General features: G+C 46.4%; 4 protein-coding genes and 1 non-coding gene across 10 annotated transcripts; 4 read left to right on the forward strand and 1 right to left on the reverse strand.

Annotated features, from left to right (window-relative positions):
- The first annotated feature begins 596 nt into the window (after positions 1-596).
- On the forward strand, positions 597-22,298 carry EFCAB12 (EF-hand calcium binding domain 12). Its single transcript, XM_045832020.1, has 10 exons — positions 597-644; positions 901-1,009; positions 5,930-6,378; positions 7,675-7,860; positions 10,488-10,644; positions 13,299-13,483; positions 15,213-15,426; positions 19,091-19,250; positions 21,321-21,377; positions 22,040-22,298. The coding sequence occupies exons 1-10, from the start codon at positions 597-599 to the stop codon at positions 22,296-22,298; spliced, it is 1,824 nt and encodes a 607-aa protein (XP_045687976.1).
- A 1,571-nt stretch (positions 22,299-23,869) lies between these two features.
- RPL32 (ribosomal protein L32) lies at positions 23,870-28,625 on the forward strand. 2 transcript variants are annotated; one of them, XM_045832151.1, is made up of 4 exons: positions 23,870-23,990; positions 25,259-25,359; positions 25,979-26,160; positions 28,437-28,625. In XM_045832151.1, the coding sequence occupies exons 2-4, from the start codon at positions 25,264-25,266 to the stop codon at positions 28,564-28,566; spliced, it is 408 nt and encodes a 135-aa protein (XP_045688107.1). In that variant the 5' UTR covers positions 23,870-23,990; positions 25,259-25,263; the 3' UTR covers positions 28,567-28,625. The 2 variants fall into 2 exon arrangements, with proteins under 2 accessions (XP_045688107.1, XP_045688108.1); XM_045832152.1 differs by lacking the exon at positions 23,870-23,990 and adding an exon at positions 24,068-24,086.
- On the forward strand, positions 25,048-25,187 carry LOC123814625. Its single transcript, XR_006784961.1, has one exon. It is a non-coding gene; the product is annotated as a small nucleolar RNA SNORA7 (small nucleolar RNA).
- Positions 28,626-28,768: 143 nt separating the features above from the next.
- Positions 28,769-62,014, reverse strand: CAND2 (cullin associated and neddylation dissociated 2 (putative)). The gene is made up of 15 exons (XM_045832150.1): positions 61,888-62,014; positions 56,740-56,883; positions 53,478-53,632; positions 52,405-52,528; positions 50,125-50,390; positions 48,202-48,307; positions 47,896-48,038; positions 45,815-46,107; positions 44,931-45,072; positions 43,118-44,620; positions 38,673-38,768; positions 35,733-35,902; positions 34,497-34,661; positions 32,990-33,097; positions 28,769-31,032 (listed from the first exon to the last, which is right to left on the reverse strand). The coding sequence occupies exons 1-15, from the start codon at positions 61,953-61,955 to the stop codon at positions 30,805-30,807; spliced, it is 3,711 nt and encodes a 1,236-aa protein (XP_045688106.1). The 5' UTR covers positions 61,956-62,014; the 3' UTR covers positions 28,769-30,804.
- An 18,871-nt stretch (positions 62,015-80,885) lies between these two features.
- TMEM40 (transmembrane protein 40) lies at positions 80,886-120,236 on the forward strand. 5 transcript variants are annotated; one of them, XR_006784884.1, is made up of 12 exons: positions 80,891-81,118; positions 95,450-95,530; positions 96,174-96,326; positions 99,844-99,897; positions 102,471-102,506; positions 102,898-102,930; positions 103,295-103,342; positions 108,161-108,232; positions 108,318-108,392; positions 108,891-108,953; positions 109,693-109,794; positions 111,269-111,750. XR_006784884.1 is itself a non-coding variant. In XM_045831948.1 (11 exons), exons 2-11 carry the CDS (start codon positions 95,458-95,460, stop codon positions 109,710-109,712), a joined length of 627 nt encoding a protein of 208 aa, XP_045687904.1. In that variant the 5' UTR covers positions 80,892-81,118; positions 95,450-95,457; the 3' UTR covers positions 109,713-110,279. The 5 variants fall into 5 exon arrangements, 4 of the variants coding, with proteins under 4 accessions (XP_045687906.1, XP_045687905.1, XP_045687904.1 ...); XM_045831948.1 differs by lacking the exon at positions 111,269-111,750 and having other exon boundaries at positions 80,892-81,118; positions 109,693-110,279; XM_045831950.1 differs by lacking the exons at positions 108,161-108,232; positions 111,269-111,750 and having other exon boundaries at positions 80,886-81,118; positions 109,693-110,279.
- The last annotated feature ends 4,436 nt before the right edge of the window (positions 120,237-124,672 follow it).

Consider the following 124,672-nt stretch of genomic DNA (forward strand, 5'->3'; position numbering starts at 1 on the left):
ATATGGTATTAATACTCCAGTTCACAGATTCTGTGATTCCAAACCCTAGCACGCTGTTTTGCACTGGCAAAGCATACCAAAACACGCTGTCTTTATTTGGCCACAACCTGCTTGGGTTCCTACAAGAGAGCCTATTCTTTGAATAAGAACAATGACCTGGAAAAATAGAGACTTGCTGCAGATCCCATGGTTGACTAGAAAACCAAGGATTTATTATTAATCCAGATTCAGGGGCCACTGGGCCAAACTAAGAAGTCTTGCCCTTCGCCAAGCCTGGAACTCTGCACCTCTTCTGTTTCCTACTGCCCCTCCCTGGACGAAGTGAGAGGCATCTAACCCACCGGATCTCAGACCCGTGTATGTCCGCTCACCGCTGTCCTCAAAGCAGTGGCAGTGGTGGCGCCCAGCCAATCAGCGCCGGGCGTTCGTAGTCCTGACAACGGACTGTTTCCAGGTTCTGCAAGTCCCAAGTCTCTCCCAAAACTTAAAATTACTGTTTTTCAGCGACCTCGACACCCACGTGAAAGTAAGCGCGTGCGTGCGCACGCGTACACACACACACACGCACACCCCTTTCTCTCTTCAGCGCCTTGACCATGGCCTATTCCTACGAAAAGTCCGAGGCTCCTCTGTCAAGCTGCCAGGTAAGCTCTCAGGAGGCAGCACTGTCTCCAGGAAGTCCTCAACCCCATACTGATGCAGGCAGGCGAGTGGAGTAAGGGCAAGGACGGGAGGCGCACATCTCATTGTGCCGTTCCCCCTCTGGTTACCAGGGAGTCAGGGGCCTATCGGGCACATTTCTCAGATTCCCACGCCCAGGCTGGAGGAGTGGGCCACATTGCCTTGGCTTGGAAACCAGACACCCAACCCCGTGTTCCTGAGCTCACCCCATTTCTCCAGGCATCAATGCATTTGGTACAGGAGAAGAGGCATGAAACCATCAGTCTTCGAACTTTTGGCAATAGCCTGCTGTGGAATAAGTTACTGACAAAGTACTACAGCATCAGAGGTGAAAGACAGATAAACATAATTACAGAATAAGGAGTGAATGCTTGGTCCAGGGGTTACACCTAGGAGCAAGAGGTCTGGTAAATACAGAGGATGGGCAGGAACAGTTGCAAGGTCCTGGAAGAGATCTTTACATTGGAGCTTAACAAGGAGTTCTCCAAATTGAAAAAGGGAGAAAAGGCATGCCAGGCTAAGGGAGCAGAGTGCACAGAGGCTTGGAGACACGGTGTCTTCAGGGAATCACTGGTAGTTTGAGTGCTGCTGGAGATGAGAGACAAGAGAAGTCAGAAGGGATAAGATCATGAAAAATCTTGTGAGCCAGGAGATGGAGATGCCGCTGGGGATGATGGGGTTAGACTGGGAGCATCAGCAAATGCAGAACCTGAACTGGTAGACTCAGAATGTTGGGAGTGGGAGGTACCTGGAAGGTGAAGAATAGGGACCAGACTAGAGGGGCCTGCAGAGACATAGGGGCTGATTGGATGGGGAACACGGAAAGAGCAATCAGAGATGATGCTCAGGTTGGTAGTTGTGGTGACCTAGTAGATGGGAGGTACTGTTCACAGAGATAGGGAACCTATCAGGAGGACTGGATTAGGTGGGGACAGGGACCTGGAGACAAGTTTAGTCTTGGTTGAGTTTGAAATCCTTGTAAGCCATTGAAGTGAAGATGCTTTAGGAACAACTGTATGTAGAAAGTTGGAGATAATTCCGAGTCATAAATAATGGTATGCTTGTCCTCAGCCTATAGAGAGCTACAGAAACATAAGAGTGAAGGCAAGCCCAGACAGATGTGGCTCAGTTTGTTGGGCGTTGTCATGCAAAGTGAAAGTTTGCAGGTTTGATTCCCAGTCAGGGAGGGCACTTGCCTGGGTTGTGGGCCAGGTCCCTGGTTGGGGGCATGTAAGAGGCAAGCAACTGATGTTTCTCTCACACATCAATGTTTCTCTCCCTCTCTTTCTCCCTTCCTCCCCATCGGTCCAAAAGTAAATAGATAAAAATCTTTGAAAAAAAAGAGTGAAGGCAATTGTTTAGAAAAAGAGAGAGAGGGTAAGCCTGGGTGTAAGCCTGAAGGGCCCCAACTTTTAAGGGGTGAGTAGGAAAAGAGGGGCCTAAGAACAAGTGGCCAGAGAAATGAAACTTAGGGAGAGATTTGAATCAGAGTCAAGGGAAAAAGGGGGAACAAAAAAAGAAAGTTGAATTGTTTCTAGCCCTGAAGGGCTGTCCCAGAAAAAGAGGAATCAGATATCTTTTCTCAGACATCAGTGGAGAGGACTGGAACCCAAAAGCAGAAATTCCAGGGAAACAACTTCTGATTTAATATTAGGAAGTCTTTTCTAGCAGTCAGTATTAAGTGTCCCCATGTTAAGTAGGGAACTCCCTGTCACCAGAGGTATACAGAGGCAAAGTCTGCCAGGGGCATTATAGAAAGACTTCCCTGACCTGGGCAGGCAATAGGATTAGTTAGCCTCTGAGACCTTTCTTCACCAATCCCTTGGGAACTTTTTTTTCTTTTTCAGAGAGAGGGAAAAAGGGAGGGAGAAAGAGGAGGAGAGAGATATCAATGTGTGAGAAAAACATCTATCAGTTGCGTCTCACATGCCCCCAACCAGGGACCTGGCCCACAACCCAGGCATGTGCCCTGACCAGGAACTGAACCAGTGACCCTTCAGTTCACAGTCCAGCATTCTGTCCACTGAGCTACACCAGCCAGGACCCTTGGGAACATTTTCATGCAGTCTCTACACACAACTACATACTGATTTCTTTTATTATGAGCCCACTTCACTTCCATCAACAGGGACCCCAAAGATCACTGGAATTCAAGCTCCATGGTGTGCTAGGCACACTGCCTTCCAGTGCTTGGTCAGGGTGACTCTGGGTAGGGATATCACTTGGGCTGAGAACTATATGATGAGGACTCAGCCAGGGAAGAAACACAGGGAAGTCCATGCTCTTCAGAGGGCACAGCAAATGCCAAAACTGAAAGCCAAGACAGAGCTAGGAGAGCTGGACAAAGATAAAGGGAGCCAGTACAGTTGAATCAAGTGATCAAGAGGGAGGGGAGTGCGAGGAGGTAAGAGGGAGAGGGGAACAGGACCCCAGCAAGGGTAGTGTTGTAGGCCATTGTTCGGAGTAGGGTATTCTAAGAGCACTGAAAAGCATTTCAGTGAAGCCATTGGAAGGTTTCAGATAGGGGATAACTCTTCTGTGGTAGAAGAGTTATCCCCTATCACAGATTTGGAGGTCTAGGGAGGGCACAAGTGGAAGTTGCGATACCAGTGAGCAGCATGTTTTAAATGTATCCTCATGCTCTACAAGGTAAAATTTAAACCCTTTCACCTGGCATTTCAGATGACTCCAACTTCATTTCCCGCTAACCTCCTCCTTCACACACAATGTGCTTCCAACTTGTGAAACTGTTGAGTGACCCTGAAACCCCCAAATCCCACTGTCCCCCATCTTGCCCATGGTCCCTCCACCCCTTGAAACCCCACTCATTTTTGAAAGCACATGCCATGCTCCCTCCTCCATGAGAACCTCCTGGGTCCCTCCATTAGTGGGAGGTTTCTCCCCCCACTGAAAGCACCTCGTTATCCCTCTGGTTACCCCGACCCCATTCTGTGCCAGTGCACTGAGGTTGAGTGCCCAGGCTTGTCTGGATCTGCACCAGGCCAAGCCCTGGGTGATTCTGAGTAACAGTTGGTACAATAATGACTAAATTCTCAGTCACACCCCGCATTTTGTCCTCAAAGAAATGACAAATGTGTTGTTGAGAAGCACTCACTTTTGTCCACATTGATATACATTCATTATTTTCTGTCTACAAAAGGAACACGTGGGCATTGTAAAGAGACTTAACAAATGTACTGCATGTTCGCTTGTGTCAGGCTGGGCACTTGGGGGCATGTGGAAACTAAGACACAGTCCTTGCCATAGGGAAACTCACAGGCTGTTGGGAAGGAAGGACTCAGAAAACATCTTTACCAAGAAAAATATGGTCAGTGCTATTCTGGGGCTAAGCATGGAGGCCGTGGGGATGGATCCAGAAGAGAGGGGCTGGGAAGGCTTCAGGGAATGATGATGGCTGAGCTTTGTCTGGAAGGATCGGTGTAAAATAATTGAGTGAAGCAGGGAAGGGAGAAGAGCATTCCTGAAGGAGGAAACAGCATGTGTTTTTTGGGGGGTGGGAGGGGCACTGAGGAACCAAAGTCAGATACAGTTTGGGTGTAAAGTGGGGCAGAAATAACAAGAGAAGGAGAAATCAGAGCTTTGGACAGGTGAAATCAGGTTAGAAAGGCTGAACTTTATTCTGGAAGCTAGTTGGCAGTGATGGAAGGGTTGTAGGCAGAGGAGTTTTGGTTTTAGAGGAAAAATGGTGGTGACAATGCTTTTAATAATAATATTATGTCTCTTCTGAGTTTTAGAGCACTCCCATATCTGTTATGAATTTGACCTTCATAACTGCATCGGGAGAGATCTAGAGCAGAGTGTACATCATTTTAGGCATGACAGAACTGAAACTCAGCAGGAATAGGTGACAGCCTGAGAAAATGGTGAAGAGCAGAGCTCTGGGGCCAGGTGAACCAGAGTTCATGTCCCAGCTGTGCTACTTAGCAACGGTGTGATCTTGGGCCCCCCTGGGCCACAGTGTTCTTATCTGTAACATGAGTATAATCATAGAACCAACCTGTTAGGTCTGTCCCTTTGTCATTCACTCATTCAAAGATTTTTACTAAGCTCCGACTTGGCACTATAGAGATGCTGGGGCTCCAGAAGGTCACAATCTACTAAAAGAAATAAACATCAACCAAGTAATCAAGCCAAGGGTTTCAAACCCAAATGGCTGCCCAAACCAGGCACATTAATGAAAGAATTGAGCTGCATCTGAGACAACAGGGAATGGTGGGAACCATGGCAAGCTAGAGAGGGCATACCCAGCCTAAAAGAATTCACACCAGAAAATTTTAAACAATGTCAAAAAAAACAGGACCCCAAGTCTCATTAAGCATGAGGGTTACCAGCTTGCAGCCCTTCATTTACATACTTGTGGTAAGTGGCCTTAAGGAAAAGTGTGGGTTGTGTAATACAGTGATGACAGAGGAGCCTGGGAGCTGGAGAGGTAACATTCGGTCTGAGAGGAGTGAGGAGGGGATGCATGGGGGAGGGAGCAGCGTGTGCAAAACCATTAGGCAGGATGGGGCTTGGATCTTTCAGGGATTATCTGGAGAGAAGGTCAAGGCCCCTGGGACATATAGTAAGGAAAGCTGGGCAAATAATGAGGCAGGAAAGGTTAGCAACGGAGGGTCATGCGACTTTATTTTAAGGGCTATGGGAAAGGGTTTCAAAATGGGTGGAGGGTGAGTACATAAAAAAATAATGAATAAAGCCACTCCAAAATAGACTGATTCTAAACATCTCCACCGCTCATTAAGACAGCTAGTATCATTGTCCCCATTTTACACATGAAGGAATTGAGACACAGAGAGGATTAAGGGACTTGCCCAAGATCATGCTGTCAGTAAGTGGCAGGGCCAGGACCCAGACTAGAGCACTCTGGCATCAAAGCCTCGGCTCTTAACAGTGCTATATTGCCTTGGATGATTGGAGCAGATACGAATGGAATCTTAAAAAGATCATTCTGATTGCCAATAAGGAGTACTGGGGGTGGATGGAGCAAGAGAAGGATCTGAGATGATTAAATAAGAGAAAGCTTGTAAAGCTCTTAGCATAGTGCCTACAGTTGGGAGTGCCCGATCACATGAGAGGCAATTATCTTCATCATTATAGGAAGGCTGTGATAAGCCAGGCCTGAAACCCAGGTGCTCTGGTGCCTAGCCTGGTGCTAACACACTGTTCCTTTCTGACTCTTTTAATCCTCTTCCTGAGAGGAGCTCACCTTTTAACACTCTTCCCCAAGGGCTCTGCCTGTCTAAGACCTCAACTGATTATGAAAATACCAGCAGGGGCCCTGTCTTCAAGCCTGAACTGGTCACTGCCCACTGCTTCAAGAAGTTCAAGAAGAAGGACTTCCACCTTCCTCGAAGCCGCCGGCGGATCATCATCTTGCCTCAAAAGGAAGACCCAACCCTCATCAATCCAATGCCCCAACCCCAGGCTCTCCCGGAACCCACCTGCTGCTTTAAAGCCCTGGAAGCCAGGGACATCCCAGAGCCACCAGTGGACACAAGAACCTGGCTGAGCCGGAGGCTGAAGTTTCGGCAGGAACTGGAGTCGTTTGGCAACATAGACAGGTGGCTGCGGAACAAGTCCAGGCTCACGCCTTCAGAGGCCAAGATCTTACACATGCCCCCCAAGGAGCATGAGACCCAAGCGATGGCCCACCTGCCTATTGCCGGAGCCACCAATGTGAGCATCCCCATTTGCTAGATGAGAGTGTTATGGGCGGGATGCGGGTCATTTGCCCCATTTCACAGAGCAGCAAACAGAAATCCTTAAAGGGAGGTGGGTTAGTTATCTATTACTGGATAACAAATACAGTAATATCCAAATACCGGATATCCAAATACCAGATAACAATCCCAAAATGACTTAAAGCACCAAGTGTTTATTGTCTCACTGTTTCTGAGAGTCAGGGATCTGGGAGGGGCTTAGCTCGGTGGCTCTGGCTCAGTCTTTTCATCTCAGGATGTTGGCCCAGGCCACAGACCTCTGAAGGCTTGACCAGGGTAGGAGGATCTGCTTTCAAGCAGTTTGTCACATGGCTGTTGGAAGGACACCTTGGATCCTAGCCACATGGACCTCTCCATAGGGCTGCTTTAGTGTCCTCACTACATGACAGCCAGCTGCTCCCAGGGGGAGTGGTCCTAGAGAGGACAGGAGGAGGCTGCAGTGCCTTCTATAGCTGGTCTCAGGAGGTCTTGGTTTCAGAAGCTTCACACTATCACATCCACCCTACTCTGTCAGAAGCAAGTCACTAAGTATTGCTTCCACACAAGGGGAGGGGAATTAGTCTCCATCTTAGAGAGGAGGAGAGTTGAAGAGTATGTGGCTATATCTTAAAACCACCCTAGGACGGATAATGACTCTACGGTTTGCTACCGGCCGTGAATACATGTGGGTCCCAACCCTCTGGGAGCACAGAGGAACTGTAAGCTAGGGGACAGGAAGGCCCTTTGTAAACTGTCAATTGCTGTGTCAAGGTAAGGGAGTGTTCTTTCTAAATTTCTCCCTTCTCCTGAAATTGGAGTAGTAGGATTTGGACAGGTAGAGAAAGAAGGAAAGGTACTCCAGGCAGAAGGCCCAGATGGAGCAAAAGCTGGGAGGTGGGAGAAGTGGGGAGACCCGTGTGGCTCCAGGCGGGGGAATGTATTTTGGCGCACTGAGAGCCCAGTAGGATCATAATACTGGCTGGTCTGACAAGGGAGATGTAGAGAAGAATGAAACTTTGGTTCTCATATTGTTCAAGCCTCTCATCTCTGATGGTAAATTGAGGTGCAGCAATGCAAAGCCCCCCCGGAGTTCTGTGGCAGAATGCAGCTGTCCTGCAGCTGCCTGACTCCAGTGTTCTTTGCATTTCATCTTGCTGTCTGTTGAGAGCTGCTCAGTCTGTCTCTCCCATTTGTGTCTAACCCTGAGGATCATGTTCCACGGGCCTGTATCCCCTGAACTCTCCCTTCTGTCCCACTCTCTTGCCTCTTTCAGAAGAAAAACCTCCGACCCACCCCCCAAATGGTTCCCGAGCTTCAACTGCCTAAGCCCTCTGCCCTGTCAACCTTGTACTCCTATCTGCACAGTCACAAGATCAAGATCCTGGAGGTATTTAAAAAGCTGGAACAGAGCGAGACCCACAGGATCTCCAGGGAGAAGTTCATTATGGCTCTGAAGGCGGTAAGCACCTCTCTGGCTCCCTCTGGGCTGCCCTGAGTGGGCAGGGTGCCCCTGCACTCCCCACTGCTGCCACCACCCAGGACCAACTGAAAAGGAGACTCCAGGAACTCAAACTATCAGCCTTATCCCTTGTAAAGCCAGATTGGAAATTGTGGCTTAACCTGTGGCCACATTGGACCCCTAAAACACCCCCTGCAGTGGTCTGACCTTGAAAAGCCCTCCTGGAGAGGAAAGTCTACAGAGCAGACCCCATACCAGCCAGCTGCCCATCAGACCCCAGAACTGAACACTGAGGTTGCTGGGCCTTCAGCACTGCTTCTAGAACCTTCTAGAGCTCCTCCAACTGTCACTGGCATGTGAATCACATAGAGGTCTTGTGAAAAGGCAGCTCCTGCAGCTCAGTAACTGCTCAGCTCCCATCAACGCCCACAGTACTGGTCCACGGACCATACTTTCACTGGCTATTCAAAGCATAAATTAATTATAAATAAATTAAAATAAAAATCCAATTTCTCGGTCATACCAGCCACATTTTGAGGTCTCAATAGCCACATGTGGAGGCCAGTTCCTCTATCAGACCATACAGATGGAGAACACATGCATCATTTAGAAGGTTCTATTGGTCTTGGAGGGGTCTGCCAATTATGGCCCAGTAGTCAAAGCCAGCCTGCTTCTTGTTTTTGTAAATAAAGTTCTTTTAGGGCCCTGGCTGATGTGGCCCAGTGGATTGAGTGCTGGCTTGTGTACCAAAGGGTCACTGGTTGGATTCCCAGTCAAGGCACATGCCTGGGTTGCAGGCCAGGTCCCCAGTAGGGGGCACATGAGAGGCAACCACACATTGATGTTATTCTCCCTCTCTTGCTCTCTCCCTTCCCCTCTCTCTAAGAAATAAATAAATGAAGTCTTTAAAATAAAGTTCTTTTGGGGCACAGCCACCCTCATTCATCTCCAGGTTGTTAGGGCTGCTCTCATGCTTGATGGTGGAATGGAGTAGTTATGACAGAAACCATATGGCTCATGGGGCCTAAATATTCACTATCTGGCCCTGTATAGGAAAAGTTTGCTGACCCCTGTCTGAATGAATTAGGATTTTTTTTCTTCTCTCTTTTTTTAAAAAAGATTTTATTTATTTATTTTCAGAGAAGGAAGGGAGGGAGAGAGAAAGAGAGAGAAACATCAATGTGCGGTTGCTGGGGGTCATGGCCTGCAACCCAGGCATGTACCCTGACTGGGAATCGAACCTGGGACACTTTGGTTCACAGCCCGCGCTCAATCCACTGAGCTACACCAGCCAGGAGGGGTTTTTTTCTTTTAAAATTCTTTTTATCTTTACTGAGGACATTTTTTTCATTCCTTTTTTTTTTTAGAGAGAGAGAGAGAGAGAAACATTGATTGATTGCTTTCTCATACACACCCCGACTGGGGTACATGCCCTGACTGTGGTATGCGCCCTGACTGTGGTATGCACCCAGACTGGGGATCCATCCCACAGCCTGGGTGTGTGCCTGACTGGGAATCGAACCTGTGACCTTTTAGTCTACAGGATGACGCTCCAACCACACTGGCCAGGGCTGAATTAAGTTTTTATATACTTCATATACAAGATACCTTATAAAATAGTTCTAGGAAGCTGACTACCACAACTATTATGGCTTTAAATCATCGCCAGTTTTCACATCATCATTTTAGGATGTGTACTTATCTGAACAACATTTCAAAGCATTAAAAACAACAAAAAAGATAAACAGTCTTTAATCACCATAACCAAGAAGATAAAACATTAAATCTTTTCATACCTGGAGAGTTCTGATTTTCTTTTTAAAAAACCTCAATAACAATGACTTCTGTCTAAAGAAGCTGAGGAACAAAATTATATTTCCTTTAAAACTTTTCTGGAGCCCTGGCTGGTGTGGTTCAGTGGATTGAGTGCTGGCTTGCAAACTAAAGGGTTGCTGGTTCGATTCCCAGCCAGGGCACATGCCTAGATTGTGGGCCAGGTCCCCAGTGAAAGGCACACAAGAGGCAACCACACATTGATGTTTCTCTCCCTCTCTTTCTCCCTTCCCCTCTCTCTAAAAATAAATAAATAAAATATTTAAAAAGATAAAACTTTTCTTGAATATTCAATATAGCTGGCAAGCATTATACTCCTCCAAAGTTGCTCAGTCTTTAAAAGAGTAACATGTACCATATTTCTGATCCTATTTTCCTTCAGTTAAAGGAGGCTTACATGTCCCTCTTAGGCAAGGATGATGGATGTGTGAAATCCTCCTTCAAATCCTTCATGAGAAAGCTGTCATTGAGATTGGTACAAGCCCAGAGTAAGAAGTAACAGAGTCTACAAAGATGATGGCATATCTGGACTGGGTTTTGAAGGAGGGATAGGAGTTTTTCAGGCATCAAAAGGGAAACATCTGAGTAAAGGTGGAGGGTAAGAAAGTGCAGCATGTGTTCAGGGCCAGGAAAGGGCTCTGAGCTCCTGCGGCAGGGACCTTGGATGCGAGCTGGGACTGGCTGTGGATAAAACCAGACTTAACAGTGGGGCTAGTCTGACCAGGCCTTGGCCACCCCGATAGGATGTTTGGAATAGAGCCGCTCCACTTTGGGGACTTATCTTCTCTCTTCAGATTGGAGTCCCTCTGGGAAACCAAGAGGTAGAGGATATTGTGATCTATCTCAGCTCTCTGGATAAGCACAACAGCATCACTGTGGATATCCTGGCCAGCACCTACAAGCAATGGTTTTTGCCCCAGCAGAGAAGCACACTGCACACCACAAGGGATGGTACGTATCCACCCCCACCCCAGCGTCTCCACTTTCCCCTCTTTAGAGCAAACATGGTAGAGGTAGCCTTGGCTCATTTCCTGAGTGTGCTCTCCAACTCTGGCCTCCTGTAGGTGGGCCAAGCCTCTGGAGTTGCCATGCCAGGAGATCAACTAAACAGTAGATATTTTCTGGAATACCAGGCTGGGTACTTTGTCCATTAAAAGCTGGATGAGACCCAGACCTTATCCTTCAGGGATGCTTCTCAAAGAGTGGTTTCAGCCCACCAAAGCCCACTTGATAGGCTGAGAACATAAATGCCAAGCCTCTCTATTTGTATGTGGCTCTAAGGCCTTCTTACTACTAATCTGCCCCTTATGGATAAAAAGTTAACTAAAATTAAGAAACCAGAATTAGCACATGTTTACTCTTTACTGGAACTCTTTACTGGAAAGTCTACTTTGGTATTCTACTATCAGAGGCATTATTAGCAAGGCTGCTGTGAACAGCTGTGCAGGTTGTGCACAGCTCAAGTTCCATTGCCAAGCCACTTGCTTCTGGAGGCACATCTGTCCAGACAAAGCTCAGAGGCAAATTAGAGATGTACTTGCCATAGCTCTGGGTATGAATTTATACCACAAAGATACATCATTCTTCTTCACAGCTTAGGTGTTGTAAAAAAAAATTGAACAACTACAAATAAAATTAAAGCCCCCCTTTAACCACCACCCACCATTCCTGAGCCCTCCCCAAATATAACCACATCTTTCTTTTTCTAAATGAAGCAAATCTTGCTTTGCTTCCACCTGTCAGGTTAGCAGGAATTTAATTTCAGACATATTGGGGGCAGGGAGCTCCTCACCCTCCCTGAGGTTATGTAAAAACCCTAGGGGCTCTTTACGTAGGTGAAGACTTGGGGCAGGGCCTCTGGAGCTCCCACTCACATTGAGCTGGGTGCTCAGGGTCCTCACTGGTTGGTTCTTTTGGGGAAAGCAGGAAGCTCCCTTAGACTATCCACTCCTCAGTCCTCTGGAGCTTCACTCACCGTGTAGCACGCACATTTCCAACCTCTAGTCTCAACAATCCACTGAGCAGTAGCATCCTCACTCCTAGGCAGGGTCTCTGTCTTTGCAGTCCCAGGGAACCTGAGCGCCCCTACAGCCACCTCCTGGGTGTGTCACCACCCCTATAGTTATAATCTTCCTCACCCTTCATGTCCAGCACATTCTCAGGGCCACCTTGAGTTGAGCATGCTTTCCAACCCATGCTCTTTTGGCCCTTTTCATTATAAATGACCAAAACTCACTGTTATCTGTGTAGTTGGCTGCAAGTCATTGAATGAGTGACCACACTGTGTGCCACGATGCATATTTGCAGCAAAGGTATTTGGGACCTGCTATTTCCCAATTAAATAGATTTGAAGTCAAACACAAGTATTTGCTTAAATAGTGCTATCACCGCTGTCATAGCTGAGTTCTTTTTCCTTGGAAAGCTGCAGTGAGTAAAGGAAGCAGACCTGGGAGTCTCTTACTCTGCCTAAAGGGGAAGCAGTGCCAAGAATCTGGGCGAGGCTCACAAGAGAGAAGACGATAGCCTTTGGGGTGCCCTCTGTAGGCTGGGTAGCTTTACCCACAGCATTAGCTCAATTTATCCTTCAAGTCCCCAGACATCAGGGCTGCTATTCATGATTTTTAAAGAGAAAGCTGAAGCTCAGAGAGGTTGATGACCACCTGTCCACTGTCTCAAAACCAGAAGGTGGCAGGGCCTGGATTTCATTTGAGCCAGAGACGGTGCAGGCCCATAACAGAGCAGGGGACAAAGGAACGCTCTCTTCATTGGGACCTTTCTTGAGCACCTACAATGTGCCAGGCAGGCACTTCTAGGAACTGAGAACACAGCGGTGAAGAAGCCAGCATCCCTGCTTTCAATGCGTTTCCATAGAAAAGGTTAACCAAGATGATGTCCAATAGTGATTAATGCTTTAGGACAATGGGACAGAGTCAGGTGGATGGTCAGCTGAGGCCAGATCCTGCAAGGCCTTGTAGACCAGGGAGAAGATTCCAAGTTTTAGTCTAAGTGCAGTGGGAAACCAGGAGAGAGTTCTAAGCAGGGAAATGAAGTGATGTGGTTTATGTCTTTAAAATTTTTTAAATTTATTTATTTTTAGAGAAAGGGGAAGGGAGGGAGTTAAGAGAGGGAGAGGAACATTGGTTGATTGCCTCTCGTATATACCCTGACTGGTGACCGAACCGAACTCACAACCTAAGCGTGTGCCTTGACCAGAAATCCAACCAGCAAGCTTTTGCTTTGGGGAACAATACTCAACCAACTGATGCAGTCTAGTCAGGATGTGCTTGATGTCTTTTAAAGGTCTTGCTTGCTGTTTGGTGGAAACAGTATGCTAGAACGGCAATGGGAAGGCTGAGGCCATGCCACAGGTGAGGGAGGAGGCAGCCTGTACCGGGGAGGTCATAGTGGAGATGGAAAGAAGGGGCACCTCAAGGTACGTTGCAGACAGCACTGGCTGGATACATGGGAAACTGGCTGGATACATGGGATACAAGCAGAGGGGTGGCCTAGTGCTTGCTTGGTGACATTGGTTAACTGCTTGATGGATTCCATGGCTGAGCACCCTTTCAGCCCCTCCTTCCTTTGTCTCTTCTCTTCAACCCCAGATTATAGATCTGTCAAGCAAAGAGCTTCCCCACAGCATCCACCCAAGAATGTAGCCCCACGGCGTCCCAAGATGGACCTACTGACTGTGCCTGTGGTTGATACCAAGACAGAGGCAAGACCCTTGACCCTGGAGGAGAAGGCAGATGTCAACAGACGGTACTGGGAGCAGAAGCGGCACGGCAAGGTATCCCCCAGCACCTGCACTGCCTTCTGGCTAGGGGAACTCTTGGGAGCAGGTGCTTTACCTCTCTGTTCCCTCATCTGGATAATAAGAACAATACCTGTCTCACAAGGTTTCGGTGAAGATGAAACAAGATAATGTTTCTGAAGGTATTAGCATGCCCTCCTCCCACTCTTTAATTATGACTTCGTATCCAGGGACCAGGGCTGCGTCTTCATCACAGCAGGGACCCGAGTCTGGCATGGCGCATGGCACCAAGCAGGCACTCCAGGGACAGAAGGAAGAACTGACTGCCTGAGTTAATTCATCCAATAAATATTTATCGAGAGCCTGTAATGTATGAGGCACTCTTCTATGTGCTTCAGACAACGAAACAGCCCCTGCCCTCAAGAAGCTGCCAGTATAGAGTCTATCCAGAGAGCAAGCAATATTAATATAATACTATATTTTTAAAAATATTTTTTAGGCCTGGCTGGTGTAGCTCAGTGGATTGACCATGGGCTGCGAACCAAAGTGTGTCAGGTTTAATTCCCAGTCAGGGCACATGCCTGGGTTGCAGGCCACGGCCCCCAGGAACCGCACATTGATGTTTCTCTCTCTCTCTTTCTCCCTCCCCTCTCTAAAAAATAAATAAATAAAATCTTAAAAAAATAAAAAAAATTTTTAAAATTTTAAATATTTTATTTATTTACTTTTAGAGAGAGGGGAAGGGGGAAGAGAGGGAAAGAAACATCAAAATGCGAGAGATACTGGTATATCTATTGGTTGCCTCTCGCGCGCCCCCTACTGGGGACCTTGCCAGCAACACAGGCATGTGTCCTTACTGGGAATCAAATCAGCAACCTTTTGGTTGTACTCAATGTGCTGAGCCATACCAGCCAGCGCTATAGGTACATATTTTATATATGTGTGTGTGTATATATAGGTATTGTTTAGTGCCATATCACTTAAGATCTGATTTAGTTGCACAACAAGAAAACTCAGAATGTTAGAACAGTGAATGGCAAACTTTCCCAGTAAAGGGCTAGATAATAAATGTTTTAGGCCTTGTGGTCCCTATTACCTCTGTCACATCTGGTCTGCTCTGCCATTGGAGCACAAAAGCAACCACAGACAACATCTAAAGAAATGAGTGCAGCTTATGTTTCAATAAAAATTTATTTATAAAAACAGGTGGTGGGGCAGATTTCACCTATAGGCTATACTTCACTGACTCTGGCTTTAGAAGTTTTAAAAAGACAGATTTTTTTCTTTCTTTGCAAATGAATAAATGAGAAGGCCAAAAGTGGCTACCCAGTTCCCAGGCCTCTTCTACCTCTCTCTGCCTTCCTTACAACGTGGCTTCCACCTCAAAGTCACAGATGGCTGCACCTAATCTAAATTCCCATGCAGCTGAACACTTGAATATAATGTTTCAATAGGACGCATGTGGCGCGTTCACACAATACCCTACTGTATATATTATATGATCCTGTGTGCACATCCGTATACAGGGCTGTGCACACAGAACCACACGTGCTGACCATTCAAGTGCTCTTCAAGGGTAACCTTGACCATTTGTGATTTTTCTCCCGAGTTTTTGACTTCAGAACCCAAACTTGGGTCCCACCACACATTCTTTGCCCTGGTTCCTCCTGGGGGCCTTGTAGGGAAAGGTGGATTGACAGCCTCAGGCCAGGATTAAAATGGCAGGGTGAAAGGAAGTGTGTGCCAACTGCTGTTCTCTCTGCAGGCCATGATCCCCTGCATCGAGTACATGGAGTGGTGCCATTGGGTGCACAGTGGGAATAAGCATTTTGACAGTCACTGCCTCCCATCCACCATCTCTGGGGAGACGAGCGAGCTCATCAACCTGTACCGCAGGGACACCTTCCTGGTCTACCTGCAGTGTCAGAAGCTCTGTGAGTACTACGGCCTCCCGCTGTCAGAGGACATCCTCATAAAAGGTAAAGGCTTTGGTGGCTGGTCCCAGAAAGATGCCTCAAATGTGCACCTGAGGTTTGTCCCTCTCCAGCTAACGTGCACCCAGCCAAGCCACTGGCTGTGGTAGAGCCACTGGGAAGAAGTGGGGAAAGAATAGTCAAACCTGTTTTGCTGTTAGACAGGAGTTTTAGAATCCTGTAGGCCCCACAGGCATGGGGTTCCCCAACTGAGCTTGGCATTCTGGAGCAGGAAGCTCCCAAGACAGGAGTTCTAGGCAAGGGAGCCCTGAAGTTGAGCATAAAAAAACAATCCCAACTTCAAAGAGGGAGATTTGATAGATGTCACAACTGCTATGATGTATTGGGCTTTTCCAAAACCTCCTCCCTAGGCCAGGCCAGTTTTCTGGTTCTTCTGCAACACTGAGGGAGAAATGCACCAGGAGTCAGGCTCTGTTGAGGCTCTTTGCTCTCCGCTCAAACAATAGGACTCAACACTGAGATTTCCATACTGGTTCCACACTCCGTGTGGGGGAAGAACTGTGTTTGCATGCATCCAAACAGACCTGAACCCTCCACGTCTCTGGGCAGAGTGTGTGCTTCCGAGAGTTGGGTGTAGGAAGTGCCCCATATTTCCCTGATGAACACAGAACAATGCTGGCATCTCAAATTGATGATTTATAAATGTAATGGGCCAGTTCCTCTCTGTGCTTAAAAAAAACATGAACAGCAAGCTCTGTGAGGGCAGAGGTTTTCCTGTAGGAACTTTTCAGAAAAGCTGTGGCCGTACTAGGAGATGAAGTTTTCTGAAAAAGGGCACACAGAGTGTGGTGTGACTTACCCAAGAAGAAGAGTTAACAATCACAACTGATTATTTCCATATTTCTTCCTGGAGGGAGGAAACATGTACTATATGTGTAAGTCCTAGGGTCTTATATTAATTTGCTAGAGCAGTTATAACAAAATACCTCAGACTGGGTGGCTTAAACAACAGAAAATGTATTTCCTCACAGTTCTAGAGGCCAGAAGCCCAATATCGAGGTGCCAGAAGGACTGGTTTCCTCTGAGCCCTCAACCCTGGGTTTACAGATGGCCACCTCTTCACATGGTCTTTTCTCTGTGCACACATACCCTGGTATCTCTCTGTTTGTCCAAACTTCCTTTATAAAGAGAGTAGTCAGATTGAATTTGAGTCCACCCTAACAGCCTCATTTTAGCTTCATTACCTCTTGAAAGGGCCCATCTCCAAATACAACTTCTGAGGCTCTGGGGGTTAGGGCTTCAACATATGAGTTTAGAGGGGACACAATTCAGCCCATAACTATCCAGGTCTATCCAGGAGAATGTGGCCAAGGGCCTTCGGGAACAAACCAACCTAAAGGGTCATTGTCTCCTGCACACACTACACGTCCTTGTTTGGTGGCCACCTGCTGCCTTCCTGGGCTGGGAGGGCAGAATCCCAAGATCCTGCAGCTCTGGGCCTTGACTTTTCACCAAATCATCTATCCTTCCCTCTTCCTCAGGGGGCCTCGTTTTCCCTAATTATTTACATCCCCCCATCTGGGTTAATAGAGGAGCTTCAGCTGTTTTCTGAAATGTAGGCAGGCTCGCCATACACCCTGGACTACTCTTGTGGGTCAGGTCTTTCTTCTGGATGTGGATTCTTTGTCCCTGCCAGAACATCAAGCCACTACGGATTCTATCCGCTGCTGGGTTTTACCAGCTCCCAAGTCTGTGAGCTTCCTCTGTTGCCAGGATCTCACATTCATCGGCACACAAAAGCATCCACGGGTGGGCTTCCTTTTGCCCCTGATTGGCCTACATGCAAAAGACTCTAGTCCATCTCTGACTAGAGCCACCGTGGCCTGTGGTGGGGACATTGTGAAGAAGGAGAAAGAGAGGAAGAGCAGTCAGCGAGTTTTGCTGTTAGATGGGATTTCTAGAATACTGGAGGTGCACAAGTTCCACTGTCCTGGCCACTGTCTGTTGGCTGTCTTCATGGCAGAGGCCTGCTCTGCTATAGACAAAGAGGCCCAAGCACCAGGACTTCCAAGTCTGTGTTCCGGACTAGAAATTGGTGAGCTCAGACTCCAGGTCTCAAGCTCATGGGTGAGAATTCTAGAACATTGAGGCATTTTTTCCTCTCCCCAGTGAATATAGCTTCATTGTTTTTGTCCCCCTTATTTTATAGATAGTACTTGCTCACTTAAATTTCTTTGAAAACATAAAATAAAAACCCCCTCCAGCTGAGTTGACTGCCATTCATATTTTAGTGACTGTTCTTCCACAAACCTATTTTTCTTTTCTACATACACAAAATTATTTATGTAAATCATTTTTAAAAATCATGTATATACAGGATCTGGCACAAATAACAATCCTTTTTATTATAAAATCTTTCATTATAAGATCATAAGCATATAATTCTGTAACATAACAATATCACACTCAAGCACACCATAGAGCATTTTAGGTGAAATGTTCAAATTAAAACTATAAATTATTAAACCCATGTTATTATTCTGCTAACCACACTCAGGCAGGCCTTACTTCTGCCAGACCTTTTATATTTCTATTTTTATTTGTTTAAAGGTTTTATTTATTTAGAGAGATGGGGAGAGAGGGAAGAGAAACACTGCTGTGTGAGTCTCTCACATGCCCCCAACTGGGAAGTGAACTGGTGACCTTTCAGTTCACAGGGTGGCACTCAATCCACTGAGTCATACCGGCCAGAGCAAAAACAAAAACACAAAACAAAACAAAAACACCAAAAGCTTTGAAATGTTGATGCTGCCTGCATAGCCTCTTCCCTTTCTCCTTTCTCATCTGCACAATCCCTGCCCTTCCCACAAATAACCCATATTAATTACCAGGAGCACAACCTTCCACCATTCTTCCAGAACACGAGCTCTTCTGGTGTTACCCTCTTAGGACAAGCACCGCTTCATAGTTGCAGGGAGATGGAGACCCTGGCCCAGTGTTTTTGGTGTACTGTACTTTCAAAAGTTTGTCTGTGAGACTAATTCTAAGCAAGGGGAAAACTACCATCAACTACAAGTTACCCTAGTGAAGTCTTGGAGGAATCCTCCTCCTTACTCCTGGAGAGGACATCCCCCGCAGAGTGAGGTGTGGGGCATCGAGTTCCAACCTAATTGCACCCCAGCCCTGGGGGCCATTGCCAACCTAGTTACAAACAAGCTCCCTTGTCTCCAGTGCAGTTAGCAGTGTTGTACCAACTGCATTTCCTCATCTTGCACTACAGCTACAGGCATACCTTGGAGATCCTGTGTTTGGTCCCAGACCACCATAATAAAGCAGGTATCCCAACAAAGCAGGTCATAATCTTTTTACTAGTGGATGGTTTTTCTTTCCATGTGTAAAAAAAATGTACCACGTGTGAAGTGTAACAAAGCAAAGTGCGATGAAACGAGCTATGTGTATACACCATGTCGCAGTTGGGGGAAGCTGAGGGAAGGGTCTAAGGGGGCCCCCTGTACTATTTTTACAATTTACTTTGAATCTACAATCATTTAAAAATTAAATGATAAAAAATGTGCAAAGAAAAATCTTTTAAAACAAAAATGTGTCATTATTATTATTTTTTTTTAAAGCCCTCTGCTGCACTTTGCCTCAAAGGCGGCGGGGTGGAGGGGTCTTGGCTGCTAGACCATGTGTTTCTTGTTGCTCACAGCCTTGCTGTATCCAGGGGACAAGATCATTTTCCAGAAGGACCGGGTGCGCCCAATCCGGCAGCCAGGAGGCTACTACTCAGACTTTAAGGTCTTCAGCCCAACTCAAGCCCTGCTCAGGTCCCTGGGATTCAAAGAGTCCATGGCTAAGAAGACTGACAAGCTGAGTGTCAGACCCCCTTCCCCTTTCCCTTTGCCCTCCTGCCCTGCTGCTGTGCTTCAGCCACAGAAGCTAGGATGCTGACACAAGGGGCTGTCACATTGTACCAGTGCCTCTGTCCTAACCCAGCACGGCCAGGCTAGTCCCCAGTGTCACCCCTGACTTATGTCTGAGATCCACAGCCTCCTTGCCTCACCCCCACACAGCTGTCCCCTGAATACATCCTACATGACCCCAAGCTCTCTGAAAAAGATAAAAAAGATGGCCTTCTTAGAGAATTGGGAGGCCCTTTCACCATTTATGGGCCCAGTATCAGTGGTGTTGCAGAGGATGGTGAGGGGGGCAGCCCCTTCCCCTGCCCCATCTTCTCTGGCAAAAAGGGGGCTTACAGCCCCTGGGAGGGGAAAAGAACTCTGCACTGGGTACTACCTCAGGCCAACTCCTGTCCTCTCTAAGACAATGTCCTTTTTGACTCAGAGCACACTGCGCTCTCCCTCCTGAGAGCACACCCATATCTTTCTTCCCTCTCAGGAGTGCATCTCCTGAACTGTGTCCCCAGAGGTTTGCACCCAGGGGACAATGGGCTATGACAGCTTGTCCTGGGCTAATCCCCTGAATCTTTCCACAAGACCCCCTTTTCTCTGACTTTCCAGTGAGCCAAAGCAGCCCCACCTAGGCTATTTTGATGCTTCCTCTACTCTAAGCCCTTCCGTGTTTTGTTGTCCCCAGCTTTAATAAACATACTCTCAACATAAAAAAAAAGGACAGAAGGAAGGAAAGGAAAGGAAAGGAAAGGAAAAAAGGAAAGAAAGGAAGAAAGAGAAAGAAAATAAATGTTCTTCTTTAGAAGGGGGTGAAACATGGGCAGCTGATGAGCCAGCATCCACGAGTGACAGCAGATTGAAGAATAAGCAGCATCCTGCAGAGGGCTAGGGCCAGCATGGAAGAAGCAGGGGACAGCTGGTTGGATATCCTGACGGGGGATGGGCTCAGGGCTCAGGACATGCCCATACTCTGGATTCTTGCCAGCTGCTCACTGGGGCGGTATGCTATGGCCAGAAGGGGTGGGTGGGATGCAGCAGAACAGAGTGGAAATCAGACAAACTGTGGATCAAGTGGACAAGTTACTTCACTCTCTGAGCATCAGCATCTTTATCTGTAAAATGGGCATAATAGCTCCTAACATGCACAATGAGAATGAGAAAAAATTGCGTGTAAACTTTGTAGCATGGTGTTTGGCAGATAGTTGGCACTCGAGCAATGACTATCGTCGTTGTCAGGGTATTCTCAAGTGCAGGAGTGGCCCAGCCCTGCAGGTGAAGCCTGTCTGTAGCTCTTGTTGGGAAGAACTGAGCATGAGCCAGGCAGGTGGTAATGGCCTACAGGGTCCTTTCTGATCCCTTAGTGACTGCCTTCCAGCCCCTGGGTGGCAGGTATCACTTCCTTAACTGTGAACCTAGGAAGTGCGTGGGAACAGAAAGGGACTCGTGTCCATGCTTATGCAGGCCACAGCTATAAAGGATGAAGAGAATTCATCTAGGGCAGGGGTGGACACTAATTTCATGTTGCTACTTAGACTGTGTCATGTAAGATTCTGAGGCTGAATGCAGGCTTGCTGGGAAGGAGTGCTGTTGTTGATATCTGCCAGGCCCAAAGTTTGGAGAGTTAGTTTTTACCATCCTCATCTCCAAGGCTGGATTCAGTCCCTCCAGGGGGAATGGAAGCCAGGAGCCCAGAAATGATTCAGATTATTGAACATCTCTCATAACTAACCTCCATTTTAGGAAATGAGAAACCCAAGGCTCTGAAAGGAGAAGTGACTTGCCAGGAGTCACCCAGCCAGCCAGGTTATGAGCCCAGGCCTGGCTGATCCGAGCCCACTGTATGTTCCACTGGAGCATGAGAGGACAGAGTCAGGGCCCCACCCCAGACAGAAAAATTTCTTCTTTTAAAGCTCTGGTTTGGACTTAAAGATGGGCATATCCCTGAAACTCCCAACCTACTCCCTGAGGCCCTACTAACCTGGATTTCCCCTCTCCTAACAAGATACCTCTCTCTCTCTTATCCACTAGGAAACCACAAAAGAAAATCAAGCAAATACACTTTAAGGAGTTTGAGGAATTCACCAGGTCTGTAGCAATCATTTAACTCTGGAGGGGAGTTAGGTGGGAGGAGGTGGCTTCACTTTGGGGAGGTGCCTGGGACTCTGTGTGTTTCATGGTGCCCCTAGCACAGCATCCGGTGCTCAGCGCCCAGGAGCTGAGAGGCAGGAGAACAACTTAGAGTGCCAGGCAGAGTCTGCTCTGGGTGCTTTCCACGTATTAACTCATTTAAATCCTCTCAACAATCTTATGAAGCTACTGTTACCATACCCAGTTTACAGAAGAGGAAACAGGTATAGAAAACTTTACTTCTTATTAAAGTCACACATCTGTTAAAATGGTGGAGCACGGATTTAATCCAGCTATGCAGGCTCCGAAGACTACTCTGAATACCATATTAAAATGCTTCTAGAGAACAGATGGTGTACTCTTAAAGAGTTTGGGTTTTACAGGCAGCCGATGAGAAGTCAAGCCTGCACCCTGCCACTTGGTCACTGTGTAGCCTTCGAGAACTTAAAGGTAGACAGGGTAACAGGGCCTACCACGTGAACTGTAGAGAAAAACTGAGATACTAAGCACTTATACAATGCTACACCTCCTCAACAGTCATAGTTGGTTTGCTCTGCTGAAGAGCTCCGGCCCTGGCCTGTCCACCATGACAATCTTCCCTGTGTCTTCTCATTTTCCAGGAAGCTGAAGGAGAAGAGGCCCCGTGGTCCACAGCAAACCCACCCAAATTTTTTCTGGCCAGGTCACCTCCTGGACAAGCTGCAGCTCTACTTGCCCACAGTGACTACGGACCGGAGTCTGGCACTGTTTAGTTGTATCCAACAGAGGCCTAATGTCTACTCCACTGCCTGCTGCTCCAATCACTGGTGGCCCATTAAGAACATGAACTATATGACCTGTGGCTACTACGATGCCCCCAAGGTCTACCACCTCAACTAGAATGCCCAGGTGTTGCCAGACCCAGTCATCCTGGGGCTGGGGACCAGTGCAGCTAGCAGCCCAAAGCCATAGACACCGGGAGTGTCAAAGAGCCAAACAAAATAAATAATTTCCCTGTAGAGCAAACGTGTCCAGGGCCTCAGAGGCAAATGTGTCCAGGAAAAGCAGTGCAACTTTTGAGTGTTTCCTGCCCTTTTGAAATAAACAAGGTTGGAGTTTTTCTCATGTCACGTGTGATCCAGCTGATATGATTTCTTGCTCAGAAGCTGTGGCCAGAGGGGTGTTTGGAAAAGCTGGGGTCCTGAGCCTGGGGTAATGCAGCAGGCACATTCCTTGGGATGTTGACGGATGCCTACATGGCACCTCCAGCCTCTTATTCAGGGATCTCAGTGCCCATGGGGAAGCAGCAGACAGTGTGGGGAGCCCTGTTCCCTCCTCTGAGAAACACCCTGTCTCTCATCCCCCCAAAATTGAACCATTGGATTACAACTTCCAAATCTCTTGGGTCTTTTGTAATTGGAAGCATGCTCTCCTGTCCATGAGCTCTTGCCTGATTAACTCATCTGATCTCCATCACGATCTTTTCCTTAATGCTGCGCATCATGTAGGCAGCTATTAACACAGTGCTCCTATGCTCCACACCCCGTGTGACTTCCTGCAGACCACGGGGTAAGCAGGATTCACGAGGTGTGGTGCAGTCACAGACACAACAGGGTTTTAGTCTCCACTGTTTGCCAGTTGTGTGACCTGTGAAAGGACACTTGACTTCACATTTCAAGTTTCACTTCTCTGGGTTTCCTCAAACTCCCCTTTCCCTCACAGTCAAAATCTCCCGAAAGGAGTTGTCAGCACTTGCTCTCCTCCATTCTCACTTCTCTGCAGTTAAGAACACATCCAGTTTAGCTTCTGTTTCCATCTGGCCCCTGGAATCACTCCTATCAAGATCACTAATGACATCTTTATTGCGGAATCATGGGGCTTTTTTTCCTTCTGAAATTTGATTTTCGCGCTAATCCTAAAAAGCTAGGAAAAAGAAGAAACAACCAAACAAACCAAGAATAACAATGAAAAACTTGGCGGTTTTACCTAATGGTTACAAGTGTGGATTTTTTAAGTCAAACCTCCAAATCTCACTTCCTACATATGTAAAATGGGGAAAATAATAGACCTACTTCGTAGAATTGTGGGAAGGCTAGTAAATCCAATTGAATTATAGCTATTATACATAGTCTCATGGCTATTTACAAATTCACGTGAGGAATTATTATAAAGTCTCTGTTTTGTTTCCTCCTGGCCACTACGAGGCGTACTTTCGCGCTGAAGAAACGAAGGCGAAAAGAATCTAAAAACTGGAGGCGGAGGAACGGCTTCAACTTCTGGCGGAAGTGAGTGCTCCGACAAGGTCTTAGAAGGTGAGAAAGAATTCCAAATACATTCTACGTATTCCTAAGAGAAGGTAGGAAAACTTTCAGGACTACTCCTGGATATTAATGTATAAGAAAAGCGAAGTAACTCTAGACCTTTTTTTCAGTATAATAATACTGACGTTTCTTTATTTTTGAATGACCAAGAGCCGGAAGTGCTCGCCTTTTCCCTGCCAGGACCCAGAGGTCAAGTCGCACACATCTCGCGCGTCCGTTTCCTCTCTCTTCCTCGGCGCTGCCTACGGAGGTGGCAGCCATCTCTTATTCGGTGAGTTTTAATCATTGGTCATCTGTGTCTTTGCGGTCTCCACTAACCCTCATCGTCCCCTGGTGAGGAGGCCTGCCCTTCCAAGCAATCGTGTCGGTGGGTATTGTCTTTGTCGCCTTGCTGGAGGACGTATAGGAACAGAACAAAGTGATCCGGCTGGTAATGGAGGTTCACTTACTAGGGCTGCTTGCACTCCTACGGAGGCCGTCTGGGATCAGCCTGAGCAGCAGGCAGCTTGTTTGAGTTCTGGGGCTCAGGGCGCCGTTTGGGCCCAAACTACGGGGGATTCTGCGGAGTGTGGAGTGATCCAGGGGTTGCGGCTTCACCGGCCAGGCGCTCAAGCCGTCGTATTACTTCGATTAGCGATATCTGCCCACGTGGTATAGAAATAAAAATCTGTTCCTGTTGCCCGGCGCTCCCCTCTACTTTCTAGCCCTGGTTACATCTGCAGCTGGAATGCCCCCGCCCCCCCCCCAAAAAAAAACCCAAAACGGTTCGGTTACCAGAAATTCTGATAAAGGATTAGGATCTCTGGGAGTTTGAAACTGTATCCTTGTCTTTGAGGAAATCTTGGCACAGGGGGTCGGGGAGTGAGTGGCATTCATTGAGTACCTACTATGTGCTAAACAAGGAAGTCGAAGGCTACGAAGAGAACAAAATGGTGTAAAGAGGGCTATTGAGGACACCTTGAGGAAGGTAACTTTTGAATTGATATACAGGTAGGACCGTATGTTCAAAGGCCCAGAGGCATTTTAGAAGTACATCTAGATGCATATCTAGAGGTCAGTCTTTATTAAACGTTTGCTTTGGGCCGTGCATTACAAGCATTCAATGTGCAAGAGTGTCTCCATTTTACAGGTGAGAAATGGAACTCCAGTTCATGTAGTTTGTCAAAGTCCCGCATAACTAAAAGGAAACTGGGCCACGTGGGGGTTCAGACACTTGGTGAAGTAGGATTTGCTGCCCCTTTGCAGGCTGAGAACCTTTGAGGGCCAGTTTGTTTTAAGTCAGCTATTGGCATTTCTTTCTTGGCTTTTGAGTAAGTGAGGTGACTCGTAACCTCCCAGGACCGCGTCTGGAGAATGGCTAATATTCTGCCAGCTTTGGAGACGGGAGGGAAAACACGCCTGGCAGAGGTACCCATTCCATTCCCTGCTTGCTCTGTAGCTGGTGATTGGAAGACACTCTGCAACATCGCTAAAGTCCTGGGTAAGGAATGATTTCTTCTGGTACTGTCTTTTGTTTCACAGTATTTGTCTCTTTTGAAGGCACCATGGCAGCCCTCAGACCCCTTGTGAAACCCAAGATTGTCAAAAAGAGGACCAAGAAGTTCATTCGGCACCAGTCAGACCGTTATGTCAAAATTAAGGTATATGGTCCTGGGGTGGAAGTGTGTGTTGGGGTGAAGAAAAGGGTTCCTGAATTGGCTGTTGGATTTCTGACATCTCCTAGAAGAGCACCTTGGACAGATGAACCAGCCAGTCTGGTTGGTGGAAAAGAGCTCACTATAGAAACCCAGGCACTTACTGGAATGCAGCCTCTTGATGTCTAAATTGAAACTTAAATAACAAGGTACACTTGTACTTGGCTGTTCTGGGTATCTAGAGCCTTATGTTTGTATCATATTTCAGGTAGCCTTAGGATACTTCGAGAGGCAAATTATTCTTGTTTTATAGATAAAAATAACCTGGGTCTTGAGTGCAGTATTGAAATCCGTGCTCTTCATCTTGCTATGTGCACAATCCCCTCATGTTCCATTAGTGTGTGGTCTGCTTTTCCTTTGCTTAGGAGTGGTTATGGGTCTGTGTTCCTGGTGTGCAAATGCAGGAGCCTGTTTTTCGTCACCAAAAAAATAAGTAGTGAAATCCTGTTACCCAAAGACAACTAGTGTTTGTCGTGTTTCTGTTTCATTTGGTCCCTGTTTTTTTCCTCCAGAAGGAAGAGTTGACAGTGTGCACAGACTAACTCACCTGTGTGTTTTCTTTCAGCGGAACTGGCGGAAACCCAGAGGCATTGACAATAGGGTGCGCAGAAGATTCAAGGGCCAGATATTGATGCCCAACATTGGTTATGGGAGCAACAAGAAAACAAAGCACATGCTGCCCAGTGGTTTTCGAAAGTTCCTGGTCCATAACGTCAAGGAGCTTGAAGTGCTGCTGATGTGCAACAAGTGAGTTGGATCCCATCTGCGGGTTCCAGTGTCAGAAGTGTGGATCTCAGAGCATTTTGGAGAGGGACTCCAGACCTTTCAGAGTGCATTTGGAGACATTGTGTATTCTCTCAGGAGCTTAGTTAATGCCTGTTGGGGACTTCAAGATGGGGGCAGGGGCTAATGATTTGTCCTAAAAAGTGTAGAGACCCAAGACCTGAAAAGAGGAGGGCTTTTGGCAGTCATTTCCAGAACACTGCTTTATTTATGTGGGGGATAGCCTCAGACCTAAAGAGCACTTAAACTGGCCACATGCTTCTTCAGAATGCTAGAGTAATGGAGGGGTTGCTGTCTAATTTAGAGCTCAGTGTGATCAGAGGTGTAGAAGAGAAGGAAGACTGCAGACAGAGGGTACTTAGACAAAGTTGTATAGGTGCAAGGGTGCATGGAGGGATTATAGCATTAGTTGCATTATTTTAAGGAAGTCAGACACTTGGTGAGCTCTGTGTGAGACTTTTTGGTTGGCTGGAGCCAAAAGGAGGGCAGTGGTTGAGAAAAGATTGCTTGTGGCAAGTGATTTAGACACAACTGGTTGCATCTGTGTGTGCATGTTTACAAACATCTTTAAGCTATAATGATTGAAGATGCACTAATAAAAATGAAACCATTTTTGTTTGAGTTTCTAGGTTGGAGATTTAACCAGGCATGGAAATGCTGGAAATTTTCTGTAGAAAGGATGAGCATGGGGATTAATAATGGTAGATGCCCAAACTGCACTGAGTAGGTTGATAGAGAATTATGACAGATTGACACAGTCTGCCACATGTGGTGTAGCAAAAAATGACTGCAGTGCAAATGTTGCAGTATCGAGAGTCCATAACTTTTAATCCACAAGTTCCATTTCTGGGCATCTATCTTCAAATAATTAAAAAGAAGCCCTGGCTGGTATAGCTCAGTGGATTGAGTGCAGGCCTTCGAACCAAAAATCTTTAAAAACTAAATAATTAAAAAGTGGGGAAGCTTTGTAAGCTGACCATTGCAAGAGTAACTGAACAATTGTGAATAAGTGGGTGGGTAGTAGGAGTGCAGCACTGAATGGAATGTTACACATTTAAAAACTGTCATGTATGGAGACTGCCCAAGCAGAAGAGAAAGTATTTAAAATATGTACAGTGTGGTTGTGATTATTAAATAGAAATGGACAAGGACCTGAGAGGTTTTTGGAGAAAAAAAAAAAAAAAAGACAGTAATACAACTTAAGCCTTCTTGAAAACAATAATTATGGAAACATTTTAAAATGTAGCTACTTTGGAGCTTGAGTGGACTCCTTTATATAAAACAAATTTTTTATCCATTTTGCTTGTCACACTGTTAAGCTATTTTCTTAAAGAGGTCTTAAAAAGAACTTTATGTACCTATTGCCTTATTAGGTCAAACTTCTTCCAGTCTTCTCTTTTTTGCTGAAATCCTCCAGGGGTTATGCCTTTTCCTAATCCATATTTTATGGATTCAGACCACCTCCCTACTGAAATGTGTCCGTTAGACCAGTATCAAATTGGGAGTGAGGCCAGCTCCTGGCGCACACATGCTCAAGAAACGTTAGGTGTTCTATGCACTGGATGGCTTGAGGCAGAGTTACTTTCATTGCGAATTTTGTGTGCAGCAGCTGAACAAGTAAATGTTTATGGTCTGGATCAGGGACCCCTTGGATTAATCACACTGTTGGAGTCTGCTCTGCTACTTGCAGTTCCAAAACTTTTCACAGACAAGTCCATGCTCCCTGAGACTTTCCTGAGCTGAGCAGATTGACTAGAAAGACAGATGGAGAATTTTTGAACATGGAGTCTCGGGGGCTGAGCCATCCTGGCCCTATCCATTGCTGAATATGTGATCTTGAAAATTCATTTCCACCTCTGTGGTCCTTGGCTTCCTGGTCCATGATACAGAGGCAATACCAGTATGACAGGGCTACTGTGAGGAGTAAATAAGAGGGGACCGTGAGAGTGTTTTTTTGTCGTTGTTTTGTGGTGGTGGTGTTTTTTTGGGGGGGGGGTTTGTTTGTTTGTTTGTTTGTTTGTTTGGTCACAGCAGATTTTTAAGAGCCTTTGCTAGTGTCCTACAATTTGGGACGTGCAGATGTTGTTCAGCAGCCATGTACTATAGCACCCTCTTTGCTCAGTGCTGGGGCTGTTCTACAGGTGAAGTGGCCAAAGCCATTGCCTTCCCAGTGGAACGCACTCAGGTGTGTGTGCTTGGCCGGCTTGCTCCTTACCTACTACTTATGACATCTCTTCCAGATCTTACTGTGCTGAGATTGCTCACAACGTCTCCTCAAAGAACCGCAAAGCCATTGTGGAAAGAGCAGCCCAGCTGGCCATCAGAGTCACCAATCCCAATGCCAGGCTGCGCAGTGAAGAAAATGAATAGACAGATTGTGTGCACATTGTATTTGTGTTAATAAAACCTTAAAATTCTGCCATCTGGCATTTCCGCCCTAGGTTTTACTTCCCAGTTTGACAGCTTGTCACAGAGATTGTTCTTTTGCCAGTTAATCCTCCAGAATCTGCCATGTGGAAGGGGTTTATAGAGGATACTTGATGCTTCACAGGGCACCGGCCTCGAGTGCTCAGACCAGCTGTGGTCCGTTCCATCTGGGGGTGGGGAAGACTTGGCCCTCAGACCAAGGTAAGTTCAGAGACCCTCAATTGAAGGACCTTGCAGCTCATAGCAAGAAATTGTTCTTAGCCTCGCTTTAAAGTTGGATGACAGTTATCCTGTGTGCTTCTTGTGAAGACTGAAAATGTATGAAAGGATCCAGGTGACTTTCTTTCTTACTCCCTTAAATTCTTACTGGGTGCTGAAATAGCACTGTATAGCTTCTGTCCAAAAGTACACAACAGCTCTCTACATGTGATCAGTCCTGGGTGTTTGAAGATGGCTTCCAGTTTGCCATATCTGAACTTCCCTGGCTTGCTGCTCCAGGCATAATTTCCACAAGGGTGGGATTCTTAACCTGGTGATAATTGGACCTATAATAGCTAGAATCAAGCTCCCCCCCCCCCCCCAAGGACATGCCCATCAATTTTAGAGCGTGGGGTGGGAGGGGAGGGAAGGGAAAGAATCAACTGGTTGCCTCTCGCATGTGCCCAACAGGGACCTAACCCACAATCCAGGCATGTTCCTTGACTGGGGATTGAACTAGCACCTTTTGGTTTACGGGATGATGCTCCAACAACCTGAGCCATACCAGCCAGGGCAAATCTAGCTGTTTTTAATTCTAAGGTTATGATACCCCAAGAAATGGTGTTAAGTTGCAGTGTAGGTCGTGTGGTATATGGCATGCGGTTCTCTAGTACAGTGATTTTCAGCCCTTTTCATCCAGGTGCACTAAAACTGGCACATCAATAAATGGTTTCTGCTGATCTGACAAAATATGGGCATAATTTTGATTCATTCATACTGGATGGCTATTGTTGGCTGTTGTCAATTTTATTTGACAATCTAGAGAAGAGGTCAGTGTCTGACTAAATAGGCAAAATCGCTGCTCTGGTATACGACTAGAGTGAGGTGAGGTTTTTCCCCACCTGTCAACTGAGCCAAAAATAATACACTGGTTACAATTTTCTTGGTGTGCTAGCCATGACTAGGCTTAAGGCCCTTAGTGTCAGCAGATAAAGTGTCTTACACGTTGACTGCCTCCTATTCAAGACCTTGTATGAAACGTTTAAGTAAATTATTGGTCACTTTCATTATTTCTTTAAACTGACGCGGACTGTATGCTGATAGATGGCATGACTACTGACTAGAGGAATTGTGCAAACAGTGGTAACTTAGGGTCTCTCCTTTATTAACCTGGGACAGCACAGGAAATTCTTTGGCCTGTTGATTTTGTGTCCTCAGTACCAAAAAGGACATGTTCAAAACCCTCAGAAGGACACAAACCAACTTATGCCTATGCTTATGCCTAGGTCGAGCGAATGAAATGGCTTATACTTGTGTGCTTTACTGTTTATCGGTTTGTGACATAAGAGTTTTGAAATTAGAAAAACACATGAGCTCTAATTTTCTACCCATACTCTTCCCCCTTGCAAGTAAATATTTGATTGATTACTACCAGTTAGAAATTTTTTTGAATTTTAAAAAGTGAATAACTCAGAAGTATCTGAATTTTTAAGATGCTCAGCCTAAGGACTAATTTTTGGTATGTCAGGTCACGTGAGTTGAAAACGTGTGGTGTGACAAATTGGGGTGCTAGTGGGAAGAAAGGCCAGCCTGCTGCCCCCTAACCTCTCAGCTGTGAGCACAGAGTGTGTCTAAACTAAATACTAAGTATTTTGTGAGGCAGGGCCTCCCCAGCTTGAAGAAACCAGACAGACCAGTGTGAAAGGCTTGGAAGATTATGCCCTGTTGCTTTGAATGACTGTCCTGAGTTAAAGGGCCCAACTGTTGGCAGCCTTACAGCTTCAGGTTGGGGGCCAATGAGTCAGGGTCCCTGGAGAAGGCACTGTAAACCCCACACAGGGACGGGGGGGGGGGGGGGGGCCGGGAAATGCAAGTTTGTAAGTAAAGGCCAATGGCCTTAGGTGGTGGGAAGTGAGGCTGAGCTTTTGGCTTAAGTGGGTCCCCTTCCCTTGAGTAAGGGCCCATCCAGGGGCTGGAGTAGGACTAGCTGAGCTCCATTGAGTCTGTGCTGGGGGCGGAAGCAGAATCCTTCTGGATGCTTTCAAAGAGGGCAGCAAGTTCGGGGTTGGATCTGATTTGGGAAGAGAAGTCAGCCATAATGGGGCTTTTTCCCACTTCTGGTATGGTCAGCAAGGCGGCCACTGCCCTCATGGCAGAGCGCTTCAGTTCATCTTGCTTCTCAAACTCCTGCTTCACGGAACCAGCTTTCACCTACAGTGGGAAACAACAATGAGCCGTCCTTGACAGAGCCAGTCCCCCCACCACAGCCTCCTCGACTTCCTCTCCACCACCCACGGCACACTGTCCTGCTTCAGAGTTTTCTGTGGTTCCAGCCTCGTGGTGGTTCTTCCACCTCTGGGCTTTTACACTGGCTACCTTCCCAAGAGGCTGGTTCTTTGTCATTCAAGTCAGCTTCAAAGTCACCTAAAGGGCCTCTGAGCAACCAATCTAAGTAACTCACCTTTCTTCTTGATAATAAGTCAATGGTGACAATTGCTATAAAGTATTCACTTAGTCTCCTTCCCCTGCAAGAAGTATTGGGCTCTCTACTGTGGTTAAAACAGACTCGTACCACAGGACTTAACTGGATGGATTATTGTGACAGTCCTCTAGCCAGGCATCGGTAGTCCATTCTGCAGATGCAGGTGGCAGAGCACACACTCAAAAGTGCCTTGTCTCATCCCCCACCCTCTCTCACTCAGAATCTCAGGAATCCCCTCACTGCTTATGGAATAAAGGCCCTCCTTGACTTATGCGACACCATTAGTCTCTTCCCCCTAAAGAATCTGTGATGGTTAAGAGCTTGGTATTGGGGTTGGACAGTCCTGGGTTCAAATAGCTCTGCCTGTGACAGCTGCGACTTCAGGTAGTCACCTTTTTGCCTTTCCCTTCCCAAACGGTAATTAAGAGCCTCCCCTTGCAGGGCTACTATGAGTACTATGTAGCCGCCCAACCTGTTCTCTAGAACCCTTGGGGCCCGATGTGCTTTTGGAATTCAGTAGTTTTAGAAAAGGTGATAATGTGCAGATAACATGGGTCTGGTACAACACCCTGTAATCAGAAACACTAACGTTTCCCCCTACTAAGTTTATGAAAAATGTAAGAATATGAATATCAAGAGAAGGGAAACACGGCCATAAACAGCCTCATGCCAGTTCAAGTTAAGTTTTGGTGCCAAACAAGCAGCTAATATCTTTGAGCTTGCAGAGCCTTGTGGATTCAGAATTGTGGATGAGGCACTGGGGACGTGGATGTGACAGGCTTTCATCCCTGCGTAACAAATAGCCCGTTTGCAAGCCCCTTCCTGTGCACTGGGACTTTCTCCATCCCTACGGTTCAAAGAAAACTAGAAACATTTGGCCACTGAGCCTGTCAAGAGTTCAACGGCCCTGTAGAACCGCTGTTTTCTTTCACTTCATACTAAGCATATGTTAACAGTAAAAACTTACAAAGTAGGTTTCTATTAATAAATTACCAATTTTATCTGTTTTATCCACATGAGATTTCTTTTTTTTTTTTTGAAAAAGGTTTTGCTACTTGGAAATTACTGCTCTATGGATATCTCTACTCTTTGGGCTCCAATCTAAAATACTCTGCCCTCTTTTTAACTAATTTTTTTACTCTTCTAAAACCCAAATTCGTTCTTTCAACAGGTATTTACTAAGTACCTCTTAGGTGTGCCAGGCTCTGTTCTTAACCCTGCAGCTTTCCATGAGGCCCCAGATCTCTCCCATGGACCCCTGAGCACTCCAGCCTAACAGCAACTCTGCCCCATATCCATCAATCAGTCAATCAATAATTCCTAAGAGTCTGCCTCAGTTTCCCAATTAGGACGTGAGATGAGGGAGCTCATCTTGTTCAACATTGTATGCCTAGCACCCAGGAAATACTTAGTGAATGACAGACAGAGACAAATGGGCTTGAATCCCAGTTCTACAATTCACTAGCTATGTAGCCTCGGCCAACTTCACCTCTCCTAACCTCTGTTCCCCAGTGTATACAATGCTTAAGAATAAGAAGTAACAGGAAGTGCTTTAGAGGATGATGATGATGATGATGAAAATAAGTACTTCTCATGCCACCGGTACTGCAGGAGGTTCTTGGTAAACTAACTGTGAACCATCTGCAGAGGACCTGTAAGTGTGCCCAGGTCTGGGCAGTGGCTTACTTTGGCGATGCAGGTGGCCCTGAGTGGCTCGATGAGCCGATCCACCCTCTGCAGAACAGGCGCAGGACACAGGGTAGCCAATCGAGCGAGCATGATGAAGGTCAGCATCTGCCCAGGAGGAAGGAGACAGAGTTCTTGGTGAAATGGCCTAGGACCAAAAGAAGGAAGCCCTGGGGAAGAGCAGAGACTCTGGACCCAGCACCTGGAGCTCAGGTTCCAACTTGAGCATTAATTTCCGCTCAGGTCCTTGTCAGAGTCTGGTAACACCAACTATGCCAACTGCGTTTGGTTGTCCTGAAGAAACTAGGATCAGAAGAGGCATCAGGGAGGGGTCAGTTCTCAAGCTGAGATGCCAGCTGGGCCAGGCAGGTACTGTCCAGGAGTGAAGGGCCGAGAGGGGAACTGGGAAGGAGTGAGGAGTCCATACCCCAGACAGCACTATGCAGCTCCAGCCAACTGTGGCTAGGTGGGAATGTGGCCCAGACTTGATGGACTGTTTTCAAAAGAAACCCCAAGTTTCATGTAAAATCTCTCAAATTTTAAATGTTGGCACTTGATTTAAACAAAAACAAAAAATTATGTGAGCCAACTACACATATCTACAGGCTGGATCCAGCCTACAGGAGAATAATGGTGACCCCTTATGAAAATGGTAAAATCCCTACAAATGATACACAGCACAGTGGGTGGCTGTTTGACATCAATATGCCCACCAGCTATCTCCTATGCCCTGTCCCCACACGCCCCACAGCAAAGGAAGAAGATGGGTAGGGGGCAGTAAGAACTACAAAGAGCATGGCGTTAAATGTCATGAGCTATGACCCAAGGCTCCTCCACTTCCTGCCTTGTGCCCTTGAACTAGCCAGGTCTCTGGTTTCTCCTCTGTAAACTGGGCATCGACACCCACTCTCCAAAGGTTAATGTGAAGGCTTGGTGAGATAACTGAAGGTTGCTCAGTCGATGTCTCACCCACCCTCCTCAGCACCAAAGGGGCCTGGACACAAGCAAGGGAAAAGCCCATTAAAAATAACTCGCTTTTATCACTCAGTGGGCCTTGGCCATCTTTCACATCAGCACACAGAGATCCAGCTCCCTCTTTTTAATGCTGCTAGGGCTCCATGACTGGAGGTGCCCGGTTTATGGAGCCAGTTCTCTGTAACTGGACTTTTAGGTAACGGCCAGATGTTCCCAATTCCCACAAATCAGTGAAGAACAATCTTGAATAGAAAACTCTGAACATGTGCAGGAGCCAGTCAAGAGGCTCACAGATACTGAATTGCTGAGTCAATGGGTGTGTCTGAGAATTATAAATTTTTCCAGTTATTGCCAAGCCATCCTCCAAAGAGCATGCCAGTGTAGAATCCCACCAAAGATGTTTGAAAACATACAGCTGTTTTATGGGGTTTCCTGGGGTAGGGAGTGGGGACAAACAAGCAGTATGCCCACTGGCACCTGGCCGTCCCCTTGGTATGCGGTGACCATGAGCCTGGCAGGGGGCTCATCCTACCCGGATGTCATAGTGGTCCTTCAGACCGTCCTCTACGTGGTTCAGGAACTCGCAGATGTCCAGCTGGCCCAGACAGCTCTCGAGCAATGAGTACATGCACTCGAAGGCTGCCTTCCGCACATCCAGCCCATCATCCACTGTGTGTTTAAAGGGCCCCATCTCCACCTGCAGGAAGGGAGGATAACAGATTAGGGGATGTGGACCCAGAGTGCAGGAATACCTCCCCTAGTTCCTGCATACCCCACATCTGTTGCTCAGTGCTGGGTCTCCTGTCTTATACTCTCAAGTCTGTACGCCTTTGCTCAGCCTGCAATGCCCTGTGGTGATGATGACAATAAGAATTATCATTATTATAATCTCCTGAGCAGATATGATGTACCAGGCACTGTGCAGAGTGCTTGACAGATGACATTTCACTCAAGCATCAGAACAGCTCTAAGAAGCCAGTGTTACTATTAACTGCATTTTCCACAGGAGGAAGCTAAGGCTCAGAAAAGGTGCCCAAGGACACATAACTAATAAATGGCTGACTCAGACTTAAAAACCCAGATCTCTCTGGACCTTTCAACCATGGGGCTCTGCTCTTAATGGTAAGCTCTTCTCATCCCTCCAAGTCCAGTTCAGATGTCCCCTCTGTTGGGAAACTTTCCTAAGCCCTCTAAATAGTCACTTCTTCCTCAGGGATGCCATGAAGTTCAGCCTTTTTTAGCACATTGTGCGATGATGATTTATCCACTAAGTCACCTTTAATCTCTTCCTTTTAAATTCTTCACCAACTGGGCTCTAAATGAGTTACATAATCAGTACAGTGGGTGTCTCTGTACTTCAGGAGGCCATGAGCTCCCTGGTGCAGAAACCATGTCTGGTCCAGCTCTGAATCCTGGTGCTCAGACAGAGGGCCGGTGCCCCATGAACACCTGCTGAATGCTGGAAGGTAACAAGAGTCACCAACATCGACTGTGTGCCGGGAGCAATGTTGAGCACCTGCAAGATTTCACTCAGTGAATGGTCTCAATAGCTCTATGCTGCAGACATGATTATTTTGCTTACTTTGCCTATGAAGAGAAACTGAGGCTCAGTGTGGATCAGGTTGCCCTGGTAGGGTCAGACAGCTGGGAAGTGGAGGAGCAGGACTTGACCACTTCAGGACATGGGACTGACCATCTGATAAGCTGGACACTAATCCTTACCTCAGTCAGGCCCAAGCTCTGCCACTCCGTTCTCTCCCAGACTCACCTCTCGGATGAGGTCCCGGCGGATCTTTGTCTCCTGGTAGAGGAGGGGCAGGATGTTGCCCAGCCGGTCCCGGACCAGCGAGGGCTTGTTGTGCACGGCTGAGTTGAAGAAAGTCAGAGTGGCCCGGCGCACATTCAGGTCTGGGTCCTTCAGGCTCTCCATGAACTCTCCTGGCAGGAAGATGAGAGGGGGTGAGGGACAACACAGCCAAGACGGCAAACCACCTCTACCCTTATCTCTGTTGTCGGGTTCATGTGAGGCTTGCACAGCTAGCTGAGTGGGGGCGAACATATTCTGAGTATCTACTCTGTGCCATGTCCAACAAGCCTTCAAAGTCCAGACAAGAATGTGGACTTGAGTCTGGCCTGGGTTCAAATCCATACTGTACCATTTCCTAACTTGGACCTTTGAGAGCCTTGATGTCCTCATTTGTAAAATGGGGGTAATAACAGTATCTATCCGATAGCACTGCACTTATGGTTTAAAATGTGGTAGCTCACAGCGGAGGGCCTGGCAGAAAGCAAAGATCCTACAAATGTTAACTTGATATTATTATTATAGATGAGGCTTCTGAAAATCAGAGAAATGAAGAAACTTAGATATAGTCACACAGCACTTCTCTGAGTATACCTTTCTGGATAATTTACACAGCTGTATAATTTAGACTTCTCAATAACTGTGTTAATGTTTTATATACTCAATAAATCAACAAAATCAAGAATTGGGGGGTCCCCCCAAAAAAACAACCTAACTAGATTTTAAATGATTAACATAACCACCCAGGTTATAAAGGAGAAAACAACTCACCCAATAACTTCCAAACAAAGAATTTTGATTACATGCCCCCAGACTAAAGACAAAAGAACTATAAACAAATATTGAATAAACAAACATAAAGGTTGGCAATTCTCAGACTACTTCCTGTGTATTCCAAAATGGAGTAAATATCTTGTGAATAACAGGAGCTGGGTTGCTCCTGTAAGAGAAGGGTATACGGAAAGGGGGAAAGCTGGGATGAACACGGTGGTGCTGCACTGCAACGGGACCCAACACAGGGATGGATGTGTGTCTGTCTGTGTCTGCTGAGACAGTGGCACCCCAGTAACCATGAGCGTACACAGTGTCCAGATCTTGGATTCTGAACACCATCCTCCACTGAAAGGAATCTGGGCTCCTTGGATGAGTGGCTGGTTGTAGGGCTGGGGCAGTGCAGATGGGGCTGAAACATCTTATTGAGCCAAAACGTAGGGATGTGCTCAAAGAATGTTGGAAACATGTCAGTGGATGTGGGAGCCAGCTCAATCTGAGACAGTCTTGAGAATCAAAATAAATAAAGGCAGTAACAGATTATAACCCACTGAATGAAATAGGACTCTATGAGTCTGTAATGGTATGAATAAATCAATGAATAAATAAATAAATGAGGGAGAAGAAAAAGTTCTTCCTGAAAATAGAACACAAACTAATAAATCTGGAAGGAATGTTGGAATTAGAAAGCTGCCATTTGGCAGCTGTCAGTAATCACTAATGCAGGCAAGAAACCACCACAGATGCAAAACGTAGTAGGCAAAAATTTGATAAGGAAGAAATTATTTCAATAGACTGAATATTACTTATTTGTTTGAAAGGAAAAGGTAACTTTAGAGTGAAGAAACCTGGAAGTCGCCACCCAAGTGAGGTGATCGGAGTTACTGACACCGGACATCAGCCAAACTGCCACCCTGTGCCTCCTCCTGTCATGCACTGGGGAGACAAAGGCTCCCAGCAGAGTGGGACTCCAACCCAGGGCCGGCAGCCTGGGCCCCTTCTGCTGCGCCATGTGGGCTGCTGGGGTCCCCACTCTCTGTGAGAACACAGCTGTGGGGAACCAGCAAGACCTGAGTTTAAGCTACTCTCTGAGCCTCAGTTTCCTCATCTGCAAAATGGGGCCACTCCTACATTCCACACTGGGGGCTGTGAGAATTAGCTGTGATGAGATATATTAAAGAATCTAGTGTGGCACCTGATACACAGTGAGGGCTCAAACACTGTGATTCCAACATATAACAACAAAAACCAAACACCCAGTTAGAGGCCCCGGGGGGCGGGGGTGCCAGCCATGGGCAGCTCGGGCCAGATGGAGAAAAACAGGGCTGGGGGCAGTGTGTGCCTGCTGGGTCAGAACACAGGATAAAGTTGCTGCTGGTGATATTGCTGTAGCTTCTGAACATATTCTCCAATTCAGAGAGCGGTCATATCTGCTGACCCCTTGGTTTCACACAATGGTGCCCCAGCAGGTAGAGATCAGCACCCCTGTTTTATGACTGAGGATGAGATAATTCATCCACACTCAAACAGCCAGAAAGTGGCAGAGTCAGGATTTGAACCCAAGGTTGGAAGACTCCAGAACCTCTCCACAGTCCACTAGGTTGCCCTGTCTGGAAGAGGAGAGCCAGCTTCCAGTGCCATCCAGTTAAAAGCCCACAGGCCTGGAGCTCTGAAGAAGTGAGCCTGGTCCTACAGAAGTCCAAAGGATCCTTGGACAGGGGACAAGTCAGGGAGCCACTTTCCCCTGCTCTGGTGCAGCCCTGCCCAGCTTGGTGCCACTGAAGCCAATGCATTTATTTGAGTTTTGGTAGTTTTCCACTTCATGGTGCACTTTTCCCCTTAAATCTACATGGTGTTTCCCAAACCTTAGCACTGCAGATTTTTGTGTCCCCATTTTACAGATCAGGAAACTGAGGCTCAGAGGTGAGAAGGGGCATACTGGGCTCACCCAGCAGCTCAGTGGAAGCGCAGGGTTTTGAACCCAGGCCCTCTGCTGTCATGGGGATGAGGTGGCCACCCAGGTCTCCAACTCCATTCCATTAATATGCAAGAAAAATCAGCCCAAACTCAAGGGCTATGAAGGGGACTGAATGGGATGGGGGAGGGTGGGAGCAAAGGGCACGCTCTGCTCACCAATGAAGCTCTTCAGTAGGGGGTCAATGGGATGGGGCTGGTCCGAGATCAGGAACTTGACCGCTGTGATGACGGTGCTCCGGGTATGTGCCTGACCTGCAGAAGAGACAGCACTTGGTGAGGGGCGGGGCCAGTCCTCGATATCCACAGGTCAGAAGGTGCCAAAACTCTCCTCTGCCTCCATGGACGGCAGAAATGTACTGCCTCCCCACTTGAAACTTTCCCCAGTCTTTGAAGAAGTCAATGCTACCATTTCCCCTGGCAGCCTACAATCTTCCCCAAGTTTTTCCTGCTGTGGCTGAGAGAGTAAAACTGTCAGACTACAGGCAACCACATTGCAGCATATAAATGGAGAACCAAGGACTCGAGAACTAAGAGCCCAACCCAAAGAAAGAGCTTTCTTTACTCAGGCCTTGGGACTGCATTCTATTTTTCAGACACATGATTTCAATTATTCCTCAGGACTGTCCTATTAATTGGCTGATAATAATATATAATTAAAGTGACTAATAAAATTATTAATCTCTATTTTATGGATGAAAGAGAGACCCAGAAAAGTTAAGTGGCAGAGGAGCAGATCCAGAGATAAACAGCTGATTCTGAGCCTTAGCTGGGCTCTTGTCCTCAGCCCTGGATTCTCCAAGCAGGGGGTAGTTGTATTTCAGGCAGGCTGAAGTCCAAGGGGATTCCAACAGAATTCAGAGCATCTCCAAAGTCTGGGAATAAAGAACTCACTTAGTTTTGTTTTACTGCTTGCTTTCTGAATGGAGAAGCTGAATAAGGGAGGGAAATACATTTCCCATTGCATGAAAGAAATAAATCAGCAGCTTTCCCACATGCTTCTCAATCTCCTCTCTAAACTGCTCACATTCTAGTGGCATGGTTTGTAGAAACAACAAAAATCCTCAAATTTGTACTGAACCTGAGAAGACCTCCAATAGGCAAAACCCTCCTGAGAAGGAAGAACAAAGCAGGAGGCATCAGGCTTCCTGGTTTTAAGTTTTAATCATCAAAACAGCACGGTACTGGCATGAAAAAGACACACAGGACAATGGAACAGACTTGAGAACCCAGATATAAATACGGGGATGTATGGTCAACTAATATTTGACAAAGGAGCCAAGAATACTCAGCAGGGAAAAGACAGTCTCTTCAATATATGGTGCTGGGAAAATTGGATAATTACATGTAAAAGAATGGAACTAGACCCCTATCTTACCCTGCTCACAAAAATTGATGCAAAATGGATTAAAGACTTATATGTAAGAACTGAAACCATAAAACTCCTAGAAGACAACACAGGAATAAAGCTCCCCGACATGGGCCTTGGTCATGGCGTTTTGGATATGATGCCTGAAACACAAGCAACAAAATAAAGAGTAAATAAGGGGGACTACATCAAACTAAAAAGCTTCTGCACAGCAAAAGAAACCAACAACAAAATGGGCAGGAAAAAATATTGGCAAACCATGATATGGACTTAATATCCAAAATATTTAAAGAACTCATACAACTCAATAGTCAATAACAAATAATGCAATTTAAAAATGGGCAAAGGACCTGAATAGACATTTTTTTTTCAAAGAGATACTTGGAAGGCCAACAGGAACATGAAAAGGCACTTGACATCACTAAGCATCAGGGACAAATTGGAACACAACGTGCTATCACCTCACGCCTGTTGGAACGGCTGTCCTAGGAAATGTTAGCCGCGATACGGAGGAAACGGAATACTTGTGCGCTGTTGGTAGGAGTGTAAATTCTGTAGCCACCAGAGAAAACAGTACAGAGGTTGCTCAAAAAATTAAAAATTGAACTGCCATATGATCTAGCAATCCCACTGATGGGTCTACATCTGAAGAAAACACAAGTACCTCAGGGAGCTCACTGCACTCCCATTCACTTCAGCAATAATGCTAACGGCACGGGAACAACCTAAGTGTCCATCAGCAAATGGATGGATAAAGAAAATGTGATACACACACACAGGGATGTTAATCAGCCACAAAAAGGGAGGAAGTCCTGCCATTTGCCACAACATGGATGGCCCTTGAGGGCATTGTGCTATGTGAAATAAGAGAAAGACAGATACTGTATGATCTCACATGTGTTATCTTAAAAAAAAACAAACTGACAGAAACAGAGATCAGATCTGTAGTTGCCAGAGATGGGGGGTGAGGGTGGGCAAAATGGGTGAAGGTGGTCAAAAGATAGATACTTCCAGAGAGAAGACAGATAATTCCTGCAATGTAATGCACAGCATAATGACTGTAGCTAACAATACTGTTTTATAGATTTGACAGTTGCTAAGAGAGTAGTTTTTTTTTTCTTTAAAGATTTTATTTATTCATTTTTAGAGCGAGGGGAAGGGAGATAGGGAGAGAAACATCAATCAGTTGCCTCTCGCACACCCCCAGCTGGGGACCTGGCCTGTGACCCAGGCCTGTGCCCTGACTGGAATCAAACCAGTGACCTTCAGTGTGCAGGATGACGTCCAACCTACTGGGCCACCCCAGTCAGGGCTGAGAGTAGATCTTAAAAGTCCTCATTACAAGGAAAAAAAGTTTGTAATTATGAGAGTTGATGGATGTTAACTATACTTACTGTGGTAATCATTTTATAACATACACATACAACAAATCATTATGTTGTACCCCTTAAACTAATATGATGTTACATGTCAATTATATCTCAGTAATACGAAAGAAAAAAAAACAAATAGATGAACTGCTTACTTCTCTCCACCTCCTCCCTGCCAACCACCAGCCAGCATATAACAGTAAATGGGTTAAGGCTGTTTCATTCGAAAATTTTATGTTGGTGACTCAGGAGAAAGTTTACAATTTGGGGCATAGGTATGTGTTACTGAATTTAGACTTTTTCCCTTGTTCTCTTTCCATCCTGACTGGCCCCTAAGAAGACTCGAGGTGGCTGGTGGAGATATACAAATAGAATGGGATTAAGTAAATTTAAAATAAGAAAAAATGAGGACAGGCAGGGAAGTGAGATGGAGACTACAGTGAGGGGCACGCAGGCAGAGGCCACTGGGGAGTCCCGTGAACTTGCCAGAAGCAATCCACCAATTTGGCTCTAAGCTTCCTTCCTCGAAGTCAGCAGTAAAAACGACATGTGACTAGTTAGCTGGTTCAACAGTATTTGTGAGGCAGAAACAAATCAGAGGTTAGAAAAGGCAGGGCTCCCTGGCTAGGTAGTTCAGTTGGTTGGAGAGTCATCTCAATACACTAAGGTTGTGGGTTCAATACCCAGTCAGGGCACATAATCAACAAATGAATGCATAAATGAGTGGAATAGCAAATTGATATTTCTTTCTCTTCCTCTCTCTAAAATCAATAACTAAAAATTTAAAAAAGAAAAGAAAAAAAAAGGAAAAACCAGGGCTGCTCCTCATCCCAACTTGCTTCTCAAGGGTCCTCTTGAAGAGCCCTGTGAGTGTAACAGGGGACGTCCTCTAGGAAGGTTCTTCCCGCTCACACAGGGTGAGGGCCACACAGCTACTTCTTATAAACCCCGCAACCCAGCAAGGCTTACCAGAGTCACCAACATAGATAGCAACGGCAGCAGTTACTCAGTGTTGATTGGGTACTACACACCATACAAAGCCCTCGCCTGCATCATGTGAACCGATACACCCACTGACCCTATCAGGGGAACAGCTGACCAGCTCCAGGCCTGGAGGCCTTTTGTTCTAGGGGCCCCAGTAGCTCCACAAGTACATCTGTGTTTTCTTCCTGCCTGAGCCATGGAACACCTTGATGCTCCTGTTCTGACCACACACATGCTGACCCCTGGTTCCTGCCCTGTCCTCCCCACACCTCAGGGCATGGCATCCAATCCTGTCTACACTTCCATTTGCTCCTGGCTCAAGCAAGCCCAAAAGAGCTGCACTCTGCAGGCTGCCGTTTCCGGTCCTTCAGAGAATTGTGTTTATTAACCTCTGCCTAGAGCACAGGTGGCAAACACAAGGCCCGCGGGCCGAATCCGGCCCTCCGTCTTGTTTTATCCAGCCTGGCACCTTGTTTCTGCCTGGCAGCAGTGCCAAGCTCCTTGCTCCTAGTTAAGTAGTAGTTACATTTATACAGTCCTAAAGTTACATTTGGCCCTTTGAAGGCAACCTTGGGGCTGATGTGGCCCCCAATGAAAATGAGTTTGACATCCCTATTACAGCATAAAGCTGCTGCCCACCCCAAAGATTATGAAAGTGGCATCATGAAATATTTACTTGTTGAAGACCAAGGATTCTGTCCCCTCCATCCCAGACGGCCCCACAGGAGGAGGTTTGTAAGTCTCAGAACATGGTTTGTAAATGGCTCCTGTGCCTTCATCTTACACACGCCACGACTCTCAGACCCAATTACCGGAACTAGCTCACTTTGTGTGGGATGCTCAGACACTCGGGGCAAACTGCCCAGAAGCTGTGCCCCTACCTGCAGCAAGTTGCTTCCGGAAGCGGGGCAGAAGGAACGGGGGGTTCGCAAGGACAAGCTTCCCGAGGCACTCGGCCACTACCCCCCGGGTGCCCTCCTCAGCACCCTCACAGCGCTGGAACAGCAAGGCCCAGATGTCCTCGGCATAGGGCTTCAAGCTGTCGGGCTGGGCTGCCCCCAGTGCCTCCCTGAGCGAGTGTAGCAGCAGATACTGCCGCCGGGGCTCGGCCTCGATCTGTCCCAGCAGGAAGGGCAGAAAGTCAGGCAGGTTCCCAGCGCCCACACGGCCTAGGGCATAGGAGGCTGCTGTCCTCACGTCCTCACTGGGTGAACCCAAGGCTTCCAGGAGCACCGTCTTCAGCTCCCGCTGTGGGCCGGGCCCAGCCACCTGGCCCACCTCTGCCAGCGACAAGAATGCCAGGACTTTGACCCCTGTGCTGGAGTTGGGTGACCTGGCATCACAGACCAGGCGTTTTGCTGTGCCCGCTGCCTCCTGGGGACAGGCAGCTGTGAGGGCTGCCACACATCGAGCCAGCGAGTGAAACACCTGCTTGTGCAGGGCTGGCCCACCGTCCACAGCCTGGTCATACACGGGAGCAGTGAGAAGGTCCATGAGCTTGGCGTAGTCCACACACGGGGGCCGGGTCCCCACCAGAGCCTGCAGGAAGCCTTGGGCAGCTGCCAGCACACTTGCTGGCAACAGGGGTGAGCGCAGCAAATGCAGCAGCTCTGAGAGCACGGGGCCGCTGACCTCAGCCAAAGAGGTTGGCTGGGCCTGGGTCACCGTAGTGAGAAAGTCCACCGCTAGCTGGGCCACATGCATGTCACTCTCGCTGACCAGGGCAGGCAGCTCTGCCAATACAACCCGCAGAGCGGATGGAGGGAGGTTGAGTCCCTGGCTCTGAGCCAGGGCGTCCAGAGCGGCCAGTGTGGCCAGCCGCAGCGCCCGTTGGTTCTTGCGCAGGAATGAGGCCAGTATGGGCAATGACTCGGCCAGGATGGGCCTCAGATCAAGCCGCAGCGGGGACACAGCCACAAGTGTCAGGGCCTTGACAGCTGGCAGCCGGGTGATCTCATTCCGCAGGCGATCCAAGAGGAGCAACAGTGATGGCTCCAGGTCATCCCCCAACCGGTCACCCAGGTGGCCCACAAGGTGGCCCATACAAGAGATGGCACGTTCCTTCACCTCCTGGTCCAGGTCGGTGGCACGGAGCCGTGCCAGGGTGGCTGCAGACATCTCTCCGATGTATGGCTCCGGGTCCAGCATCTGAGGCCTACCCAGAGGCCACAGGGCTCGCACCAGCTCCTGTAGCACCAGCAGGGCCTCAGCCGCAATTTTGTAGAAAGGGTCAGACACACAGGCCATTACAGGTGGCAGGAGGGTGGACAGGTGTGGGTGGAAGGCCTCGGCGGGCTCTGTGCCCAGCAGCCCCTGCAGGAAGGCCAGGGAATCCATCCGGATGGTGGAGGAGCTGGAGCGGTCCGCCAGTGAGAAGATGATGCCTGCGGCGGGTGGTGCAAAGGTTATAGGCCACAGACCCTGACCCCACAAAGCCCTCCCTGGGTGCAGGGGTAGAACACCCACAGGTGTCTGAAGTGGATCTGGGCACTTGGGCTCTTATGCAGCAAATTCTAAGATGTCAGGGCTTAGCTGGGGCCAGAGCTACGGGACACGAGGCCATCTGAAACCAGGGTGTAGGGCTTGCACCCCAGCCTATTCTCACTGTGGGCAATGAGGAGCACCCTCAAGGACTGGGGGCCGGGTTCTGGGAGAGGCCCAGGACAGCAAATGCCAGGCTCTGGTCCTTCTTACCTGCTACCAGCACAGGCATGTGCTCTGCCAGGCTGCCGGGGAGGATGCCTGCCAGCTCGGTGAGGAGACTGAAGCATCCCTGGCGGGCCCTGAGGCTCCGATCTTTCAGCTGCCGCTGCAGGGCCTTGATCACAAGGGGCACCTGTGGGCAGGTGAAGGGAGGTTGGTGACCACCCAGGGAACTTCCACACCCCATTCATCAAGGACTTCAGTCAGCAAGGAGAGGATTCATGCATCCCAAGCTTTCCATCACTCGCTCTGTACCAGACCTCTAATTCTATATCCAGACCTTCTGAAATAGGTACTACTTCTAGCTAGACCCACTTTACAGAGAGATTAAGTAACTTGCTCAAAATTAGGCAGGCAGTCTGGCTCACAGCCCTACACCCCAAGCGGGGAAGCCCTGGGCCCCTTCCTTTCCCTTCCCCAGCTGGGTTCTCCCCAGATGGGCTCATCCGCTCCCCAAGCTTCAGATGCCAGCACAGTACTAGCTCCCAATCTACACTGTCAACACTCGCCTGACATCTCCGCTTGGACACCCAAGGACCTTAAACATAAATGTCCAGAACAGAACTCTAGGCATCACCCTCTTCATGCTCTGCCACCTCAGGGAACGTGCTCCATGCTTTAGCCAGAGCCTGGAACTCACGTGCCCCCTCCCTGTCTCACCCTCCACATCTAATCTACCAGCAAGACCCAAAACTGTGTGGTCCAGGGCCAGGGCCTCCATCTGTCTAGTTACCCACTGTGCCCCAGCACCTGCTACACAGGGAGTGCTCAATATGCACACTTCAGTGGATGAACAGATGGTGGGGTGGGAAGATGGATGGATGGAAGCGTTGTGAGTCAGGGATGAAGGGGAAGGGAAGTGAAAGCGCGCCCACCTGTTCTCGCAGCATGTGGAGGTTGCTGCCAGTCTGGGTAGGCTCATCAATGGCCTCCAGCCATCCCTTCGGGGGCCGTGTTTGCCGCAGCAGCACAATGTAGGCCCCAAACACATCAGCCTTGACATTCTCTTCACGTTCCTTGAAGCGGCAGATGAGTGCTGGCGCCAAGGTGCGGTGGAAGTCAGGCAGCAGGTCAGGCCGAGAGCTGATCAAGGCTGCCACGCACTTGGCTGCTGCCCGGCGCACCTTCCAGCTCATGTCGTCATCGTCACTGTACTCGTCCTCACTCTCTGGGGCAGAAAGCAGACACCATGGAGCCCTGTGCTCTGCAGTGGATGGATAGGGAGCTGCCTGCCCCACCCAGGTGGCCTGCCAGGATGGAGAGGGGAAGAGGGAGCCAAGCCTGCACTTCACCTTCGGATAAGCATTATTTTTACACTACTGTTAGGAGTGTTGCCTACCATTTCATAATCACCTACTGTGTGCTGGAGATGGCACCAAGCACTTCAAATTTAGGGCCTCCTTTTAGCCTCACAATGACCTTGTGAGACAGGGATTACTTGTGAGTACAGAGATGAGGAAACTGGGGCTCAGCGGGAAGTGACTGACCCCAAGCTTCATGGGCAGGGAAATAGCTGAAACTAAATCAGGGTCCTCCCTCTGCCTCCCTACCCTTCACTGTTTTGACTGCTACAGAAAGAAAACTGACTTCCAAGTTTTCAGTGAGGACCGAGAGAATCCATTTGAGGTGCAAGACCCATCCTTTGGTTTCAGACCTGGCTGGGTGATGTTTCCTTTACTAGGATTCCAGAAGGAAGAGGCAATAGGGCCTCCTTTTGAATTGCCCCACCCTGCTCCAGTCTCCCAAGGGTCCTGATTCCTCTGGCTTCCAAGCAGGAAAAGCTATGTTTGTGTGGCTTCCTACTCTCCCAGTTCCCCGGAGAGGCCAGAGCTCACAGTGCCTTGGGCCTGATTGCACAGATGAACAGATGACTAGAATAAAGATCAGAGATGGTGAGAACCTCTCCTGAGGGCACACAGTCAAGGAACAGGAGAGCTGAAATTCAGGCCCATGAGGCCTATCCTTGTCACCTGTGGAGACACATGAGACTCAGAAAGAGATGGTCCTAACTAGGGACACCCCAGGCACAGGCTCAGAGACCAGCATGTTCTTACTCACAGTGCTCTGCTGACAACTCAGACTCTCAGAGCTGGCATCGGGACAAGCAACAGTGGGACACACGGATGCATCCTGTCAGCAGATGTCCCTTCTGATGGACCATTACTTGTTACCTCTACCTTATGCCATCCATGAAGAAACATCCACAGCTCCGTGTTACTGACAAGAAAATGCCTGATGCCCTTGGCTTGGCATTCGAGGCCCCGATACACCTGTCCAATCTTGCCTCCCACTACCCCATCTCATCAGACTCTAAATCCCTTGCTTCCATTGATGCCCTGCCTTCAGAACCCAGAGGCATCTATGTGAGTGACAAACTGGACCACAGGCACAGAAGAAAAGTAGCCATTGGGTCCACCTCCCATCCAGATATCTCCTGGGTCGGTGCCTATCATCCACCATTAGAGCTTCCCTCTGCTGGGTTAAAGCATTATCTCTTGGAAGCCACAACTAAAAGGGTAGAGATGGTAGCGCAGAGGTCAGAGAGTCTGACAGACATGGCTCCAAGTCCCAGCCATGCCACTTTCTGGCTGTTTCTTAGAGCTGTATTATCTCAGGCAAATCACTTGTCTAAGTCTCAGTTTCCTTGTCTGACATACAGGGATAATAATAAATCCCTGGTTTTCTAGGGTTACTGTAAGGAACATGAAATAACAGAGTTCTTGGGACACCAGTAGATGCTCAATAAATGTGAGTGATTACGGCTATTCTTACTGTGCAATAAAAAAGGATGAGGACACTGGAGAATCCAGGTTATAGAAGGCAGGGCTGGAGCCCGAGGAACAGCTGGGATCAGCATTAGCGCACTAAATGTGGCCCGTCTTTGGCTGGGGAGGGGAATCCCAGCAAGGCCACACTCATTTCCACCCTCCAGCCCCATGACAAGTTGGCCACCCACCTTGCTCACTGAATTCACTATCCTCTGTTTCCATCTGCTCCTCCTCCCCGTCACTGTCGTAGTTATAGTTGGGATCGTGCTTCATGTACTGGAGGCACAGGCTGGTTACACTGGGCACATGAGGGCCCATCTCTTTGGGGCACCTGTGGGGTGGGATAGGGAGGCTCTGGGGGACCCAGGCAGGGCAGAGTAGGGTAGGCAGTAGGCCCCAGTGGAGAGTCCTGAGATTCTGTGCTCTACCCTGCCCCCACCAACTTCCCAAAGAAACTCTGGGGCCCCCATCTTCCAGCATCCTGTTGCACCTACTTCTTTAGGAAGGCCTCAAAGGCCTGGAAGCAGGACTCCCGGAGCTCATCATCATCCAGGCTGCAGAACTCCTCCACCAGAGGCACCAAGCGGTCCAGGTGGGCCCCTGTAAGGCCAGGTGGGTCACTAAGAAGAGGCCAGACCCTTTCCCAGGCTTCCCTAGCCCATAGCACTCAGCCTGTCCCTGTACCCACAGCCCTGACCACTACAAACTCAACTCAAAGGCTTCAGAATCAAGCAGGTGTGGGTTCTAGCTCTGACTCTGCCACCTATGAGCTTCGGGATCTTGGGCACATCACAATACTTCTCTCACCTGGGTCTACTCATCTTCACTGTAGGGATAGTACTGACTACCAGAGAGATTTTGTAAAGATTAACGTGATGCAGATAAAGAGTTTCACCCTGGTCCTGGCACAGAGTAGGCACTCAGTAAGTAGTATCTGTGTTGAAACTACCAGTCCTATCCTTGTCTTTCCTGCATTAGGTTGTAGCCCTGGATGGAAAAGGGGAGACCTAGGTACTGCCCTTAGCGACTAGACAAGAGGGGCTCTGGGCTTTAGCGGGTCCCACCCTAACCCTTCTCCAGCCTCACCCTTCCCCATTTTCCTTCCTGCCCAAAGGATCCCAAGCCTTTGTCTGGGTTCTGTGTAGACCTCTTTCCTGGGTCTATGCTCCCACGAGTGGCCAAGGGATGGCTGCCGTTTGGCAAGAGGGTGGACAAGGGAAGGGTGAGGGAAGTAGGTAGAGTGCAGACTGTGGGCTGCCCCGCCTAGCTCTGGGTGCGCTTTTCAGCTCAATTTCAGTGGGAGGGCCAGAGGGAAGGGAGGGGCAGCCCAAGGCCAACTCTACCCACACTTCCTTTTTCTAGCCTGGAACTCCAAGGTGTTTGAGAATAAATTCAAACCTGATTGCAGGATTCCAGTTCCATAAAATTAATCTATGGTCACAGAAAAGAGATCAGTGGCTGCCTAGGATGAGGCAAAGGTGGAGACGGACTCCACAGAGGAGCACAAGGAAACTTGGGAGTAATGGAAATGCTCTGCATCTTGATTGTAGAAGTTTCATGGGTGCACTCAAAGGCCAAAAACACACTGAATTGTACACTTTAAATAGTGTGGTTTACTGTATGTACATTCTTCTCTCAATAAAAACTTAAAAAATTTCAAACCGCCCTGGCTGGTGTAGCTCAGTGGATTGAGCACGGGCTTGCAAACCAAAGCATTGCTGGTTCAGTCTCCAGTCAGGGCACATGCCTGGTTTGCAGGCCTGGTCCCCAGTAGGGAGTGTACAAAAGACAACCACAGATTGATGTTTCTCTCCCTCTCTTTCTCCTTCTCTTCCCCTCTCTCTAAAAATAAATAAATAAAATCTTAAAAAAAATAAATTTCCAACCTATCTTACAGGTTGTTATTAAGGTATATTTGTCAAAGTAGGACAGAAATTACTTTATTTTTTAGTATAGGTGATGCCAAAGCCAGCACTTATTTTTAAAACGTATCTTATTTGCCTTGGCTGGTGTAGCTCAGTGGACTGAGCATGGGCCTGCCATCCAGAGGGTTGCCAGTTCAATTCCCAGCCAGGGCACAAGCCTGGGTTGCAGGCCAGGTCTCTGGTAGGTGGTGCCTGAGACGCAACCACACATTGATGTTTCTCTCCCTCTCTTTCTCCTTCCCTTCCCCTCTCTAAAAATAAATAAATAAAATCTTTAAAAAAATAAATAAAACATTTTATTTAAGTTTGGTGTAATGATTTATAATTACCTGAGGCTGAGAAGCAGATGGCTCTCAGTGCCCGCCCTCCCCTTCCAGGTACTGAACCCCACCTCACTTCTAGAGGTGGCCTGTCCCCAGGCCCTGCCCCTTGCTCCAGCACATCCTCACTTAGGCCCTGACTCCTTGCCCAGGGACCCGGCAGCTCCCTTACCCAGCCGGTGGCCTGCCTGGCGACCGACACTGCCCAAACACTGGATTAGGGTGCGAACGGCGGCGGGGCTGGCGGGTACGTGCGGGCCTGGCAGCCGGTCTAGCAGGTGATCAGCGAGCTCGACGAAGAGGTCGGTACTGCAGGCAGCCGCTAGGTGGCCTAGTGCCCCGACGGCTCGCTTGCGCACAGCCAGGCGAGGACTCCTCAGTTGTGGCAGAAGACAGTGCAGGAGGCTGGCGTGAAAGGCACCTAGTGGGGCGCCCAGCCTGGGGAGGGGGAAGGGGCGTCAGGAGGGCCCACCAGGCGGGCACCTTGGGCCAGGCCCCTTTCCTCTCCCCATCCTCTACTGGCCTCCTCCCAGGAATTATGAGAACTCAAACGGCCCTTGGTAAATGGAAAGGCGCCCTGCAACTGTGTGCAGTAATTATTATTATTCCTACACAAAGAAAGCAGAGGGGAAGAAACTTCCTCAAGGCCACCCAGCAATAAATGCAAGGCCAGACCTAGAACCCAGGCTCCCAGCTTGGGAAGAAGAGCACTGGTAAAGGGTGTGGGGGGCTTCAGTGGGGCTGTCCTGAATTCCTGGGAGTCTGGGACTCGCCTCAATCCCATCCTCCCCACCCCAGCCCAGAGCAGAAGAGTCTAAAATCTACCTCTGACCTGGTCACTCTTCTGCTTATCTCCCTCAGTCTCCTTCAATGGATCCCCAGTGCCCTTTGGATAAGTTGAGCTCTGGCCTCAAAGAAAGAGGCAACACAAGAAAACAGTTTCTGTGTAAGTAGGAGGCAGCCCCTGCCCACCTTAGCAGCTGCTATTCTCACCTTCAGACCAGGCCCATGCATCTTCTGCCTCACACATGTCCTTAGCCTTTTCTTCTCTCACTCTGCACTACATACTGACCTCACTCCCCTCCCTACCCCACCGTATTTCTCCACCCAGCCTAAACCTCTCTTCTGGTTTCATTTATTTGTGTGTTTACCTACCACATGACAGGGCCTGTGCTGGGGACCCAGGTGAGCAAGGTAGACTTCGCCTTTAGGACCTACCCTTAGGGAGTTTTCAGATGAGTGGGGGCCTTCTAGGAACCTCAAATTCAACATGCCCCAAGCTGAATCCATCACCTCCTTAGCCACACTTGCTCCCACTCCCAGAGGGCACCCTGCCACAGCAATGGCCCTGTGTCTGTGCCCCCAGTTAGTACAGCCAGACCCCTGGGAATCATTCTTCAGTCTTCACCTCTTTCACCAACTCTAAGCACTGTGAAGTCTGCCTCCAAAATACAGCCCGAATTCACCTGTCTGCAGAAGCCTCCAAACCAGTCTCCCTGCCTGTTCCACCCCCTCCCATCTCCTGTGCACACTGAAGATGGGGAGATCAGTCTAAAACTCACAAATACGCGCACAGCACTCCTCAGCCTCTGCCATAAAACCCTCCACAAGCTCCTCACACCTTCAGTATATTCGTTAGTCACCCACCCCTGGCTTCTGCTCAGCCCTCAGGCCTCGTCTCAGACCAGCCTCCACAGTACACCCCAGCCCCAGACTGCCTTGCATAACACCCAGGTCCCATGTCTCCTGCCTCTGCTCTCCGGGCCGAGGGCCATCTCCTCATCTAGTGTGTCACTTATGCCAGCCCATCCTGGCCATGTTCTGCCCATCCTTGAAAGCTCATCCAGCAGGACCCTCTTGAGGAGGGGTCCCAATCCCCCAGCTGGATTGGGGTCTCCTCCTCTGAGCTCCTGCAGGCCCTGCTCTTATCCTTACTGTTGTTCTTACTCCAGTCACGGTTAGCATGTCTGTGAGCTCCTTCGTAGGAAGGACGGAGATGGAGCCACTCCACATTGCCAGCACTAGTCCAACACCTGACATTTCTTTGGTCACAAAGTAGGTGCTCATAGCTTGGAAGGCTGAATGAATGAATGTTTTTAAAATGGCAGTACAACTTAAAACAAAGGCCCAGGTATGTTAGCTCAAAACAAGAAAGAAGGGGGTGAGGGAGAGGATGAACACATCTAGGCTTCCACTATGGAGAGACCTGAGTTCAAATGCTAGGTTCAGCCATGTACTGACAGTGTGACTTCAGGCAGGCCACATCACCTCTCACAGCCTGTAACATTGTGACAAACAAGCTCTCCTTTGCAGGGCTGCAGGGAAAATCACCGAGCCCTGAACACAGGGCCGGGTGTGCCGCAGGTGCTGGCTCTGTGGATTTAAATCCTTCCCTGCCCCCTTTGCTTCCCCTCCTACCCTGGTCTTCCTTGCCTGGGTTGGCCTCCCGCACCTGCTCAGCATGTCAGAGAGGATGTCCAGGGCCTCCAGCTGCACGGCCACGTCCTCCTGCTGGGCAATGGCACTGGTGAGCTGGCCAGTGATCTTCCGGCACACGTTGGTGGCCAGGCCGGAGCCTGTGAGCACAAGGTGGGCATGGCAAGGTTCAGGGCTAACCTCCATCTCTGATCAGCCTTTGCTCTGCTGACCCAGAGAAGCTAGCACCTGAGTGGTCCCATGTTTAACCCACACTAGTGTTTGGCCACACTAAGTGTTGGCCACACTAAGTGTTTGGCCACACTAAGTGTTTAACCCACACTTAGTGTTTGGCCACACTAAGTGACAGCTTGGGGAGCAAGAACTGATAGCAATCTGCTGGCTGGCTGACCCCATACCCCACCCCTCCTTCCTTCCTCCCTTCACAAGGGCAAAGGGAAAAGTTAAATACTTCCTTTTCTGGACTTTCTTGGTGCTAGGAGGGGCCAGATGACTCCATTCTGGCCAGGGAGATATAGGTCGAAGTCTTCTGGGTGCTTCTGGGGAAACACATGTTTTTCCATAAAGGGCAAGAGACCAAGTAGACTCAGCCCTGTCCTAACTAAGCTGCTAAATGAATTGCTCACCCTGGCTGGTGTGGCTCAGTGGACTGAGTGCTGGCCTGTGAACCAAAGTGTCACCAGTTTGATTCCCAGTCTAGAGCTCACACCTGGGTTGCAGGCCTGGTCTCAAGTAGGGGGCATGTGAGAGGCAACCACACACTTAAGTTTCTCTCCTTTTCTCCCTCTCTTCCCCTTTCTCTAAAAATAAATAAATAAAATCTTTTATAAAAAATCTTAAATGAATTGCTGCAAAAGTGGAGTGGGTGATCCCCTACTTCTTCAAGCTGCCAACAGTTAGATTTTGTAGCTTGCAGTTGCAAGTATTCCTGACACACAGCCATGAACTTAAGTAGATAGGGGTCTGAATTCTCTGCCACCAACTAGCTGGTTGACCTTAGGTAAGTCCCTTTACCTCTCTGAGCCTCAGTTTCTTCAACCATAAATTAACACAAGTAATTATAGCACCTAGTCCCTGGCACGCAGGTACCTGTGGCTGCAGGGGGTAGCTCCGACAGGACAGTCTTGAGGCCGATGCCAGCGATATCTCGGAGCTGCTCCTTGTCGGACCGCATGTTGGCACAGAGAGCATCCACAATGGTCTCTACCTGGTACTCCTTCACTTTGCCCACCAGAGGACCCAGGCTGATCAGAGAGGGGAGGAGAGGGTTCAAAAGCCCAGGCTCAGCCTGAGTCAGACTACCCCTTATACTTCCTCAAGCCTGTGGGGCCACATGTGCTGAGGAAAAGGCCCTGGGTCAACAGGAGACTCCCCATTTTGCCAGGAGAGGCATCCTGTGGCTATGCCAATGTCATTCCTGGCACCTCCCAAACCTTCATCTCCTCCTGGTTTTGCACCTCAGTACATGGAGAAAATATCGAACTCAGTAACCTCAGCTGGGAACCAAAGAGTGCCCAAGAGCAGTGGTTCTCAAATGGGAGCAGGTATGAGAATCCTCTGAAAGACTTGTCAAAACACAGACCGCTTGCCCTGACTGGTGTGGCTCAGTGGGTTGGGCGCTGGCCTGCAAATCCAAAGGTCAAGGTTTTATTCTGGATCAGGGCGCATGCCTGGGGACATGCCTGAGTTGCAGGCAACTGACTGATGTTCCTCTCCCTTTTTCTCCCTCCCTTCCCCATTCTCTAAATATAAATAAATAAAATCTAAAACAAACAAAAAACACAGATCCCTGGGGCCCACCCCAGATTTTCAGATTCAGGAGGTCTGAGTGGGGCTCAAGAATTTGCATTTCTATCAAGTTCCTCCAGTTCCTAATGGACACTGATGCTAGTGACCGAAGAGCACACTTTGAGAGCCACTGCCTTAGAGCACAGGTGGTAAGCGCAAGGCACGTTGGATGCGGCCCTCCACCTTGTTTTATCCGGCCCAGCACCTTGTTTCTACTCAGTGGCAGCATGAGCTCCTTGTCCCTAGTTAAGGAGTGGTTACATTTACACAGTTCTAAAATTACATTTGGCCCTTTGAAGGCAACCACCAGGCTGATGTGGCCCCCCGGTGAAAATGAGTTTGACCCCCTGCCTTAGAGCCTTGCCTCTCAAAGTGTGGTCACATATGAGCATTATCTGCATTATCTGGAACTTGTCAGAATGCAGACTCTCAAGCCCTACCCTAGAGCTCCTGAACCAGAACCTGCATTTCAACAAAGTCCCCAAGTGATTCGAATGCATGTTAATGTTTAAAGACAGCTGCACTCGGTGCACTGGGTCTTGGACTGAACTGTGCATTGCCATTGCCTGGGGCCTTTAAAAAACCGTTACCTGGGTGCCAGCCCCAGAATCTAGTTAATTAGTTTCAGGTGTAGCCTGGATGATAGGCGATTTTTAAAAATTTCCCAGATGATCCTAACATGCAGTCAAAGTTGAGAACCTCTGACCTAAATCTCCGACGTCAGTGTGATTAGCATGCAGATTCTCATCTGCTGCTTCTGCCCCCTCCCTCCACCTCTCCCACTCCTGAATCCCTGGATGGGGAACACACAGTTGTAACGAAGGTCCCAAGTGACCCCAATACATGCCAGTTTGCAAACCTCAGCTCTCCTGCCTGCTTTCTCCAGCACCTCTTCCATCTAAGTAATCGTGGACCCTCCCATTTTCCCTCTTATAGCACTGGTGCACAGTAGGGGTGACAGTGCCCCCAGGGGTGTTTTGCAAATTTATGGAGCCTTTTTGGTCATCATGACTAATGAGATGACACTTCTGGCTTTTACTGAGGCGGTGGAGGAGTGGGGCGGTGGCCAGGAATGGTAGAAAGACAGTATCGAAAAGCAAATCACATTCCAGGTCTTGCTGGCGTTTCTAACATCTCACTGGGCATCCATACAGATAAAAAGCCTTTCTATAATCATCTCAGTCCCGAACCTCATTTCATTTTACATATAAACACAAAGTACTTTTTGCCCTCTTAATATATGCTGAATTTTCCAAGAATGTAATTATCAGGTAAATTGAAAGAAGACTCTATGGTTTTCTGGGAAACTTTGCAAGGAAATAGTGCGCATTTCAGAAAATCCTGTCACTAACAGCAATGCCCCTGGTGGTATCTGAGTCCCCAGCATCCCCCCTCCCCCGTTCCCACCTGCTACTGCTGTGGCACTCACAGTGAGTCTACGCTGAGGTGCAGGCTTCTCCTGACTTCACCATCACTCTGCTGTCATCAAGCCTGAGCACTTACAGAAGCATACTATTTACTCTGAACCACATTCCTTCTATTTCTCCTTTATGTCACAGTGCAGGGCACTATGTATACAGCTTTGAAACTGTGTGCAGGCAGGTTATAATGTGTACGAATGTCATTTCATGAGAAGAGGGTATTTCAGACTACCTGCTGTAAAAAGGGGATATTGGTTGTGCTGGTGGGAAACCAGTTTACCTGTCTCTCTGCGCCGCCTTGTGGAGGTGTATGGAAGATTTGTCACGTTCTGCATAAAACTCTTGACTGAATTCCCTTTGCTCTTGGGATCAAGCTGAAATTCACTAACACGGCCCAGGATGCCCAGGCCCAGCTCACAGAGTACTGTTAGAGAGCAGTGCCCCTGGTCTCTGTTGACCACTGGTCTCTGCCATGATTCAGTGTCCTGCCCTGCCTCCCCTGAGCTCCCCCAACCCCCCCCCCCCCGCCCCACACACACACCTTGTGCATACCCCATCTTGCTTTTTCAGCTCTGAATGTAAGTGGCCAACGTCTCGGGACCACATCCTCATGATGCCAAGGGCAAAGACTTTTGGGATCACTGTGTCCCTTCAGCTTTCATCACTCTGGTGCTTGCCAGCCTGCCTTCCAGTGCCAGCACCTGCATCTGTGCCTGAGAGCTTTCACTGGTGCCAGGGAATGCACCACCCTCCACCCTACCCCAGGAGCAGCCCTCAGCCTAGGACTGACAGAGAGCTGGCAGGGGGGAACACTCTTAGGGGCTCCCAACAGGGTGCTTCCCCACAGCAGCAACTTGCTTGATAACGCAGGCTTTGTTGGCTTTCTTCCTTCCCTATTCCCAGACTAGATTTTCTTGGGATCACTTTTCAAATAAACTTACAAGTGAACACTTGTTGCTGGTTCCACTTCTGGGGGAACCCAGCCCGAGTCACTGTCCAACTTCCCTGGGATGCCAAGAGCTGCTTAGCAATTCTTCTCTCAGAGACTGTAGCCCAAAGGGACAGGGATGCCCAGGATGCTCCCACACTGGGCGAGTACAGCCAGAGGGTGCCTCCCTGTCCCCCACAAGGCCAACACTCACCACTTGACCGCCAGGTTCTGAACCTCGCCATTCTTGTCCTCCAGGAGCCTAAGCAGCATCTTTACCACCTTGCGCTCACTGTCCTCATCCAGCTGGATGGAGTCCTTCTGCAGCTCTGACATCAGGTCGCTGGTGGCCATGAACCTGGGCAAGGAGGGCAGAGGAGGATTTTTGAGCAGCTCTGGGGCCCCAGTGATTTAGGAATTATCTTAAGAGTTCCCCCAGAAGCAGACCTCGATACAAAGATTTAAGGGAAAGTAGATCATCTGGGCTGTGGGCATGGTCAGGCTACCACAGGGAGACCGTGTGTGAGAGACACCAACTGCCACATTGTGGCCGACCAAGAGTGGCACAGCCTACTAGCGAAATGCTTAGGGCTTCAAAGTTCATGGCTCTTGCTTTTGCCATTTACACAAATGTGAACTTCAGCAAGCTACTTCATTTCACTGAGCCTTCATTGAACTGTCCGAAAAATGGGGATGAGAATAGCACCTGTCTCATGGAGTTGCATGGAAGATAAAATGAAATAATGCACATGATATGCTCAGCACACAGCGAGTGCTCAGTAAATAAACACTCAGTGAGTGGCACTGCCATTATTATAAAGACACAGTACATTGTGCACATCTCATTCACGTGAGAAAGTTGAACAGACACCTTCCAGCCAAGTCAGGTGTCAGCAAGCAGCCCCTCTACCGGAAAGCGGAGGGGGCTAACCCTGCACACTTCCACTTCATAGAACCAACCCTGCCCTCAGACCCATGGTTCTCCAACTGCAGCCAGCAAGATTGCCATCCCCAGGGTGTCTGAATCAGCAGGTCTGAGGTGGGGCATTTCTAACAAGTTCCTGGATGATGCTGAGGGGCAGGGACCACTCTCTGAGAACCACTGCTCTAGGCCATACTAATGGGCCCGGGCACACCTTAAACATTGCTGTTGACAGCTGACCAGTTCCCAGCTTTGGCTTCCTGGCCCAGGGTGGGCATCACAGTCAAGGGCTACCTGCCCCTGGGTGGGCAGATCCGTGTGTCCTGATGCCCTGTTTCAGGGACTTGAAAGTACAGTGGAGGGTGGCAGTCTGAGCTGGAAAACCATTGAGAGTTAGGGCTGCAGGGGGCACTGTGGAGCACCATTCCTGCCAAAATTCAGAGGGGAGGGCAGAGTTTTAAACTGGCAGCTCTCAGCTGTGTCCATCTTGCAAATGTTTTTCAAAAAAATTTGAATTATTTGTCAATACTTGAAAGCTAGGAGAGGTGACATAAAAGTATCGAGTTCCGGATTTTCCTGAAGACAGACTGTTTGAATGCAGCAGGGCTGACAGTCCTGGTGACAACAACTTGCTCTAGTCAAGTCATGCTGCCCTCTTTGGGTGAAACACACACTCTCCGGGTCACCAGGTTCCTACCAGGCCCACTCTACCTGTTCACAGGCTCTTGCAGGCACCTGAGAATGGAGACTAGAGGGAAAAGCAGGACAGAGCAGCAAGGAGAGATGCCACAAAGTTGGGACCAGAGTGGTAATCTCGGGAAGCTTCCAGATTTTGTTGACCTACAGGGTACCCCACCCCCTCACACCAGCCTTGGTTTCTGACTTGAACCAGTCAACCAAAAGCCCTGCCCTCCGCTGCCATCCCCCCACCCTCTGAAAAATCGGTCACAGTCAGCCATGTCTTTGCAGGCTCAGACCTGCCGCTGGATGTCATGGCGGCTCACACCACCCTGTTACCAGGAGGTTGCCTGTCGATGTCATAGCTGTTTATTTTTAACAGCTGGGATAAGCCTCAGGCTGCTGAGAGAAGGAGGAGTGGCAGGGTTGACCATGCCTATCTCTGGGCCTGGCCATTGTCTGAGAAGCAGCCAAGGCAAGGTGAAGGAAGGGGTTTGGATCTGAGCCAGGCCAAGGTCCCGGTCGGGCACATGCACTCCTAGGTCTGTTCAACTGAGGAAACATTCTCAGAAGGCAGGCAGGGCCTCTGAGCTGCATTTCTGCTGCAGCCCACAGAGACCCAGCTCAGCCTGGCAACTCAAAGGGTATGCTCCTTTGCCCAAGATGGGTCTCCTGCCCCTTCTTTCTTCTCCATCTGTTGAACACCTGCCAAGGGCTCAGCTGACATCAGCCCCAGGGATGACTCCTCTGATCGCCCTGTCCTATCCCCCACCCACACTCTCTCAGCACACCTGGTTCTTCCAGACAGGACCTCTCAGAGAAGTCTGCACCCCTCCATCACAGCACCTCTTATACTACACTGCACTCTTGGTCACCAGTTTATTTCCCCCAGTGAATTGTCGACACACAGAGGCTTGTCAGTTTCATCTCTAGAACTCAGGCCCCACAGAGAACAGGTAGAAAGAGGGCTGGGGTGGGGGGCAGGGAGAAGGCAGGAAGAGGGGAAGGGTTAGAGTTAGCTTCTGACAGGGCTCAGAGCCAAACAGCTGTGTGAAACCCTGAACTCAGAAATAAACCTTTCTGAAATATGCCTCAACATTTCAGACATCCGTGGGGTCCTGGGAGCACTTGGCTCTCCAAGAAAGAAAGCCCTATTGTGCATCTGTGTGTGGCAGTAACAATGGGGGTGTACAGGACACTGTTTAATTTGGCAGATAAGAGCTTGAGCACCAAAGTCAGGCTTTAAGTAAATACACTGGTCTTGTCATTTAACAACTAGGTGACTCTGAGCAACAGACTCCTCTCCGAGTCCCACTTTTGCCACCTATAAAATGAGAACTTTCTTTGTCCTCCTTGGGAGGTTTTAAGAGAACAATGAGTTCTTAGCAGGAGGCAGATTAGGAAACTGGGCTCAGAGAGGTTGCAGGAACTGCCCAGCGTCACATAGCAAGTTGGGAGGAAAATTAGCCTGCCAGTCAGTTCTCCTGGCTCCTCAACCAACACTACTGTGTTTTCAAGTAATGATGAGGGAATTCCTGCCAGAACTACCAACTTACTCATTTCACTGTTGGAGTCTGCATGCGAACCAGGCAGCCTCCTGCCCAGAGTGGGGGCCCAGGAATAACAGGAATCTAAGACGTCCTCCACCCTGCCCACCTCCATCTGCGGTCACTGCTTGCCTCCAGGAGTTAGAGGACACAGCTTCTGTTTCATTCCAGAGAAACCTTAGAGGCAGCTCAGCTGAAACACTTGGCCACACGGGTGCCTGGACAGCTGGTCTGCAGGACCCAGCCTCCCTGGTATTTGAACTCTAAAAATAGCCACCATCCTCATGTACTTGGGTGGTTTTAAGAGTTCTCAGGGCCACTGGCAGAGCAGGCTGAAAGGGCTTCTTAGGCTCTAGGTGGCAGGACCAGCTCCTTCTCCTAGAGACTAATAAAGCCCTAGAAACAGTGGTGCAAAATCCGCTCTGCTGTGTGACCTCCGGCAAGTCACTTCACCTCTCCAAGCTTCTGCAGAACAGGGAGAATAATCATTATCACCCGGGTGGACAGGGGGACTGAATGAGACTACAATGTACAGCACAGCAGGGAGCCCGGGACACAGAAAACATTCCTTGAGCACTTACTGTGTACACAGAACAGGCTCTGGGATACAAAAAGGAAACACACAGTTCTGTAGTCCAGGAGCCCTGGGTCTCCCAAGGCTAAGATGTGATGCAGCAGAAACATGGGCAGAAGAGGTGTGGGAGCTCAGAGGAGGTGCCCAAGCCTGCCTGGGAGTTAGCAGGCATCCCAAGCAAATGACAACTGAGAAGGAGCTAGCCAGGTGAATGGGGGACATGAAGGGAGGCACAGAACTTCCAGGTAAAAGCCTCGAGTGGCAAAAGGGCATGACAGATTTCTGCTGTGCACAGAATCATAAGAGTGTCCATTTATTACATGGTTACCTGGTGCCAGCCACTAATCCAAACATTGCACATGCATTAACTTATTTCATCCTCACACCAACCCTCTGAGGTGGGTTCTGTTATTATCCCCATCTTATAGGAACAAAAGCTGAGGCTCAGGAGAAGTTAAGCAACCTGTCCATGATCACATAGCCAATAAGTGGTTGTGACTAGGATTTGAACCCAGGATGTGGCCCAAAGGGTCTACAAAAGCTGTATTAGAGGTTATTGAGGAGTGGTGAGGAATGGGTTTCAGGAGAAGGCAGAAAGGTCAATCTCCTCACCTGCCAGAGGGCTGGAATCAGATGGCCTCACTAAGATCTCTGTCTGTAAGTGAGACAGACCTGGATTTGGGCCCCAAGTCCTCCACTCTAGTTCTGTGACTGTACCTAGGCCCTTCATGCCTCTGGGATAAAGTGATAGAATATTCAGTAAGTGGGTGCAGCTATATTGGTCTCTGCGGGCTCCTTTCAGTTCACAGGGTCCAGTGGCTGTGTGACCATGGGACAAACATCCCTGGGCCTCAGTTTCCCCCCTGAGGATGAGGGAGTTGGACCACAGGTTTCCTCTGTTCTTTTCAGCCCTGTTCCCGTCAGGCTCAGGGATGTTAGGGGAAGGAGGAAGAAGGGAACTGAGCATCCAAAACCTAGACCCCGTCCCACCTCAACCATCAACTACCTGTGCCTGCAAGACCACTCGGCCCAGCCCCCTCCTTCAAGCTGTATCAACGCAAACCTGGGAGCAGAGGGTATGGGAAAGTGTGACCTCCTGTGCAGGGAGGAGGCCTGAAGTGATTGTGAGAAGCGGGGTTGGGGGGGGGGGGGTTGTTGCTGAGGTTACCATTGAACAAGTAAACCCCGGAGTGTAATCCCAGAAAGGGGCCGGGTTTCAATGCAGTAAAGCACAGGCAGCGCTGTGGTCCTTCGCTTCACGGTGGTGGGTGCATCAGATGCGGGGCGGGACGAGGGGTGGGTATAAATGAAGAAAGAAGAGGCAGAGGAAGGGTGCAGCAGGGCAGAGCTGGGGCTTTAATGGGGGACAGGAGGCAGGGATTGAAGTTTGCATGGCCGGAGATAATGCAGGGATTAGAGTCATGGAGAGGGCGAGGATGCAATCTGGGGAGAAGCCAGCCCGGGCTCCCGTGGGGGCGTTGAGGTGAAGGGGAGGGGAGGGTCTCAGCGAAGGGGCGGGGCTTAACCGTGGATAAAATGAGTGGGACTGCAGGGTCCGGGGGTGGACCCATGCCCCTGGTGGGGAGGAAGGCCCAGGGTTTCAGTGGAGGCGGAGAGGCTGGGCGGAGCTGCGAGGCGCACCTGAAGTCCTTGTCGCTGGACGTCATCTTCTCCAGAAGGCTGGAAATGTGAAAGGCCGCGGTGCTCATGGTTGCTGCGCGCCCTGGCCGGCCGGCGGGAGGGAATATGGCGGCGCAGGCGCCCCCGGCCCCGCCTAGCCGCACCGGTTGCGCTCACTAGACCGAAATAGCAGCCCCCGCCGGGCCCCGCCCCGCCGGCGCAGTGCTGGAGCCTCTGCCGCCGCCACTGCGGGAGGGAGGCCGAAGAGGGCCAGTGAAGGGCTCCGCGGTCCAGCCTGAGCGTCCGGCCCGGCGTCAGTTCATGCCCGTGAACGGCCCAGCACCGGCTTGCACACCCCCAGAGTCGGGGAGGTACCACTTGTTACAGGACCATTCCTCCCCGCGATTCCTGTGAGTCCTGGCTCTGCCCTCTGTACCCCTCAGCCCTGCTTGGTGGCATAGGCATGATATCACAGTCTCAGGATGGAATCCTAGTTCCGCCAGTTCCCCTGCTGTGTAGCTTTGGCTAAATTACTTCTCTAAGCCTCAGCTTTCTCCTCTGTAAGCATTCAAAGAACAGGAGCTGCTATTTGTAGGTCAAGCCAACCGGAGCCCTTCCAACCCACCCCACTCCTCACGCTGGCCTGCCCCAGAGGCGGACAGTATCTGAAGAGTGTACCCAGCCACACCAGGTCCCCGTCCTGCCATCCCCAAGCCTCAGACCATCAAGGTCAGTTTCTTAATTTTATAGCAATGCAGTTGAGGCCGAGAGAGGCACAACCAATGAATCTGGGATGGAATTAGGACTGACCCCAGCATCCTTAATACCTGGAGCAACAATTCTTCCATAAAGCTGCCCACGGTTAGGTACAAGCTCAGGGCAGAAGGCTGTCAGAGGACAAGGAGAACCCTCTAAACAGCCAGAGGGCTGATGGCTCTTGAGAAAGGGAGTATCATGTACTTTGGATCAAGGCAATCCTGGGTTCAAATCCCTGCTAGGCTACTTCCTGGCTGTGTGGCCTTGGGAAAATAAGACAACCTCTCCAGTGTGTGTTTATCTGACCCATAAGATGGTGATAAAAGAAATCTTTATTTAATAACACACTTATTGGGTACTTATTATTATGGGTAATTGGGTTCTACAGCAGTGCTGTCCAACAGAATTTTCTGCAGTGTTGGAAATTTTCTACATCTACACTATCCAATGTTGTAGCCAGTAAAAACAAGTGGCTATTGAACATTTGAAATGTGACTCATGTAATGTAGCGTAGTGAAATGTAACTCTACTTTTAATTAATTTACATTTAAATAGCCACCTGTGGCTAGGGGCTACCATATTGGACAACGTAGTTCTGCAGAGTAGGAACGTAGCAGGGGAGCAGACACACACAACCCCTGTGCCTGGGGACCTTACATTCCATCAGAGGACCTGAGCATTAAGAAAGTGAGTAATTAGCCTTGACTGGTGTAGCTCAGTGGGTTGGGCATCATCCCACAACCCAAAAGGTTGCTGGTTGGATTCCCAGTCAGGGCACATGCCTGGGTTGCAGACAATGTTCTCAGTTGAGGGCACATGGGAGACAACCAATCCATGTTTCTCTTGCACATCAATGTTTCTTTCCCTCCCTTCCCCTTTCTCACTTAAAAAAAAATAAAAGTAAGTGATTAGATAAGAAAAATTAAGATCTATATAGAAAATAAAAGACGGTAAAGGAATAGAGAGTACCCAGGTGTGGAGGGCCAACTTTAGCCAAGGTGGTCAGGGAGGCCCTTTTTTGAGGAAGAGACTTTTGGGCTGAGACCCAAACAAATGAAAAAGAGGCAGCTGGGCAAAGATTTGAGGGAAGAGCTTCCCATATAGGGGGAACAGCAAGTACAAAGCTCCTGAGGTGACAACAAATCTAAGGTATTTAAGAAAAGTGGCTGGACTGGGCCCTGGCCAGTGTAGCTCACTTGGTTAGAGTGTTGTCCCACACCAAAAGGCCATGTGTTCAATCCCCGGTCAGGACACGTGCCTAGGTTTCGGGTTTGCCCCTGGTTAAGGTGCACGAGAGAGGCAACTAATCGATGTTTCTCTCTCACATTGATGTTTCTCTTCCCCTTTCTCTCCCTCTCTTCCCCTCTCCCTAAAATTAGTGAGCGGTCCTTGGGTGAGGATTAAAGGATGGAATGTGGTCAGTCCCCTAAGAAAGGAGGTGAGGTCAGAGAGATGGGTAGGGGCCAGAATATTCACAACCTTTCAGGTCAAGGTGAGAAGTTAGGTTTTATGTCAGAGCTAGGGAGTGACTAGAGGGCAACAAGAAAGGAGGTAACATTACTGATTTATTTTTAGAAATATCCCCTTGGCTGCCCAGCATTCAAGAATGATGGTGGTTTGCATTAGGGGAATGGTGGTGAAGATGGGAAGAAATGGACAGATTGTAGATGTAATATAGAAATAGAATACAGCAGCTTTGCTGAAGGATTGGATGTGGAAGTGAGAAAAAGGGAAGAATTATAGGTTTTTAGATGGAGCAGCTGAGTAGATGATAGGGAGGAGGAAGCCAAGGAAAGGAACCCTTTGAGAGGAAAGAGGACTTGAGAGCTCTGCATTCACCTGTTACCTGGGAGATACTGACAAAACATCCAAGGAGAGATGTCATGCTGATGATTGGACACACTCCTTGCATCAGGGGAGAACACTGCATTGGAAATGGAGACGGATGGAAGGTCTTCACACAGGCGGTATTTAAAGCGATGGGAGTGTACAAGGATGAATAATATTAAGTATTATTGAGGATGGGAACAAACAAAATTATTCTATAATGGGAGCTTTAAATTGCACAATTACATTGGAAAACTGCTTGGTAATATTTACAAAAGCTAAGCATATACCTACCTCGACCTGCTCAGATAAGCAATTCCATTCTCAGGTATGTATTCAAGATACATGAATGCTAATGTTTTCAACAAAAGACTGGTTACAGCAGCTTTATCAGCATAGCCAAAATTTAGAAACAACCCGACTATTCAGCAACAGGTGAGTGGATAAACAAACAATGGTGTATTCATTAAAATGGAATACTACATAGCAATGAAAACTAACAAACTACAGCTACACAAGATAACATGAATGATTCTCAGCAATATTATAATGAATAAAAAAAGCCAGACTCAGGAATGTCTATTGTGTGGTCCCTTTTGTGTGAAGTTCAAAACCAGGCAAAAGTAGTCTAAAGCTGATAGAAGTCAGAATAGTAGTTACCAGGGGAACTGATAGGGAAGAGACAAAGGTAGCACTTTGGGGGTTGCTCTGGAATGTTCTCTCTTGATTGGGGTGATGATTATGGGTACAGTATATAAGTAGGTAAAAATTATCAAGCTGTTCTTTGCTACATGGAAATGTGTCTCATTGAAAAGGAGGGGAATGAAAAAAACATGCAGTTTAACAAGATTTTTTGTGTTGAACAATATTTTATAATAATTTTAGAAGTCAGTGAATATATTTTTACAAGTCAAAAAAGATTAAATAAATAATGAGGATTCTCAGTCACGGTGGCAGCACAGGTAAACACAGCTCACCTCCTCAGAGAACCACATCATAATTACAACTAAACTGCCCTGGTTGGTGTGGCTCAGTGGATTGAGCATGGGCCTGCGAACCATAGGTTCACTGGTTCGATTCCTAGTCAAGGCACATGCTTGGGTTGTGGGCCAGATCCCCAGAAGGGGGCATGTGAGAGGCAACCACACATTGATATTTCTCTCCCTCTCTCCTTCCCTTACCCTCTGTTTAAAAATAAATAAATAAAACCTTAAAAAATAAAAATATTTTTAAAAATTACAACTAAATTTTAGAACAACCATCACTCAGAACCATCAGAAATCAAGTTGAATGGAAGCCTGACTACTATGTAATTAAAGAAACCACATCCATCCAGACTGGTGGGGGGTTGGAGATGTAGAATGGGCTGGTCCCACACCCACATATGGTGGATAAAAATTCAGGAGGGATATCTTGGGAGTGAGGAGTGGCAGCTCTACACCAGGCCCCCCAGCCCAGAGTCCCAGTGACAGGAAGATAAATCCCTATAACTTCTGGCTGCAAAAATCAGTGGGGATTCATTCAATCAGCAGAAGAAACTTCTAGAGTCCCAAGCAGTTCATCTTAAAGAGCCCACACACATTCTCACCTACTCCCTCTGAGCTCCAGCACCTGGGTAGCAGTTTGAAAGGTACCAGTAGCATACAGGGAGGAATTGAAGTATCTGACATCAAGGCAAGAGTTGGGGGACAGTTTTCTCCCAGATAGAGAGACCATTGTCCCTTTTCTGAACCCTCCCACCAACAAAGCCACAGAGCTGGCAAGCAGGTAACCAGGTTGACTCCATCAACCTGGTTAATACTCTTTGTCCCACCCAGGAGATCCCCTGAGACTCCATCTCACCCAATTTATGGGCTCACTCAAGCTATTAGCAGAGACTTCCATATGAATTGCTGATCTTGGCTCATGCTTCACAACTTCCTAAATCTTCTCAAACAAGCAACAGCCAGCAAACTCAGTGAGGCCCTAATCCCTGTACCTCTTGCAAAGTGGCCCCAGGCATGGCACTAGCAGCAGCCAGCCTAGATTCACAATTTGGCTTCCTCTGGGAATCTCCAAGCTCAGCACAAGTAGCAACCATTTCAGATTGATCTATATATCACAGGCCAGGCAAAACACAGGTTGGGGCTGAACTTGGCATGTGCTACCCAGGAAACCCCAGAGCTTGTGTACCCAGTAGACAGCTACAGACCACATCTGATCCTCCATGGAGGTTGGTGGTCATGGTCACAGCCAGTCCTTGTAGCTGACTGGCGTGGGTAAATCCCTCCAATTGACCTGCCAACAACAACCAAGGCTCAACTACAAAAGGAGGATATACTCAGCCCACGTGAAGGGTGCACCTCAAGTACTCAGCTTGGGTAATAGGGGAGGCTGTGCCACTGAACCCTATAGGACATGTACTACATTAGCTCATGCTACAAAGACATGGAGTCATAGCAGCTCTACCTAATACATAGAAACAAACACAGGGAGGCTGCCAAAACAAGGAGACAAAGAAATATGGAACAAATTAAAAAACAGATCAAATCTCCAGAAAAAGAACTAAACAAAATGACATAAGCAATCTATCAGATGCAGAGTTCAAAACACTGGTGCTCAAGCACCGACTGGTGTGGCTCAGTGGATTGAGTGCTGGCCTGCAAACTAAAGGGCTGCCAGTTCAATTCCCAGTCAGGGCACATGCCTGGGTTGTAGAACAGATCCCAGTAGGGGGCCATGCAAGAGGAAACCACACATTGATGTTTCTCTCCCTCTCTTTCTCCCTCCCTTCCCCTCTGCCTAAAAATAAATAAATAAAAATGTAAAAAAAAGGATGTTCAAGTAACTTAGTGAGGACCTCAACAGCATAAAAAAGATCCAGTCAAAAACAAAGGATTCACTAATAGAAATAAGTAACAATTTACAGGGAAACAACAGTAGAGTGGATGAAGCCGAGAATCAAATCAATGATTTGGAACATAAGGAAGCAAAAAATAAGCAATCAGAACAAGAAAAAAAATTTTTAAGTGAGCAATGTATAAGCAGCCTCTGGAACAACTTCAAGCATTCTAACATTTGCATCACCCAGGTGCCAGAAGGAGAAGAGAAAGAGTGAAAAGTTGAGAATCTACTTGAAAAAATAAGAATGTGAGCTTCCCTAATTTAGTGAAAAATAGACATGCAAGTCCAGGAAGCACAGAGTCCCAAACAAGATAAATACAGAGAGGACTGCACCAAGACACATCATAATTAAAATGCTAAAGGTTAAAGAGAATCTATTTTAAAATATATTTTATTGATAATGCTAATACAGTTGTCCCATTTTCCCCCTTAGTCCTCTCCGCCCTGCACACCCCCTCCCACCTGCATCCCCCACCCCCACTTTAGTTTGTGTCCATGGGTTGTACATATAAGTTCTTTGGTTTCTACATTTCCTACACTCTTCTTAACATCCCCCTGTCTATTGTCTACCTACCATTTCTGCTACTTATTCCCTGTACCTTTTCCCCCACTCTCCGCTCCCCTTCTTGACTGGCAACCCTCCATGTGATCTCCATTTCTGTGATTCTGTTCCTGTTCTAGTTGTTTGCTTAGTTCATGTTTGTTTGTTTGTTTGTTTGTTTGAAGGTTCAGTTGTTGATAGTTGTGAGTTTGTTGAAATTTTACTGTTCATATTTTTGGTCATCTTCTTTTCTTACATAAGTCCCTTTAACCTTTCATATAATAAGGTCTTGGTTATGATAAATTCCTTTAATTTGACCTTATCTGGGAAACACTTTATCTACCCTTCCATTCTAAATGATAGTTTTGCTGGATAATCTTGGATGTAGGTCCTTGCCTTTCATGACTTGGAATACTTCTTTCCAGACCCTTCTTGCCTGTAAGGTTTCTTTTGAGAAATCAACTGATAGTCCTATGGGAACTCCTTGGTAGATAACTGTCTCCTTTTCTCTTGCTGCTTCTAAGATTCTCTCCTTCTATTTAATCTTGGGTAATAGAATTATGATGTGCTTTGGTGTGGGCTTCCTTGGGTCCAACTTCTTTGGGACTCTCCAAGCTTCCTGGACTTTCTGGAAGTCTATTTCCTTTGCCAGATTGGGGAATTTGTCCTTCATTATGTTTTCAAGTAAGTTTTCAATTTCTTGCTCTTCCTCTTCTCCTTCTGGCACTCCTCTGATTTGGATATTGGAATATTTAAGGCTGTCCCAGAGGTTCCTAAGCCTCTGCTCATTTTTTTGAATTCTTGTTTCTTCATTCTGTTCTGGTTGCATGTTTATTTCTTCCTTCTGGTCCAAACCATTGATTTGAGTTCTGGTTTCCTTCCCTTCACTGTTGGTTCCCTGTGCATTTTCCTTTATTTCACTTAGTATAACCTTCATTTTTCCCTTTAATTTGCAACCAAATCCAACCAATTCTGTGAGAATTCTGATTACCAGTGTTTTGAACTGTGCATCAGATAGGTTGGCTACCTCTTTGTCGCTTAGTTGTATATTTTCTGGAGCTTTAATCTGTTCTTTCATTTGAATCATATTTTTTTGTCTTTGCACACCTGTTATGTAGTAAGGGGCAGAGCCTTAGGTTTTCACCAGGGCAGGGCAACCCACATTGCTGCGTCTGTGGGGTAGGGGTCTGAGAGGGAACAATGTCACTTGCTCAGCTCTCTGCCGGTTTTCAGTCACTTCCCCTTCTACCCACAAGCAAATTGGGCCCTTCTGGTGCTGATTCCCAGGTGGGTGGGTCTGTGTACATTCCAGAACCCTGTGGGTCTCTCCAACAAACTCTCTTGTGAGGCTAGGAGTTTCTCCCATTGCCACCTCAACCCCCACAGGTGTTTTCAGTCAGAGGCTTTGAGTCTTTATTTCCCCAAGCTGGAACCCTGGGTTGTGCAGTCTGTCTCACTCCCCAGTTGTTCTTCCCAGTTTATCTGCATGCAAATGTGGGACAACCCAGTCCACCAGCCACCACCTCACACGGTCTGCCAGCTGCTGCCCCGGCTGCCTGTTTCTGCCCCTCTTACTGGTCTGGATGAGTGTTCCTTCTTTAACTCCTTGGTTTCTGGACTTCCATACAGTTCAATTTTCTGTCAGTTCTGGTTGTTTTTTGTTTTTAAATTTGTTGTTGTCCTTTTGGTTGTGGGAGGAGGCACAGTGTGTCTACCTATGCCTCCATCTTGGCCAGAAGTCTGGCAGTTGCTCATAAAGTATACTTATCATATGACCTAGCAATTCCATTCATAGGTAACTTACCCAAGAAAAATGAAAACATATGCTCACACTAACACTTTTACATAAATGTCCACAGCAACTTTGTTTGTAATCACCACAGGATGGTTACATTAATAAAAAAAAAACCAGAAAATAACAAATGTTGGAAGGTTGCAGAGAAGCTGTAACCCTTGGGCACTGTTGGTGGAAATGTAAAATGGTACAACCACTGTGGAAACAGTTGGAAATTCTTCAAATAATTGAAAATAGAATTATTATGTGATCCAGCAAGTCTGCTTCTGGGTATTCATCCGAAGGAATTGAAAGGAGGGTCTCAAAGAGATATTAGTATTACCATGTTCAGAGCAACATTATTCACAATAACTAAAATGTGGAAGCAACCTACATGTCCATCAACAGAAGAATGGATAAGCAAAATGTGGTCTATACATACAAGGGAGTATTATTTGGCTCCAAAAAGGAAATTTTGACACATGGACGAAACTTGAGGACTTTATGATAAGTAAAAGAAGCCAGTTACAAAAAGACAAACACCACATGATTCCACTTACATCAGAGTAGTTAAACTCAGAAAGACAGAGAGTAGAATGGCGGGTGCCTTGGCTGGGGAGGGAGGGGGAGTAGGGAGTTAATGTTCACTGGTACAGAGTTTCAGTGTTATAAGATGAAGAGTTATGGAGACGAATGGTGGTGACGGTTGCATGACGTTATGTATGGATTTAATACCGGTGAACTGTACACTTAACAGTGATTAAGACGGTAGATTTTATGTCATGTGTATTTTATCACAATCTAAAAATAATTAGGGCAAAAAATAACTGTTACTATCATAAGTGGCAGTGGGAGGCTCTTGTCCAGAGTGAGGCTAATGTATTAGGGTAAAGGCGAAGCTGCTATGACCAACAACTCCCAATCATTATGCACTTTCAAAAACAATATGCATTTCTCTCTCATAAGAATTCTGAAGCTGTCAGGGCAGCATTACCCACTTCAGGTATTCAGGAACACAGCCTCCCTCCAACTTACTGTTCTGCCGTTCGAAGGATACTGTCTTCAGCTGCTTGACTGAAGTGGCGTATCAGTGGCATATCTAGGTTCCAGCCAACAGAAAGGAGGAGAGTATGAAAGAGCCTGCGCCCAGTGTCTTAAGTCCCAGACATTGCTTCTAGTCCCATGCCATTGGCCATACTTAGTCACATGGCCAAGCCTAACTGCCAAGGAGTCTGAGAAATTAGGTCTAGCTGGACACAGTGTTCCAGAAGAGGAGGCCAGCACACACTTAGTGTACAGCCTGGAACCTTGGAGTAAGTGACAGTGGAGCCAAAAACTGGATTGGTTTTGCAACAGTAGGATGAGAGATACTCGACTCCTTGTGGCAAAAAGTCGAGGATGCTGCTGTTTAGATCTATAGGACCGGTTCTTAGTATTTGTGAGACCCAACTCATGACCTAGTAGATGATATATTTTTATAAATATCTACATGTGCTGAAAAGAACATACATTTTCTAAATGTTGGGTGCAGGGTTTTATGTATGTCTATTATACCAATCTTCTTAATTGGTATCAGTATTCCTAATAATTTTTGCCTGTTTAATCTAGCCCTTACTGAGAAATCTGTGTTAAAAATTCCCACTTTGGCAGCTGATTTGTCAATTTATTCTAGTAAATCTGTTATTTTCTGTTTAATTTAGCTTTGCATCATCACTAGATACTACGTTATTACTAGACAAATGCATTATATATCCTGTGAAGTATCTTCTTTATTATTACCTGGTAATCATCTTTTTCCAAAGTAACGTTTTTTTTTGCTTTGAAGCTAGTTTTGTTTGTTATATATATAATGATGCCTGTTTTCCCTTGGTTAGAATTTATCTGGACTTTTTTTTCATAGTTTTAGTTTAAATCTTTCTGGATGCTAATGTTTTGGGTGTATCTTCTGTAAACTTTTTATTTTGAAATAATTTTAGACTTACCAAAAGTTGCAAAATAGTATGGAGAGTTTCTATAAACCCTTCAGCCAGCTCCTTCCCCTAATGTTAGCATCTTATATTATGACATCACAGTGATAAAAACCAGGAAATTAATACTGGTACAATGTTATTTACCCAACCACAGACCTTGTTTGGATTTCACTGATGTTTCCAATAACATCCTTTTTCTGTTTCAGGGTCCAGCTCAGGGCTCCACATTACATTTAGTTGGCATCACTCTTCGGTCTCCTCTAATCTATGACTCTCCCTCCATCTTCCCTTGTGTTTCATTACCTGGGCCCTTTTGAAAAGAATTGGTCAGTTATTTGATGGAATGTCCCTCAATTCGGGTTTGCCTAAAGTTTTTCATGATTAGATTGAGGTTATAGGTTTTGTGGCCAGAATATGACAGGCGCAGTATCGTGTCCTTTCCGGAGCACCGTAACAGGGGATTCGTGGTGCCCGTGTATCTAATGACTGGTGATGTTAGTCTTGGTCCCTTGGCTAGGCTATGTCTTGCTTAAGCTGGGCTTCTCCACTGTACAGTTACTCTGTTTCTTTGTAATTTTTACATTTATAATTTTGGAAATTTACATTTAAATGTCATTTTATTTATTTAAAATTAAATTTATAAAATGTTATACATTGTCCTCGATATGTATATTGAAGGAGACCCTTTGAGACTCTGTTTCTCCTTGAACTTGCACCCCTAACTTTAGCAGTGATTGGTGTTATGATCATCAGTGCCCAATGGTGGTTTTCTATTTCCCTCTTTCTTTCTGCATTTATTAACTGACATTCTTCTGAAAGGAAGAGCTGTCTCTTCTCCGTCATTCATTTTTTCCCAATTATTTATTTATATTCATGGTCTCATCTATATTCATTTTATACTTTGGGTTATAATCCAATACTATTACTAGGTATTTGTTCAAATTGTCCCCAGTTTGGCCGTTGGGAGCTCCTTCAGTTTGGTTCTTGTGTTCTTTTATAAGCCCCCATCCTTTTCTAAACACTTCCTTTTTTCCTGGCACCAAAAGATGTTCAAGGACAATTTCTGTCTTCCACATTCCAGCTCTATAACCATCTGCTTTTTGAAGGAGTACTGGTTTCTTTTACTGAAGAATGGTGCTTAGAAACCAAGATCTGGTTCTGGGTTTGCTCAATGCTACTGATGTCATTTCTTCTAGGACTTCTCTGAAGACAGAGCTATGATTATATATATCTTCGTGTATACACATCTATATCTATATATTGTGGTCTGAATGTTTGTGTCCTCCCAAATCATATGTTAAAATCCTAATACCCAAAGTGTTAGGAGATGGGGGCCTTTAGGAGGTAATTAGGAGAGTGAAACCCTCATGAATGGGATTAATGCCCTTATAAAAGAGACCCCAGAGATCCCTGGTCCCTTCTACCATTTGAGGACACAGTGAAAAGGTGTCAGTCCCTGAACAAGGAATCGGGCTCTCATCAGACACTGAATCTGCTGGTGCCTTGATCTTGGATTTCCCAGCTCCCAAAACTGTGAGAAATACATCTCTATTGTTTATAAACCACTCAGTCTATGGTATTTTGTTATAGCAACCCTAGTGGACTAAGATGTTGTATCTATAATAATACCCACAAACGAGTGTATATTGATGTCTTTGGTTTAAATCCAATACCACAGGATTCATTTTAGCCTCCCTCTGTCTTTATTTGTAATTTCTTTCTTTAACAGGAATAAATCTTGCTCTCATTATCTACAATATTTATTTATATGTTCAATCCTAGTATTTTAAGTGTTGATACCAAATGCGTGGGTTTTTTTTTTTTCTCACACCAAGCAATTCTGACGCTAACTACCCATAGTTAGCACAGGCCCCAAAGGTTAAGGGCTTATTTCTGTGACCTTTCTTCAACTTCAGACACCAGTTGCAAGTCTGGGCCTCCCACACTTCTGACTGACCTGCTATTAATTGAGAGTTCCCACAAACTCCTTCTCAGGTACAATAATTAGCTAGAAAAGCTCACAAAACTTAGGAAAATGTTTACTTATGTTTACTGGTTTAATTTATAGACATAAAGGACACAGATGAACAGCCCGATGAGGAGGCACATAGGGTAAGGTATGGGAGGGCCCTAAGCATGGGACTTCTGTCCCCACCGTGTTGGAGTGTACCGCCTTCTTTGTGTGTGGTTGTGTTCACAGACCTGGAAGTTCTCTGAACCCCGTAGCTTAGGGATTTTTACTGAAGACTCAGCATGAAAGCATCATTAAATATTAACTCAAACTCCAGCCTCTCTCCCCTCCCTAGAAGCTGAAAGTTACAAGTTTCTAATCTTGGTTTGGTCTTTCTGATGGCCCTCATCCTGAAGCTATCCAAGAGCCCACCAAGAGTTGGTTCATTAGAACAATAGAGGTTTCCATCACCCAGGAAATCCCAAGGGCTTTAGGAACTCTGTAAAATGATCCTATCATCTCCATCATCTAAGGAAATTACAAGGATTTTAGGAGCTCTTTGTCAGGAACTAGGTGCTCATAGTAGGTGCACATTCTTTCCCCTTTACACCTACAAGGCATAATTCTCAGACCTAAGAGGTCATTGGGGAGTTCTCATCAGCCTGAGGGATTTCATGGTTCATCACAAGAATGCCAAGGCATAGTGAGGCCTGACAGTCCAGGTACCAATCTGAGCGAGCACCTTACACAAATAATCTCGCCTTCTCCCCATTTTTACAGATGTGGAAACTGAGGCTGAGCTGTCTGTTGTCTCCAGAGTGCACGTGCTTGTTGAGTCAGATGGGCCCCAGGCTGGCAGTTCTGGAATGCAGGGAAGCCGGATGCCAAGCTCAGCTGCTGAGCTGGATCCCCAGGGCTGTCATAGGAGGTTGTCTCATGAATCACCCCATACACCTCCACCCCTCCACACATAGCAGTGAGGTTACCTTGTAATGGAGCTGAGCTAGGCCTCCCTTACACCTCTGGCAGCTCTTCACAGCCCTGGAGATCTGCCTTCAGCAGAGATAGGAAATGCCCTGAGGCTGTGCCTCCATCCTGTGCCAAGTTCTCACACAACCAGGTGCTGCTCAAGGTAAACTCTGCATCTGCTCAGGGAGGAGAAGTACCTTAACCTGGGACTAGTAGGCCAACAGATGGTAGTGGCTGAATTTTTGAACACCTACTGCCAGCTATCGGAACCGTCATATGATAGGAAGCATTATTTAGTCCAGTGATTCTTAAACCTGAGCAGCCATCAGAATCACCCTGGGGGCTTGTTAAACTATGAATTGTTGGTCCCACCTCCAGAGTTCATAGTGATTCAGGAGGACTGAGATGGGACCTGAGAGTTTGCATTTCTAAAAGGTGCTGCTGATGCTGCTGGTCCAAGGACCACATTTTGTGAATACTGAATTTTTCGGACTGTAAGACACACCTAGGTTTTAGAGGAGGAAAATAGGAAAAAAAAAATTTGAAGCAAAAATGTGGTAAAATATTTAATAACATGAATTAACATAGGCCACTGTTCCCCTCCCCACAGTGAGCCAGGTAAGCTACCTTCGGACTATAACACCCAACCCCCTTTTCCTCCCAAATTTGGGGGGAAAGATGCATCTTATAGTTCTAAAAGTACTGTAGCTAATTAATTCAACTTCCTTTTTCCTGCTTAATGATGGTCTTCAAGTTTCTTCTTATGTACCTCCAGGACAAAGGTTTTTTAGTCTATTCTGTCAACCTATTTCTGAATAGTTCTTACTGTGAAGATATGAATTATTTGTGTGTACTTATATTGAGATGAAAAGTAACTCCATCAGCTCTCCCACGTGGCCCATTCTTTCTGCCTCTAGACCATGCTGCCATTACAAAGGAGTCATTGGAGGGGAGTGGAGATTTACAATAAGAACAAGGGTCTCCCTCACCCCCCACAGTCCATTGACCACCAAGTCCTGTCCATTTTAAGCTCTAAATCAGTGCTGTCCAAAATAAATATACTGTGAGCTCTATGTACCTATGAAAAAAATTTAATTTTCCAGTAACTACGTTAAAAATAGCAAAAAGGCCCTAACTGGTGTGACTCAGGAGATTAAGCATTGTCTGAAAACCAAAAGGTCACTAGTTCTATTCCTGGTCAATGTGGGGGGGCTCCACCCACAGACCATCCCCGTATGTCTCGGATGAGAGTAAGTCTACCAAGACCTGATCTGCTTGGGGAAGAAAAGTGGCCAATCTCTCAAAGGAGAAGGGCCATGAGACTGTTCCTCAATGGGCTTTTATTGGGTTCAATTTGCACAGGAATACAGGTAAAGCTCATCAGTCATTGTCAGGCAGTAATGATCAAACAATAGATAACATACAAAGAACTATGAGGGTTTATTCTGAGTCAGGGTCAGTTAGCTAAAAGGCTATAAAACTTTGGGAAATAAACTTATTTCATGCCTGGACCCTTATCAGAACATTGAAGACACTCTTAGCAAAGCAGGTTTCACAGGATTTTACGCATTCTTTCTTAGGGCTGATTGCCCCAGGGAACCAACCGCCTGTTCCTGCCCAGGGCTGCACTGCCCTTCGGCATTGATTCAGGCTTAAGTCAAGAGGGGAAGGTAAGGCAGTCAAGAGATTAGGAGACCTCTTGCAGACAGTGAGGACTCAGGCTATGTCAAAGCTGAGGGGTGAGGGTCCATCACCCTCTTTTTATATAGCCCCCCCAAGTCCTTCCCTGAGGGCCACTTCGTGACCATGCCTGTCTTAGATCATCCCTCCCTTTAGGAATCTTATCTGTCTTTAGCTAACCAGTCATCCGTCTGGCGCCAAGCAGGCTGAAGTAAAATGGGGCAGAGGCTGGTGCCCCTAGCAGGAAGATAAGCTTTGTCTCCTTAGTGGCTTATTGTCCCAAGGTCTCTTACTCAGCCTTAGCCATGGGGGGTGGTTACAGCTTCTGAAACCAGCTAGGACAGTTCCCAACAGGTCAAAGTGTTACAGAACAGACCAAGGGGGGCCTGGGACAATATACTATTATTGAAAGAAGGCCCCGGGTCTGTTATGTCCGCCGCCCTAGGAAAGACGTCTCTCAATGCCAGAGATTCGTGAAAAGGAAAGGAAATGTTTATTTAATGCTATACAGACTTCAAGTAGTGACCTAGTGTCTTCATCAAAAATCCTAAAGTCCCTTAAAGCACCCACAAACAGACACAGTCCTTCCTTCCTTCCCCCTTTGCCCAGTCCAGAGTACCGTATCTCAGGAAAGGAAATAGACGTCCATGGCTCAGGCAGTCCTCTGGTTCTTCCCAGTTAATACTCCATCTCAACTGGGAGACCTCCCTGGGTTCCCGTCACCCTCAGCTGAGTCGCTGGGATCTCTGCTAAAACCAGGTGGTGGTTCCCCTTCTAAAGCTGCGGGAGTCTCCACTCTGTCAAGGCCGCGTGGTTCTCTCTCCTAAAGCAGCATGGTTCTCCCTCAATGGCTGAGGTCCTCCCCATTCTGCTAAAGCCGCATGGTTCTCTCCTTCTCAGGGCTGCGCATGGCTCTCCTTCCTAAAGCAGCATGGTTCTCCCTCTCAGGGCTGCGGGAAGGGGAGAGTCCCCACTCTGTCCAGGCCGCGTGGTTCTCTCTCTTAGGGCTGCGCATGGCTCTCCCTCCTAAAGCAGCATGGTTCTCCCTCAATGGCTGAAGTCCTCCCTATTCTGCTAAAGCCGCATGGTTCTCTCTCAATGGCTGAGGTCCTCCCTATTCTGCTAAAGCTGCGTGGTTCTCTTTCTCTGGGATGCGGGAGTCTCCGTTTTTAAATCCCGGCGGCCAATCTTCCTCTGTAGCCTCATTTCCGACTCCTCCCACACTCGGCTTCACTTGCCAGAATTCATATCCTTCCAGGTTTACTGGGCTGCCATCATGAGTCTGGGCAGGTGTGGCCCCATGTCCTGGAGCCAATCTTCTCCCAGCTCCCACGCAGGCGCTGTAGCTTGGGGGATCTGCCCCCAGTCACGTCTTGGTGGGGAAGTTACTTCCATTCCCCCCCCACCCACTCAGAGATGATCACAGCTATGTAACATATCTAAGCGACCAGCCAAAGGCTATAGATATGTTAAATGACCATGCCAGAGGGTAGCTGCAAGGCTGTTGCTATGCAAAACAGCTCTCAATGGCCTTGCTCCATTTGTCCCTTCCCCCAACCCACACCCTGGGTGGGGGGGGATGGAGACATCTTAAAATCTCCTGGACACCTTAAGTTCTGGACCCCATTTCAAATGCCCACTTGGGGTCCCCCCTCTTGGCTGCACCCTGTAACAAAAGCACATGCTTGGTTTGCAGGCCAGGGCCCCTGTTGGGAGCATGGAGAGACAGCCTATTGATCTTTCTCTCCCTCTCTTTCTCCCTCCCTTTCCCTCACTCAAAAAAATAAATAAAATCTTTAAAAATAAAAATAACAAAAAGAAGGGAATAAAACTAATGTTAATAATATATTTTATTTATCAATATATCCAAGATATTATCTTTTTGTGTGTGTGTGTGTGTGTTTTATTTATTATTTTATTTTATTTTATTTTATTTATTTTTTATTTTTTATTTTTTTATTTTAATCATTGTTTAAATACAGTTTTCTCCTTTTTACTCCCAATCCAGTCCCCCCTCCCACCCAAGATATTATCTTTTTAACAGATAATCAATACAAACATTCTTAATAAGGTATTGTATATATTTTATATTCATACCACATTTTGGAAATCCAGTGTGTATTTGAAACTTACAGCACATCTCAATTCTGACCAGACACATTTCAAAGGCTCTATAACCACATGTGGCTGGTGGCTACTGTTGTGGACAATGCAATGACCTTGACCCTGTCCTTATCTCCCCTGCAATGGCTTGTGCTCACCAGATGCCTGCCGTTCACAGCTTCCCCACCAATCCTCAATATGGCAGCCAAATTATTGTCTAAAACTTAATCTGAACGTGTCTCTCCTGCATGGCTCCCCATCACTCTAAGGGCAATGTCCAGCCTTCTTGGCCTGGCTTCTGAGGCCGCACCTCTCTCGCTTTCCTTCTCCCTTCCTTCAGCTCCCCAGGCCCCTATTCTCCCACTGTACTGAGTTGTTTGCAGGTTCTCAACACAGCGGTGCCACTTTTTTTGTTGTTTACAGTGTAACTTTTTATATTTAGAATTAGCCAGCTGGACTCAGTTGAGATGATCACAATTTTTCTGGCAACGTCCAAAGCATCATAGTCAGGAGTCAGTCAAACATACGCCTTCCTCTCCATCACATTTGAACAGGGTGTTGACCTTGGCCATATCAATGTCATACAGCTTCCTCACAGCCTGTTTGATCTGGTGCTTGCTGGCCTTGACATCCAGTGAACACAAGTGTATTGTTGTCTTCTATCTTCTTCATGGCTGACTCGATGGTCAGGGGAACTTGGTGATGGCAAAGTGGTCAAGCTTCTCCTGGGGCTGCTCTTCCAAGGATATTTAGGGCTGCCTTTGGAGCCACAGTGTCTATAGTCATTGGAATGTGGGTGACTTGTGGATCTTCTTTTTTTGTGTGGCTGTGGATGCCTTTCAGTGTTGCTTTCTTTGCCTTCAAAACCTTTGCTTGGCTTCGGCTTTGGTGGAGGCGGGGGTTCCTGCTTCACTTTGGGTACCACCTTCATGAAATGAGCAGTGCCCCTTACCTCTCAGCCTTTATGGTTGTTCATGTGGTTTCCTCTGCCTAAAATGCCTTCGGAATGCTTCCTGGGCTACACTTTCAGGTCATTTATTTATTCAACAAAATTAATGGAGCACCTGCTATGTGTCAGACACTGTCCTGGATCCTGAAGCAAACAAATACATAACAAGGAATATGCATAACAAGGAAATATATGGTACATCAGATGGCGAACAACAAAGCAGGCTGAGAGGGAAAGGTGGTGCTGTAGGTTACTGCTTCATTCAGAGTGGCCAGGGAAGGCAGCATGGAGAGGGTGACATCTGAGTTGAGACCTGAAGAAATGAGGAAGGGAGCCAGGTAGCTGTCTGGGGGAAAGCATGCTAAGTAGAAGGAACAACCAGGGCAAAGGCCCTGAGGAGGGAGCCTATCTGGAGTGTTTGGGGCACATTCCAGTGTGGCTGGGGCAGAGTGAGAGAGGAAGTCATAGGAATTAAAGTCAGAGAGAGCAAGAGGTGGGTGGTAGATTGTGTAGGGCTGTATAAGAACTTGAGTTTTATCCTGAATGAGCTGGTAGCCACAGGAGGGTGCTGAGTGGAGCAGGTACGATGTGAGCTGAGATGGGTTTTAACTGGATCCCTTTGGTTGCCGTGATGACAACAGATAGTGGGCTGAGAGCAGGAGCAGGGAGACTAGCAATTGTATTGTCTGGACCAGGGTGGTTGCCATGTAGAAAAGGGGCCAAATTCAGGATATGTCAACAGTGAGTCCAACTATGCATTATTTAAAAAAAAAAGATTTTATTTATTTATTTTTAGAGAAAAGGGAAGGGAAGGAGAAAGAGAGGGAGAGAAACATCAGTGTGTGGTTGTCTCTCGACCTGGCCTGTAACCCAAGCATGTGCCCTGACCAAGAATTGAACCTGTGACTCCTTGGTTCGCAGGCTGGCGCTCAAGCAACTGAGTCATGCCAGCCAGAGCCCAACAATGCTTTTCAGATAGGTTAGACACAGAGTATGAGAGAACAAAGAGAAAAGGATGATTCCAAGATTTTGGCCTGAGCTTAGAATTGATGACTCCTCTTCCAAGAAGCCCTCCTGGGAACCATAGCTCCTAGGGCCTTGCTGTTATGGGGCCTGTCTTGGCCTTTGTCCCTCTGGCTTGGGTGCTCACTGGGGCAGTGTAGACTTGTTTATTGTCCTGTTTTCAGAGTGTTTGATAAGTGAATGAGAGGCAGAGGCAGGCTGAGCTGGGGTCACTCTGGCCTTAGCAGTGAGAGTTTGGTTCCCATCGGCCCCTCAGGACTTGTGTTTTCCCATCTGCACCAATCTCTTTACCAGAAGAGGGCACTGCCAGTCTACTCACAGAAGTCTCTAGCCCCTTGAGCCCGCCTACCTCCAGCTGCTGTCTGCCCAGCCTCATCCTTCCCAGTAGCATCGGGTTAGCCCACATGGCTGGGCTCTGAGTCAGCCTCACAATTCAGGTTGAAGGGGAACTTTGGAGATGCCCCACCTCCTCCCTGCCCAGAGCTTAGCACAGCCAAGAGTGATGCAGCTGTCCCCCACATCACTTGCCCCTGGAGAGAGATGGCATGGCTATGGCCCAGGGGGTGGTTCTTGGGGGTATGGTTGCCCCATTGGCTGCTCCTGGGGTTTCATAGGGAAGAGTCGAGTCAGACAGGAAGGCCTGGGGCTGATAGCACTGGCAGGAAGGAATGCACTCGGGTGAGCCCAGGGACACGTCACGCCCTGCCCTCTCCCCGTCACAGGGGTGTGGCGAGGCCTCTCCTGCCATCCTCTTCCCCAGCCCAGCCTGGCATCAGCACAGTCCACACACAGCTCGCCTTGTACCTGACAAGCCTCGGGACCACAGGTAATGGGACATGGGGCAGGGTGAAGGGTTAAACCTCAGTCGGTCCTTCAATAGCCTGATGTTTTGTGGTTCCTAGATGGACCTGGATTTGAATTCCAGCTCAGTGTCTTCCCATCTGGGTGAGCACCTCAGACTCCCATCTCTTAGAAAATTGGGGGAGGGTGACAATATTTACCCCACTTGGTTGTTTTGAGGCTTCAGGCAGGCAGAGTAGGTACCCAACTCCTGATTCTGTCACTAATTCGCAATGGGACCTGACCTTCAGAAAACCCCTTGGCCTCTCTGAGTCTCAGTTTCCCCATTTTTGAGATGAAAAGTCTGACTAGATATCTGAAGGCTTCTCCCACTCTGCCCTGTGGGACCAAACAGCTTTGGAGGGTGAGGGTGTGTCCCCTCAAATCTCCCAGCAAGTAGAGGCAGTCACCCTCCTGTCCTCCTGTTGGAAGCCACCCTGGGCCCTGGGCCAGGTCTGTCAGATGTGGAAGGACGAGGCCAGTTGTCTCCCCTGTTCAGGCTGAAAGACACCTTTGGGGCAAAAGTGCTGAACAGGGAGATCTGGGCCCAGGGAAAGGGGGCCCCACTGCCTGTCAGAGGCTCACACAGGTGACATGGCCTAGAGCGGAGCCCCCACCCACCCCAGTCCCAGCACCACCTTACCCCCAAAATAACCCCATACTTTTTGGCAGACACTCCTCATTTCCCCTTCCCACTGTCAAGCACTAATCTACTCCTTGTCTCTGTGAATGTGCTTTTTCCAGACATTTCTTATAAATGGAATCATACCATAGATGATCCTTTCTGACTAAGCATAATTTTTTCAAGGTTTATACATGTTGAAACATGTGTCAGCACTTCTTCCTCTTTATGGCTGAATAATATTGTATTGTATAATTATGTCACATTTTGTTTATTCGCTCATCAGGTGATGGACATTTGGGTTGTTTCTACCTCTTGGCTATTAAGAATACTGCTTCTGTGAACATTCACATACAAGTCTTTGTGTGAACATAAGTTTTTACTTCTCTTGGTTATACATCTAGGAGTGGAGTTGCTTGGTGATATGATCAATCTATGTTTAACATTTTGAGAAACTGTCACATTTTTCCCCAAAGCCTCTGTACTATTTTACAATCCCATCAACTATGTACGAAGGCTCCAAATTTCCACATCATTGCAACACTTTTATTTCTTGTATCACCCATCCTACTAGGTGTGAAGTGGCTGGTATCTTACTGTGGTTTTGATTTGCGTTTCCCTAGTGACTAATGATGTCGGGCATCTGTCAATGTGCTATTGAGCATTTGTCTATCTTCCTCGAAGAGATGTCTGTTAAAATCCTTTGACTCTTTTAAAATTGGGTTGTCTTTTCATTGTTGGGTTGCAGTCATGTCCATTTTTCCAGAGGATTCTGAGCTCCGAGAATGGATATGGCTTTCTGAGGACTTCGCATCTGTGATGGGTGGAAGTAGGCAGTGAATCCAAGTCTGTCAGACATTCAAGAGCCAGCAAGCTCTTTCTATGCACTGAGTACCTACCTCCTTTCTGGTTTCTGTTGTTGCCAACTGAGTGCTCACATGTATGGGTGTGTGTGAGAGAGAGAGGAGAAAGAAAGGGGAGACAAAAAGACAGAAAAGCTTAGATGAGAGAATGAAAAACAGGAGACTTGGACTGGACTGGACATCTTGGGGAGTTAGCATCAGGGACAACCTTTTAAGACTTTTTGATTTCTTCCTATTAATTTTCAAACATTTAGGGGGCCTCAGAAAAGTTTATTGGATGGCACACTGCCACCTAGTTTTCTTGGTCCCTAAATCTGAAATAAATCTGATCAGACCCCAAAACCCAAACAGGGACTGGCATCTCCCAGTGTCTAGCTGGGTCACACTTTTTGATTGCACACTCTTTTCCAAAAAAATGCTTTAGGTGTCCCCAACATATACATATTTATAGATATAGAAATTATATATAAGTACTGTGGATCATTAGCTAATGACTCAAGGCCCAACATGCACTCGGAGTGAATTTCCTCACTGATGATAGAGAATGGAAGTTCCCTTTTCATTATTATTATTATTATTAATTATTAATTATTAATTATTTCAGTAAGCAATTGTGTGCAAGATAGATCCCATTCATTGTAGCTTTTGTCTGGTAACGTGGCTGATGAAGGTTTTGAACTAGGGGTGAGGGTGGGCCTGTCTCCCACATTTCCTGCTGCTTGCTTGTACTTTTTAGATTAGAGTTATCTCCATTCGAGGTTCCTTTGCAGGGACTCTTTGAAGCCTCTCGTCCACATTATGGGGGCTGATTCAGTTAAAGCTGTATTGTTTGATCCTTGAACATACCCAACCCAGCACAAGTAGACCACAATGTGTCAAAATGGGCTGAACACAGAAAATGGAGAATGTGACCACAGCAGACCCCTCTGTATTGTTGAGCTTACCACTGGCCTCTTGGAACCCCACTGGCCCCTGGGGATTTATGGCCAAGGGGCACATCAGAATTCAGCTGTATACTATTAACTATTTTAAGTTAAAAGGTGAGTAGAAATAGATGAACTAATATTTTCCTCCTGTACTTTGGAGATTCTCATTTGAGAGATTAATAGGTTCTGAGCTAAGATCATTTAAGCCAATCCCAGCCATTCCTCAGCTTGCCACCTCTCATGGTAGGTGCTCATGACCACCCCCAAATAGATGTCATTTTAAGAAATTTTTTTTTGTGTAGTGAACTGGCACCTGTCCTGGTGGCTCCCCAAGGTCCTCACCCCTCCCTCTGGGCTCATAGCCTCACCTGTTTCCCTGTCCTGAAGGAGTCCTGCAGAGACTTGGGGATAATGACTAGCTCTGTCCGTGCAGTGCTCACCCCTAGGCTGAGTACCCTGCTCCACCAGCCACTTCAGTTGGGTGTGGTCTCTGTACCCCCATATCCTCTGGATTCTCTCTGTTTGTCCATATCCTATTCTATGCAGGACCCAGGATTGAACTCAGGATGGGGATGGTGAGATGTGGGTCACCTTCTTCACTGTCGACTCTGTGCTTCTATTACTATGACCTAAGGCTCTGTTAGCTTTGCTTTGTAGCTCTATCACCTTGCTGGCTTATATTGCAGTTTAACAAACATTAATTATGTGTGTATCTACTATGTGCTAAACACTAGATAAGATATTTGTGCTAACATTTACTTACCTTCTTTTCTGAGTATCTTTTAACAGTCATAGGTCTTTCTGTGTGAAAAACCTCTAACCAAGCTGGGCCCACCCATCCTCTTTCTGCGTAAACTTGGTTTTGTCCCTTTACATCCTTTCATTTCAGCCCAGGTACCACCCTGAACTCCTCAGGGGCAACCAAGGCCCTGGCTGCATCTCTGGGTGTTCTGAGGCCACAAGGTTCACCCAGATTCATGACAGGTCCATCTAGTTTGTGTTTAGCTGGCTGGGCAGTGTGGGTTCTTTTCTCACTATTAAACTGCCTGGCCAAACTTGGGACAAAATGATGGAGGAGGTGGAAACTGTGGCATGTTCCTTATTTCCCTCATGCTTGGACTTCAGCCTCAGATGTGAGTTCATATCCAGGCTTTTTGCTGTGTGGTCTTGGGCAAGTCTGTTTTCTTATCTGGGGCTCAGTTTTGGTCTCCTGGCTGTGCCTCTGTAGAACTATAGCTTAGAGGAAGAGAGAGACTGCCATCTTGGGAAGCTGGGGGAGAAAGAGAGGGTAAGGTGAATCTGGAGTGGGAAGGGGGAGGGTGCTGAAGAAGAAAATGAAGGGCTGTGAATAAGTGGAAGATCTTCTAAAGGGAAGATCAAGATGCTAAAGAATCTTTTCCGGCTTCACATTACTTCTCTGAGCTCTTATATTCAGCATTTTATGACTTAAAGAATTTTTTAAAATTTTCAATTATACATTATTTTTGTTTTTTATTTTTCAGTTAAGTGGATATTCAATATTATATAAGTTTCAGGTATACAGTATAGTGGTTAGGCATTTATATCACTTACAGAGTGATCCCCCTGGTAAGTCTAGCACCCCTCTGATATCATACATGATTATTACAATATTATTGACTAATTTCCTATGCTGTACTTTATATCTTTGTGACTATTTTGTAACTGCCAATTTGCACTTCTTATTTTTCAAGTTCCACATATAAGTGAAATCATAGATCTTTCTGTGTCTGACTCATTTCATTTAACATAATATCCTCTAGGTTTATCCATGTTGTTGCAAATGGTAAGATTTCATCCTTTTTATGACTGAGTAATATTCCATCGCATATATTACCACATCTTCTTTATCCAATCATCTATTGATGGACACTTAATATGCTTCCCTACCTTGGCTATTGTATATAAAATGTCTTTCTTTGTCTTTTGTTATAGCCTTTGTTTTAAAGTCTATTTTGTCTAATATAAGTATTGCTACCCCAGCTTTTTTTCATTTCCATTTGCATTAAAAATCTTTTTATCCCTTTATTTTATTTATTTACTTTTTCAATTACAGTTTACTTTCAGTATTGTTTTGTATTGGTTTCAGTTGTATAGCATAGTAGTTAGACAATTATATATTTCATAAAGTGTTCTGCCCAATATTTTTGGTATCCATATGGCACCATACATAGTTATCATAATGTTATTGATTCTATTCCTTGTGCTGTAATTTACATCCCCATGACTATTTTGTAACTTCCAATCTGTCTGCCTTTTTACTTTTAGTCTGTGTGTCTACGACTGTGAATCACTCGTAGGCAGCACACACATATATATGTTTGTCTTGTTTTCTTCCCCACTCAGCCACCCTATCTCTTTTGATTAGAGCATTTAATCCATTTACATTTAAAGTAATTATTGACAGGTATGTATTTATTGCCATTTAATTCATTTTTTTTTGTCTTTTTTCTTCCTAGTCCTAAAGAAGTCCCTTTAACATTTCTGTAATACTGGTTTGGTGGTGATGAATACCTTTAGCTTTTTCTTGTCTAGAAGGCTCTTTATATGTCCTTTGATTCCAAAGGATAGCCTCACTGCATAGAGTAATCTTGGTTGTAGGTCATCATTCTTCATCACTTCGAGTATTTCCTGCCAATCCCTTCTGGCCTGCAAAGTTTCTGTTAAGAAATTATCTGGTAGTCTTATGGGAGCTCCCTTGTACATAACTGCTTTCTCTTGCTACTTTTATGACTCTCTCTTTGTTTTTAACCTTTAGCATTTTAATTATGTGTCTTGGTGTGGTCCTCTTTGGGTTCATCTTGTTTGGGACTCCGTGCTTCATGGACTTGTATGTCTATTTCCTTCACCAAATTGGGAAAAATTTCAGTTGTTATTTCTTCAAACAGGTTTTCATTCCTTGCTCTCTGTCTTCTCCTTCTGATACCCCTATGATGTGAATGTTGTTACACTTAATGTTGTCCCAGAGGTCCCTTCAACTATCCTCATTTTTTTGGATTCTCTCTCTCTCTCTCTTTCTCTCTCTCTCGCTGTTCCACTTGGGTGTGTTCAACTACGTTTTCTTCCAAATCACTGATTTAGTTCTCTGCTTTATCTAATTGGCTCTTGATTCTCTCTAACATATCCTTTATTTCAGTACTTATAGTCTTCATTTCTAACTGACTCTTTTGTATAATTTCTATCTCTTTGTGTAAGTTCTCACTGAGTTCATTTATTTTTTTACTAAGTTCATTGAACATCCTTATCACCAGTGTTTTGAACTCTGCATCTGGCAGATTGCTTTACTCTACTTTGTTTAGTTCTTTTTCTGGAGTTTTGCCCTGTTCTTTCATTTGGGACATGTTTCTTTGTTTCCTCATGTTGGCAGCCTCCCTGTGTTTGTTTCTATGTATTAAGTAGAACTCCTGTGTCTCTCAGTCTTGGCTGGGTGGCTTTATGTGCCCAAGCAGCACATAATCATCTTCTTTGATGATTGAGTGGATAAATCTTGAAGACCTTAATCAGAGAGAAGCATTAGTCTCCTAGAATGTCACAGTTAGAAGGCTCTTGTAGAGTGCAGCCCAACTTCTACTTATAGGGAAACTGAAGCCCAGGGCAATCCAGCAGTATGTATGGAGGAGGAAGCCAGAGGCAGGCAAGCCTACTGTTAGACTATTGTAACACTCAGGGGAGGGTCCTGGGGGTCTGAGTGGACCACACTCTACCTAGCATGTGGTATCCTTGTTAATAACAGAAATTTCCCTGAGCCACACCCTACCCCTAACCTTGCTCCTAATATTAGAGCCCTTGAATGATAACATCCAGAGGAGAGATTCCTGGGAATTGGCACTATTAACAGTGTTCCTGGGGAAATCTGGTCATGAGCCACATTTGAGAAACATTGGGCATGGGAAAGGGGAGGGGAAATTCTTACTTATTAAGTGCCAGTATTCTAAGCTTGTTATGGACACAATATCATTTAATCCCCATGACACTCTGGGGGGTAGATATTAACACCCTATTTTATAGATGAGAAACTGGGGCTAAGAGGAGACAGGCAGCTGAGGGGCTGGGATAAGAACATAGCTATGACCATCCACAAAGCCCTCACTCACCCTACAGAGTCTCTTGGGAGGGGCACAATGGGAGTAGAGAAACCAAAACCTCTTAAAGAGAAAATAAGGCAAGTTTGGGCTTTAACTGACTGGGGAGGAAGGAGTCAGAGCATCCTTTCTGCCTCCTTCCTGCCTTTGGAGTTTAGGGTCCCAGGATAGTGGTAGAGTCAGAGAGGGAACCTGGTTTAGGGAGGAAGATGTTAAACACCTGCAGGGACCCAAGCTGTGGCAGGCATGGGGGTCAGAGACTGCAGTGGGCCAAGTAATAGCCCCTCAAGGTATACTTATTCCTGGAAACTGTGATTATGATAGATTACATGCAAAGAGAAATTAAAGTTGCAGATGGAATTAAGATTATTCATCAGCTGACCTTAACATAAGGAGACCACCCTGGATGATCTGGGTGAGCCCAATGTAACCACAAGGATCTTTAAAAGTGGAAGATGGAGGCAGAAGTTTTAAGTCAGAGTGGTGCAATGGGAGGACTTCACCTGACATCATCAGCTTTGAAGGTGGAAGAAGGGGCCACAAGCCAAAGAATGTGAGTGGCCTCTAGAAGCTAGAAAAAGCGAGGAAAATGAAGGATAAGAAGAGGAAGGAGGGGAAAGGAGGGAGAGAAGGAGAAGAGGAAGGAGAAGAAATGAAAAGAGCAGCAAGGAAACAGATTTTCCCCCAGAACCTTCAGAAAGGAAGGCAGCCCTGTTGATGCTTTGATTTTAGCCCAGTGAGACCACTGTTGGACTTCTAACCTACAGAACTGTGAGACACTCAGTTTGTGTTGTTTTAAGCCTCTAAGTTTGTGGGAATTGTTACAGAAGCAATAGAAAACCAATGAGGAGCTGAACCAGGTCTAACATGCCCTTCACCCTCAACAAGGGTAGAAGTCTCTAGGGCAAGATCTTCAGGGCAACTGATGCTTAGGCGGTTACAGGGAGGGGATAAAGGACCTGAGAGTGGAAGTCCCTAACCCAGCTTGGAGTTGAGTCGCAACACCTCGTATGGAGGACTTCAGGGGCCCTGCCCATGTCTTGCCCTGGAGGTTGCAGTGAAATCTGTGAACCCCTCTGTCCCCAGGCCTGCTTTACTTTACCTAGAATCTCAGAGCCTTCCCCACACATTAGTCTCAACTAACATGCTTTGGCTGCAAGTAACAGAAACTACCTCAGGCTACCAAAAAAGGACTTTCTTGGGAGGATATGGGGGTCTCACAGCAGAGAGGGAGTTGCTGAGGACTAGACTGCAGTACAGACAATGGTCAGGGCCTGAAACGAGAGGACAGCCTCTCCAGGACCCTGTCTCTGGGCAGACCTGCACAGGCTGATTTCAGGCTTTATGTTACCATGTCACAAGTCAGATTCCTGGGAGGGAGAGGCTGATGGTCTAACCTGGGTGAAGGGCAGGGACCCTCCAGAATTTCCATGTTGGAGAAGCATGAGGAGAGGGTACCATCAATTTGGGGGATATTGGCCCTGAATCTGTGTCTGCATGTTTGAGGTGCATGCTTTGTTTGGGAGGCTTGGGAAGCTGGAGGAGATTCTCAATCTAACTTGCCCCCTTGGTGTAATCACCAGAAGAAGAGAGCTTTGATGCCAGGTGGGCAAAAACAACAAGTTCCCACCTCTTTGTCAGCTCTGTTCCCCTCCCAGCTGCTGTTTCTGCCTCCCACAACCCCCACCAGGTTACTGCCCTGGGCTTGTTGAACTGAACTGGCCCCGCATTTGTGGCCTGGAGGAATGTTCCTCACAGTGCACTTGCAGAAAAATTTGACCATTAGCCTGACATTCAAGGCCCAGGACTATCTCCCCAGCCTCAGGGGACTCCTACCCTTTCAACTGCCCACTGCCACCCATCCCCTCCACTACATCTTTCTCTCACTCTGCCTTGTGCTACCTGTTGAAATCCAACTCAGTCTTAGTTGCCTCAGCCCCTCCTCCAGGAAGGATCACCAGGAAAAGATAAGCAGCCCTCGAATCACGAGACAGTGTTCTGGAGCCAGCCTTGCCCTTGAGTTGCTATATGACCTTGTACAAGTTCTTCTATTTCTAGGCCTCAGTTTTTCCATCTGTAAAATGGGACGATAATCCCAACCCTGCCTTCCCTCTGGTTAGCATGAGGATCAAGTGAGCTGGGCAGGGAAAGTGCTGTGAGGCTATGATGGCTCACTGTCTCCTAATAGTCCCCCTGCCCTGGGCCCAGGCCCTTGTGACAGCAGGAGCTTAGGAAATCTGGGCTGAACTGAAGGGGAAATCCAGTTTAGCAAGATCTGTGGGTGCAGAGGCTGTGGCACCACTAGTGACTCAGCAGGGCTGGGCTTTATGGAGAAAGGTACTAAAAAGGTAGTCAATTTTCTTATAGGATCAGCCTCAAATGAGAGGCAACCCAAAAGAGGGGCCCTGGAGGCCTCTAACCAGGGATAGGGATGAGGGTTCTCTGTCAGGGCAGGGGTTGGATTTGAGCCCATCTGTAAGCTGGGAGAACTTGGACAAGTCACTTTGTCTATCTAAACCTTGGTTTTTCCCTGCATAAAATCAGTAAGACTTGCACAGATGAAAGAAGATTGCAGGGAATGTGCCATGTTCCTTTTCCTCTTCGTGCTTTCTTTCTTCACTTCTCTGTCAACTGCCTGTGGTCCATCTTGGCTCAAAGTCACATGTGCTGAACTTGAGCTTTTACTTATTTTTTTATTTTTTAATGTGAGGATTTATTTTCCTTTTAAATATTTTATTGTTTATGTTATTACAGTTGTCCCAATTTTCCCTTTTCTCCCCCCTCCACCCACTCTGCCCCCCATTCCCACTGTCAGTACCCTCACCATGGTCCATGTCCATGGGTCATACATGTATTGAACTTGAGCTCTTAGAAGCCCCTCCCAGCCATCCCTCTGCCGGTGCCTGATGTTACATCATTAGTGCTCCGTCCTTTGTGTTAAGTGTTGCCTTGCACACTGATTCTTGAGTTTTAAACTATAAAAATTCTATTTATCCTTTCTCATAGCAGAAATACGGGCAAAGGAGGGGTGGGGCAAGGATAGGTCCTACCAGGCCCCCTCTCCCGATGGGGCGTGCTGAAGAACTGCCCCAGGAAGTGCCTTGGCTGTGAGGACACCTGCTCAGGGCTCCACCAGTGGCAAAATATACGCCAAGTCAGCGCTATTTGCATAACACTGCCGTGACTGCCTCTTTCCTGGTACAAATGAAAAGGGCCTGGGAAGAGATCCTAGCTTCAGTCCTTCTAGCCCCCAGCATGTACTGAGCAGCTATCCTTGTTCAGCCCCCTACTAGCTCTGTGGTCCTGATCAAGTTTCCCAGCCTCTCTATGTCTCAGTGTTCTTTATAAACTGAGCACAACCATGGTGAGCCCTTCCAGGGCTGTGGTGAGGCATGTATGAGCTAATACATGTAACGTGCTTAGATCATTGCCTGGCAGATAGTAAGCATTTATTTGTTATTGTCATCATCATCATCATCATCATCATCATCATCATCATTATCATCATTTTTTCTTTCTGTCCAGCCTTGTGCAGGGTTCGTGACACATAGATAAATCAGCCTCAGTCCCTAGCCCTGGCTAGGTTCGTGATCTAGTGGAAGAGACACATCCTGGGTGTATCAGACCCTCTGCTGAGCACTGAGCACAGATCCGAAGGTGAATAGGAATGGTGGCTTCTGGAGTTTTGCAACGAGGTGCCCTGCCTTGAAGAAGAAGAGTCTGGTAGAAGGCAGAGTTGACTAAGGCTCAGGAGAGTGATGTGCTGAGGGATGGGGAGAGGAAACTCCCCTCCTTCAGGAAACTTCCCCGACTGGCCCTGCTCTGATTTGGCCCCTGGTTCCAAACAGCCCCCAGGTCTGCCTTGAAATTCCTTGAGGGAAGGGCTGCAATTTGTTCACCACAGTATCCCAGTGCTAGCATGCAGTTGGTGCTCAATTAATGTAGGAATGTAAGAGAGGAAATGTGTTGCAGTCAGAACTGTGTTCAGATACAAATGCCAAAACTTCTGACCACAGAGGATTAAATAAAATAATTTGTTTTTCTCAAATGACAAAAACGCAGGCAGTTGCTGGCAAGGGCTCAGTAGCTCAACAACATCTCTGTATTTGCTTTGGCTTTTCCTCTAGGTCACAAGATGGCCTCTATAGCTCCTGCCATTACATTAGTGTTCAGGGGAGGAAGGAGAAACAAGGCACAGCACCAGCCCTGCTGCCCTCTTTTGTCAGGAGAAGCAAAACTATTCCCAAACCCCAACAAATTTCTGCTAACTTTTCATTAGATGAAACTGGGTCACATGGCCACCCTAGCTACAAGAAAGGCCGGAAAAACGAGTATCTGACGAGCTGGGAGAACAAATTGCAGCGTTGCTACCAGGAAGGAATCCAAGGGTGGTGGGTGAAGAAGAGCGGATGGGGTGGGGGTCAGGAGGAAGGGTGCTGGTCAGGCAACCAGCACAGGCCTTCATGAAGGAGCTGTCATTTGAGCTGTGCCTAGAAGGTCAGATACAATTGTGACAATAGGAAAAATAGCCTGGACAGAAGTCTGGAGACCTGAAAATGCTGTGTGTGGCTGGGGACTGCCCAGTGATATAGACAGCTAGGGCAGGAAAGAGAAAGGACCAATTGGGTGAACTTCTGGTGTACTTGGCATCAGCCAGAAGCTCTCCTTCCCCAATATGTGTGATAAATCCCTTCCTCCACTCTACCTGAAATTCCACCCTCAGAGATTATCTCAGCCAAGAAATATGTACTAGACATCTGCTCTGTACAAAGAGTTTTTTTCAAAATATAGATATGCCCTGGAGGCTTATGGTTATCAGTCATTCATACCTGAATATTAATCAGTTTCCTTGGCTAGTGACTACCTAATGCTTAGCTGAATTCTGCCTTGCAAAATGGGAATTTTTATTCTAGAAAGAGGGTAATAGAAGATGGGGGATAAGCAGGGCCGGACCTGGACACCGAATGTCTGAGGGTAATAGGAAGCCTGGAGAAGACAAAACTCACATTTTCAGAGGCCACTAAGGGTAGGCACCAGCCCTCTTTCCTCTCTAAACCTCTGCCATCACTAGTTCACATTTGTGATAAATAGAGCTTAGAGATGGGGACTGCCATCCTATGCATAGGTGACAGAGTGGGGTTGGACCCTTGGTCAGTCTGACCCCAAAGCACATGCTCTTGCCATTGCACAAATTCTGTCTTTTTGCTCCCACCCTGCCCCCTGTCTTAATAATGGTCATCATCTCAGCTGGCATTTATTCAACACTTGCTCTGTACCAAGCATTGTTTTAAGTGCTTCATGTGTTTTAATTCATGCCATTTTCACAATACTAGGAGGTAAGCACTAATATTGTCTCCATTTTACAGATGAGGAACCTGAGGCACAGCAAGAGGTTCAGTGACAGGCTCAGCTTCCATAGCTGGAAGTGGCAGATAGGATTCAAACCCAGCTGGTCTGGCTCTGAGACATCAGGGAAAGATATTGCCTTGCGAGGGTCTTGTGGTGGGTTAAGACTAGATTCTCTGCTAAAACAAAAACAACCCAAACTTGTAGGTGTGGAGAATAGGTAGGTGATTGCCAGGGGGTGGGGGGTAGGCAAAATGGATGAAGGAGTCAAAAGGTACGAACTTCCAGTCATAAAATAAGTCAGTCCTGGGGATATAAAGTACAGCATGGTGACTGCCATTGTATATTTGAAAGTTGCTCAGAGAAAAAAATCTTAAAAATTCTCATCAAAGAAAAAATGCTTTATAACTATGTGTGGCAATTGATGGATGTTAGCTAGACTTATTATGGTGATCATTTTGCATTGTATACAAATACCAAATCATTATGTTGCATACATGAAACTAATATAATGTTATATGCCAATTATACCTCTGTGTGTGTTTTAAACACACACACACACACACACACACACACACACACACACACACACACAGAGTTCTGGGGATCAAAGTCCAAAATCAGGGCTGAGCTCCCTCCAGTGAATCTAGAAGAGAATCTATTGCCAGGCCTGGAGCTGCATTCCTTGCATTCTTTGGCTCTTGGCCCTTTCTTCCATCTTCAAAGCCAGCAGGGGAACATCTTGCTTCAATCATATTGCCTACTTTTCTGTCTGTCAAAAAAATTTAATAATACAAAATTTTTTATAACCAGCATATTGTCTAGACCAGTGGTTCTCAAGTGGGTGTGATCTTTGTCCCCGGGGGACACTCTGCATCCATTCCAGGGAGGCCCAACTCCATGGTGGCCTTGGAGCACTTTCGTGTCCCAGACCAGCGCTTTGGGTTACATTAACTAGAGCACGGGTTCTGGGTCCCAACTTGTGCAGGTCATTTCATGTCTTTGAGTCTCAGTTCTCTCCTCTGTAAAATGGGGATAATAGAACTTACTTTGCAGGGTTATCATAAGGGTCACATGAAACAATCTTTTGGGAAGTTTCTTTTTTTTTTTCTAGAAACTGCAGTTCAGATGTGAAGGGTACTTAATCACTTCCTATCTGACTGGTTTGTGATAGGGCTCAGATGGAATTATAGACACATAGCCCTTTGGAAAACCATTAAGTGCTATACTGATGTAAGGTGGCATGTTACATTTTTAAGTAATGAAAAATTATTGGTTATTTTATTATAACAATAGCAAAATAAAAATAAGAAACTAAAAACAGGCATAATACCACCACTTATTATGGTGATCATTTTGCAGTGCATACAAATACCAAATCATTATGTTGCTTACATGAAACTAATATAATGTTATATGCCAATTATACCTCTGTGTGTGTTTTAAACACACACACACAAACACACAGTGTGTGTGAGAACCACACACTGTGTTTTGATATAGCTCCAATAACTATTGACTGATGGTGGTGATTGTTTCTTGGGACCCCCACCGATGCCCTCCAACTACCCCAACAATTATTTTAAAGCAAGTCTCAGACATCATATAATTTTATCAAATAAATACCATCTCAATATAAATATCATACCTAAGCCCTGACTGGTATGTGGCTCTGTCGGTTGGGCACTGTCCCACAAAGCAAAGGGTCACTGGTTTGATTCCTGGTCAGGGCACAGGCCTGGGCTGCAGGCCAGGTCCCCTGTTGGGGTGCATGCGAGAGGCAACTGATCAATGTTTCTCTCCCTCTTTCTTCCTCCCTTCCCCTGTCTGTAAGAATAAACAAATAAAGTATTTTAAATTAAAAAAAAATCACACCTAAAAAAATACTAGTGGAGGATGTTCATAATGGGGAAGCTAGGCATGTTCGGGGATGGGAGGTATATGAGAAATCTATACCTTCCACTACACTTTACTGTGAACCTAAAACTGCTCTAAAAACTAAGTCTATTTTTTAAAAGTAAGTAGCATATTTTTAGGACTATAAGACGCACCTAGGTTTTAAAGGAGGAAAATAGGAAAAAAATTTTGAAGTAAAAAATGTGGTCAAATATTTAATAACCTGTGACCCTGTTCCGCCACCGCTCCCCCCACCCCCAATTGAGCCAGGTAAGCTACATTCAGACTATAGGACACACCCCCTTTCCCCCCAAATTTGGGGGGGTGCGTCTTATAGTCTGAAAAATACTGGTAAGTTCCTACATTGTCAAAAGATCATTATTCAAATTTCCCTAATTGTATATTTCTTTTTTTGTAAATTGTTCTTCTTATACCTTTTTAAGTTGGGCGTTTTTCCTCTTCTGATTTATGTGCCAAGCTCTTCATATATTAAGGATATTAACTGCTTATTATTGATTACTAGTTACTTGTGATATTAATTACTTGCTATTATTATTCCTCCAGGGAAGGCCATGGAGACTTCAGGATCCTCCTCCCAGACTCAAGACCACAGTCGAGTTCATGGAAATACAGAAGAAACAGACCGTATGTTTGCCTCCTCCAACCCTCTGGGCAAAGCCACATGGGAGGTGGAATCCAGCAGTGGGTAGAACTGAAGAAGACCCTGCTTAGCACGTGTGGCACAATGGCTCAAGGCACAGTTGAAACCTAGAAAAGAAGTGATTTTACACGCATGCACACACGTATGTGTGCTTGATCCAGTCTGTCCTCTAGCACTTTCCAGCTGTGGGAACCCTCAGTTGCTCCTGAAATCTCTGAGTCTCTGTGGGCTTGGACTATCACTAGGGAGGGTCCCCAGAAGGTGGGGAGGGTCCTGCCTTGTGCTGTATTAGAAGATAGGAAGGTTTAGGGCTTAATCTGATCCCACCTCCCCTAAAATTTACAGAGAATTCTAAGTTGGCAATTACTTATTTAGTCTAGTGGTCTCAGGGTAGGACAGGGCCCTTAAATGCCCCTCTCTGAGCTCTGCATTCAGAGAAATTTCTGCCTTGGGCCTGCCTAGAGCCAGGGTCTTCTTCACCTTCGATTGGCCTTAGGGGTTTGGAGTATCTGGGAAAAACAGCCCCTCCTGGCTCCCCAAGTCTAGACAGACCTCTGAGGAGGCCTTGGTGGTCTCTGAGGTGGGAAGGGCGGGGAGCACTCATCCTTGCCTCTGTGTTCCTCCCAGATGGAGAGACAGATCTCCAGAAGCAAGACGGGGAGGCCAGACTCTTTTCTCCAAAACAGTATAGGAGAGACAAGTCTTCCTCCTCCTCCAAGTCTTCCTCCTCCTCCTCCTCTTCCTCCTCCTCCTCCTCCTCCTCGTCTTCCTCTGCCTCAGGTATAGCAAAGATTTAAATATACATGTATATATAATCTTGTATTATCCAGGAAAACCTTTGCATGGGAAAATCATTCCCCATAATCTCCCACCTTCATACTTCAGCTCTATTTTTCCATATACCCTTCCAGGGCCCACCTGTCTGTACACATAACATGTACATGGTTATAATTAAATTGTATAGACAACTTTGTCCATGGTTTAAAAGTTTTTGCTGTCTTCTCCTCTACATTTGGCCCTGTTATTTTAGAATATCTTTCTGACTATTCTTCATGCCTGAATAACCCCTTAAGTGACTGCATCTCATGTGAAGTGACATTGAGCTTTCCTAGCGCACTCTGGTGCCAGAGTCAGTACGTCTGTCCGTTCAAGCAGCCTGCCGGGGTTCAAATCCTTCCTTTGCCACTAACTAGCTATGTGTCCTAGAAAATTGCTTAACCCTGTAGAAAATTGGACAAATTGCTTAACCCTGTAGGCCTTGAGGTCCTAATCTGTCAGATGAGGATGGTAACAAAAGTTGTCTCCTCATAGGACTCTCGAGGGGATAACATGTGTAAAGTCTTAGCACCTAGCACACAGTAAAAAGTCAAAAGAGATCTGTTATTGTTAAATCCAGCCCCACCTCACCACCAGTTTATCACACTCATGAGCATCCTTCCCCAAGAACTTTTGCATTTTAAATTCTTCATATGAATCATGTCCTAAGTGTTGTTTCCTCACCAGTACTTTTAGTGGGTTTAGAGGAAGAAGCATCTCTATTTGGGTCTTGATTACAAATTTCCACATTATTCTCTAATAAACAGTGGAATATTCTTTCACTTTTATTCTTTTGATTCAAAATGTACAGCTGAGTTTATAGCAGCAGCAGCAGCAGCAGCAGCAGCAACAACATCATAGCCAGCACGTATTGAGGACTGACTATGGGCCAGTTACTGTTCTGAGTACTTTAATAACTCAATTAATTCTCATAGCAACCCACTGAGGGAGGTACTATTATTATTACCATTTTATAGGTGAGGAAACTGAGGCACAGAGGTTAACTGACCAGCGGGAAGAGGGCTCAGCAACCAACCTGGGATTCCCTGGAGGTCTTTCAGGGACTGGGGGGCCTAACTGCTCCTCAACCAGAGCTCCTGATCTGTTTTACATAGTAGGCCTGGGTGTGAGGTTTCATTTGATGAAAGCAATCTTAGGCTAAAGGTTTAAAAATGCTTTCGAATGCCATCCTTAGCATCATGTCCTCATGTTGCAAATGATGAGATTTAGACTCAAGGCCACAAAATCCATGCTTACTTCAGCATACAGAAGAGAAAGAGAGTGGTTAATGGGTCCAGTGAGTTTGTGTGTAGTCAGTGTCCTCATGGGCAAAGGAAACCACTGCCCTTATTAAAAAGTAGACAGACACACCCACCGTGAGGCTGAAAGGCCTCTAGTGGAAAAAGGGCCTGGATCCAGGTGCAGGGGAACTCTGTCCCTTTGTTTCTGCTCCGTGGTGGGAGGGCACATTCTGTCTTCTGATTCTGGTTGACCCTTAGTGGGCACTGCTCCCACACTAATGTTGTCCCCCAAGAGTTGCCATAAAGCACTTCCCTCTTGTATCCACAGCACACATGGGCTTGGCTGTGGTTAGCAAAACAACACCAAGCAAAAGCAACAGGAAAACAAACACAGAAGTGTAGAGACAAACTGATATTCAGGACCCTGGTGTCTGATCCACAGTGACCGGCCTGTTGCTGGAACTGTGTGTTCTTCAGGCTCAGATGGTGACCCCAGGGCCCCAAGCCCGGGCATCTCACTGCAGCCCCCAGTCTTCCTCCACGCGTGGGACCCTAAATCATAGTCCAGTAGCCGGCACTGCTCTTCCTACATCTTCTTGTTCTTAATGTATCCTATTATTATTATTTTTTTTTTAAACATCATCATGTGGTTGCCTCTCATGTGGTCCTCACTGGGGACCTAGCCTGCAACCCAGGCATGCATGCTGATTGGGAATCAAACCAATGACCACTTAGCTTGCAACCCATGCTCAATCTACTGAGCTACACCGGCCAGGGCTATATCCTATTATTTTTTATTAAAAAAATTTTATTTTGAGAGATTACTCATAGGCACATTGTACAAAACGTGGAACATATAAAGATATAGAAAGAAGAAAAAATCCTTTGCCCTGTCACCCAGAGATAACCATCAAACACATATTAGTATATTTCCCCCAGACCACACTCCTCACAGAAGCTGAACTCTGAGAACTAACAACAGAACGAGTGTGCCCCAGGTTCATTTCCAGGCTGAGGTTCTCCTGCAGCTTGTGTTTGTTCTGTGCAGAGAGCAGTGATGAGGACCAGCACTGCAGGGAAACCAGAAAACACTGGCAGAGTCAGGGGGGTAGACATCCCCACAGGGGCGGCTCACTGGGTAGGCAATAGGCCTCACCATTTTTTCTTTGCCCCCTCGGCTCCCTGAGACTGAGCATGTCTGTGTGAAGATGTCCCTCGCAGCATTGTTTGTAGTAGGACAACAATGGGAAACAACCCAATGTTCGACAACTGCAAAATAGGTCATTGATGCCGCACCCTGTCTTGGTTAGAGCTCTGTCCTTCGTATCTCTCTGAAGTGAAAAAAAGAAGATGTCAAATCATATAACCAGTTTGATCTCCTATACAGCTTGTAAAAATTCACACATACATGGCTATAAACAAGACTGGAAGGAAAAGTATCCAAATGTTAATAATGGTTATCTCTGGATAGTTAAATTATGGGTGATTTTTATTTTCTCTCTTTTGAACTATCCTAAGCTATACATATTTTGCAATGAGCATGTTTATTTTTAACAACAAGAAGAAAATTTTTGGAAAAAATAAAAGGTAAATTTCAGCCCCAATGGATCATGGGAAGAAAACAGCCTGAATTAATGCCTAATACATATCCTGTCGCACATGAGGTGTTTAACAAACACTGCCCATGAAGCTGGAGTTGAGCGCTGGGTTCTTTTTCTGGAGATAAAAATGATTATGGTGATTAGGTCTGGCGATAGACCTGGGTTTGAACCTGAACTTACTGGCTATGTGAATTTCAGGAAATAACTTTCTGAGCTTCAGTTTCCTTATCTGTAAAATGGGGGGGAGAGAGAGACTAATACCTCCTTCATCAGATTTCCATGAAGAACAAATAAAACATTAAAGTGCTTCATACAGTGTTGGTACACAGCAAGTGCTCAAAAAATGGCAACTGTTATTATTGACTTTGAATGAGGCCTAGGCCCTCTCAGACCCCCAATTCATTCTTAGGAAACTGAGCAGTCACCACTAGGCGTGCTGAGGGCAGAGGGTCTGACTGAGTCAAGGGAAAGCACTTGGAAAGCACTTGGAAGGCTGTCTGGCCTCTTGAAGACCACACAGCTCATCCCCAGCACAAGAACTAGGTGGCTTCTTACAGCTTCGGGCAGGTGTGAGGTGGAAGCTGCCCTGGGATGCTGCTCCTGGGGAGAGAACTTACTGATGGGGTTTGTCTCCACCAGGTGCTGAGCATGGGGAACCTGACCTTTTACAGGATGCGCTTCAACTCTATGGAGGTAACTGATTGTCCAGTGATTTTGGAGAAAACAGAATTAGACAAAGGACATGAGGGCCTAGGGGTTTGTTGTGCAGAAACAAGATCATAAGTGTGTTTCATGAGCTGAAAAGTTGTGGGAAGATATGGGAAATGTGACAATGTGAGCAGCTATAGTGTTGGCAGATGGGGATGGGGCAAGCATTTTGCACCGGGGTGATGAAACTGTCCTGGGTTCTCTTCTGAACTATAATTTTAACTTGACCAGTTCCCCAACTTTTCTTGCTTCCCAACCAGCAAGATGAGATATGATCAGTACCCACTCTCTTGGAATACTGGGCTGTTTAAGCCTGTAAGAGAAAATCAAGGATCTGATCTCTATAAAACTCATATTATGGCATAATTGTCTCCAAGCATTGTGATTATTACAGCAAGATCTAAATATTATGGCCTTTTGCTTTGTAGCACTCTAAGAACATGGGAGAATTTGTAGGAATGAACATGTTTGCAAAAAAGCCTGACTAATAATGCACATGGCCAAATAAGAAAACCTGTTTAACTTTGTTTAATCCAGCATTTCTATAATCTAATCTACTTAGTCTCCTAACTCCTGATAAGGACCCAGGAAACACACACACACACACACACACACACACACACACACATTCAAAGAAGTGTAAATGAAACATTTTGATGTCCTGCATCAAGATATTAAGAATGGCTGCTTCTGGGTGGTGGCACTGTGGGTAATCTTTCTGCTATTTATTTGCTTATTTGAAAATTTTCTGATTTTTTTCATTTCTTTCTTTTTGTTATAAAAACAAGTATTATTTTGTTTAGAAAAATGCTTTTAATTACTCAAGTATGAAAGAAAGATTTCACTGGGTGTGAACTGTGAGAAACTGATTTTTACATATATTTTAAAGTATTTTTTTAAAGATTTTACTTATTTATCTTTAGAGAGCAGGGAAGGGACTGAGAGAAACATCAGTGTGTGGTTGCCTGTCATGTGGCCCATACTGAGGGCCTAGCCTGCAACCCAGGCATGTGTCCTGACTGGGAATCAAACCAGTGACCTTTTGGTTCACAGGCCAGTGCTCAACCCATTGAGCCACAACAGCCAGGGCTAAAATATTTTCCCTGATCATACAAGTAATTCATATTTGCTATAGATAATTAGATATTGTCACATATTTGTGAATTATTCCCCCCCCCCGCCCACTCCCACCACAAGGCATTGGAGTTCCTTGTTAAATGACACTGTTGGAGTCTCATTTCATGACATCCTCCGTATATTCTCTGTACCCTTGGGACTGGTCAGTCTTTAGTTACTTACAGATGGTGTTTCCATTTGCATGTTAGCACTCATGAACAGTTGAGCATGCAGAATGTTTATTGCCATGTGCCAAATTTCCCCTCTGGTGTCTGTGTTCTGGGGCTGCTCTAAAAGACAGAAAGTGTACAGGAGTGGGGGTTCCTGGTGGTGGTAGTGGTGGTAGTGGGTGTGGTAGGTAGGGGTCCTACCTGCCCTGGAGGAGAAGAAGGCGATGGGCTAGGTTTTACCAGAAACTAGAATAGGAACCAAGAACTAGAGGGTGAATGGGGTAGGAAGGCCACCCCAGACTAGATTAATGGTGAGGCTGCAACTCAAGGCTCAACTCACCCAGACAAGAGGCTTGATACTCAGGGTTGGGGGCTGGGGCTGCCATGTAGAACCCAGAACGGCTCCCAGAAGTCCAAGGCCTGGTGGGACTAGGGCCTTGTGGCTGGGTGTCATCGCCTACATCTAGGCAGTCATGAACAGGCCCAGGTTGTAGGCAGCGACTCATGTGTGGGCAGGTGTGTTTTATCTGGCTCACAGAGTGTTTTTTAAAACTATTATTAATACATTTCATCAATTCTACAACTAACAGTTTTTCACATTTGGACATATTTGAAATCATAGTGCATCATAAAATCACTGGCAACTTACAATGGTAATTGGCAGTGGTTTTCCTTACATAGTAACATATAAAGTAATGGCGCGTCTCACAAACTGTCTGATTCGCTAAAATGCAAAGAGTCGCCAACCTTTTTTATAATCAAGAAGTTTATGTAAGCCCTGGCTGGTGTAGCTCAGTGGATTGAGAACTGGCCTGAGAACTGAAAGGTCACCGCTCAATTCCCAGTCAGGGCACATGTCCCGGCTGCAAGTGGGGTCCCTGGTTGGCGGCGTGCAAAAGCCAACTGATCGATGTTTCTCTTACACAGTGTTGTTTCTCTTCCTCTCTTTCTCCCTCCCTTCCCCTCTCTCTAAAAGTAAATAAATAAAATATTTACAATAAAAAAACATTTATATAAAAACCCGGATTTCTGGTTTCAGGGAAATTGGAAGACCTGCAACACTGGGCAGGCATTCCTTCAGCGGCTTTAGCGGTTGGTGGATGGCAACTGTCCCTTGAGATGGAATTAGGAACCCTGTAGCTTGCTCCAGCCCCCACTCGGCCCACTCAGAGCAAATGGAAATCTCTGAGTGAGGTCCACCTTCTCTGAAGTGTAACTTCTCCTCACCCAAAGGTTGATGAGTCAGTGACCTCTGATTTTCCTTCTGTGCAGGTGCCCCTGGGGAGATGGTGCCCTCTGGAGAATCAGGTGAGTGCCCATTTGGAGGAGAGGGTTTGTCTGTGTTTGTGTTAGATGAGGTCTGGGCATCATCTTTCCTCCAAGAGAGCCCGCTGTTATCAGGGTTCATGGCTGTGAGACAAGGACTCCAAGTCCACTTGGGGTTCTGGGGCTCTGACCTGGGCTCAGCAAGCAGGCAGGGCTGGCTGTGGCATGAGGCAGGGGGCCAGTGATTAGGAATGGGGTCCAGGAAAGAGGCAAAGAGATTATTGCCACTGTGGATAGATAGAAAGAGTTCCTGAGGGCAGGACAATTTGAAAGGAGCATTTTCACAGGTCACCTATGGCCTTCCTCCCAGCGTGGAGGCAGCTGTTAAGGACCCAAGCAGGCCCGGGCACTAATGCTGAGTTTCTATTTTCAGGACTCCGAAGGAGAGGCTCAGACTCAGCAAGTGGTAAGTACTCAAGCTCCAAGAGGAGACCAGGAGGTGGCCTGGCTTCCAAGGGTGTGGGAGGGATCACAGCCATTCTGGAAGGGTGGGTCAGTCCCAGCAGTGTCACTGTGATTCAGGGAGAAGGCCTCCAAGCTCAGGGGAAATGAAACAGAGCACAGATTCAGGCCTGTGGAGGGAGGAGGGGCCAGTGGGGGTCCCAAGGACAGCCATCCCCACCATCACAGCTTTGCCCCAGTAGGTCCTGCAGGGCATGTCCTCTGCCACAGGAAAAAGAACCAGGAGGACCATTCTCAGTGGGGCAGGGAAGAGAAAATCCCACCTGCCCTCCTGAGTCAAAGTTAAACACTAATTTCTTGTTCCTAAGGAGAAATGGAGGCCTCTCAGTTAAGAAGACTGAACATAAAGAAAGATGGTAAGGAAACTGGTGTTCCAAAGCTGTTTCCACCTGTCTGGTCCAGATTTCTATGGGGAGAAAGTCAGCTAGTGGCCTAGAACAAGAGTAGTGACAGCCCATTCCTGTCATGTGACCGGCAGCTTAAAATCACCTTCAGAAGGTGGTACAATGATTCTCATTCTGCAGACATGGAAACTGAGGCTCAAGGATGGGGAGTGGTCTTACAACTAGTGAGTGGCATGACCTGAGCTTGAACCCTGGTCTTAAGCTCTTTCTGCTCTACATGGAGTCACTAGGATGATCTGTGCCCTCCCAGGCCTGATGGCCAGGAAGCACCAGAAATGGCACAGCTGAGAAAGCCCTGAGGCTGGGTTAGACTAGACTCTAGAGAAGGGGTGATGAGAACCTGAGGGACCTCTTCCACACCAGGCCTGGAATCTGGGTGCTGTATGGAGAAGGATAAGGGTAGGGAGACCATGATTTTTGATTAAACAAATGGCAGTTGTTCCAAAAACATTTTGAGTTGTTGCAAAAGCCCACCTTTAGGGAGAGGAGACCTGGGTCTGTGCCCCTGGCTCTGCCTCTGTCCAGCTGTTTAATTTTCCTGGACTAGAAAAATGAGCCTTATCAGACTAAAACTGAGACTCCCAAAGAACAGAACGTATCTGAGTTGCTTCAGGACATGGCATTATACCCCAAAGTAAGAAGGTAAGTCCCCTTTTCACTCTCTTTCTTAGAACATGGTCACAGTTCCAGGACTCCATGCCTTTAACCCTTCCCTGACCCCTGTTCGTTGTCCTTCAGACACAGAGAGGAGTGTCTCCCTGTGTGCAGAGCCTTCTGCAGGCAGCTGGCTGGCTAACGCTTCACCGTCTTGCTCTGTGTGTGTGTGTGTGTGTGTGTGTGTGTGTGTGTGTGTGTGTTCTACAATCAGCAAAATCTGGCAATTGGGGCATTTTGAACTGTCCGATCTACAAAATACAAAGATTACCATTCTACAAAATGAAGTACTACCATTTGCCTTATCCTTATTTTAACATTTTTGATGAAATGATAAGTATAGCTTTTATCAATGAAAAATACTGCTGTTTTGTTATTTTCTTTAGAGGAACAGAGCCTTAAATATACTTGGTAACATTTATGTCTAATTTTAAGATGTCCCTGACTTTCTGAATGAAATTTAGGTGTTAATTTCTTAGAACTGACATACAACATTATATTAGTGTCAAATGTATGACATCACAATTCGTGATTTGTATACATTGTGATGTGATCACTACAATAAGCCTAGTTAACATCTGTCATCATTCAGTAACAGAATTGTGTGTGTGTGTGTGTGTGTGTGTAGAACTTTTTTTATTGTATTTTTTCTATTACCATTTAGTCCCATTGTGCCCCATCCCTGCCACAATCACCATACTGTTGTCCAGGAGTCCTTTTTCCTTTTTCCTCAATCCCTCCACTCCTTACCCTCCCCCACCTTAGCTGACATCCTGCTCTGTATCTATGAGTCTGTCTCTATTTTGCTTCTGAGCTCAGTTTGTTCATTAGATTCCACATATGAGTGAAATCATATGGTATTTATCTTTCTCTGACTGGCTTATTTCATTTAGTGTAATGTTCTCCAGATCCATCCATACTGTTGCAGAGGGTAATTTTTTTTCTTTTTTAATGGCTGAGTAGTATTCCATTGTGTAAATGTCTCATAGTTGTTTTATCCACTCATTTATTGATGGACAGTCAGGCTGCTTCCATATTTTGACGATTGAAAACTTTTCATCAAGACAAGGAAATCCTAGTTTTCCATTTACTGTCAGAACATAAGTTTTCCTTTTAATGTAAATTGATTTAAGGGAAAAAAAACAGAATCTGTTTAAAGAAAAATCTTTTTTTCCAAGATTTTATTTCTTTTTTCAGAGAGTGGAAGGGAGGGAGAAAGAGAGGGAGAGAAACTTTGATGTGTAAGATGCATTGATTGGTTGCCTCTCATATACCCCCAACCGTGGACCTGGCCCCAAACCAGGCACGTGCCATGCCTGGGAATTGAGCGGGTGACCTTTCAGTTCACAGGCCAGCACTCAGTCACTGGAGCATACCAGCCAGGGCTAAAGAAAAATCTTAAGTAAATACTAGTATAGATGGTCCTTGAATTAACATGAAATTGTGAAGATGGTAAGCAGTGGTACATAGAAAGAGCAAAAAACCACAAAAGTGGTGTGTGAATGGCTAAAATTTGAGAAAAAAAGGCAAGAATGATCCTCTAGGTCCCTCTGGGCTCAGACATAACCCCAGAGTCCTCCTCCTGGCCCGACCTCTTCAGCCTCCAAAAGTTCTGGTCTCCAACAGTCCCTGCACTCACCTGGTTGAACCAGCCCTTCGCTGTACTGGGTCTGTGCCTTGGTCCCACCTCTTCCCCTCATCTCATCTGTGCCTCCCAAGTAGCATGTGCATGTACACACAAGTGCATGTCTTTCCCTCTCATTCAAGTCCGGTATCTTGACAATCTTTAAGGTTCAGCTCAAATTCTCATTCCTCCATGAATTCCTCCTGGACTGCCCCTGCCCCAGCCCCAGCTGCCATAACCCCTGAATTTTTATGACATTTTAACAACTGCATAATATTCCACAGTAGGGGTGCATTATGGTGTACTTACTATTCACCACTTCATAGACCTTTAGGTTATTTCTGATGCTTTTTCAGAGTAAGCCCTCCTACCCATCCAGTCCTCGATTTCATCTTGCATTTTGTTGATCTCTCTCTCTCTCTCTCTCTCTCTCTTTTTCAAACACTTGTATTTTCTAAATATTCTTAAGAAAACTAAAATTAAGATTCAGGAGGAACTTCTCTGTTAAGGACTCATTTTATGTTCCTGAAAGATTGGGTGAGGAAGAGAGGAGAAAATAGTTCTATAATCCACATCACCCCAGGCTTTCACATCTCTGAAGAGACCTAAACTTGTTGCTTTCTTAAACCTTATGGTCATTTCTGCATGCACTTTATTTTTTTCACTAAAGGGCAAACTGATTTTGGAGCCAGGAATGTCGTAGAAATGCTCATTTTAATTTTCTCCCATGGAAAAACAAACAAAAAGCCCTGGCTGGCGTAGCTCAGTGGATTGAGCGTGGGCTGTGAACCAAAGCATTGCAGGTTCGATTCTCAGTCAGGGCATATGCCTAGGTTGCAGGCCACGGCCCCTAGCAACCACACATTGATGTTTCTCTCTCTCTTTCTTTTTCCCTCCCTTCCCTCTCTAAAAATAAATAAATAAAATCTAAAAAAACAAACAAACAAAAAACATTTAAAAAACCCACATTAAAAAAAAAAACAACAGTAATACCCTCTCCCCTTCCATTCATTTGCTTTCAAAATGCCCCTTGCCAGCAGTGATCTGAAGTGTCAAATGCCTTTTACCATTTTTCCAGTAACGACCCCCCTCCATCCTCTCAGTGGCACAGAGGTTTCTCTCCTCAATGTATACGTGAGAACACTGAAGCTCAGAGGGGTCGGGACACTTGTCCAAAGCCTCACAGCACATCAGTGGCTGGACTGGGCCAAACTGACACACATTTCTGGCAGCCTCGACACCCGTTCAGGAAGCCTGTGTCATTCCTGGAAACTGTCTATGAACTGTCCTCTCTTTTTTCTTTTTTTTTTTCTTCTTGAAATCTTCGCATTTCTTTTAACCACAGCCCCTTGACTAGGTCAAAGCTCCTGTGTTCTCTTCCCTGATGACAACAGTGCCTCTATAGGGGGGCCTCTTTCACAGACCACCCCTGAATTCCTGTTCAAGGCACGAGCCCTGCCTCTCAGTTCCTCTCTGTTAACTACATTCTGTTCAGAACATTTCCAGCCTGCAATTCCACTTCTGGGCACTGGGCCCACAGAATGCAAAGGTTTGTGTGTAGTGATGTTTGATTTATCAGTGGTAACAGCGAATGTCTGACATCAATAAATTCATCAGTGGGGGATTAAATAAACTAGGGTAACCTTATACCATGGAACACTATACAGCCATCAAAAAGAACAAGGCAGATCTATATATGCTCTGAGATGAAAAGATGGCCCTGCTCTATCAATGAGAGGAAAAAAAGCAAATTATAGAGCAGCAGCTATAAAAATTGACCCTGTTTTTATTTTTTAAAATGTGCATGTACAGCCCTGACCAGTGTGGCTCAGTTGGTTGGGCATTGCCCCACAAGGCAAAAAGTTGCCAGTTCGATTCCTGGTCAGGGCACATGCCTGGGTGGTGGATTTGGTTCCTGGTCGGGGTGCATACGAGAGGCAACCAATCTGTGTTTCTCTTTCACATTGATGTTTTTCTCCTTCCCTCCCCCTCTCTCTAAAAATAAATAAATAAAATCTTGTGCATGTACATACAGGTGCCTGGAAAAGTTGTGCCAATAACCACTCGATTTGAAGGAGTGGGATGAGGGAGGGAAAATGGGGCAAGGTGGAACTTTTAAACTTGACACGTTTGCATTTTTTTATAGCTGAATTTAACACTCATTCCCCAAATAAAGTATTGGCAGCTCTGCATGCCTGGCACTGCTTTAGTCAACAGGCAAAATCTCCACCCACTATCTTACTAAGGGGGACAGAGAATAAACACAGAAATAAAAATATAACCAGTTGAGTGGTGATAAGTGTTAGAAAAATAATAAAGTGAGATAAAAGCTGGAAAGGGTGGGGTTTGGAGTGCTGTTTTAGTTGAGCTGGTCCTGAGAAGCATCTCTGAATAAAAACTATGTTTCAGCAGAGACAGGAATATTTTTAGTAATTAAAAAAAGAGGGGGAAAGAAGCAAATAGCAAATTCTCTACCTCCTCTGCCTTTACAGATGAGTTTTTCCACTTCGTCCTCCTCTGCTTTGCAATTGGGGCCTTGCTGGTGTGTTATCACTATTACGCAGGTGCGTTGGGAGCTGTGGAAATGGGGCAGGGTGGTGGGGGTCCAGACCTGCAGCCTAACCATTCTCCTCCTGGCTGCCCTTGCAGATTGGTTCATGTCCCTCGGAGTTGGCCTTCTCACCTTTGCCTCCCTGGAGACCGTTGGCATCTACTTCGGTCTGGGTAAGCGCCCCTCTGCCCCCCACCCAGACTCTTGGAGGGTGGTGGCTGAACCAGCCCAGACGCCTGCCAAGGGCCAGAAAGCCACAACCTAAACACTTTTTCAAGATTTCCTCATGCTCATGTTTTCTTCCTGACCACTTTCAAGGTCAATGCGAGGTCGTTAGCTAAACTCTGTGGAAAAAAATGGGCAGCTCTGTAAAAATGCAACAAAAACAGTTGAAAGTGGCAAACAAACAGAATTCGGTAGACATCGAAAACAAGTTAGTTAATGGGGTTGGGTACTGCGATCTCTGTTTCCTGGCACTGTTATTGCTGTTCCTGGCTGCTGTTTTTAATAACTTTGGTACTATTATCTAAGCTTAACTTACTGCTTGAAATTCCACCATTAGAGCCTTGTTTGTATGGGTTAAGCTTTGGTCTGTATGGGTGGGAGGAGGCCTGACCCTGAATCCCTGGAGGAGGCACAAAGTTCAGTCACCTTCTCTTTTGTCTGGGCAGTGTACCGGATCCACAGCGTCCTGCACGGCTTCATCCCCCTCTTTCAGAAGCTCAGGCTGATGGGTAACTTTCACATTCTTCCTAAGTTCGCTTTCTCCTCCTGATCAGGGTCTTCTGTTGCTAACCAGGCTTAGCGTATAAGAAAGAGCACATAGCCTGAAGTCGAGGCCTGGGTTCAAATACTGCCTGTTCCAGTTTACCAGCTCTGGGGCCCTGGAGCCTCTTAGCCTCAGTTTTCTCAACTGAAAAATGGGTGTAATAATACCTACCACACAAAGGTGCTGTGGAAATCATTACAGGAGTGGATGCAAAAGTCCCCAAGTGTGAAGCACTGTAGAAAAGTAAAGGAATCTGGGTGTTTTGTCATAGAACTTCCCATTTCCAAAACTCTATCTTCATGATTTTATTTGCCTGATAGCAAGTGGAAGGGCTTTACTTATCTTGCATTATTTGAGGAGACTGAGGTTCAGAGAGGTAGAGTGACTTGCCCAGGTCACACAGCTAGAGTGGCTGGGCTGAGCTAAAGGAGATTCAATTTTATAACCAGCAGCTCCCTGACTACCATTAAGTCTCAAAACTGAGAGGCTGTGTGTCTCTGGGCTGAAGGTTTCCATCTTCTTTAAGCCATTTAATTCATATAGGGGAAATTAGTTGCAATGGTTGAGGATTATTGAGGCCTGTGGCTTCTGGGGTGACTACATTATTCCAGCTGTGAGGGCTATTTAGGCATCTGGGGTGATGGTGGGAATGAGGCCTGGCTGCCTTCAGACTCCCATGCCATCCAGTGGACTTTTCCTTCTAGGGTTCAGGAGAACCGACTGAGACCAGTGCCGGGAGGGCCGCCAAGCCAGGCCCCACTGTGACCACCATGGCATCCCCTGAGCACAGAGTGACATTCTGGGAGGTACGCGGACAGGCCAAGCTAGAGCAATAAAGAGAGCACCTTTCATTCCATGTGGTCTGAACATTGGCAGCAGCCCTGGCAGAGGTATCCTTGGGGCAGCCTTGACATGCATTCCAGCTGCCAGAGTGGAGGCAGAGTGAGGGTGTGGGAACTGAGCCCTTCGTGGTACCTGCATCAGCGGGAAGACTCTGGGACATCACTGTTCTCAGGAGGAAGTAGGAGACCCCTGGGCCCTGCAAGCTGTAATCTCTCTGGCCTCCCGGTTTCTCTCAAGTCCCCAGGCTATCCTATGTTCTCTCAGTTCCTCCAGAGCCATCCCAGGACAGGTACCACTGCCCTGAGACAGGGAACCACCACGTCAGGTCCCCTGGGTGAACCTGATGTGGGTGAGATGCGGGTACTCAGGCTACAGCATCTAGGCTCTGTCGCCTGGTGCCAGCCCTGCAGCCCTGGACTCTTTTCAAGATTCAAATAAACATTTTCTTCCTTGGACTGAAAAAGAGTCAGTGAACTATTTCTTTACGTTTCTTGAGTGTAAGAATACATTTGGTGTCTTCTTTGATTCCATTTATCAGGGAAGGCACCTTGTCCTATGGAGTAAAGTATAAAAGGGAATAAATATAAAATAAAGCCTCTCATTTTAGGTGCAAGACTTCAATTGCACAGATTTGGAATGAGAGACAGGGCTTTGCAAACATTGTTATGAAAAAGATCTGGATGCTTTTTGGTACTCTCAGCTCAGTAAATACCATAGAAGTGAGATAAGAGCCCAAAACAAAGTCCATTATAAATTTTGGTTGAATTAATGAGGGAGAAAGTCTAGATTGAAGGAGGTGTAGTAGGTCCTACTTTACACAGCCAGGCCATACCAAAAGCATGTGTTTAGTTCTAGACTCCTAGATTAAGAAAAACAGTGACAAACTGAGAACACACAGAAGAGACCAGAGTGGAAATACAAAGAATGATGAAGGAACAAGTACTCTTCAACTTGCAGAACACAACAGTGGGAGCTTCCGTGTAGCTCATAGACTCTGGAGGGCACGTTTTCAAGTGGTTGTGATGGTCCAAGTACAGTCACGTACATTTTCTCACAGCAGCCTTGAGGCATCTGAATCATCCCCATTTTGCAGATGGAAAAAACAGAGACTCAAAGAGATTTCATAACTTGCTCAAGTTCACACAGGAAGTAAGTGTCAGAGCTGCGAGTTGTCCCCGGTGATTCCCAGAGCCTGGGATTCTCCGAGTTACAGAATATTTTTTAAAGTGACAGAGGGAGGGCTGCCAGCTCTTTACCTTGCCCATTAAGGGCAATAAAAACAACAACAAACATCAGCTATCAGCATTTCATAAAAGAAAGGACACTTTTGCATCCAAAAAAAAAGAAGGCAGGAAAATGATCATCAGAAACAAAATGGGAGTTGAAATGCATAAACTAAGCTTTATGAAAATCTAACTGTGTGCCTTTCTTCCTCAGATCACTATGGTCGGGTGAAAGCATTGTCTTTGGGAAACCATGAGACTAGAGAATTTACATTCTCTTGTTTCTGGAGTTTTTCAGCTCAGCTCCCGCACCTCAAGTGATGAAAGCCTCACTACCTCCCAAAGCAACTCCTGCTGCAAGAATTTTTTACTCTTGTTCGGAGATACCTCTGTCACTGAAGCTTAGGGCATTCTTCCAGAAGGCTAATGACCCACCAGTAGGGGATGTTCTCAAGAGTCACGGCTGTGTGGTCCCAACTCAGCCCTGGGCTTGGCCCGGGTGTCCGTGCCTGTGGTCCAGCCCCCCCATTGTGTTCCTCTTCTTCAAGGTTGTTTTGGCTGTTCTAGATCCCTTGCATTTTCATACAAGTTTTAGGATTCACTTGCCAACTTCTGTGAAGAAGCTCATGGGAATGCTGATGGGATTGCATCTTTTACATACTTGTTAGAAAAAAAAATGCCCCAAATCTTGGCACCCCAAATCAACCACAGATAATATTTTGGTTGTTTTCTGTGAGTCTTTTTAGTGTGTGTGAGTTCGTTTATTTTTATTTTGGGCCCTTTTTGCTTTCACATGGAATAAGCATGTTTCCATTACTACACAATCTCCATAAGCACCACTTCCGGCTGCTCTACATTTCATGCTTTACATAATAATCCTTCTATATTTAGGTAATAATATAAATTGCTGATATTTGTTCAGCACTTCTCACATGCTGGGTGTGGAGCTGAGCACTTTGCACACATCACATCATCTAACCCTCATCGAAACCCTGTGAGGTGGCATCTGTCATGGTCCCCATTTCACAGAAGAGAGAACTAAGGCAGGGAATGTTAGTTTCTGATTTTGATTTCAAGTGACTGTGTATAACTTACTGTCTTCTAAAGGGAGCATGGAGCGCACAGATCAGACATTTATCAAATGTATAAATGCCATACAAGGGTTCATGACAGAAGTATGAACATGCTGACCCCAGCTGGTTAGCTCAGTTGGTTGGAGCGTCGTCCTAATGGACCAAGGTTGTGGGTTTGATCCCCTGTTGGGGCACATAGAGGGGTCAGCCAGTGAGTGCATAGGTGGGTGGAACAGGAGACACCAATGTTTCTCTCTCTTTTCCTCTCTCTCTCTAAAATCAATCAATAACATTTTTTAAAAAGAAATATGAACTTGCTGACTTAAGGACAGTGTAATTAGCCTCCCCCTCCCAGCCTCAGTTTCCTCATCTATACAGTGGGGGTCACAGCAGTGCTTACCTCACAGTGCTGTGGAGAGGATTACGAGAGATAATTATATCGAGTCTTATATGCAGTCTCTGGCACACAGTAGACACTCAATAAGCAAGAGTTACTTGATTAGAGCAGGGGCACACATAAGGTAACTTACAGTCAGTCAGGCAAAATCAGCTAGATGTAAATAATGGGGAGTGGGGGTGAGGGGACCAGGATGACTCACATCTGAGCAAAGGGGGCAGCTGCTATCCAGCATTCCAGGCAGGAACACCAGCTGAGTGGTACCAGCCAGAGGCCAGCCAGGAAAACAGAGCCTCATCAGGTATTTTAACAGACAAATCTAATATAGGGGGTGTGTTAGGTACAGGAGAGTTCAAAAAGCAAAAGGGGACCACTGGGGAATCACAGAGCCTCAGGGAGGGGGGCAGTTACTACCTGGGGCTAGGGGGACAAAGGAAAGAAGTTAGAACCAAGAAGGCCCTCCAGAGCTGGGACCCTGGCCTCTGAGGAGGGGGTGCTGCCTGTGGGTGCTGGAATCTCGGGAAGGGGGATCTGATGAGGCTGGTGCTGGGAGTGCAGGACCAAAGGCATCTAACCTTTAATGTCTCAAAAGAAGTATGGAACCCAGATTTTTTTAATGTTGGCTACTAATTTCTTAAACATTCAAAACCTGCTATGGGAAACAGTATAGTGGGTCCTCAAAAAATAAAAAATAAATTACCGTATGATCCGGCAAGTCAACCCCTGGAGAGAGACTCAAAAGAATTGAAAGCAGGAACTCAAAGAAATATTTGCACACCTTGTTCACAGCAACATGATTCACGATAGCCAAAACATGAAAGCAACCCAAATGTTTATTGATGAATGGATATATAAACAAGATGTACATTGAATGTACATTCAATTCCATACATGCAATTGAATAGTGTTCCACCTTAAAAAGAAAGAAAATTGTGACACATGCTACCACACAGAGGAACCCGAAGGACATTATGCTAAGTACGATATGCCAGTTATAAAAGGACAGATACTGTATGATTCTACTTAATGAGGTCCCTGGAGTGGTCAGATTCCTGGAGACAGAAAATAGAATGGCGGTTTCCAGGGACTTGGGGGAGAAGGGAATGGGGAAGTCACATTTAATGGGTACAAAATTTTAGTTGGGAAAGATGATAAGGTTCTGAAGATGGAATGTGTTGCTGATTTTACAACAATGGGAAAGTACTTAATATCATTGAATGGACTCTTAAAAACAGTTAAGATGGCATGTTCTATGTTATGTGTATTTTACCACAATTTAAAAAATAAATTAGAATTATCTGTGGTCAGCTAACCTGGATCTGGCCTGCAGGCCATCAGGGTACAGCGTGCACTGGGGGCTCTCTGTGGGGTTAGTTGGAGATAGGAGCTGAAGAGATACAGAGAATGGGAGAGAAAGCCAGAGCAAAAATAAATAAGTAAAATTTAAAAAGAAAAGAAAAAAAAAAGGACACAACCTGTTCTGTTCTATAGGAGACCATTCTGTATGGTGTGGGCTCAGCTCCCACTCGGAAAGGCCAGTGGAAAGCGAGGTCCAGGACACAGGACCCACGCCCACAGTTGGGTTCCCCGTGAGGAATCAGGCCTGCATTGTACCTGGGCCGCTTTGAGACTTGCTTTTTGCTAAAACTCCCTCAACCCTGAATTGAGGCAGCAAGCATTTGCTGCATATCTTTAAAGTAACACCCTAAAATCTATGCTAAGCCTTCCAAGGATTAGTATAACCAGTTCAACCACTTTTCCCTTTGCATTTGCAAATATCCTTCTTCTGTGATGTGATTAGTGGTGTCCTCTCCTTTGTTTTCTGTAAAAGGTAACCACCTAAAGCAAACCTGTGCATAGTAAATGAGGACCATCCTCAATGTAATGTGCCCAGAAAAGCAATAAAAGCCTATCAAGGCAAGGGTTGGCATGCTCTCCTCTTGAGAGAGTGACTGATGCACTCTGAGGCACTCCCCTCTTGAGAGAGTGGTCATGCCATCTCTTTCCCTCCACAGGACTCTGTAGTCCATGTGAATTTGTCTTGTCTCAACCACAACGCCGCAGACCCCACGAGCCAGGGTCCGCATCACTGTTCCATTTTCCAGTTTTGGGCAGCCTGACTGCATTATGGGGACATGAGTTCAATCCCACTTCTGCTGCTGGTAACCTTGGTCCCTCTGGGTCCCAACTGTCAGAGGTGGAGTTTAGGTGGGTCATGTCGTAAAAGCTGCTTGTGTCCTGGTAGAAACCCCACACTCTCCAGATCTCAGCAGAAGATCTGTCTCCCCATGAGGTCCTGGCCCCAGCACTGCCTTTGGACCCTGTCACTGCTCCCCTGCTCAGCTAGAGCTCAAGGTCAGTGCCAGCCCAGGGTCAGGTTACATCTCAGACATCAAGCTGGATTCCAGGAGTCACAATCCAACATGTGCTCTAAAAATAAAGTGTTGGATCCTGAGCCCAGGAAGGCAGGGTTGCAAAGTGGAGGAGGGAGGTGGAAAGGGCCTAGATGGGAGTCGGGGAAGGGGACTTCTGTCTCTGAATTCTCTGGACTCTGTGTCCTGGATTTCTGCTTCAATCACAGTGGAGATTGGACGGAGGTATGACAGTATTTTGAGGCCAAACAAAGCCAGCTTGTGCTGGGAGGAAAGGCAAGAAGCCTGAGAAGACTGTGGTAGTTATTTGTTCTGTTCTCCTGACACAGTGCCAGGAATCTTCTGCCTACTCCAGAGTACCTCGTCCTGGACCAGAGACAGAGCTAGACTATGCTGTTCACTGACCCTGGGAAGCTAGGGAAAGCACTTGACATTGAGCTAGGCTTTGACTGGGGAGATATAGGGATAGGCTTTCCAGGCAGACAGCACACCATAGGCAAAGGCATGGAGGAAGGAGAGAGGTATACATCAAGAGAAGAACAGGTAGTCCAGTGTGACTGAGGCATATAAGCTGCACATAGGAGTGAGGATCAGTGGGAAATAGAACACATTGAGTAAGTTGTCCCCTTTGCTCCAGCAGAACCTTGAGAGCTGAGATAAGGAGCTGAGACTTTAGCCTAAAGACACAGGGGAGCCATGGAAAGTGTTTAAGCAGAGGAATAGTACAATGAGATTACATTTTAGGAAGATCCCTCTGGTAGCCCTGTGGAGGAGGAGATGGGGGTATGAAAACAAGCCTTACTGACCTCCACCTACAAGGGATTATTACTGACCAAGGGCTTCTGTGCTCTGTGTTTGCACCAAGGCCATGTTTCCCATGGGATGTTCCTGGTTGGCAACTTAGCACAAGAGGGATACTAAAGCAGGCCCATTCCTGGGAGACACAGGGCTCCCCAACACCTGCCAGACCTTCCTTAGACAAGCTGGCAGACTAGACATTTCTGCCTAACCTTCCTTCCCTCTCTTCTTCCCCTGGGGCTCTCTTCTTCACAGCCTGACAACAGCATTATTTGCAATAGCTAAAACATAGAAACAACCCAAGTGTCCATCAACTGAGGAATGAATGAATAAACAAAATGTGCTCTAGCCATACAATGGAATATTATTCTGCCATAAAAAATGCAATCCTGACACATGCTATGACAAGGACGAACCTTAAGGACATTTTGCTATGTGAAATAAACAAGTTGTAAAAGGACACATATTGTATGATTCCACTTATATGAGATACTAGAATAGGCAAATTCATAGAGACAGAAGGTAAAATAGAAGTTTTCATTGTGATGGTAAATACACAATACAATATACAAATGATGTATAATAGAATTACATACCTGAATCCTATATAATTTGATTAACCAATGTCATCCAAAAAAATTTTTTTAAAGAAGTTACCAGGCCCTAGCTAGTGTGGCTCACTAGATTGAGCACCAGCCTGAGAACTGAAAAGTCACTGGTTCGATTCCCAGTCAGGACATATGCCTAGGTTGTTGGCCAGGTCCCCAGATGGGGTGTATGTGAGAGGCAACTGATCAATGTACCTCTTGTGTGTTTCTCTCCTTCTCTTTCTTACTTCCTTCCCCTCTCTCTAAAAGTAAATGAATAGATTTTAAAAAAGAAGTTAACAGGGGCTGGGGGAAAGGTTGGGTGGGAGTTATTGCTTAATGGTTACAGAGTTTCTGTTCGTAGTGATGAGAAAGTTCTGGGAATGGATAATGGTAATGATTATAAGACATTGTGAATTTACATAATGCCACTGGACTATATACTTTAATTGATTAAATGGTAAATTTTATGTTGTGTACTTTATCACAATTTTTAAAAGTTTGAAAAAATAGGACTTCTGGCCAAGATGAAGGCGTAGGTAGACACACTGTGCCTCCTTGCAAAACCAAAAGAAGGACAACCACAATTTAAAAACAAAAAACAAAAAACAACCAGAATTGACAGAAAAATTGAACTGTATGGAAGTCTGACAACTTAGGAGTTAAAGAAGAAATATCCATCCAGACTGGTAGGAGGAGCGGAGATGGGCAGCTAGGTGGAGAGGACTTGTGGCAAAGTGGTGGTGGATGACCAGGGTGGGCAAGGTGGTGGCTGGTGGGCCCAGTGCGGAGCAGGGAGCACAAGACAGCAGCTGGCGGACCAGAAAGGTGGCAGCTGGTGGAGCGGGCGGTCCCACATTCACATGAGGATAAACTGGGAGGGACACCTGGGGAGCGAGACAGACCTCCCAACCCAGGGCCCCAGCTTGGGGAGATAAAGCCTCAAACCACTGATTGAAAACACCTGTGGGAGTTGAGGCAGCAGGAGATTCCCAGCCTCACAGGAGAATTTGTTGGAAAGACCCACAGGGTCCTAGGATGTACATGAGCCAACCCATCTGGGAATCAGCACAAGAAGGGCCCACTTTGCTTGTTGGTAGTGGGGGAAGTGACTGAAATCTGGCAGAGAGCTGGTAAGTGCCATTGTTCCCTCTCAACCCCTTACCAACATACAGCGCCACAAAGCAGTGACATGGGTTGCCCCACCCTGGTGAACACCTAAGGCTCTGTCCCTTATACGTAGCAGGCACACCGAGACAAAAAAAAAATGGCCCAAATGAAAGAACAGATCAAAGCTCCAGAAAAAATACAACTAAGCGATGAAGAGGTAGCCAACCTATTAGATGCACAGTTCAAAATGCTGGTAATCAGGATGCTCACAGAACTGGTTGAATTTGGTTGCAAATTAGATGAAAAAATGAAGGCTATGCTAAGTGAAATAAAGGAAAATGTACAGGGAACCAATAGTGATGGGAAGGAAAGTGGGACTCAAATCAACAGTGTGAACCAGAAGGAAGAAATAAACATTCAACCAGAAAAGAATGAAGAAACATTAATTCAAAGAAATGAGGAGAGGTTTAGGAATCTCCAGGACATCTTTAAACATACCAACATCCGAATTACAGGGGTGCCAGAAGGAGAAGAGGAAGAGCAAGAAATTGAAAACTTATTTGAACAAGTAGTGAAGGAGACTTCCCCAATCTGGCAAAAGAAATGGACTTCCAGGAAGTCCAGAAAGCTCAGAGTCCCGAATAAGTTGGACCCAAGGAGGAACACACCAAGGCACATCATAATTACACAAGATTAAAAATAAGGAGAGAATCTTAGAAAGATTCTAAGAGAAAAGGAGGCAGTTACCTACAAAGGAGTTCCCATCAGACTGTCAGCTGATTTCTCAAAGGAGACCTTACAGGCAAGAAGGGGCTGGAAAGAAGTATTCCAAGTCATGAAGGCAAGGACCTACATCCAAGATTACTCTATCCAGCAAAGCTTTCATTTAGAATGGAAGGGCAGATAAAGTGCTTCTCAGATAAGGTCAAGTTCAAGGAGTTTATCATCACCAAGTCCTTATTATATGAAATGTTAAAAGGATTTGTCTAAGAAAAAGAAGATAAAAAATATGAATAGTAAAATGACAGCAAACTCACAGTTATTAACAACCACACTAAAACAAAAACAAAAACAAAAGCAGACTAAGCAAACAACTAGTACAGGAACAGAACCACAGAAATGAAGATCACATGGAGGGTAATCAACAGGGGAGTGGGAGGGGGAGAGAGGGGGAAAGGTACAGAGAATAAGTAGCATAAATGGTAGGTAGAAAATAGACAGGGGGAGGTTAAGAATAGTATAGGAAATGTAGAAACCAAAGAACTTATATGTATGACCCATGGACATGAACTAAAGTGGGGGAATGTGGGTGGGAGGGGGTGTGCAGGACAGAGGGGAATAAAGGGGAGAAATGGGACAACTGTAATAGCATAATCAATAAAATATTTTTTTTAAAAGTTTGAAAAAATGAAACCTGTAGCAGACAGATTTGGAGAGGGTTGACCCCATCTAGCTCTAGGTGTGGATTCTGACAGGCATTCAACATATTCCAGTCCTGGATTCAGGGAGGGGTATGTGGTGGTTATACCCCTGATGTCTATTCTTCCCTTTTTCCTTTTCAGGTCCCAGCATCAGTCTGTAAACAAACTAATTTAATCCAGGCTCAGAACTCAATAGAACCCACGGTCACCAGGTGACTGTCTCCCCAGATGGACCCCAACCATCTCTCCCTTCCTTGTATGCATGTTCTGTTTCTGCCATCAAGGAGTGCAGTCTATGTTCTTGCCCCTTGAATCCCAGATGGAATTGTGACTTCCCTTAACCAAGATAATGTCACAGAAGTGACACGTGACTATCCCAGTCCTAGTCTTTAAGAAGCCTGGCAGCTTTTACTTTTCCTCCTGCAATTCAGCCTCCACGAAAGAAATCTGGCTATCCTAAGCCACCCATTCTGTGAGAAAGCCCAAGCTAGGGGAAGCCAAGTAGACAGAGGCCTGGACAGCCCAAGCATTTCAGCCATCCAAGCTGAGGCACCAAAACACGTGAGTGAAAAAGTATCTTGGACTTTGCAGCCCTCACAGATATCATATGAAGCAATAAAACCACCCAGCTGAGCTCAGACCATATTGAAGAATGATGAAAAATAATAAATAGTTATGTTTTGAGTCACCAAACTTTGCAATGGTTTGTTATACTGCAACAGATCATTGAAACAGAGATCTTTGCTGGGTATATTAGTCAGCATTCTCCACGGAAACAGAGCCAACAGGAGATACATAAAGAGCTTTATTATAAGGAATTCGATTATGTGATTATGGAGGTCTACAGATGGCAAGCCGGGCAGCCGGGAGAGCTGGCAGGGTAGCTCTAGCCTGAGTCTGAAGGCTCAGGACAACTGATGGTTCCAGCCCAAAGGCAGAAGAAAACTGATGTTCAGCTCAAGCATCCAGGCAGACAGAGAGTGAATTCTCCCTATTTCCACGTTGTTGTTCTGTTTCAGCTCTCAGTGGATTGGATGAGGCCTACTCACACTGAGGAGGGCCACCTGCTTTGCTTAGTCTACTGATTATAATGTTAATCTCATCCAGAAACACCCTCACAGACACACCCAAAATCATGTTTAACCGAATCCCTGGGTACCCCGTGGCCCACTCAAGGTGACACATAAAATTAACCATTGCACTGGCACTTCTGAGAGAAGCATATTCTCCTCCGTTCTATTTCATGATTCGAGGCTGTGAGCTTAGCCCCAGCCACCGTCGTGCTACTGCCAGGGCCTGACCGAAAATAAAGTCCGCGCGCGGAGCAGAGCAGAACCGAAAGAGGCTGTGAAACCAAGTCCTGACGATGGAGTTCTACCTTACGGATCAAGCTGCCCCTTGAGCTAGTCCTGTTTTATGAGGCAATAAACACCCCTTTTTTCTTTTACCCAGTTTGAGTTGGAGTTTCTGTTCCTGCGCCTTGCATCCAAAAGGCTTAAATGGTATAATAGAAGGACAGCATGTTCTTTTGGACATCGGTCTAAGCGATATTTCTGTGGGTTTGACACCAATAGCAAAGGATATAAAAACAAAAATAAATAAATGGGACTGCATCAAACTAAAAGCTTCTGCACAGCGCCAGACCGCTGCTCTCCAGCCTTCTGCCTTCCACGCCCCTTCACTCCCCCTTCTGTTGCAGTTCAGGGTCAGGGTTATCCTCCAGACCCATACCTGCCCTCTCCACCTGCCTCAGCTTCCTCTCCTCCAGGCTTCCTCCAGCCTGCCCCCACTCTGTCACTAGAAGGACCTCCCCCAAACTCAGAGCTGACATGTCACACCCCTGTCACAATTCTCTTCCACAGATCCCCACCACCATCAGGATGAAGCCCCAGCTCCTGGGGTCCTTCACCGTCTGGCCCTGTTGGCTTAGTCCACTGTGCTTCCTGCCACTCCCCTCATGCCCCCGCCTTCTCACCTCTTCAGAAGTACCCATTGCGTCCACGTAGATTTCTCATACAGCAGCTGTGAGAATAAATAAGAGACACTTAATACAGTGCCTAGCACATATTTGGTGCTCAATAAACCTTGCTCCCCTCACCTATCCCTTCTCAGTTAACCTGGACCTCAGAGGAGAGAACAAAGGCCCTGTGGACTCCGATAGGGGGCCTCTGTACACGGGGGACTGCGGTGAGATAGATGCCTGTGCAGTTTAAGAGGGAAGCAAGCCTTGAGGGGCAGTCTTCCAATAAGGAGGCCTCCGGGGTGGAAGGGGAGCAGGAAGACAGCGGAGTGGCTGGGAGCCCTGTGGGGCAGACAGGCAGCGGTGAATGCCAGCGTAGGGGGGGCTGAGGGAAGAGAAGGGGGGAAAGGTCCTGCCGCTGCTACCTGGCCAGTGGCTAGTTTTAGCCTTCCTAAGTCGAGAGGGAATAAAGCGGGGATGCCCTGGCACCCAGGAGGCAATCATCAAAGGATATTTAAGGTCTTAAGTTTTCAAAAAAGCCAAGTAAATGATGGTTTGGAATGGTTTGGTATACTCGTGTATGGGTAACGTGCTCCTCGGATCGCACCAAGGCAGAGGTTCTCTAAGTACGGCCCTGGAGCCATGATCCACCTCCCCTAGGAACCTGCTGGGCAGGGAAAGGCTTGGGTCCCGCCCAGATCCCCCAATCAGGTGCTCTGTGGGGTGGAGCCCAAACATGCCTGTGTGATTGTTAAACAGCTGTATTGAGATACAATTCATATGTCGTACATTCATCCACTTACAGTGTACAATTCAACCTTTTTTAGTATATTCAGAGTTGTGCAACAATGATCACAATTTAATAACGCGACATTTTTATCACTCCCAAAAGAAACCCCCAGTAGCAATCACTCCCCATTTTCCCTGGCAACCACTAATCTGCCTTCTGTATCTATGAATTTCCCTATTTATTCTGAATATTTCAGACAAGTAAAAGCACACAACATGTGGCCTTTTGTGTCTGGCTTCTTTCACTTAACGTAGTATTTTCAAGGTTCATCTACGTCGCAGCCTGTGTCAGTACTTTTTCCCTTTTTACAGCAGAGTAATACCCACTGTGTAGATAGGTCATGATTCGTTTATCCATTCATCCACAGACGGATACTTGGCTTGTTTCTACTCTTTGAGTGTAATCAACCATGCTCTCAGGAACACTCGTGGACAAGTGTCTGTGTGGACACAGAGCCCCCACGGTGATTCTGGTGCATGCTTCAATTTGAGGAGCGCTGCTGTAGAGTGTTCCCCTGGGCAAATGTGTCATGATGTGTTTAGCCCTTCTCTCACCAATAAACAGTTTGCCTGTTATGACAATGACACTATGAATACTGTCTGCGTTTCCTTGCTGGTGCAGGAGTTTTTCTGCATCTGTGGAATTGCTGAATCAGAGAGAGTGTGCCTGTCTTGAGTTTTCCTCGTTTAAAGCCACCTCTTGTCCTAAGCGGCGGTTGGCTGACTAAACTCTGGTGTAACCAGGAGGACTGTCTCCTCACTAACACTTGGTATTGGAAGACTTCACTTGAGTCAATACGTGAAGCATATAATGTTATCTTGTTGTATTTTAATTTGCATTTCCCTGTTTACTAATGGGGTTGAGCACTTTTTAATACATTTAGTCTATTTGGATTTCCTACCTTAGAAATAACCAGGTCAAGTCTTTTAGCCATTTTTTTTCCTACTGGGTTGTCTGCCTTTTTTCTATTTAATTATAGGAATTCTTTCTTTTTTTATTTTATTTTTCAATGACAGTTTACATTTAATATTATTTTGTCTTAGTTTCAGGAGTACAGCAGAGTGTTAGACAATCACACACTTTACAACCAGGTCCCCCAATATTTAAGTACCCACCCGGTACCGTACATAGTTATTATAATATTATTGACTATATTTCCTGTGCTGGACTTTACATCACTGTTTTTGATGTATTTTTTATATTATCCTCTATTTATTTGATATCTAATACGTGTACTTCAGTACTCTTCTCTCATTCCATGGCTGTTTTCATTTTCATTATGTTATAATTCCTAATATTATACTCAATAATCTCTTGTCTCTGAAAAATAAATGAACAATGTATTAGATTGATTTTGGGATTTAAGATGATGTTTTGGAACACAACATCACTTCTGTGATATTCCTGCCTACATGCATCAGCTGAATCTGATCATGAAGAAATATCTGACAAACTCAGATTGAGGGACATTTGACAAAATAACTGATCCATACTCTTCAAAAGTGTCAATGTCATGCAAAACAAACAGGAATTGTTACAGATTGATGGAGGCAAAAGAAATATTATAAATGAATGTAAACATGATCTTGAATTTTCTTCAGTTGTAGAGGACATGGTTGGGACAAAGGGCAAAATCTGAAAAAGGTCTGCAGGTAAAACATTATTGTATGTCACGAGACACTGTTAATGTATCAGTATTAGTTCCCTGGTTTTGCTAACTGTACTATGTCTCTGTAAGAGAATGTCCTTGTTTTCGGTAAACACACACTGAAAGATTTAGGGTAAAGAGGCATCATGTCCAGAACTGGCTTTCAAATTAAGGGGGAGAAAAGGTACCTACTGAAAGGAGGCTAAAATAAATGTGGCAATATGTTAACATTTGGGAATCAGGTGAAAGGTTATAGGGTTTTTTTGTTCTGTGTTTGCAACTTTTAAAAATAATTTTGTACATACAATATTATATTAGTTTCAGGTGTATGACATAGTGATTAGACATTTATACAATTTTTGAAGTGATCACCCCAATATCTTACAACTTTTATGTAAGTCTGAAATTATGTCAAAATAAAAAGTAAAAAATAAATAAAAATCTGTTCACCATAATAGCTACTGAAATCAGAGATGAGCCAAGAGCAGACACTAGAGGTTTCTGCTATAAACAAACAACCCAAAAGAAAAATGAACAAAATTTTTGAATAGACACTTTGAATAAGAAATTCGACTGATCGATAAACATGAAAATGTGCTTGATCTCATTAATTATCAGGAAATAAACATTAAAATGGCAATGAGATGCCAGATTGGTGAAAATTACTGACAATACCAACTGTAGCCCCATGAAGCAGCAGGAATAAACATCTGAAGCTGGGTTGAAATGTACATGTATTTGTTCAACAACTTCATAAAGTTTGTGACAGTGCCATGTTTGGCACTGTCTAGAGATACACGTTCTGTGGTCTGACAATTTTATCCTTAGATACACAACCTGGAGAAATGCATGCATATATGCAGCCAAACATGTACAGGAAGGTTCCTAGCAGCATCATTCAAAATAGTCCCAAGCTAGAAACAACCTGAATTTCTATCAGCAGGAGAATGTAGAGACTATCGTACAGTCATATACAGTAGAATGCTAATGTAGCAATGAAAATGAATACATTACATCTTTATGCACCAGCACTGATGAAGCATACAGATATGATACTGAGTAAAACCATATGGCTTTTTAAATATAAAATTCCAAAACAGACTTCTGGTCAAGATGGAGGTGTAGGTAAACACACTTTGCCTCTGTACACAACTATAGCAAAAAATACAGCTACAGTACAAAACACATATCACCAGAATTATCAGAAAATCAAGCTGTGTGGAAGTCTGACAACCAAGGATTTAAAGAAGCCACATTCATCCAGAGCTGAAGGAGGGGCAGAGGCTCAGAGAGGTGTGGGGAGGTGCGGATATGGGAACAGGTGGTCCCACATCCACATGTGGTGGATAAAAAATGGGAGGGATACCTCGGGAGTGAGGGATCCCAGCCCCAGTCCAGACCACCCACCCCACGGTCTCAGAGCCAGGAAGACAAGTCCCCATAACTTCTGGTTGTAAAAACC

This window comes from Phyllostomus hastatus, unplaced genomic scaffold, assembly GCF_019186645.2.
Source record: "Phyllostomus hastatus isolate PE091 unplaced genomic scaffold, TTU_PhHast_1.1 phas_contig_16, whole genome shotgun sequence".
Taxonomy (NCBI): Eukaryota; Metazoa; Chordata; class Mammalia; order Chiroptera; family Phyllostomidae; genus Phyllostomus; species Phyllostomus hastatus.

Excerpts from the sequence above, each read along its gene's own strand:
- CAND2 (XM_045832150.1), bottom strand. The coding sequence starts at position 61,955 with ATGAGCACCGCGGCCTTTCACATTTCCAGCCTTCTGGAGAAGATGACG. Across the intron at positions 44,621-44,930 it reads CATGCCTGTGCTGGTAGCAG|GCATCATCTTCTCACTGGCG; the intron begins GTAAGAAGGACC and ends CACCCGCCGCAG. Across the intron at positions 38,769-43,117 it reads CCGGAAGCAACTTGCTGCAG|GTCAGGCACATACCCGGAGC; the intron begins GTAGGGGCACAG and ends TCTCTTCTGCAG.
- RPL32 (XM_045832151.1), top strand. The coding sequence starts at position 25,264 with ATGGCAGCCCTCAGACCCCTTGTGAAACCCAAGATTGTCAAAAAGAGG. Across the intron at positions 25,360-25,978 it reads ACCGTTATGTCAAAATTAAG|CGGAACTGGCGGAAACCCAG; the intron begins GTATATGGTCCT and ends GTTTTCTTTCAG. Across the intron at positions 26,161-28,436 it reads GTGCTGCTGATGTGCAACAA|ATCTTACTGTGCTGAGATTG; the intron begins GTGAGTTGGATC and ends CATCTCTTCCAG.
- TMEM40 (XM_045831948.1), top strand. The coding sequence starts at position 95,458 with ATGGAGACTTCAGGATCCTCCTCCCAGACTCAAGACCACAGTCGAGTT. Across the intron at positions 103,343-108,160 it reads ACTGAACATAAAGAAAGATG|ATGAGTTTTTCCACTTCGTC; the intron begins GTAAGGAAACTG and ends CTGCCTTTACAG. Across the intron at positions 108,954-109,692 it reads TCAGAAGCTCAGGCTGATGG|GGTTCAGGAGAACCGACTGA; the intron begins GTAACTTTCACA and ends TTTTCCTTCTAG.
- EFCAB12 (XM_045832020.1), top strand. The coding sequence starts at position 597 with ATGGCCTATTCCTACGAAAAGTCCGAGGCTCCTCTGTCAAGCTGCCAG. Across the intron at positions 645-900 it reads CTCCTCTGTCAAGCTGCCAG|GCATCAATGCATTTGGTACA; the intron begins GTAAGCTCTCAG and ends CCATTTCTCCAG. Across the intron at positions 6,379-7,674 it reads CTATTGCCGGAGCCACCAAT|AAGAAAAACCTCCGACCCAC; the intron begins GTGAGCATCCCC and ends TGCCTCTTTCAG.